At 40.7% G+C, this 144179-nt stretch overlaps 1 protein-coding gene and 1 pseudogene across 1 annotated transcript; one reads left to right on the plus strand and one right to left on the minus strand.

The window, feature by feature from the left end:
• Window positions 1-7488: 7488 nt before the first annotated feature.
• On the minus strand, window positions 7489-104378 carry LOC124607238 (anoctamin-7-like). Its single transcript, XM_047139510.1, has 14 exons — window positions 104303-104378; window positions 88188-88301; window positions 86474-86610; window positions 63856-64024; window positions 56586-56757; window positions 55603-55860; window positions 51983-52203; window positions 46164-46359; window positions 37651-37817; window positions 32698-32826; window positions 31848-31938; window positions 29352-29557; window positions 11931-12155; window positions 7489-7626 (listed from the first exon to the last, which is right to left on the minus strand). The coding sequence occupies exons 1-14, from the start codon at window positions 104339-104341 to the stop codon at window positions 7489-7491; spliced, it is 2262 nt and encodes a 753-aa protein (XP_046995466.1). The 5' UTR covers window positions 104342-104378.
• LOC124607736 lies at window positions 75140-75257 on the plus strand (annotated as a pseudogene).
• Window positions 104379-144179: the final 39801 nt, after the last annotated feature.

Here is a 144179-nt window from a genome sequence, read left to right on the forward strand (position 1 = left end):
GAATGCTGGATGACAGCTCTGCATATAAAAGCATTTATAAGTCAGTTTCATCTGTTATATTACAAGTGTCTTTTTGAATTAACCAACTCTTTTTGATGTGAACACCTTGACCACTTTTCTTGATTGGCATTAGTGTTCCACAGAAGAAGCTATCAAACTGAAATAAATGATAAAGAACTACATTTGAAGGCCAAACTACGTGTTTAAACACTGATATTGTGGAAAAAATTCAAATCCTCTCACAGTCCTTTCAGTTATTTTTGAATTTTTATCAAAATGACTTCCATCATTAGTTCTCTTTGTTTAATTGATTCAAATTTGATGTTTTTAGATGGAGAGAGTTATTGTTCAAGAAGAGGACCTCATTTTAATCAGAAAGGCTGATGAAGAGCGTTTGTATGATGAGGTAAGCCTTTTCATACTATTATCTGTTAACTTTCAGGTTTTCTTGCCCATTACTAACACAAAAAATTTGTTCTTTGCAGTGTACTGTTGGTGATGAAGACATGGATAAATGTTTTAACCCATCCACTTTTCAAGCACCTCCATCGACGTACATTCATTACAATACAAAGCAAAAGCAATTGCCTTCACTGAAGCCCGTTGCAATTATTCATTAAGAAGTATTCAACAAAGTGGTTCCTCTCTTTTACACAGAAAAGAATACTTGAGGAAATGGAAACAAGATGCCAAACAAGGAGAAACTAAATCCAATAAGCTGTGTTTAATTGATACCGAATATTTGAAAATTTAAGGATGCTTGGACGTGCCATGAACAAGTGATAATGCATACACTGCAACGATGGGCAGTGCTATTGCTGTTACATATTTATCAGAAAACTTTTCATTCTTTGCAATTGGGAACTGGGAAAAGAATTTTAAAATAAAACACAGAATACGTTAGAGAGAAAAGAGACTAAATTCGTTAATGCAAATAATGTAGCAACACTTTAAGAAACTGTAGAAACAAGCAGAACAATTCAGAATACAAATAGTACAGATAATGGGCAATTACAATCCAAACCTTGCTCCTAATACTGATCACATGGGTTGCAATTATGTATCAACATATCATCGAAGACTGGTGTTTTGGGGCGAAAACAGTAGTTGTGGGGCAAAAACAGTAGTTGTGGGGCAAAAACAGTAGTTGTGGGGCAAAAACAGTAGTTGTGGGGCAAAAACAGTAGTTGTGGGGCAAAAACAGTAGTTGTGGGGCAAAAACAGTAGTTGTGGGGCAAAAACAGTAGTTGTGGGGCAAAAACAGTAGTTGTGGGGCAAAAACAGTAGTTGTGGGGCAAAAACAGTAGTTGTGGGGCAAAAACAGTAGTTGTGGGGCAAAAACAGTAGTTGTGGGGCAAAAACAGTAGTTGTGGGGCAAAAACAGTAGTTGTGGGGCAAAAACAGTAGTTGTGGGGCAAAAACAGTAGTTGTGGGGCAAAAACAGTAGTTGTGGGGCAAAAACAGTAGTTGTGGGGCAAAAACAGTAGTTGTGGGGCAAAAACAGTAGTTGTGGGGCAAAAACAGTAGTTGTGGGGCAAAAACAGTAGTTGTGGGGCAAAAACAGTAGTTGTGGGGCAAAAACAGTAGTTGTGGGGCAAAAACAGTAGTTGTGGGGCAAAAACAGTAGTTGTGGGGCAAAAACAGTTTTGGGGCAAAAGAGAAATTTGACGAAAACTACACATTCATATACAGTGGAATATGCTTTGACATTTGTCAAAGAATAGCTGCCACATGTGTTCTTATGTACGTAGAAAGTCGCAAAAAAATTTGGACCTATGGTTTCTAAAGAAATTAAACGTTTGGAATTAGATTACAGAAATACTGTTGTCATCTGAAAACCAGGAAAATTAACACAAGAACTGTACAGACAATATTTGCAATCTGTCATGAAACTGTACATCAAAGAAAATGACACTTTGTACTAGACGATTCATGGAGTGGTCAGATCGACAACAAATTATACAATGACATATTTGTGAACAGTGTTGGAAAGCCTTCATTCTATGATGTGTTGGGAAAGCTATATGCACTGCGAAAATTATTCATCTAAAGTGTACTTCCACCTGTCATGTGACATACATTTTTACCATCAGGTGAAAAAATATTGTAAAAAAACTTAAGAGGATACTTTAATTACTTCAAGATAAGCATGAAATTACTAAATTTGCAAACATAATCATGATACATTCAATTGTTCATTGGATTATGTGTGCATCAGGCTTTTGAAACATGCTAAGGTGTGACATATGGATTGAAGTCAGGTAATGAAAAGACAATATTTCATAATATCAATAAGTGAATTTGATGAAGAAACAATGTGAATGTAGAAAGCCGACTTTTATATTTTGTCTATTGTGAGAGAACAATCTGTGTTTTAAACATTTTTTTGAATACTAACACCTGAAAAACTGTACATCTCTCAACGAAAAATAAATCTGTCAACTGTCCAGCCATTTTCAGATGAGTGTCCACCAGTGGAGACTGTTAGTTCACTGTGGTAGCTTTATATAAAAAAATTGGCACGGAAATGCTAGCACATTGGTGGCAGTCACAGGAGCATCTTCTATCAAAACCTGCACCCTCTGCAAGTGCTGTCCCATCTGTGGTGAGCAGGTGCATGCGTAAAGGTGATACTACATGTCCGCCCTCTGTCCGAATATGTGCTTGCATTGCTGGACACAAACGTTGGATGTTGCCAGACGTTTCATTATGAATAAAAATTTTTTTTTTTTTTTTTTAGAAGATATTAGAGTGATCACTGGGTCCGAAGCCTTCTCTAGTTGAAAGATGCCATCATGATTTATAAGATTTTGTGCTAGACGTTTTTCCACAAACTCTTTAATTACTGAATCCCAAAAAGATTTCACCAGGGCCAAGATTTTTGTGGCAGAATAATCCATAGTGTGTCCCGTGGTAATACAATGCACAGCTATGGCCAACTTATTGGGCTGCGAAGGGCAAGTGTGGCACACATGTACAATGCACCTTTCACTTACTATGTGTATCTTCTGACCTATGTACACTTTGCCACACTGACAAAGAATTTTGTAAATCCTGACCATCCACAGACCCAGATCATCCTTTACTGAACGAAGAAGGGCACCAATCTTTACCAGTGGCTGAAAGATTACTTTAAGTTGATGTTTCCTTAGGATCCTGCGTACTTCAGATGGAAAGTTGCTGACTTACGGAAGGAACACCCCGGACTTGAACAGTGCCTTATCTTCTTGATGTTGTGGGTGATAACTTTTCCTCCATCTTAGCACAGTACTAATCCAATATGGACAGTAACCATTATCTTTGAACCCTGATTGTAGATGTTCTTGCTCTTTTGCAAGACTGCCTCCATTAGAAACAACATGAGCCCAGTGCACCAACGTTCTAAGGATGCTGGTAATTTGTGAATGGTGATGGCAGCTCAACACTTTCAGATAAAGGTCCATATGTGTGGGCTTTGGTAGATAGAATGCCCTAAGAGCCCATCCTCTCTCCTAATAACAAGGACGACCAAATATGGTAAGCAACCGCTCTTCTCTATTTCCATCATAAACTGGATGATGATTTAAATTGAGTTCAGATGTTGCAAGAAGCGTGACAGTTCTTGTTCGCCGTGGGGCTACACTATAAAAGTGTCATCTACATGTCACCAGAAGACTCTCAGCTGAATCAAGTGCCCTTTCCTCAACATCTTCCACAAAAAAAGTTTGCTACTGGAGAGGAGAGAGGATTGCCCAGGCAACACTGTCAGTCTGCTCAAAATATTTGTTGTTGAATAAAATGTGCATTGAGGAAACAACATGATGAAAAAGTGATGTGATATTGGCCTTGAACGTATTGCTGATGAGTGACAAAGAGTCCTTAAGAGGAAACTTAGTGGAAAGAGAGAAAACATTGAAGCTCACTAGTAAGTCAGTTTGACTGGGTTGAAGTGATTTCAGTTTATTAATAAAGTCAGCAAAGTTGCATGCACTTCCCCACAAAAAGTTGCAGTAGACAGGCGAAATGTATTGCCAAATTTTATGGGCGGGGGGCATTGATATTACTGTCAGCCATAAAGGAACCTATTTTTTATGAATCTTCGGAAGATCATATAGCCTGTGTGGCATAGAACTATGAGGCCTTAATCTTTTGGCCACTTCTTCTGGAACAGAAGAAGAATCCAGCAGTGCTGATGTTTTCCTTTCCACTTTCCCTGTGGAGTCTTTGTCAATCTACTGATACATTGGTTCACTCAGCAAGCTATAAACCTTCTGTTCATAAACCTCACGTGGAAACAGCATAGTGGTGTTTCCCTTATCGGCTGGTACAACCACCATGTGAGCAGCTTCTTGTAGCTTTCGTAGCATGGGCCTTTCAATGGCAGAAATGTTGCTCATTTGCAGTGGAGCTTTTGTAGATGCATGACATTTTTCATGTTCTCATAGTTCTGTGCCACCCAGGTTATATAGTCTTCTGAAGATTCATAAAAAAGAGGTTCCATTACAGCTGATCATGGGTAGTATTGATGCCCCCATTTATGATTTAGCAATATATTTCATCTCTCTACTGAGACCTTTTGTGAGGAAGTGTGGGCATTATGTCCGCACCTCTGCTGACTTTATCAATAGAGTGAAATCACTTCAACTCAGTGAAACTGACTTATTAGTGAGCTTTGATGTCATCTCACTTTTGACTAAGGTTTCTCTTATGGACTCCTTGTCACTCATCAACAATAAGTTCATGGTCAACGTAATAGCACTTTTTCCATCATGTACTTTCCTCAACCTACTTTTTATTTAACAACAAATATCTTGAGCAGACTGATGATGATGTCACGGGCAATCCTCTCTCCTCTCCGGTAGCTAACGTTTTTATGGAAGACATTGAGGAAAGGGCACTTGATTTAGCAGAACTTAAACTGAGAGTCTTCTAGTGACATATAGATGACACTTTTATAATGCAGCCCCATGGTGAACAAGAACTGTCACGCATCTTGCAACACCTAAATTCAATCCACAAGAACATCCAGTTTACAATGGAAATAGAGAAGGGCAATTGCTTACCACTTTTGGTCGTCTTTGTTACTAGGGGAGAGGATGGGCCATTAGGGCATCCTGTCTGCCATAAGCCCACACATAAGGACCTCTATCTCCAAACGTCGTGCTGCCATCACCCTTCACAAATTACCAGCGTCCTTAGAACGTTGGTGCATCAGGCTCATGTTGTTTCTAATGGAGACAGCCTTACAAAAGAGCAAGAACATCTACAGTCAGGGTTCATAGATAATGGTTACTGTCCACATCAGATTAGTACTGCGCTAAGGTGGAGGAAATGTGACCAACCACATCAAGAAGAGAAGGAGACTTCAAGTCCAGGACTTTCCTTCTGTAAGTCAGCAACCTTTCATCGAAAGTAGGTGGGATCCTAAGGAAATATCAGCTTAGAGTAATCTTTTGGCCACCGGTGAAGATTAGTGTCTTTCTTGGTTAGGTAAAAGACAATCTGGGTCTGCAGAAGGCCAGATTAACAAAAACCCTTGTGAGTGTGGCAAAGTGTACATATGTCAGACAATACGCACAGCACATGGAAGGTGCGTTGAACATGAGCACCACACTTGCCTTTTGTAGCCCAGTAAGCTGGACACAGCTAAACACTGTATTACCTAGGGACACTATGGATTATTCTGCTACAAAAATTATGGCCTGGTGAGATCTTTTTCAGATTCAGTAATTAAATAGTTTGTGGAAATACATCTATCACGAAATCTTATAAATCATGATGGCAGCTTTCAACTGGACGAGGCTTGGGACCCGGTGACCTCTCTAATTTCCTCTGAGAGAAAATATTTTATTCATAATTAAACATCTGGCAACATCTGATGTTTGCCTCTAATGATGTGAGCGCATAATCTGACAGTGGGTGAATGTGTAGTATCACCTTTATGCATGCACCTGCATGCCACAGATATAACAGTATTTGCTGAGGGCATGGGTTTCGATAGAGGATGCTCGAGTGATGGCTGCCAATGTACGTTTCCATGCCAATATTTTCTATAAAGCCAATATTGTGAACTAACAGTATCCAGTGGCAGACACTCACCTGAAGATGGCTAGACAGTTGGCACCCAGAATATTGTGGCAAGAAGTCTGTATGATCTGTCTGCAATCTCGAAACCTCATAGAATAAAAAAGTTAATACAATGGTTAAAATGAATTGGCAAAGAATTAGAAAATTTAAATCATTACATCAGAACCAAATACAGTAATTGAAGAAAATTAATGGTGGAAGTCATTCTGATAAAAATAAAAAACTGAAGGATTTGAATCCACCACCTTCGATTTACCAGTCTAGTATGCTATCCATTACACTATGAATTTAGTCAAACATGTGGCAGTATTATGATGCCTAGAGCAGGAGGCTGTTTTTTTTTTTTTTCATTTACTTGTAAGTGTGGGTCTGCCATGGTGAGTGGCTTCAGACTGTCATACCTAGGATCCTAACCTACACCATTATAAAATGGTTGCAAAAAGTCAATCTCATCACCGGAGACCTCCAGTCAATCTCATCACCGGAGACCTCCACTTGTTAGCTACCTATTTAAAATTATTTTGTTGTGAGAACATATTGACATGAAACTTTCTTGGCAGATTAAAACTGTGTGCCAGACTGAGACTCGCACTCGGGACCTTTGCCTTTCGCGTGCAAGTGCTCTACCATCTGAGCTACCCAAGCACGACTCTCACCCCATCCTCACAGCTTTACTTCTGCCAGTACCTCGTCTCCTACCTTCCAAACGGGAGACAGGGACAGGGTGAGAGTCGTGCTTGGGTAGCTCAGATGGTAGAGCACTTGCCCGCGAAAGGCATAGGTCCTGGGTTTGAGTCTTGGTCCGTGCACACAGTTTTAATCTGCCAGGAAAGTTTCATATCAGCACACACACTGCTGCAGAGTGAAAATCTCATTCTGGAAACATACTGACACTTAAAGAAATTTACTTCAAAATGTACTAATTTTGTATACCCATAATATTTCTGTATCATTTAATACTCCTGGAATGTTTTCAGTTCCATTCCACAGTTAATGTGGTTTTGTCCTGTCTACTGGCAACTCACATCAGGACCTCCATCTCACTGTGCATTTTGCAATGGCAACACATGCTATGGGCTCTGCAAGGGGCAGAGTTAGAAACGATCTTTGAGAAGGACTGCATGGAGGGATGGGGGTGAGAATAGTCAAAAGGAATAGAGGAGGACTGTTAAAATAGTTTTAGATTAGAGTTAGAGAAAGGAAGACAGTGAAAGAAAGCGATTTTTGCTGTGCAAATTTGCATCAGTTATTGCCTTTTAGGTATTACAAGCTGTGAAGTAATTTTAAATATTTAATTCATATAATTTTTACATTTCATAGAATTAATTCCTGTGTGTGTGATGGCTTGTGACTAGCAGAGAGGATTTGCATTTCCTCATACACTGCTATACATAAGAATAAATTAAAAACAAAATTACTGCACTAAACCTTGAGGATTGTTTCAGAGTCCTGAAGTGCCTGCTTTGCTAAATAACGTTCCCTCTTTATCTTCAGTTCAAGACTTTCTGGTATATCAGGTACCAAAATGTCAATCAGTCGGCAGATTCCAAAGACAACATGCTGAAAGCACAGATAAAATTCCTTTAGTATTAATATCTTATTAAAACGTGGTGTTGTTCATGAAACTTAAACTGCTGAATCAGTAACACAGCCTTAGAGTGAAGTGGTACTGAACAGTTTAAATTCTGCACAAAATTAATAGTCAAATTAACATGCTAATTTAATAGAAAGGCACTACCAAATTATGTACTTTCTCTTAAGTAGTTCCAAAAATAGAGTGCGCTACAGATTTCACTCTCACTCACACTGTCTTATGCTGTACAACTGCGAGTCACAGATCTCCAAAGTGCAGTCTATTAAATCAAACTATCCTAATGTTTCAAATTAGAACACAATCTCAGAAATGTTTTGGGAATAAAATGTTGTTCATCTTCTTGTGTGATGTTAGCTAGATGAGGAAATCTGTGACGTTTCCTCATACATCTTCATCTGAAGACAGTAGCTACATTCCACTTTATTTTTTATTATATTACATATGTCAGAAATTTCTGCTAAAGTAACAGAGCTATATGGTGAGAGAGAGTGAGTTCATAGCAGAGGGATAACAAATGATATGGCACTGAAACCATCAGATTTTAAGCAATTGTGGTACCGAATTGCAGAATGGTTGTCAGCTGCCACAGACAAAGCAACAATATAATTTTTTGTAGTGGCTTCCTTTCAAATGTGCTGGAAGCTATGAATCTTCACACAGAAGTAAATTTAAACATTTTGGATGTACAACCATGTGGAAATTCAACAAAAAGTTTCTGATCTCTCTCTCTCTCTCTCTCTCTCTCTCTCTCTCTCTCTCTCTCTCTCTTTCTGTGTGTGTGTGTGTGTGTGTGTGTGTGCGCATGTATAGGCATGTGCGCTTTTTTATGCTATAATTCTGACTCTTTTACAGCTTGGCCATGGTCACAATTATATGCTTTGATAATAAAGAAAAAATATCTTTAGAAATGACCTTACAATTCAAGAAGAAGATTCAACAATACACTTTAAACAGTTGACCCTTCCTGTTACGGTCCTAAATGACGCATAGGAACAATTGATTGTGTGGCTCCATACAAGACCAAATTTGCTTATTTGCATGATTATGGGCATGATCAAATGCATGCACAAGTAGTTGTGATACTGCTGGAACAGGGACCTGTGCATTGTCCACTGTGATGCAGCAGTTAGAACTGGTGCCTGGAGACATGCAGTTTCCAGGTTTTATTAACTTGGTATTTGTGTGCCCCTGAAAAATTGTAGGGTATTCTTTAAATGTGTTCTACAGATGACTCAAGTTTTGGCATGGCTGTAACTACAAACAATAAAACTGTTACCTGCATGGTTCATAAGCTAAATAATGGGATAAAAATTGCACTCCTCTTGAGATTATGTTCAGTGCAAACATTTACTTTTAGTGTGAATAAATTAATCATGTGTTGCAGGATATGGGAATTTTTCTGAATCAAAGTGTAGTTTGGATTTTGTGGAAGAAGGACAATTCCAGTAATTAACAATAAATTTTATGCACAATAAGTACTTCTTGTTATTTAAAGCCTTTATTAGCTAAATCATAATCCAATTCTTAAGGAAATTTTAAATAATTATTGGACTATATCAATAAATTATGTGGATTTATTATTTATGATTAATCAATAATAGTTTATGTGGAATACTCACTAGAGTAATTTCTTATACAATATCTCTGCCAACAATTAAAAACAAATTGATAAAAATGGTGTTATTGACTTTCAGACAATTATCTTTACAAACTAGTCTGCCCAGTGTCTCTGATTGGAGCACTTAAAATGAAATTCTTGGGGTGAAGGGGAGGGGGAAGGGGGAGGACCAGTTTCTTACACCAGATGAGATAACAAAATAAATGAAAATATGTTTAAGGAACTTGAAATGGCACACATCATACACTATTACCTGTTCTGTTGTGCTCAAACTGCTTCCAGCCCAAGTGGCTTGTAGAACATGTCAATTTGCTAAGTTTTAAGAGTTCTTCTTTCTGGAAATGTAATCACTGCAGTTATCACTCATGTCTACATATTTGTTACAAATAAATGTTGTGGTACTCTGTATATAATGATAATTTGTGACACGATTTCAACATATACTCTGACAGAAGAGACATGCCACTTCTAATTCCACATGTCAAGTTTCACTTGCTCATTGGGCCTCTTGGCCTGTTATGGCCTCGTTCAGAAGATCTTTGGCCATTTTTTCATCTTGCACTGTAAGGTAGCATAGCACAGGTTTTGGCATCCACCTGAGGCCATTCGCTGTAGGTGTTTTCTATGGTTGTTTTGGTGGTTGTGTACCAAATGTGCCATGCGTTCCACTTTAAGTTCCTTCAACACATTTTCATTTCTTTTGTGATCCCATTTAGTATGAAAGCTGTTCTCTTGAAGAAATTCATTTCATAGATTGTTAGTCTTTTCCCATCTTTTGCTTTTATTGTCTGCGCTCTGCTGTCCAGCGCACCACAGCACAGCTCTCGCTAAGGTCTTATAAAGGCATATTCTGGTGTGCTTTGGGCTAGGGAAGGCTTCATTACATCATTAACAACTCCCTTTGTTTTGTATACCTGGCAGTTTTTTCTGTTAGGTCTGTTTCTTCCAGAAAGGACAGTTTGTAGTGTAAATAAATGGAAGTGTTCACTCTTTCCAGAATTCTATTTTTGAAATTGATCTTATTTTGTACTGGGTATTTTGCATAGAAGGCCACAATTTTTGCTTTTTTGGTGTTCATGCCCTTGCTATATACCTCAGATATAATCTGTAAATTGTGTCCAAAACACTGCAGGTCATTCTCTGAAGATACTATAAGAGGCAAATCATCAGCAAAAAGTAAAGCACCCAACTAGGGTTCCTATTCATTCGAATGAAGCCAACTGGCATTTGTCTTTACTGTCAGACAATTTTATCCATACAAATAATGAACAAGAATGGTGACTACCAACATCCTTGTAGTACTCTAACATGGATTCTGTACCACTTTGATAATCTGTCCATATTCTCGATACAGATTAAATTTGTTCTGTACATTTTGTATATACGGGTGTTTGAAAAAGAACTTAGTCTTAAGTATAAATTTAATGGGGAAATTAATGAAAAATTACATCAATGAGTACATATTATGAAAGAGAATTCCTTCAGGCTTTGTTTAATGTTCAACATGGGATATATTTGTTGCCTTGCACACATCGAGATGAAATTCCACTTCTCGTCACATATTCACCATCATTTCAGTTGTAACTGTTCCAAATGCCGCAACAATTCTTTCCCATAAATGATTGATGTCTCTGATCTTTTCACTGTACGCAACATTTTTTATGTGACCCCAAAAGAAAAAGTCCAGTGGGGTTAATTCTGGGATTCGTGGTGACCAAGGTATTGGGCCAGCTCTGCCTATCCACCTTCCTGGAAAGTGAGTGTCAAGAGCTGCACACATATGGTTACTGTAATGAGGTGGGGGGCCGTCTTGTTGGAAAAACACAAGCCCCTTTTTCACCTCAATATTGTCCATTTGGGGAAAGATGTACTCTTGTCAGTTTGTCACAGTAAACAGCCCCGTTTATTGTCTTTTCTACAAAAATTAAAGGACCAATCACACCATCTTCCATCAAACTGCACCAGACATTGACTTTGCGAGAGTCACATTGATGCTGAATAACTTCATGTACATCTTTCCAGTATTTTTTACATAAATTCTGTCAAAAGATTTGGGCCCAGTCATTGTTTATGTTACAGTGACTTTTATCCTCAATAAACAAATATAATATTTCATTTTTAATTAGGTTGGTTTGGCCACGGTGGTGAGACTTATCAGTTACTACCATTCACGTATCATAATATCTAAAGTTATTGTCCTCTAAAATGTTGTAAACAGCTGCCAGTACCATCTCTGATTCTTTTGGGAATGTTATTGTGAGGATGAGGTTAGAGACAGACTTCACTAACTCTGGATAGAATGTATCAACACGCTCTGACAAAAAGTCAGATTTAAGATTTTTATATGCAATGATAATTGTTATTTTTAAAAAGCTTAATACTTTAAAACTGTTCATTAAGGACTGGAATAGTTTCTGATGATAGTTTATAGAGAGTTAGCATTATTAGAGTAAACATTTAGTTTCAGTAACATAGCACAATACTGAAGCAGCAGTTCAACATACAATCTCTGAAGGTATGGTGGCTGGAACTTCCCCCTGCCAACTGATGACACAATTCTAATGAGAATAGTAATTGTCTGAGAACAACATATGACTACTGTTATAAATAAAGAGATGGAACTGAAGATAACACAAAGCATGGGTGAAATACCTCAAAAATGATGACAAAGGCAAAGCGCACAGCAAGCAGTCTCCAAAAAAATGGTGTGTGACTACCAGTCTCATCTCTGAATCCACGATAACGGCACTGTTCAGTTGTATTCCCCTTTGGAGCATATGCCAATGTGAAATTCACATATCCAGTCAGATCCCAATCATACTCGTACTGATACAATAATTTGGGTAAAAATTCTGAAGTGAAAGCAATGAGGAAACCCTGTAACATCAAAAATTAGAAGAATTATTGAGTACCTCATTAGTGGTGTAATATTGTTACAACTTGGCATTTATTATTTATTGCATTAATGAAATTCTTATTTTTTTCTTAAATTAATATTTCAACATAATCTTAATGTGATGCCATTGAATACAATTGATTTCAGTGAATGACAGAACATAATTAACTTCAACTGCAACTCCTGTTCATTAAAAAATATAATAATTAGAATGAGATCTAAATATACACATAGATCCATTTGCATACCTCATTCCAAAATAAATTTCACATATAGCCATCTAATAATGTTCCTTTGCACTTTCCACCAGTCCACAAACAGAAACTTTGTTCACCACAAGCTTGCTTTCTTATAAACTTTGTGCTTAATGCAGATGACAGATACAAGTGTGCAAATGCCTGTAGTCACAGATAATAACAGCCACTACTTCAGATGAACCATGTAATAATGATTAAAAATTTAAGTTTTAATGGACTATTATAATGATATCCTTCTGTGTAACTATAAAACAGGTAAAGAAGGAAAAAATATTTGAGATTTGATGGTAATAATGATCATGAAAATGTTAGATCTTGTGATAAGGTGTATGTACAGCAAATACGTAAGAACCTCAGAATTACAGGGATGGGAAAAGTACCGAGTTGCATAGGAGCAGAAAAGTACCAAGTTGTATTGAGGCAGAAAAACAATGGTGGAAGGAAGATCAAGTGGTAATTACGACAATGAAATAAAGTGGTATGGTAATTTTTTATATATATATATATATATATATATATATATATATATATATATATATATAAAAAAAATGAAGTAAGAGAACTATAAGGAGGCAGTAATGAGCAACCTTCAAATTAATAAATTAAAATTTGATTTTTTGTTATAGTCACAATATGTTTTTCAGTGTATTGTCACAAATATCAGAGCATTAAATATTATGAATTTGCTATCTCATGTTTAAGAAAGTTTCCCCACAGTAGTACTCTGAACATTGCTTCAACAAAAGTTATCACAGAGCTCTTTGTACTAAAATACTGAAGGATTTACATATTTTACTTAAACTTTCTCATATGATGAAGTACACCCAACAAACAGATTTAGAAGTTGTCAATGCAGAACTTTTCACCTAATTCAGAAGGTAGTAAAGTTAAACAAAATGCAACATTACTGTAAGATGGTAGTGTTAGTTGTAAATCTCTCATTTATTTCAAGCAATAGGACACACAACTTCATTCTTGCTGTTAGTAGTGCTCAGATGAGTAATTATTCTGATGATACTAACTTACTGAAACTTATAATGTGCAAACAAAGTACCATCTTAATATATTACATTATTGTTGTAGTCTGCATATTGAGATTAGGCATCTGCCTGTCCCATCTTCAAAAAGTGTTTGTTCAACATTTCATTTGTCAACATACATCTCTCATTTCTTTGGAGCTCTAACTCAGAATTTTATAGGATACAAGGTGTTTTCATTTATCTCTGTATTCAATTATTTCCCTAGTTAATAGTATATGCATTCAACTGAAACATTTTCATTTCTAATTAAATCTCTTCCTGCGCAACCATTCACTCCCCTCAAAAATCTCCATTCTGCCCCATACGTTTTGCTCCTATCTTTTCTTTTGTGTGTGTCCACATCATGATTCCATGGGGCATTAATGATATCACCATGGTTATACACAGCTTGAGTTTTTAATCCTTCTGGGTTTTGTATTAAATTGTTCTGTTCGTTATTCCAAATACTCCTTCAAATATGTGCAGCATGATATTATGAATTTGCTATCATTCACACAGTCCACTTATTTAAAATGTGAAATCTGATCAATTCATTATTTTAATTACTATTTTCATCATAGTAAATTATCTTAAAAGGCCCCAACTTTCATCTTATGTAGTGACATTTTAAGTTAAACAGGAAACTCCAGGATGGAATAATGACAGTATTAAGAAAAGGCTAGATTGCTACTCACTGCACATAGGATACATTAAGTTGTAGACAGGCACAACAAAACACTGCTATACATTAGAGCTTTTGGCCAAAAGGCCCCCCATTTCTCTCCTTTTTCAGCCCCCCCTCCTCCAAACATCCTAACTGCCCCTACCAGCCCTACTCTGTCCCCAACACGTCCCAGCATGCTACCATAAGCACTATACACTCCCCTCCCTGCTATCACTCCCCTGACCTGCCCCAGCCTCCTCTTTACCCTCACCACCCATGGATTGCTTCTTCTATCAGGCATAGTTGCCTGCAGTCCAGCCTCAGTGGCCGGAGGAAGTAGACTATGTGTGTGTGTGTGTGTGTGTGTGTGTGTGTGTGTGTGTGTGTGTGTGTGTGTGTGTGTGTGTTTCCCTATTTTAGAAGAAAGCCTTCTGGCCAAAACCTCAAATATATAGCAGTTCTTTTGTTGTGCCTGTCCATGCCTCAACATCATCTCTATACAGTGAGTAGTAATCTATCCTTTTCACAATACTGTTGAGATATTGAGTTAGTTTATTTTGGCTATGGATTATATTTTATAATGATATTAGACTATTCTGGACATTTTTCCTTTAGCTGCTGTAGGGCTTAGATTTTAAGGACATTATGAGCATCAGTGTTAAAAAGTGTGGATGATTAACATACACCTGTTGCACATTTTAATTGTTTTTTTTATCTTATCTTTTCCTTTCTCTCTTGTATTGTCTGCTCCCGTTAGCCGAGTGGTCAACGCAACAGACTGTCAATCCTAACGGCCTTGGTTGGATTCTCGGCTGGGTCAGAGATTTTCTCCGCTCCGGGACTGGGTGTTGTGCTGTCCTAATCATCATCATTTCATCCCCATCGATGCGCAATTCGCCGAAGTGGCGTCAAATTGAAAGACTTGCACCAGGCGAGCGGTCTACCCGACGGGAGGCTCTCGTCACACGCCATTAATTATTCTCTTGTATTTATTATTATTATTATTATTATTATTTGTGTGACAAAATAAACTTTTGATTGAATTTATGAGATGTAGTGGGTAGCCAATGTTACCCATTTTTATTCATAATTCATTCTGACTAAGTCAACAGTTTTTTTAATCCACAAAATCAGTGTGGGTTTTGAAACTAAATTATCTTATTATTGCTCTCCCAGGTGTTTGGCCAAGCTGTTTTCTTCCATTTTAAGTACAATATTCTGACGACTGACCCAACTATCCTCTTCAGGTGCTGCAAGTTCTGTTGTTGTGTGTACTCTCTGCATGTATTCCATCCGGAATCAAAATCAACTGCATAAAACGGAAGAAACAACTCAGTGGAACACCTGGGAGCAAACTATTGATCAATTAAGCAGAGATCTGAGAGACCCAAATTCTCATAGTTTTTATACAAGTCATGTTATTGTAAAAATGTTGTTACTACACCAGTATCCTTTTCTAAATCCAGTTTAATATTCTTGGTAAAGAGCCTCAGATAGAATTGTTACTGTACTGTTCAATGTTTTGTTACAGCATTTAGCAGGATAAGGCCTTTTACTGCCCTTTTTGAAGAAGCCAAAGGAGGAGGAGGATGAGGAGGAGGAGATGATAATGTACACTGTGCTCTGGTCTGAAGGACAGGCTTCAATACTGATTCTTTTGGAAATAATATAATCATGGAGCCAGTTGTTCAATAATCTCAAAACATAATTGCTCAATTCATCTGTGATGATTTTCTACACTAACCAAACTCAACAATGTAGGCAGATTTATAAGAAGACATAACTTTTGAGTCACGGATTTCTTCTGGAAGAAAACATATTTAGAAACAGAGGTGATAACAGCGGAAATGGTTTAGGCAGTTGAGAGTGGAGGAGAGAGAATGTCATAGCTCTTACATCAGGTGAAGCCTGCAAAGACAGGACTGTTAGAGTGAGCATCTTTAATGTAATTATAACCTATATGCACTGTTGTTGTATGTAGATATAATGCAACTTCATAGGTAAAAAGCCTGAAGGTAAATTTTGAGGAAGCTTGAACCATAACTATATCCAAATGAAGGTTCTGAAAGAAAGATTTCATTCCAAATGACTAACACCTAATAATAATAATAATAATAATAATAATAATAATAATAATGCCTCCCCCTGTGGAGGCCCGGGTAAAGAATAGGCCTCCGGTATGTTCTGCCAGTCGTAAAAGGCGACGAAAAGAACAAACCACTAACAGGGCTAACCCCCCTTTTAGTGTGATTAGTTGGTTCAGGACAGAACTAAAGAAGCCTCGGACAAGCGCCGTCATGGTCGGAGACGACGCTTGAACCCTATGCCCGCCCACAATGGTAACGACACTGCTAGCCAACTGGAAAATGATTCAAATCCAAATAGAGGTGTTTTGCAGGATATGCTTCCTGCAACCACCCTAGAAGGAAAACAAAGACAGAGGATGAGATGGTCAGATGAAGTTAATCGACACCTCATGTTCCGTTATTACCAAGCAACAAACCTAGGAACCAACACAACTGGATACAGATCACAAGTATATACAACATTTATTACCAGATATCCAGAATTAAAATTTTTAACAGAACAACGACTAGCTGATCAGATCCGTGTAATAATCAAAAATAACAGGATATCCCAGTCAGAATTAGAAAACATCAAACAACAAGTACAGCAAATACTGGAACAAAATTATGTGCAATTAGAAGAAGAAGAAGAAAATACAGTAATGGACTCAAACATCCCAGAGAAGACAAACAAAGAACAAAACGTGTCAATTAAACAATCAGAGGAAAACGAAATCTTAAGACAGCCACCAGAACAAGCACAAATAGAACACGAAGTGACACACATGTTAGATATAGAAGAAAAATTTCAGCTGACATATATAGAATACAAAGACACAAATACAGACATTAGACCATTCTTGCATAGACCGCCAAATAACCCACAAGTCGAAACAACAATAAAAACTATCAACACAATCATACACAACAAAATAAATGAAAACACAACTATGGAAGAGTTACAACTACTGGTTTATATAGGAGCACTCACTACACTAAATATACACCCTAGGCAGAGATCAGAACCAACCAACACACAGAAGAAACCCACAAAACCAGCATGGCAACACAGGCTACAGATCAGGATAGAAAAACTAAGAAAAGACATCGGACAGCTAACACAATTTATAAGAAATGAAATGTCAGAAAAAAAACGAAAAAGGTTAGGTAAAATCTCACAACAAGAAGTGATAGAGCAATTAGATGAAAAGAAGCAGAAATTACAAGCATTGGCCAAATGACTTAGAAGATACAAAAAAAAGTGAAAATAGAAGGAAACAAAACCAAACATTCAACACAAACCAAAAGAAATTTTACCAGACAATAGATAACACACACATTAAAATAGACAATCCACCAAACATAACAGACATGGAACACTTCTGGAGCAACATATGGTCAAACCTGGTACAACATAACACGCATGCACGGTGGATACAAGCAGAAACAGATACATACAAGATGATACCACAAATGCCTGAAGTGATAATTTTGCAACATGAAGTCACCCAAGCAATTAATTCTACTCACAATTGGAAAGCCCCTGGAAAAGATAAAATAGCAAATTTCTGGCTAAAGAAATTCACCTCAACACATTCACATCTAACTAAATTATTTAACAGTTACATTGCAGACCCATACACATTCCCTGATACACTTACACATGGAATAACTTATCTCAAACCTAAATATCAAGCAGACACAGCAAACCCAGCTAAATATCGCCCCATAACATGCCTACCAACAATATACAAAATATTCACTTCAGTCATTACACAGAAATTAATGACACATACAACACAGAACCAAATTATAAATGAAGAACAAAAAGGCTGTTGCAAAGGAGCACAAGGATGTAAAGAGCAACTGACAACAGATGCAGAGGTGACACATCAAGGTAAAACTAAACAAAGGTCGCTACACTATGCATACATTGATTACCAAAAAGCTTTTGATAGTGTACCCCACTGATGGTTACTACAGATATTGGAAATATACAAAGTAGATCCTAAATTGATACAGTTCCTAAACATAGTAATGAAAAATTGGAAAACCAGACTTAATATCCAAACAAATTCAAATAATATCACATCACAGCCAATACAGATTAAGCGTGGAATGTACCAAGGAGACTCATTAAGTCCTTTCTGGTTCTGTCTTGCTCTGAACCCACTATCCAACATGCTAAATAATACAAATTATGGATACAATATTACTGGAACATACCCACACAAAATCACACATCTGCTATACATGGATGATCTAAAACTACTGGCAGCAACAAAACAACAACTCAACCAATTATTAAAGATAACAGAAGTATTCAGCAATGATATAAATATGGCTTTTGGAACACACAAATGTAAGAAAAATAGCATAGTCGATGGAAAACACACTAAACAAGAAGATTACATATTGGATAACCACAGCGACTGCATAGAAGCGATGGAAAAAACAGATGCCTATAAATATCTAGGATACAGACAAAAAATAGGAATAGATAATACAAATATTAAAGAAGAACTAAAAGAAAAATATAGACAAAGACTAACAAAAATACTGAAAACAGAATTGACAGCAAGAAACAAGACAAAAGCTATAAATACTTATGCTATACCAATATTGACCTACTCATTTGGAGTAGTGAAATGGAGTAACACAGACCTAGAAACACCCAATACACTTACACGATCACAATGCCACAAATATAGAATACATCACATAGATTCAGCAACTGAAAGATTCACATTTAGCAGAAAGGAAGGAGGAAGGGGATTTATCGACATAAAAAACCTACATTATGGACATATCTAAAAACACAGATGATGTGACTTACCGAACGAAAGTGCTGGCAGGTCGATAGACACACAAACAAACACAAACATACCACACACAAAATTCAAGCTTTTGCAACTGTTGCCTCATCAGGAAAGAGGGAAGGAGAGGGGAAAGACGAAAGGATGTGGGTTTTAAGGGAGAGGGTAAGGAGTCATTCCAATCCTGGGAGCGGAAAGACTTACCTTAGGGGGAAAAAAGGACAGGTATACACTCGCGAGCGCACGCGCCCCCCCCCCCCCCCCCCCCTCACACACACACACACACACACACACACACACACACACACACACACACACACACACACATCCATCCGCACATACACAGACACTACATTATGGACAGGTAGACGATTTAAGAAAATTCTTTATAGAACGAGCAGAAACTAGCAAAATACACAAAGCAATCACTCATATAAATACATCGGCTACACCACTGCAAATTCATAACCACTTCTACAACCCTTTGGATCACATAACATCAACAGATACGAAGAAAATAAATTGGAAAAAGAAAACACTGCATGGCAAGCACCCGTATCATCTAACACAACCACACATCGATCAAGACACATCCAACACATGGCTAAGAAAAGGCAATATTACAGTGAGACGGAAGGATTCATGATTGCAATACAGTATCAAACAATAAACACCAGATATTACAGCAAACATATTATTAAAGATCCCAATACCACAACAGATAAATGCAGACTTTGCAAACAACAAATAGAAACAGTAGATCACATCACAAGTGGGTGTACAATACTAGCAAATACAGAATACCTCAGAAGACATGACAATGTAGCAAAAATAATACATCAACAGCTTGCCTTACAACATAAACTTATAAAACAACATGTTCCCACATACAAGTATGTACCACAAAATGTACTGGAGAACGATGAATACAAATTATACTGGAACAGAACCATTATAACAGATAAAACAACACCACATAACAAACCTGACATCATACTCGCCAAGAAAAAGAAGAAATTAACACAACTAATCGAAATATCCATACCCAATACAACAAATATACAAAAGAAAACAGGAGAAAAAATTGAAAAATACACCCAACTGGCTGAGGAAGTCAAGGACATGTGGCATCAGGATAAAGTTGACATTATACCAATTATACTTTCAACTACAGGAGTCATACCACGCAATATCCACCAGTACATCAATGCAATACAGCTACATCCAAACTTATATATACAACTACAGAGATCTGTAATTATTGACACTTGTTCAATTACCCGAAAGTTCCTAAATGCAATGTAACATATACCGTACAGTTAAAAGGAAGTCACGCTTGATCAAGGTCCGCGTCACCTTCCATTTTTAACCAGACATAATGTCTGAGACAAGAAAGAAATAATAATAATAATAATAATAATAATAATAATAATAATAACAATAAAAATAATAATTACTCAACATCAAATACAATCCAAATAAATAATAAAGTTTCAGGACATGCACAGATAATTCTTCTGAATATATCAGTTTACAAACTATGACCTAAAAACAGTTGTGTTTAACACTAATGCATTTTACATTTGTTAATACACAAATAACAGAGTTACAAAATATGTTAATGATTGTTAGATCAATTGTGAATTACCTGAAACTATGAGCCCAACATAGGTAAGGAACTGCTCTAGGGAATAAAACTGATTATGATATCAATTAAGAACTTAGTAGGTGTTTTAATTTGTTATTAGGGAGGGCTGCGAGACATTTTGGCATGGCATTGGCAAGCTTCAGCCCAGCATGGGGAATTTGTTTCATACAGTATAATGCTGTTCTTGGATTATTTATACAGTATCTTAATTTTTGACTTTTATGCTGGAGTATATTTATTGTTCTCATGAGCAGTATTACTTTTACTACATATATACACCTATAATGGAAAAGCACTCCTAATTTTGGAAACGGGATACAACATGATTCTCTAGATTTGGCACTACAAATAATTGTGATGGCTTTCTTTTCTACAATGTTACTAATGTGATTAAACTGCTTTGTGTTATTCAATCCATATTTCTACCACATAGTTTAAATTTGATGAGAATAACAACTGATAAGCAGTTTTTTTTGCACATATATGTCTTAACAACATTTGGTTATCAAATTTACAGCAAACATGTTTTTATACAGTTTACAGGCTAAGGAATCTACATTATGCCTGTCACACTTGACGTTGTCTTGGATTATGATTCTCAGGAATTTTGTCCAGTTTTCCTTTTTTACAATGTCATTTTCTATGGATAATTTCATACTAAATTCTATTTGTTTCCTTGTATTAAATTCCATTATTGCAGTATCTGAAGCACTTACAGTTAAATGGGATTCATTGAAACACTTTAATATTTCATTGGTAACACTGCTGTATAGCACCTCCAGACTACCCTAGGCTTTGTGTTTTCACACAATTGATGTATCGTCTACATACCCTTTTTTTTTTTTTTTTTTTTTTTTTTTTTTTTTTTGAGTAAGGAAAACATTACTTTATAACATTAATATAAATCAAGAAAAGAAGGTGTCCCAACACAGGTTCTTGAGGCATTCCATATTTGATGTCAGTAATTTTGGATTTGAAAGACCCACTGTTTGTTTTAACTAACACAAGTTGTGCCCTGTTGCAATATACAATTTTATTAACCCATATCCATTTCCTTTTAGCACTCTGAAGATTCCACAGCTTGTCAAGTAATATGACAATGCTGACACAGTCAAAAGTTTTTTCAAGATCAAGGAAAACTCCAGTAACATGCTCCTTGTTCTCTATGACAGTTATTATTTCATCTATTTTCATCTATTACTTGTGCTGCGGCTAGTGAAGTTGATTTTTTTTCCCATAAAGCCATTCTGATTTTTAAATATTAAATTCTGTTACTGCAGGAATGTGATTAGTCTAGTGTAAATAACTTTCTAAATTACCTTAGAAAATGCAGTTAAAATTGAGATAGGTTGATAGTTTTCAATTATAGATCACCACCTCTCTTGTAAATCAGGATTACTTGTGCTATCTTTGCATTGTCTTGGGGCACTACCTGGTGCACTTACAGAATTTATTGCTGTGGCCATGGCATTAGGCATGTTGTCTATGCAACTTTTTTAAGGTGCTGATAGATGACCTGTTTTGAAATTTTTAGTGACTTTATTATGTCTTTTACTTTACTATTGTTAGTTGGCATGAAATATATGCTATATTTAACTGTAACACTCTTACATCTATGGAGTGTGTTGAAATGGCTACTGATGAATATCCCAACAGAAGAAAAGCACTCGTTAGAAACATTTTTGATCCAATAACAGCAATCTATAATATTCCCTATGATGAGATCAGTAGCCAATTTGTCCTTACAATCCCTAGAGCTATTTATAACTTTCTAGCCAGCTGTGCCAATGTTACTTAAGTTTCTTAACATTGTGGCTATGTATTTACTTCTACTTTCTAGCAGCATATCTTTGAAGTAAATATGATAGTTCTTAAATTCTACCTTCAGTCTTTGATTATTGCCATTCTCTTGCTGTTTTCACTTCATGATTTATCCAGTTATTTAACTGCGTTTTTCAAAGTCATTTACTGGCAAGATAATTTATTGACATGAGACATGAAAACAATAATAAAATTTTGATGCATATTCACTGAAAGTAATGTTTTTTTTTCATACCTTTTTAGGCTTTTTAGCACACTGTTGAGATTTTCAACACTGTCATCATGGGTGGTTCTTTTTGTCATATACTGTTTCTTTTTGCTGTTGACAAAGATTATCAGCTTTGTGATCAGAAATGGCACACTTCACAGCTGATACACTGTATGCAATGTGAGATGTGTTATGATGATGTAAATGCAGTATATGCTGGGATTGACCCTTCTAGTGGACTCACTTCTCAGGAAAGTTATTAGTCTTATGTCAACCCAGCCATTTTTTTTACGTTGTTTACTGTGCATGTTAAACAAGTAGGCCATCATGAACTTAAAAAAAATCTAGGTTGCCACATGGAGGTCTGTAAAGAGCTGTAATAATTAAGTTCTTTTTCCCCACTTTTAGTTAACTGCTAATAACTTGATTATACCCTCCATGGTGAAAGTACTTACATCTATTACCTTATAGTTATTATCTCTTGCTGCAAATATTGCTAGCCCATCACCATATTCCTCTCTTCTGCTGAAGGCAGAGCTGAAGATCATAGAGAGTGGCTGACATACATTACTTAGCTCATCTGTAGTACGCACAAAGGGGGGGGGGGGGGGTGCAACAACTGGATATACTACATATCATCCCTGTCAACAGACCTTCAGGTTCTTACCACTGAAGCAGTGGAGGGCAAAAAAGTTACTGGTGGTACCTACTGAGGAAATCAAATACTCTGGATAGGGATTATGGAACTATATCCTGCACATATGAGATTTCCTACAGAAGAGCTTTAGAAACAACAAACTGTGTAATTGGGTCACTACTCCCAACCACATTTTGGAGGACTGTATCGCCCTGTAGTAAGTGTTTACTATGTGGCAATCAGTTCCAAGAAATCACTTAGAATAAAATCTTTCACACAGGAGCAGAGTCTGTTCTCCACCCACCACCCTTCCCATTGCTTTCTTTAGATCTTTCTAAATAGTTCAACTATGTACAGGAAGAACTGTGCAGTTCAGTAAATATTATCAGATTAAAGAGCAACACTCTTACAGCACAACAATGTAGGAAAAGACAGATTGCTACTTACTGTAAAGAAGACACATAAGTTAAAAAAAAAGACCCCCCCCCCCCCCCCCCCCCCCACACACACACACACACACACACACACACACACACACACACACACACACACACGAGATCGCGACTCCCGCATCTCGGACCGGAATGCAACTATCATGTTGGATGCAAGCAGCACTCTGGAGGAGGTGGAGAAGGGGAAGGGATAGTAGTGTGTGGGTGGGGAGAGAGATGAATGCATTCTACTGGAGTGTGCAGGGACTAAACTGCCAACAGGTGTGGTGTCAGGATGATGTGGGGCAGGGAGGTGTGGAAGAAAGGAGAGGAGTGGGGAAAGATGGGCAAATCCATTGGCAGAGGGCTGCAAATAAACAGGGTGGGAGATGAGAATGGGGAGGAGATGATAGCACAGACAGGGTGGAAACTGTTGGGTGGAGGATGTGGCGACAGTGTGTTACTGTAGGTTGAGATGGGAATAATTATGGGAACAGAGAATGTGTTGTAAAGATAAGTCCCATCTGCACAGTTCAGAAAAGCTGGTGGTGGTGGGAAGGATCCAGATGACTTTGGTAGTGAAGCAGCCATTGAAATCAAGTGTGTTGTGCTCTGCTGCATGTTGTGCCACACGGTGGTCTACTTTGCTCTTGGCCACAGTTCAGTGGTGGCTGTTCATGCTGGTTGACAGGTGGTTGGTAGTCATACCAATTTAAAAAGCTGCGTAATGATTGCAGCAGAGCTGGTAAATGACATGGTTGCTTTCACAGAAGGCCCGGCCCCTGATGGGGTAGGATAAACCTGTGATGGGACTGGAATAGGAAGTGCTGGGTGGGTGGATTGGGCAGGTTTTGTACCAGGGTCTTCCACAGGGATATGATGGATATGACCCTTGTGGCAAGGGGTTGGGGTTGCAAGTGGCACAGGGATGGACTACAATATTATGGAGGCTGGGTGGATGATAGAACACCACATTATGAGGGGTGGAATGTATCTCAGGTAGGATGCCCCTCATTTCAGGGCATGATGATAGATGATCAAAGCCCTGGTGAAGGATGTGGTTTAGCTCTTCCAGTCTGGGGAAGTACTGGGTAATGATGGGGACACTCCTTTGTGGGTGGTCCTTGGGGTTGGTGGGACGATTTGGGATGTGAGGGGAATGGCATGGGAGATTTGTTTTCTGTTTAGGTTGGTGGGATCTTGCCTGTCTGTGAAGGCCTTGATGGGATTCACAGCATACCAAGCAAGTATCCTTTTCCCTGGCTAAAACCAGTCCCACATCCTGGTTCTCAAATGCTGCCTAAACCACTTCATCTGGATCACACCCCTCCTTTCACAATGACCAACACCTTTTCAAATTTTGCCATTCCCTGGCCCTCACAAACCTGGTACTGCAAAAACACATCTCCATGGCACAGGCATCCCAGAACCACCTCAGCTCCCTTGACAAGATACTACTCTTCTGCAATCCCTACTCGATATACCACACTTCTGAAACTGAATTCCTTGCTCTTCGGCACCTGGAGGAGTATTCCAGACACCACCTCCATAACGTATCCAACCCGCCGACACCCTACTACTGTCACTATACAATACCTATTGTACCCACAATATTCCTCCTCATCCATCCCTCATAGCAGTTAAACCCTGCCTTGACATTTTTAATTGCCACATCCCCAAAAATTCCCTACCTACCAACTCTCCACCAAATCCAAGAGCCAAAACCTCCCTCGGCTCCACAGACATTTGTCCTCTCCAAAGGCCTCGGCTTCAGATTTACACCCAAATTTAACCATGCTGGACTTGTCAAAGACCTACTTTCCTCCTCTCAATCCCTGCAATGAAAGCACTTCTTAGCTGCCAATCTCTCCAACCAAAACCACCCTAACTCCAACATTGAACACTGCCTCTTCCAGTACCTGCAGAAGAAGGTTCCACCACTGATGTTATGAATCGCTGGGACTATCTGGCAGAAGGCCTCAGCCAATTATCTGACTACTACACCTACAAACTCTGCCAGAAGTCCAACACAAACTCCAGTCCCTGCTTAAAGCCTTAGCCCCTTCCCAGAAAATGTCCCCTAAATCCATTTCCCTCCTCACCCCTATTACACCCTACACACCCATCTTCTATATGCTCCCCAAAATCCACAAACCCAACAATTTTGGACACCCCATAGTGGCTGGTTATTGTGCCGTCACTGAAACAGTTTCAGTGCTTACTGACCAACATCTCCAACCAGTTGTCTGTAGCCTAGCCTCCCACATCAAAGATATCAACCATTTCTTTCACCAACTCTCCACCATCCCCATCCCTTTACCTCCTGGATCCCTATTCGTCACTGTTGACACCACCTCCCTATACACCAACATCCCTTATGCCCATAATCTTACTGCTATCGAACACTGCCTCATTCCTCATACACGTTACTAACTTTATCCTAACCCACAACTACTTCTCATTTGAAGGGAAGGTATATAAACAAATCTCTGGCACAGCCATGGTCACCAATATAGCACTCTCCTATCCCAACACTCCTATCCCAACACTCTCCTATCTTAGAAGAAAGATTAAGGAAAGGCAAACCTACGTTTCTAGCATTTGTAGGCTTAGAGAAAGCTTTTGACAATGTTGACTGGAATACTCTCTTTCAAATTCTAAAGGTGGCAGGGGTAAAATACAGGGAGCGAAAGGCTATTTACAATTTGTACAGAAACCAGATGGCAGTTATAAGAGTCGAGGGACATGAAAGGGAAGCAGTGGTTGGGAAGGGAGTAAGACAGGGTTGTAGCCTCTCCCCGATGTTGTTCAATCTGTATATTGAGCAAGCAGTAAAGGAAACAAAAGAAAAATTCGGAGTAGGTATTAAAATTCATGGAGAAGAAATAAAAACTTTGAGGTTCGCCGATGACATTGTAATTTTGTCAGAGACAGCAAAGGACTTGGAAGAGCAGTTGAATGGAATGGACAGTGTCTTGAAAGGAGGATATAAGATGAACATCAACAAAAGCAAAACAAGGATAATGGAATGTAGTCTAATTAAGTCGGGTGAAGCTGAGGGAATTAGATTAGGAAATGAGGCACTTAAAGTAGTAAAGGAGTTTTGCTATTTGGGGAGCAAAATAACTGATGATGGTCGAAGTAGAGAGGATATAAAATGTAGGATGGCAATGGCAAGAAAAGCGTTTCTGAAGAAGAGAAATTTGTTAACATCGAGTATTGATTTAAGTGTCAGGAAGTCATTTCTGAAACTATTCGTATGGAGTGTAGCCATGTATGGAAGTGAAACATGGACGATAAATAGTTTGGACAAGAAGAGAATAGAAGCTTTCGAAATGTGGTGCTACAGAAGAATGCTGAAGATTAGATGGGTAGATCACATAACTAATGAGGAAGTATTGAATAGGATTGGGGAGAAGAGAAGTTTGTGGCACAACTTGACCAGAAGAAGGGATCGGTTGGTAGGACATGTTCTGAGGCATCAAGGGATCACCAGTTTAGTATTGGAGGGCAGCGTGGAGGGTAAAAATCGTAGAGGGAGACCAAGAGATGAATACGCTAAGCAGATTCAGAAGGATGTAGGTTGCAGTAGGTACTGGGAGATGAAAAAGCTTGCACAGGATAGAGTAGCATGGAGAGCTGCATCAAACCAGTCTCAGGACTGAGGACCACAACAACAACATCCCAACATTTTTAGAGGATACCTTCCTAGCCTCACAAAACACCACACCCTTAGTCTGGTTCAGGTCCATTGATGATATCTTCATGATCTGCACTCAGGGTCGAGACACCCTATCTTCATTCCTTCACAGCCTCAACACCTCTCCCCTCCACTTCATGTGCTACTCCTCAACCCAGTGTGCCACCTTCGTAGTTGTTGAACTCCACCTCTGTGGTGGCTCCATCTGCACCTCTGTCCACAATGAACACACAAACCACCAACGCTACTTGCATTTTGACAGCTGTCTCCCTTTCACACCAAAAAGTCCCTCCCATACAGCCTGGCCACCTGTGGAAGGTGTATCTGCAGTAACAAGAACACCTGTGCTCAGTATGCTAGGGTCTCACGAAGGCCTTCAGGCAGGCAGTATCCCCCAGACCTAGTCAGTGAAAAGATGTCCTGTGCCATATCCCCTCAAACTCCCAATCCTCTCACCACCCTCAAGAACCAGCCACAAAGGTGTGACTCCCTCATCACCCAGTACCACCCCAGACTGGAACAACTGAACCTCATCCTTGTACTACATCCTTTGCCAGGGGTTTGATTACCTATCATGATACCCTGAAATGCGAAACATCCTGACTGTGATGCTTCCCACCCCTTCTAAAGTGGTGTTCTGTCACCCACCCAATCTTCACAACATCCTAGTCCATACCTATGCCACTCTCAATCCCAACCCCTTGCCACAAGGATCATGCCCCAGTGGGAAGCCCAGGTACAAAACCTGCCCAATCCACCCACCCAACACTTCCTTTTTAGTCCTGTCACAGGTTTATCCTACCCCGTCAGGGGCTGGGCTATCAATGAAAGCAGCCATATCATTTACAAGCTCTGCTGCAATCATTGCACAGCTTTTTATATTGGTATGACTACAAACCAGCTGTCCACCAGGATGAACAGCCACTAATGAACTTGGCTAGGACAAAGTAGACCACCATGTGACACAACATGCAGCTGAGCATAACACACTTTATTTCAATGGCTGCTTCACTACCCAAGCCATCTAGATCCTTCCCTCCATCACCAGCTTTTCTGAACTATGCAGATGGGACTTAACTTTACAACACATGCTCCACTCCCTTAATTATCCTGGCCTCAAGCAATGGTAACATACTGTCCCCAAACCCTCCACCCAACAGTTTTCACCTCTTCTGTCCTATCATCTCCTCCTCATTCTCACCTCCCACCATGTTTATTTGCAGCCCTCTGCCAACAGATTCGGCTATCTTTCCCCGCTCCTCTCCTTTTTTTTTTTTCTCCTTTTATTCCGCACCTCACTGCCCTGCAGCCTCCTGACACTGCACCTGTTGGCAGTCTAGTTCCTGCACACTCCACCAGAGAGTGTTCGTCTCTCTCCTCACCCATACACTACTATCCTGCCCCTTGCCTGCCCTCTCCAGATTGATGTTTGCAATCCATGTGGTAGTTGCAGTCTGGCAAGAGACACTGAAGCTGGTGATCGTGTGTGCATGAGGTTGGTTTGCTGGTGTGTGTGAATAGTATGTCTCTTTCTTTCACTGATTTTGAAGACTGTGGCAGAAGGATTTATGGAAGTGTCTTAATTGTGCTTGTTTTCAACTTGACATTTCTTCTTTACAGTAAGTAGCAATCTGTCTTCTCCTACATTATTGATATTCATACCTGGAGTTTCTATTGTTTAACTGTTACAGTAAACCTACTGGTGCTATTGTAAGTTTTAATTTTTATGTGACACTGATCATTGCAAATTTGTGCAATGTGTAGTGGTATGTGCCTCTAACATCAATATCAGAAAGAACAATAATTATAAGATAAATTAAGACATTCAGTTTTAATGTGTCCTTCGTGTCAATAGAGCTGATTATATAGTAAAAGCAAATGTGTACAGTATTGTGTATTTTAATACTTACATTGCTTATGACTGCCAGATGTGCCAGCATATCAAGAATTTTGAACCAAATGCCTATATTCTCTGCCCGCTCTGCAACTGTGCGTCTTGTTTCACACACAAACTTTTGTGCATCCAAACGAATTTCAACCCAGTTATTGAGGAGAGCAAACAATGGAGCAAGTGGAAATGCTGCTACAAATATTGTGATGAAACCAAACTGGAGTACTGCAATGGAAATTCTCTATATTAAATATGCTGAAGATAATTTAAGCTAATTACAAACATAGGTTCAAAAATGGTTCAAATGGCTCTGAGCACTATGGGACTTAACTTCTAAGGCCATCAGTCCCCTAGAACTTAGAACTACTTAAACCTAACTAACCTAAGGACATCACAAACATCCATGCCCGAGGCAGGATTTGAACCTGCGACCGTAGCGGTCGCGCGGTTCCAGACTGTAGCGCCTTTAACCGCTTGGCCACCACGGCCGGCTACAAACATAGGACTTAGATCACATTAAAATCAATAAAAATAAAACTACAACACTAAATAAAACTGCAACACTGATTGATGGTTATTTTATAAACAGATTAATTAAATATTAATGCCTATCTTTGACTGATATGCTAAATTATAATTTAACTGAGGAAAGTATAACTACATACATCAAATTCTCATGTGAAAATAGATGACTCTTTACACACTGCCCGACAAAAAGTTAAGCATCAAAATATGTCAATCTAACTACACACACACACACACACACACACACACACACACACACACACACACACACACACACACACAATCAAATTGGTGGGTATGTAAATGATTAGAGTTGCAATTATGTTTGTTGTAAGGCCTGAAAGTGTACATAAGGGGCATGAACCACATTGGATGTTGAGTGACCACAGTGAAGGACAGAGAGATGCCATGTACTCATGTGAAACAGCATTATCAACCTCTGACAGAATTTGAAAGGGCTCCATTTGGCTGGCTAGTTGAATCATGCAATATCCAAATTTTTCAGGCATTCAGATGTGACTGTGGCCTGAAGTTGGACTACATGGGAATGTTAGGGCAGGAGGCATACTCGGCTCCATGGTTCCAGTTGACTTTGTCTGACCACCACAAGGGAAGATCACAGTACTGTGTGCCTAGCATGTCATAACCCCTTCACATCTCTGCCTGCCATCTGAGAAAAAGTAATGGACTCACCGCAACATTCTGTGTCACCCCGCATCCCTGGTCAAAGACTAGTAGCAGCCAGACTGGGAAATTACTGTGCCATGCATAGGTTGCCACTAACACCTCAACACAAATGGATGTGTTTGGGGTGGTACCCTGACTGGTAAGCAGGGAATGCTAATTGAAGTGTTACAGTATGTTCATTGATGAATGGTGGTTCTGCACTGCCCTGGATGACCATCATCGGTGAGTATGGTGGCGACCTGGAAAGAGATCACATTCTTCCAATGTTATGGAGATGCACAGTGGTACTACTCCTGGTATCATGGTGTGGCCAACCATTGAGTATGACTGTAGACTGTGACATAGTTATTGAGGGAACTCTGATGGGAAACGGTACATCCTGGATCTTCATGTGTTACCTCTCATGTGACATCACGGTGCCATCTTCCAACAGGACAATGCTCATCCATTCATGGGACATGTCTCTGTGACTTGTATACAAAATGTTGAGTTACTTCTGTGGCCAGCATGATTCCCAGATCTGTCCCCAAAAGAACATGCATGGGTCCAACATGGATGTCAACTCTGTCCCAGTGCCAGTATCCTGAATATCCAGTGCCAGTTACAACCATTGGGTGCCAGCTTGCTTCATGAGAGGATATAGTGGCTTGACACCTTTCCGACCTAAATCAGGGCATGCATCCGGGTTAGAAGGGCTGCAACATCATACTGAGAAGTCGGCTCATACTGATAAGTTCTATATAAAATTGGCTCAGTTTTGTCATCACTGAAATAACATCACATATCCTCTCAAGTAATGAAATTTGGATGTGGAAAACTGTTCAAAATTACTTTAAATTTACATTTAACGACAATGCACAGTCTTTGTTTCTTTGTACTATTGCTAGTTATTGAAAAATTCATCAAGTTCCTGCCAGTCTTTAAATATATTGAAGTCAATACATTTATTTTAATCACATGAATAATTAAAGATCATTAGCACATGTAGCAGTTCTCTTGTTGAATCTGCCGACCAACCCTTGATCATTAACAAGATTTTATTTGTGTGTGTGTGTGTGTGTGTGTGTGTGTGTGTGTGTGTGTGTGTGTGTGTGTGTGTGTGTGTGCGCGCGCTTGGGGGCTTACTTGTTCTCAACAGTGAGGGTGCCCAAAGATTTCCTTAAATATATGAACATGTATAACAGGTTGTCCTATCACTTTTTACAATTTACTAAATCCTTTGATTTTGTCCTAACTTTTGGAGAACAAACCATTACTTCAAACATATTGTTTTATAAGATTAATGACAGAGAAAGAGGCTTACCCATTTCCAGATATTCTTGAAAAAGTCCTTCATTCTGTATAAGTTGGTAATCTTCTTCCCATCGGGTTTTGTGCTTCTTAGTAAGCTTAACCTGGAATATTTGAATCATCTTGAGTAGGATCATAATTGTGTTGCAAAACTACACAAGAAAAGCATAGAATGTATGTACAATGTATACACAGTAAATATATTGGAAGTATTTATTTACTGTAACTTATCTGAGACTTCCCACAAAATCTGATAGAGAAGTCTTACAAATAATGATAAAAGAAGAAAAATGTTTTACATTTTCTTAAATAGCTACCAGAAGTCAACTTTCATGACAGCCATAACAATCATGCCTAACTGCATTTTTTTATTTCCAATACATGTGAGATCATTAGACGAAATATTGTTTAGAATGTTTGAGACTCTTATCACAAGTATCTATAATATGTTGCCTGTATGTTACAGTCTACGTAGTAGTTGTGGACATATATCTGTCCTCTATCAGTCTCTAAAAACAGACAATTCCCATTTATATAAAGGAAACGAACCACCACAACTGTATTGTCAAAGAAATTTTTCAAGCAACTAGTTTGCCCAACACTCACAACACTTACGCCATCTTCAGCTCCACTATAAACGAAAAGAGCATTTTCATTCCTTGGCCCATGTATTGTAGAACTCATGTAACACTAGTTGTCATGGACTGCATACATCATGAGTGTATAATCTACAATGTGTTGTCACCAATGTCCCCGTTAACAGTTATATAATCCTTATCCATGTCACACCTCAAGTATGCTTGGTGTTTATTAACACTGAACAGAAGCTAATGAAAGTTGTTACTACCAATGTAATGGCTCACTTGTTTCTTGTGCCACCATGCTTTCAACTTTGGGACAAGTATTTCTTGTGCATTGTTTATTATCTGCTTTCCAATCATTATGACAGCTAATTGCTGTGCTAATTCAATCAGACATCCTCCAGCACTGCACTAGAAAAAGAGAAGGTAGTATTATATATAAGCAGTTTCCTGGAAGCATTTATACACATTACAGATATCAAAATTGTAAATCAAAACTTATATCCAGTGTACATATCTTTTGCTCTGTATTTTATTTGCATTTGCTACATACTTTATGAATTTAAGAATTTATTATGCTCTGTCCAAGCGAACTTGAGGCAAGATTTTACAGACTATAATGAGTTATGAAAAGAAATTAGTATTAAAATTAAATATATATTTTGTAACAATATTGTTAAAAGGAAAGTTGCTACTCACCGTAAAGCAGAGGTGCTGAGTCGCAGATAGGTACAACAAAAAGACTGTCACAAATATAGCTTTTAGCCAGTAAGGCCTTCTTCAAAATTAGACGACACACACACACACACACACACACACACACACACACACACACACACACACACACACACACACACACACGACTGCAGTCTAATTCTGACCTTAATGGCCGAAAGCTGTATTTGTGACAGTGTTTTTGTTGTGCCTATCTGTGACTCAGCACCTTACATTCCATCATGGATTTTCCATTGTTACAGCAAATATAAATCTGTTGGCGAAATGGAAGGGAAAAAAAATTACACAACACTGAAGGAATATTTAATGCCTATCAGATATAAGGAGGCAGTAAGAAACACCTAAACCAACAACAACTCTCATAATATCTACAGAACAACATCACATAGAGAAATGGAAAAACAGAATGTGGAAACATCAAGCCGTGCATTAACAGAGAAGCAACAGAAGCTGTAGAGAAGAAGAAGAAGAAGAAGAAGAAGAAGAAGAAGAAGAAGAATGCTCTCAGTATATGGTATGATGAAATAGAGAATCCTAAATCTGTATTTGACTCCGTGTCAAGGGGGTATGTGTGAGAAGGACTGGTAGGAAAGAGGGCATCAATGAAATTGATAAATGTCGTAAACAGTGCGTATGAACTAGCAGGGGGAGTGATTTGCATTGATGGTGAAAAATCAGGAGAATTGCAAGTGGGAAAAGAAATCAAGCAAGGTGAATAGCCTCAGCCCCTTATTCTATATCATCTTTCTAGGTGAAGTAATAAAAGTATGCAAGCATCAAACCCACAGAACAAACATCATAATGTGGAGACTATGACCGATCTATCTGCAATTTGCAGATGATACAGTATTGATGGCTGACACACCGGAAGGACTTCAGCAGGCTGTAGTGGAATATTATGAAGAACTGAAGAGGAAGGGAATGATGGTGAATGTGGAGAAAAACAAAGTAATGTGGCTTTCAAAACAGAAAGAACTCTATATACTCTGTAATACTCTTTTGAAAAAATAGACCATTTTGAATATCTCGGCACCATATTAAGTAGTGATGGGAAAACAGAACAAAAGGTGCTAAATACAACTAAGAAACCAGTCTTAGCTTAGTGTAAGATGAATAACACAATAGTAGGGAAGAGAGAGAGAGAGAGAGAGAGAGAGAGAGAGAGAGAGAGAGAGAGAGAGAGAGAGAGAGAGAGAATGAAAATTTACAATACTTATTATTTTCAGTCATAATGGCTACATTTGTGAACCATGACTGTGTGGGATAATTATTTATTTGTAATTTCTGCTACCAGTCACTTATTTTTTTTGTTTTATGTTTAATCTAATATAATACAATGTGTTTCAAACATGTTCTGTTCATCATCAGGTGTTTATACATACATACATACATAAAGAGAAAAGTTACTTAAAAATAAATTATCTGAAGCTAAATTAACCTGCAATTTTTTGCCCATTGCTCATTTCTCACTACTGTAGTGGCTGGTGTGGCATTGGGTGGGGGGGGTGGGGGGGGGGAGGGAGAGGGAGACAGTGGATGGCCAAAAATTGATGACAGTGATGTCTTCTACTGGTTTTTCTTGTCTTCTAATGTATGACATCACCGCATATATAGGATGCAGATAGTTTTGCAGCAGTCGTGTGTTGCGACAATTGTGTGAAAGACTTTTATGACAGTTGATCACTTATGATTTCATCACCTTGTAGCTTCACTTGCATCACTGGTGTAATGGTGGAGCTGTTGAGTAACTTTACACTATTGCACAACAAGAAAAACCAGCAGAAGACATCACTGACTTTGATTTCTGGCCATCCACTGCCTCCCTCCCCCCAAAATGCCACACCAGCCACTACAGTAACAAACAATGGACAGAAAGTTCTAGGTTAATTCAGTTTAGGACAATTTATTTTTAAGTAAAATTTCTCTGTATGTATGTATGTATAAACACCTAATGAACAAGTCATGTTCCTAACACATTGTATTATATTTGATTAAACATAGAACAAAAAAATAAAAGTGACTGGTAGCAGAAATTACAAATAAATAATTTACAATGCAATTATGGCTCCAATTACAGCATGTGGTATGGAGAAACATCTAATGTGGTTTGCTGCCACAAAAGGAAGTTTGTGAGAAGCACAGTAGGAAAGACCAGAAGACTGAGTTAGAAATTGAAGAACTTGAGAAGAGACTGGGCAGAAGATGGTTCGATGAACTCTCTGCCAAGCACTTAATTGTGAATTGCATGTAGTCATGTAGATGTAGACGTAGATGCAGAAGAAAGTAATGAGTATGGTGGCTGAGGAGCACCAGTTGGGTGGTATTGGCATGTTGCAAGACTGGGAGAGGAAAGAAAAGCTAAATAAGCATTTGAACTGCATGTGCAGGGAGGTGCTGGATGATAAAAACTCTTCATCTCATGCAAGAACAGGGTCAAGAAACTGGGACAAAGGCATGAGTGTGGAAGAATTGGACAGGACAAGGTTACCCAATGATTGAAATCATAAGGGAACTGAAGAAGAAGAAGAAGTAGTAGTAGTAGTAGTAGTAGGTGGTGTTATGTGCATCATGCACCAATCCGTTATATAAGAGTGGTTGCCTTTCCCTTGTTTTACGTATTTTTCCATCCAGGAATCTCCTTTACTGTTACATCTTCTGTCTATACATATATAAATTGAAGCCCACATCACAGTTTTCGTTTCTGTATTTGGGCCAATATCAGGAACTACTACAGGGCTATTGATACAGTTTTTGCTAATAGTCTGACAGATTAACGAGGAATACATTGCAAACTACAGGTCATATTCTGTCTTCTGAATAATTATTTGGTCATGAGAGAAGAGCAGAGTATTTTTATGTGCACCTGTGTGTCCTGTTATTAATCCGAGACTTTGGTAAAGTTCTTGAATCAATTGTCTAACAATGTAATCCAAAAATATAATGAAATTGCCCCCGAAGTATCTACAACAGCATGGCTTGCAAGGCTACTCAACAGCAGTACCAGGTTGGCCTGAGCTAATGCTACCGGGCAGCCTGTATGGACTACTGCCAATTCCTCAATAACATGGTAAGCTGGACATCTCACATAGTAATCAGATGAAAACAGAGCTTTCAGTACTTAGTTAATGTTTAAGGGGTGTGAAAGGAAAAGCAGGAAATGGTCACACAGTAAATGTAGCTTGTGCTGGACTGGTGTTGGCTTTCAGCTACTATTATTGTGACAGGATGTCACTACAAACTTCAGTAGTATGGACTAGACAATATTTGTGGCTCACGAGAACTTTCCTGGCATGCGCACTATAAATCATTCCAGATATACGAAAGTGATGATATTCAGTTACCTTACATTAGTCTCAGAATTTAAATCTGAATTCTATGCAGTGGTCCTAAAAAAATTACTGCTATGCCACACAAGTTGTGCAGTTGCAGATACTTTGTGCTAACTGTGTGAAGCTGGGGCAAGTTGGTTGTTCAATATATTGTTGGAATACATTGACTGACAGTGGAAATGGGAACTTTATCAAAGTGTCAGATTACTAATAGGATACATAGATGATGATCAAATAATTATTCAAAAGTCAGAAAATGACCTCCAGATTGCAATGATGATGATGAGGTCCCATACTCCAAGGAGTGTAGGGAACGATGCGGGAGACCCACACGGCTGACTAGGCAAGGTCCTAGCGGAGGTGGTTTGCCATTGCCTTCCTCCGACCGTAGTGGGGATGAATGACGATGACTACGACGACGACGACGACGACGACGACGACGACGACGACGACGACGACACAACACCCAGTCGTCTCGAGGCAGGGAAAATCCCTGACCCCGCTGGGAATCGAACCCGGGACCCCTGTGCGCACGAAGTGAGAATGCTACCACAAGACCACGGGCTGCGGACACCAATACATCACCTAAATCAAATGTGTAAGAACTAACATTTAGAAATTTCAGTAAAAATTCAAAGTATTGGCCTTTGAGGGGAAATTTCCAGTTAGCTTCAGAACAGTACTATATGAACAATCAATAGAACCAATAGCACATTTCAGATTTACACTGTGATGTTAGCTACAAATATCAAAATGATCACTGGTAAATTACTTAAGTTTCAAATGACATGTGATGCATACATGGAACACTGCATGACAAAACAAGGGAGGATACAAAGTTTAAAATTTTACACAGTAATGATTACTGCTATTTTGAAATACTGAAGCAAATTTTAGACATTAACTAAGGAGGACAAAAGAAGAACACAGCCAGTACAAATGAAATATTTAAAGAACGTCGAAGACATACTCTCAGAGATTAAAGAAGAAGAACTTTTAAGTAATCAATTATAAGCCAACAGGGAAGAGAGACATAGGACAACCAAGGAACAGATGGCTTCAGTGGAGACAAAACAGTTTGTAAGCCAGCTTCATGAAGTGAAGAAGAAGAAGAAGAAGAAGAAGAAACTTGTCATGTTTTTTACATTTTAAGAAAAAATTAGGTACTCACATCTTCATTCCTGAGTTTCAGTATTTTAGTGTAGTTTCCAGGATAACCAACAAAACGACCCTTGAAAAATGCTATGTAAAATATTGATGAGTAGAAATTCACAAACTGGAAAATGAACACTTTGAATGTTAGATTGTCATCAAATTCTGTCTGTGTACGATGCATTTCTGAAACAAAATGAAGAATTTTTTCAAGCTGATGTTCTCAGTAAAACTGTTAAATTTTAGTAGAAATCAATCACATCTGAATAATGCAATGCAACTTTCAAACACATTGTTGCTTTATTGTATACATTTATGCAGTTATTTCAAAATTCAACAAGCAAGTTTATGTGTCATCATTTAAAAACAGAGTCTTAATAGAGAAATTTAATGCTATATTTATTTAAGAAACTCTGAAAGAAATGGCTGTTTCCCACAAAAACATGAAAACAGGAAGCGCAAAATTTAGCTAAATTTATCAGAATAAAGGTTTTACATTAAAATAATATCATAACTTTTCATGTGATTGCATAGTAACATCTTCAAAGTATGCACACTAAATTATTGATGGAATCACTAAGAAGTTACTACAAATTGTGAAAACAGTTATGAGGGTTGATAAGGGCTCGCCCAATCAACAATAAATTACTGTATCAACAATTTGTGGAAGAATTGTTGAGTTGTTTGAGGTAACAGGTACATTGATAAAAAGCTCCAGCTATTAGTTATAGCTTTGTAAGTCATTTTACAGTGGGCACTTTGTCCTGAAATAACATTTCTTTAATCCTCAATAAGATGAAATATAAAACTATTCTTTGGATATAGAGATTTCTACTCCATACTACATTTAGCATCTTGCCTGTGCAGGGTTTTCATTGCATTATGATGCCTGGAATTAAAACTTTTGAAATTAATCCATAGTTTACCTTTACCTGTTATGCCAGCAGGAACATGAAGCAGATCTCTTCAGCAATGCACTGTGATAATTATACTGCTTCATGTTCTCTGTGGTATTCCACATAAGAAATAAGGATTATTATTTAGAACGAGAGACAATACCAGCAAATGAACTGAGTTATCTCCCATTTTAACCATAATGTATAGTACATCCCTTTAACAGAAAATTGTGCACAGTGGTTGTGAGAAAGCACGTCACACATGATCCACGAAAATTTCATACAATGTCATTGACATCCATCTCTTCTATAATATCAGGACATGCTCTGAGCTCAAACATAATAATGTACCTCAAACCGAATGACCTCCTTAATGCCACCCACAACAGATTTAGAAAACATCATATGAAACCCAATTCACACTTTTCTCACATGATATCCTGAAAGCCAAGGATCAAGGCAATATGGTGGATGCAGCATTTTTTGACTTCTGAAAACCATTTGGCTTGGTTCCATTTCAATAAGTATTAAAGTAAGTCTGATCATATGAGGTATCAAACAAAATTTGTGACCGTACTGAGGATTTATTGGTAGGGAACAGACACCGCATTGTGCTGTAGACCCACTGTTAGAAGTAGAAGCAATTTTGCGGCTGGATCAGGGAAATATATTGGGACCTACAGTTCATGTTGTATAAAATGATGTGGCACACATTACTAATACCAGTCTCTGTTTGCAGTTACCTATAAAGAAAGGATGCGTGAAAAAAGCTGTGCAAATACCCAGTCACATCTTGGTAAGATTTCAAAGTGGTGCAAAGGTTGGCAAATTGTTTTAAATGTACAGAAGTGTGAAATTATGCACTTCACAAAACACTGGAGTATCCTATGACTACAACACCAATTGTTCACAGCTCTTCGGGCTCTTTCTTGCAACCTCATATCCAAGCTTCCCTAGCATTGTATAAACCATAGCTCAAATTTTTTCACTGCAAATCCTCCTCTACTCGATTTTTCCATTTTGCATTATGTCTTCGTTTTTTCCCCTTGTATGGAGGTTGCCAACAAAGTGCTTCTGTCAGCCATCAGTCATCCCTAATCTCATTACAATCCCACACCATTTTAGACAATGTTTTTCTGCTTTTTGGGTGATGTAAGTGGGAATTTTCATTCACTTCTTGATTTTGTTATTTGGGTTTTCTCTCGTTTTGAAACTCTAAGACTACTACTCAAAAAATTCATTTGGATAACTTCAAGTATCGTTCAATGTTATGTCAATTCTCAATATCTGGCTCCATATAAGCAAATGCTTAATATTGTTAATTCATATCAGTTTTTTGTCTTTTTTAATTTGGTCTAACCAAAGGGTGGAAGTTAGCTTATTGATTGATTATTTGGCTTGGTTGACCCCTGCCTTACTTATTATACTGGAACCTTGAGCTGAAACTATAACTCCCAGATACTTATTCTTTTGCTGTATCTCTAGTAGTTCCATCTATGATAATGTCATGATGATACTTCCCACAGAGATATTTTTCGTTTTAGAAAAATTTATTGATAATTCTGCCTTACTGCATGTGTATGATTTTGTTAATAATGTACTCTATATCATATTATCTGCAGGCAATGTACTTTGATCATCACTGAATAATAAAATTGATGTGTAACCCCATCTATGTCTACACTCATTTCTGAACACTTTTTCATCAATTCATTAAGACCTTTTTACAAGGTGTACAACTTTGCTTTCACTGTTTGCCAATATGTGGTGACAACGGTAAGTAACGGTCAAAAGAAACAGATCACAGACATGAGGCAGTTAGCTTGGACCTTTGTCAACACAACCTCATTCAAACGTTAGTCGATTTGTGTCTGCATCATAAAGTTGTTCTTGATTGAAAATATCAGTTTACAAACCTAATTCTCGTCATTTGTGGGAGGCGTTACTGGTTTGTTTCAATGTGAAGAAAACAGCAGCTGAGTCTCATCGAATGCTCTAAAGTACATATGGTAAGGACGATATTAGTGGTTTCAACACTTCAAGAACGGTATTTTAACGTCGTAGACTGGCATAGTGGTGGAAGAGAGAATGTTTCTGAAGATGCAGAACTGGACACATTGCTGAGTGAAGACTTGTGTCAAACTCAAGACGATTTGGCATGATTAGTGGGAGTGACACAGCAAGCCATTTCAAAACGTCTCAAGGCTATGGGCATGATTCAGGAAGAAGGAACTTAGGTCCCAAGTGAGTAGAAACCAAGAGATGTTGAACAGCATTTGTGTGTTTGTGAACAGTTGCTTCAGAGGCAAAAATGGAAGAGATTTCTGCATCGCATTGTGACCGGGGACGAAAAATGGGTTCATTACGATAACCCTAAACACAAAAAATCATGGGGGTATCCTGGCCATGCTTCCACATCGACGGCCAAACTGAATATTCACGGGTCCAAGATCATGCTCTGCATTTGCTGGGACCAGCTCGGCGTCATGTACTATGAGGTGTTAAAACCAAGTTAAACAATCACAGGTGCTGGTTATCAAATGCAATTAATGTGTTTGAGCAGAGCTTTAAAAGATAAAAGGCCGCAATATAGCAAGAGGCACGATAAAGTGATTTTGCAGCACGACAACACTCGACTCCATGTTGCAAAAGAGGTCAAAACGTACTTGGAAATGTTAAAATGGGAAGTCCTACCCCACCCACCATATTCTCCAGACATTGCTCCCTCTGACTATCACCTATTTAGATCAATGGCGCATGGCTTGGCTGACCAACACTTCCGATCTTTTGAAGAAGTCACAAATTGGATCGATTTGTGGGTAGCTTCAATAGATGAACAATCTTTTCGATACTTGATTTGTACACTGCCCAAAAGATGGGAGAAAGTAGTGGCCAGCAATGGAAAATACTTTGAATGATACATGTGTACCCAATTAGTTTCATTAAAGCCTCAAATGTTGGGGGGACAATTGCAGAAGTAAAGTTGTAATTATTGTCTCTGATCCCTAGTAAACATGCAAACACATTTAATCACAGCAACACACATTTTTATTTAATTTTTTTTTTTTATTTGGGGAGGGGGCAGAGGAGGGCTGCGGCCATCATACGCTCCATATGCCATGGTAATGGGAAGAAACCCTGGTATGAGGGAGGCCTATAATATATTCTGCAGGGGTTTGCAGAGTATGTACGTAGAAGTAGATGCAGACATAGAAATGGGTATAATGGGTCTCTCAGTGGTGTGTACAGCAGTAGAGTTCTATTATTTCAATCTGGCACTGTATGATTTTTTTTTTCTTTTAAAATACTGTGTTTATCTCTCAATGCTCAATGATTATTGTACAATTTAAAAAAATACTCAAGCTACTAGAACAACTCAAAGTTACTATGGTGCAACACGTTGAATGGGTCATCTACACTTCAGCTTCTGTAAGAAGGGTGGACATGTGAATTATTCAGGGAAATATACAAAGCAGCACAAATCTGATAACATACTGTCTTAAAGACAAATACTATAGCTTAACATTTTTCGTAACATCTACCATGAATCAAGGGATTTTTTAGCATAAAGTAATAACTATCCCTCAGCTCACTCTTGTGTAATATTTATAGCATGCCGATGTGACATGCTGTTGTGACAGTCCCCAACGCAGTGCTGTTTACAATTAGAATGAAACTTTCAGAACTGATAAGTAACTGTCCCTCCCTTTGCCTTCACATTTAAAACTGGTGCAGGAAATTTTTTTCACCACCAGGCTTGACTTTGATACTTGCGGGATGAGGTTTACAGTGACTCCAGTTATGAAGGTGGGAATTTCAGACAAAATGTTTGTTCTTTTGAGTTTTCTTTTATTTGGCCTTTCCTTTGTTCTTTTCTCTTTTCACCAACGTATGCAACCTGTGATGAAGGTAAAGTCTGAGCTGGGGTTGGTGGGCTTGTTAAGCATTTTCAGCCCATCAATTTACTTTGATACTGACACACCTGGAAGATTAATATGGGATAACGGCCTCCGACTTCTAGAAATGCTGCAAATGATGAAATAATAAGCAAATTTTGCAATCCAAATGTGTTCCGTGTTGAAACTTTCAACTTCAGGACACTTTCACTTGCTTTTTCAGATCTCAACATCATGAGGCTCATAGGATACTGGAAAACCATCAAATCTGGGAAAAGGATAAGATAGAAAAGCATGTATCAGTACTCATGTTGGATTGATACTTTACTTTAATGGCACAGTGTTTGCTGTTTTGGGCCAAAATTAAGAAAATGCAGCTACTTTCATACACCATGGATTCATAAATTAAGGAAAAATACTGGTAACTCTAAAAGTTGTCAGTTGCACATCATTAAATTTGACAGAAGTGAACAATATCTGACATGTTGTTAGTAAAACAAGAAAACATCATTACAGTTGATTTATTTTTATTCAAACATAGGAGCTGTTTGAAACATACAAAATTAATGTGCCATTTTAGTATCATACAAACAACATCTATGCACAGTGTGGTGTTTCTGTTAGTTTTTAAATAATGTGTATGATTGTACTAGCCGAGAATGTTGTTGTCCTCTAACTCTGAACTGCTGCATGTTTAGCTAAAACTGTGTAACTTGACTTACTTAGAACTACTACTATGTTGCAGTAGTAATTGTGCTGGAACCTGTAAACTTTGATATATTGTGACTTTTTCCTAAATAATAAAAACTGTTTCTTCTGACAACAGTTATATTGCATCTTCCATTACAGTTAACAGCTGTATAGGAAACTGCATATACAGTTAGCGCAATGTAAAATGGACTTTATCTGACAGTAAGTAGCAACAGTTCTACATGCACTGACAGCTAACTGAGGGTCACATGTATTCTGTGACTTCAGCAATATTGTCATGGCATGCCCTTTTATTCACGGCACACCCCATTTTCAAGATGGGACATCATAGCAAAAAATAACTGCCAAGCTAGAAGACACTGCAATGCATAGTTTAGCTGCCATTTTTGTCCCACCTTGAAGATGCAAGGCATCCATTAGTACCCACTTACATGCACAAACATAATGAAATTTCCCAAAAGTTGCTGATTCTAAGCTACTTAACTAACAAAAATTTTAATGGTCACGATCATCATTCATTGATTATGTTGATGTGGGGTAACATATCAGTTTACCAAAGGGATATATTACACCACAGTTGTGTAATTATCCTGAACTGCAATACAGCACACAGCAATGTGTGATGTGGTTAATGATAGTTTCTAATGAACTATAGAAGAAGCTTGCCACTTGAGATTCTTCAGAGTGGTCAGCTACTCCCCATTCTTGATCGTCACCTATCCACCTCCATCCTAATGCTTTCCTTTCAGTGATTTTCCACACCTTTCCTCCATTCTGATAACATCTCTCCTTTCCCAGGAAAAAGCTCATGATTCCTACCATCTGGCAAATGAGGTTGATAGGATAAAAAAGAGCAGTTAAAAAGAAGACAAACACTTGAGGAAAAAAATTCTAATTAATAATAAAAAAAGTACAAAAACTAGTTGAACAGTCATGCCAGAGAAAACCAAGCGGTTAGGTAAGTTTGCAAATTGCAACTTCACAGGCTAAATGTTCAAATAACCTGTTCATTAGACCAACAGGTGAGGAAGACCAGGTGACAAAATATTTACTGACTACCTAACCGCCAAGAGAGATCTGCAAACAAATGCTTGACCAGAGAGACAGACACCAGAAGAAACAACCAAAAACTTCTCTAACAAATAATTGGCTGGTCCTTAAATGTGAACCCAATCAAAAGAAGTGTCCATTTATAGTGTGACAAGCTATTACCCTTGGCTGTGCTCACATATCAGTAGTTCTGTTATGATAAGCGATGGTAAGTAAGATGCTGTACATGCAGTAACATTAGCTACTCTCATCTGTCTGCCTGCTTTGGTGAGCACAGTTTCCGCAGGATAATCTTACCATAATTTGTAGTGATCTGATTGGCTACTTGCCTTTCTAAAATGCACCAAAACTGCACTATTAATGGCCTCAGTAAGATCCATACTCATTGTTGCTCTCACTCACTGTGACTGCAAGAAGGTTCAACACTCAGAGCATAGTAACATTCCTGACTTACAATCCAGAGGAAGTTAGGAAGAAATTTCTCAGGTGCATGAGACACCAACAAAATGTTTGAAAAGTTCTCAGATATTTTTAACTGTTGTTTTCAAACAGCATTTTCCCTCGAATCACAGGTTCTAAAGAACACAAGTCTAAAAGCAAAAAGTGGATAACGTGAGGCATAAAAATCTCAAACAACATGCAAAGAGAACTGCCTAGTTGCAGAAAAAGCCTCCACATGTTCATTCTCCTCAAGTTGCATTACAAAATACATTCAGCCATGTAGAAAAGCCATACATCAGAAAAAAAATAGTGGCCAATGATAAAGTTATGTCAGAGACAAAAAATAAAAGCAAAGTAGTCTGGAAAGTAATAAATTATGAAGGCAATAGTAAAAAGGAACAAGGCAATAACTTATCCCCAAAGGGCTATAATTCTCTTGAAGTGATAGTATACAGACAATACAAAAGATATGATTTGTAATAAGAGAGGTAGCCCAAGCATCCACCAGAACAAATTGAAGTCTTGTCTCCTCATGCTCTATCTCTATGAAACAACCCTATGAAATTATTCACATAGCAAAAGCTTCAAAAAATATGTGCTTGGTAATGGATGGTACTCCAGACGTAATCATAAATAAATGTATTATAAATATTGAAACACCCCTTTCAGATATAATCAACTTGTCCTCTTCACTAGGGAGCTTTCCCAACTGTCTTAAACTTGCCAAAGTGATCCCTCTTTATCATCAGGTTTTGCAAGAATCGCTGTAAAAATTGTGTATGAGGATGTGCTGGAAGTAACGCGTGTGAACTTTTTATGTGAGAACTCTTAAAGCCTTTTAAATAAAAACAAACATTATTAACATTGAAACTTCCTGGCAGATTAAAACTGTGTGCCCGACCGAGACTCGAACTTGGGACATTGCACACATTTATTCTTCATGACTACATTTTTATAGCCCTCTTCCATGAGATGGCTTGAAATTGTAGTATGTAGCATGGCAGATTGTAACATAACTATGTCAGTACCTGAGAAACAGAATGTTGTAATTCAGTTTCTAATTCAAAGAGTTCATCTACACATGGTGCACCTTCTCCTTCAGTATGGCAATGCCAGTTAACACCCAAGCACTGCGACATCAACAGTCCAACATTCTTGTGTTGACTGTCCTTTATCATACTACTTACAGTCCCAACTTGGTCTCGTGTGATTTTCAACTGTTTCCAAAACTTAAAGAAGACCGTTAAGGACTTCACTTTTTGGTAGTGATGAAGCGGCAAAAGCAGAGATGAAATTGTGGTTCCATCAACAAAATCAAACATTCTACAGTGACAACATCAGTCCCTCATTGGAAGAAATGGGTTCATAGTCAGGATGATTGTTGAGAAACAAAAATGGAGATGTGAAGAATGAAGAGGTAGAATGTGAATACAGTTTCTTTGCTTAAAAAGCTTTAAAAAAATTGGAGGCATTACTTTTTAGGATGCCTTATGTAACAGATTGATCATCATCATCTAAAACTGTTGTTGACAACTTACCCCATGTTGTGAGACGATAAGCAAGCTTCTCATAAACACGGCTCATGACCATTATAAGAATTAAATTCACCACGGCACCTGTAAGGTTGGCTATGGCCTGTGCCTGTGATCTGAGGGTTGCATTTTGGAACAGTGGAATAGACACAAGCACTCTGTATATTATGATGGCAATAATGAAAATTATAACCAGGGACATCTGAAACAGAATAAAATTACAAACTACAATATCATATTACCACTGATATAATTTTTGTAGGGAAGATATTTTCTGCACCTACCAACGAATACAAATAGACCCTTTTTTTAAAAAAAAAGTAAATAATAATAATAATACTCAAACTATATCAGATGCATGTTAAATATTTTATATTTGTTTAATTTATTATTTAAATACACACAAAAATAACAGGAATATTAAAAGTCAGATATGAGATATTCACTGAATATTTGCACTGGGGGTTACAAGATGGAGTCCTCATGAGAGCAGATACTGCAGCGTACCAAGAGAGCATAAACAAATTTAGATTTCTGGGCTTTCTACACTGCTGGCCAATACAAGCACTACACCAGGAAAGACAGAAAACAAGAAAATTAGTTTGGTGCTCAGAGCTGCCATTTCTGGAAGCAACAATAGCTCTAACTCTGCTGGGCATCAAGCCAAAGTTAGCTAGGATGTCAGCCCATGCTGCAACAAACTACACACCAGAGGTGCTAGTGAGTGGAGGAGTGCAGGTTTCTTGGTAACCATGGCAAGATGTTTTCAGTTTTGTGAAAGATCTGTAAAATGTGATGGCCAGAATAACAAATTAACACCCTCTCATACGGAGATAGGTCTTGAACATATAAGCAACATCTTACCTTGTTGAAAAACAGTCATGGAGACTCCAAAGACGGTGCACAACCACTGGCCTTAACTCGCCACAAATGTAACTGATGCTATCCAAATTAGTGTCTAAGTGAACCAGATGTGATCTTGTGTATCCCATGGAAACTCATACCATCATGCTATATGCTGGGTCCACACAATGACAACACATACATTCTGGCAATATTTGTTCACTTTGGGACCTTCACACATGTATATGTGATGCATATGCATGTTTTCATTTTGCCTCTGCTACTGAACCTCTTCCTTATTCTTTAAAGGTTTTCTCATTACTTGATTTTTATTGTACATATACATAGCCTGTTTAGCATATGCTTATTTTAGATCATAACAGCAAATGTAAGTTTTCCTCTTAATGGTTTATAGGTACTGCTTTGATATTTCTATTTTGATCTGTAAGTGATACAACCATACATCTGGTTATTTATTATTTTTCCTTTTTTCTCTTTTTGTAGAAAATCTAATGATGCCCTAAAAAGGCAAAACATGTCACTAAATAATAATTATTACAACCAAGACTGTTTTACTTGAAAATAATCTTTATACAGATGATGAACCAGATAGCCTGAAGGAAAATTTTATATAGATACACAAACTACGCAATATCTAAATTGGTGTAACAGGGAATTGTGGCTGGTTGAGCAATTGGAAAATAAAAGGTGAAGCAACTCCTCTGGACACACATCAAAATCTTCTACCTGACATACCAATGAGGGGACTAGATATCACACAGAAGTTGGCTGCAGCCCTCATGGCTTGATTTAAAACACACGGCAATAAATATATGACAGAGAGGGACGTGTTAAGGGCATGACAATCATTATGACCTAATTTTGTACAAGTGCTTAATTATTATTGCTGACCTCTATAATGACATTCTGTCTTCTATTATAAAGAATATGATGTATTAATTGCCTTGTAAGAATGCCTTGGAAGGCAGCACAATGAAATGAGAGGGGTATACCTGAAATAAACAAAACTGAGCAAAGGAAGCCACACACTTGCAGATTATTGGTAATCACATACGGTCACATTTAACACTTAATAAAAAGCATTATCTTCTTGGATTTCACTAGAGTGATATCTGAACTGATAGCGCAGAAATGACGGAGTCATGTGTCACTGGCAGCAGTGGGAAAATAAGTGTTGATTATGAGGTGGCTAATAATGAGATAAGGAGGGCTGATAGAGTGGGAGCAGTGCTGGGGTAGCCAGCTTTTTGTAGAAATTCTTCTATGAGCTAGACTACGCACACACGCTGCCAGGATTGGAGTTCAGCAGTTGAACTGGGGTGGGGGTTATGCTGGGTGGTGTGGGTGGAAGGAGAAAGAGGCAGGAAGCAGGAAGAGGGTTGGAGATAGGTAGCTAACAGATCAGAGGGAGGCAACAGATGTGCATCATAGGACAGCATGAGGGAGGGATGGCAAGTACATGGGCTGGGAATGTGACAAACAGGCAACAAAGACAGTGAGTTGCGGCACATGATGAGGATGATGTGGAGGCATGGATATGGAGGGGCTGACGGGACAGGGAAAGGGAAACTATTTGGTAGAAGTTATATGAGAGAGAGAGAGAGAGAGAGAGAGAGAGAGAGAGAGAGAGAGAGAGAGAGAGAGAGTAGATTAACAGAGACTGAGGTCAGGTGGATTATGGAAGTGGTGCGTTGCAAGAATAATTCCCATCTACATAGTTCAGAAAAGCTGGTGCTGGAAGGAAAGCTCCAAATGGGACACGTTGTGAAGCACAGATTGAACTCTCAAAGCTTCAGGATATTGGGAAACGAAATTCTCATCATTGTGCCACCCATGGGTAACAAATGGGTTTGGGTTTTTGGGAGGTTAAAAAGGTTCCCTACGAGGGCCCATAAACAGATTGGCATGGGGAGTGGGTCGATGGGTGACTGTGGCCATTCCATGGATTTGTTTATAAACCTTCCTCCAAAGGAAATGTAGAAGTGTGTGAGAATGTAATTGGTAAGGTGAGGTAGTGGGCTTGGAGCCAGAAGGACAATGGGATAGGTATTGTTTGATAGCAGCAAAGCCTTGAGCATGAGGGATGTTGGTATATAGGGAGGAGACATCAACAGTATCAGAAAGGAATCCCAGCAGTAATGGAGTGGGATGGTTGAGAATTGGTGAAGGAAGTGATTGGTCTCTGAGGCTAAGCTGTGGGAAATTGGCAGTTTGTGACAGCCTTCTGTTAGCTACACACTGTGATTCATTGTGACAATGGTGGAGTCTTTGTCTATGGGAGGATGATTAAATCAAGGTCTGTTTTGAGTTTGCAAATGTCTGTCCTTTTTCTGTCAAGAAGTTTGTCTTCTTGGGAAGCCAAATCGGAGATTTCCAATGCCATATCATTACACACTCCTAATTCTCCCTCCATTCCTAAGAATCACTTAGTATCACCCCTAATGGATTGGAGCAGATGAACCACACACTTTGCCAGGGTGCTGCCTGGAAATGAGGGACAGCCTTTCCATGATTCTTCCCACATCTCCTAAAGCAGTATTCTGTTGTCCACTCAACCTGTACAACATCCTGCTCCATCCCTATGCCACTCCCACTCCCTGTGGAAGACACAGATGCAAGACCTGCCCAATTCACTCACCGAGAACATCCTATTCCAGTCCTGTCACAGGCTTCTCCTATCCCATGAAAGGCAGGGCGACCTGTGAAAGCAGCTATGTCATATACCAGCTCTGCTGCAACTTCTGCACAGAAATTTATGTGGGCACAACCACCTACCAGCTGTCTAGTCTACCAGAATGAACAGCCACTGCCAAGAACAGAGTTGATCACCCAGTGGCACAACATTGTGTTGGGCACAACATAGTGAAGCTCTGTGGCTGCTTCACAACCCATCCCATTTGGACCCTTCTCTCCAGCACCACATTTTCTGAATTACATAGAACAGAGTTATCCTTGTAAGACATTCTCCACTCTTGCAATCTTCCTGACCACAATCTCCACTAACCCACTGTCTTCACACCCTCTAGCCAACAGTTTCCCCTTCCTATAACCTGTCAACCCCTCCAAATTCATGCCTCCATATCAGCCTCATCACACACCACACCTCCATGTCTGTTGTGCCTGTGTGTTGCATGCCTAGCCTGTCTATCTGCCACCTCTATCACATGCATTCCTATCCTGTATGATTGCTGCCTCCCTCGGAGACACTAGTTACCCATCCCTCCTCCTCCTCCTCCTCCTCCTCCTTCCTCCCTCTTTTCCCCTCATCCTACACTACATGACATAACCCTACCCAGTCCATCTGCTGAACTTTTTTGTTCTTCTTTGCTGCACACCTGTTAACAACTGACTGCTGTTGCTATTCGATGAATGGTTTGCTTTACTCCTAAATTATCTACATAAAAAGATATAATAATGGAATCTTAACAATCTTAAAAATTTACATAAAATAATATTTAAATATAAAATTTTAATCAAATGAAGGCAGAAAAATGTTAACCCACAAATACCATAATCTTGTGACATCATAATGTTGTTCTGAAGTCAATCATTTGTCATCTGTAAAATATCCTTATGACTGAGCCCAACTGAAATCTTATTTTTGATTTCTACTTACTTCAGCTTCAGTATTGTTGGGACATACTACATTAAAATTCCAGTCAGATTTGAGAGCACTGATGTCATACACAGTGATGTAACATCAGTCTCTCTCTATATTGGTAGGTGTAACAATGAAACTTCAGGAACAATGAAAGATTACACACGGAATATTTATTTATCAATACAAAATAAACTGAGCTAGAACATACACTAAAAAGCAGTAGCAAGAAGCTGGTGCTTGCTCCTTTATACATTAGACTAGGAGTCTTTCTCCTTTTAACAACAACTCAATAGTCTGGTGAGGCTTTATGATGCAGCACAGCAGTACAAAAAGTTTTGAGACTGGATAGTTAAAAATAAAGAAAAGTTATCATCACATCATTGACTTTTCATGTGAATTTCTGCACTACCCTGTTTTGTGAGTGGCTGCATCACCTGTGATGATTTTTTTCAGAAAAGAATTGTCCGCATTTTGTATTTCAATCAAGTCATGGCAGGTATCCCTGCTTCATCATTTTTTGTTTAGGAGTCAAGGTGTGAGGGATAAATCTGACACGCACTTGTCTTCTTCAAACCATCCTGGAGAATGTGTTGAACATTTGATTTAGAGATGTTTCTCCACTGTGATTTGTTGACAAAAATGTTGACACATTAAGGCATCACGTCCACTACTTCACACTACCTTCTCACCACTGACTGACTGGATGATCATTTGTCACTTACAGTTTTTAGTTCAAGCTGCCACTGTAGTTCCTGTGCTAATGTTGCTTATATGCCAGGAGTAAAATCAATCTCAGAACTTTCTGGAGAGATGATATGGATCATGAAATTTCTTTTGGATACCTCTCTGAATCAGTTTATGCTTTCTATTGTCTAATTCTGTCTGCTTCCAATTTGTTTCGGAAAGCATTACAATGGTATCATTGCTGTTTCAGAAGGACAGGAGGAGGAAATCTTAAAAGGAGCTACACTGGGGCAGATCTATCTCGTGCGGCAAATTTAGTTTACATGTTGCAGATTCTACACTGAACCACGTTGTAAACTGTTTTACCTCAGATGTTTACTAATTTTGTTAAACAATAAAACTGAATGAAAAGTGTGAGTGAGATTTCAAGTTAAAAAATGTAAAAATAAGAAGTCAAGTAGAAATATTTTTGCCATTTCACATCACTCGACTTAGAATATCTAGACAAAATGTGGTAAACTTACAAACCTTTCCAACTCCTACTCCACCTATCATCCTTCATGATGTAAGTACAAGATGAGAAAATAAGTTGAGAAGTTATGCAAATTACAAAACAAAATATACTTACTTAACACGAAGGTGAATATGCATGAGAAAATGTGATTAAGAAACTCACCATCAAAAAAATTATTCCAATTCCTGCAGCAATGCGTTTGTGCCGTAGGGAGGAAGGGAAGCTTGGTTCCCTCACTCCAGTAACAGGATTACGTTCCAGAAATGGGGCACGTGCTGCGAACTCCGGCCGTGGCCGTTCCTCTTCCTCCTGGAACCCCATGCAATCCCAGTGATGAGCCAGGCTTGCAGACTTGCGTTTCCAGTACTCCAGGAAAGTTACAGCTGTAGTAGAAGAGTAGAACTGGCACTGTATAAGCATGACTGGGGCTGTGTTGACACTACTAGGAATTTATTGCTTAGTTTTGTAGAAACTTGAATTGTCAAAGAGCAGCAGTTTAGCATTTGTTTATCAATACTTGTTTCTATTTCTCTATTTGGGACAAGTGGCCTTCATCTTTCATTGATTGTGTTATTACTTTCATTGTAAGTTCAAATGTCAAACTTGTCATTCTGAAACTCCTAAAAATATGTGTGTGTGTGTGGGAGGGGGGGGGGGGGGGGGGGGAGCAGGATAGTGAAGATACAGTGAATAATAAATACAAATTTCCAGTTTTAAAAGCCATTTTTCACTTGACATTAGCAAGAGGATGGCGCAGGACAGGTCTCATCGACTTGGCTCAAACTCTAAGTAGAAGCAAGCATATGACCCTTTGAGTTTCCTAAAATATTACATCTGAGTGGGTCATAGGAAATGAGAAAAAAATACTCTAAAGTTTTTTGATTGAATTATGAGTGATTATATGGGTAACAATTGTACCTTTCGTGGTGTTACGCAGCCAGTAAGTGTACAGTGTGATAATTTGGCAGCATGAGCTTGATTCCTGCTGCTACCCAAATTTTTTTTGCTTATTGTATTTTATTCCTAGCAATGTTAAAATTTACATATAGTTTAACAGTTCAATTTATATACATAAAATTAGTATACACAGCTTACAGTTAATAATGATTACTTTAATCTGAATAATGAATATAGTTAAACATGGATTGTTTTTGAATGACTCATCTCTAATGGTTTGTGATTTCAACTGTTTTCTGAGATATTGTAATGGTCTCTACAGTATGGACTCCTCTTACCCAACCATGTTATATAAATATCTATCACCAAGTCAAAAATCTAATTAAAAGATTACAAAGATTATGTATGCTACAAAAACAGCAAGAATTATTCTTGAGGAAAGATGCACATCATGCAGCATCAGTTTACTGCTCCTGTTTTCACTCCAATGATTCAATATGCTTGGTATGCATCAAACTTGATAGAGGGAAAAGCCTCCATTTAAAAATGTGAATGAAGTAGGCTTTCCACTGAAGCATATTTCAGAAAAATGTTTATGCTGAAAAAATGCATTCATAAAATGTGTGTTGTGTGAACAATATTTATGTTTTAAATGTTTCTTTGATGATTATTGCCCAAAATATGTAATGAAGCTGCCTGTAATAAATAAAAAACAGGTAATTCCTTGATAGAATTTTCAGAAACATTACTTCCATTCATAACTACATCCAGTTATGAAAACTGGCCCCTTTAACTATAATCATTATTCAAATTAAAACCATTATAACTAACTGTAAATTATATATATTTTATGTAAATAAATGAAACTGTTAAACTATATTTAAATTTTTTAATTGGTAGTTCCAAATTGCAGGGAATAAAATACAATGAATAATTATTATTCTGTACACTAACCAACTGTGCCACACTACTGACTGCACAGTTGTTATTCAAAAATCACTCACAATGTGGTCGAAAAACTTTCAAAGAGTGTTTTCTTTTTTCCTATGGACCACTCACATAAAGTATTTTAGGAACTTTGAAAGGTCATTTACTTGCTTCTATTCACACAGTTTGAGCCAAACCAGTGAGAACCATCCCACGTCCTCCCCTTTTAAGATGAATTAGCCACATAATATAACCAGTCACGTATAGTTGTTCCACGTAAGTGTCCCATAAATGCACCTAATATTGATAATGAGGAACATACATCTCGTCTATGAAAATCAGACATATGCACATAACAGAGTAAACATAAAACTGTGGAAGAATGGAACAACAAATGATGGAGAAAAGAAAACGTCTAGTATAGTGTCTTTTCATGATTACAGCATTCTATTGGTGTTTCATAGTTCTATTGAGATTTCCTTGTACTTGATTTTGTTGTTTCCTTGCACTGGAAGAATCTTAGTACTGGTATTTTTTACCACTGGATAGAATAGATGACACTGTTACCATATTCCAAGACAACTGATAACTAACTAGAACTTCATTTCATGTACTTTCTTTCATAAAATATGCAAAAACTAAATGTACTATAACCTTGACAGGTCCTCTGGTATGGTTAGAATTTCAATTTCTTCATAACAGCAGAAGGACAGGTAAACACTTTACTGAATTATTGAGACTTCACTTTGCCACTGCAGCATTCTGTTTATAATCTCACTCTAAACCTGTAAATTATGTGGTGATACAGTTGCAACAGAACTTCTCACTCCATATGAACACAGGGTTTAACAGTGAACTGAGCAATAGCACTAGCAACCAAAATTAATTACCATTCTCCGTCTCACTACTCCACCATATCTACACTCAAACGGGGAAAAGAAGACTGAAATAACAAAATACTTATCTTGAAAATTTGTGGCCTAGATGATTGTGGGTGGGTTCCTTACAAGACATCAAACACATTGACCTTTCTTATGCAAATACATGTGTACCAAAAGTATTATGATATGCGGATATAGAACACACTGCATTTTGACAAATGTCATATGTTAGGAATGTTACTTGATAAAACTCTAATACAGCTGTCATCTGCATTCAGGCTGGTGTATGCAGGGGGCAAAGGAGGATAAAAATATGGGGAGGTGACTGTGGTGGTGCGTGGGGAGATCTCTCCAGAGAATAAGCAGAGATATCTGCATATATCTACAGTAACTACGCTGGTGTAGGAGAAGGGAGGTCACAATAGAGCCAGACAACTGTGACAAGTACACATAGCCTACAAACAGAAGACAACATGAGAAGCCAGTGGGGCAACAGGTTGGAGATACATGAGTGCAGGTACACTGACAGGGACAGGAGGAGATTGATATTTGGAGGGTTGTTGAAGTGAAATGATTGAGTGACTGTTTTCACCCTTCAAATTTAGAGAAGCTGGTGTTGGAGTGGGGTGGACTAGCAACATAGCCTGTGAACCAGCCTTGAAGCTGACAACATCGTCGTGAGCAGCACTATATGACACTGACTGGCAGTCTAGCCTATACAAGAAGCTACACAGCAATTATGTTTAAGTCTATATATAAACATGGCTGCCCCTCATGAAAGTTATGTGACAAGATTACAGACTGACCACAAGATAGGATCAGGTAAAGAAGTTAGCTATCACCTTTTCCAAAACAAATGACTTGGCTTGGGCTCTAATTATTTTATAGAAACACTAGGATCACACAAACTGGACGTTGAGTATAAACTCATTCCTTCAAAATGGGAGTATAGCATCTTACTGCTGCAAAGTATCAGTTGGTGGCAACAACTGAAGCAGATTACTACTACTACTACTACTACTACTACTACTACTACTACTACTACTAGGGTTATCATCATTAAAATAAATTACTTACCCCAAAATGAAACAAAAATTGCATAGAAGACTGTGCCTGGATGATCAAAGAGGTAGGCAAATTGAGCATAGCCACAAACATCACTCAGGTCCCAATAATTGCAACCAATTTCCACATCACAGAGAGGACACATCTTAAACTGTCCTTGGCTACTGCATACTTCTTTTGCCAGTCTATTTGAGTGCATTGTGCAAACACCATACATGAAGACCAACAAGCCAACCACAGCAGCAGGCAGTAGCCATCCAGTGTAGAAGCCTGCAGTTTTAAAAATGTGTTACAAAAAAATCCTATCTTATTCACAGTTCAAAAAAAATTTTAAGCATTGGCTGTTACGTATGTGGCCAATATTGGAACAATAAATGTAGGTACATTCAAAATTCATACAAAATCAAGAAAGAGAGGGAACCAAACAATACAATTATCAAAGTCAATAAATATTGGCTTATCAGAAACTGATATTCATGAAGCAAAACATGAAAAAGAACACAGGTGTCTCAGAAGATACATGTCAGATGAAGCAAGAAAAAGAGTAAGTGACTGAATACAGTGGAAAGTGGGAGAAAATATATGGCAGAAAATTGACACTGAACGTGATTCATTTCTCTTCTACCAGTGCTACTTTCTGTGAATCTCTTTGTTATTCTCTTAATTTACTTTTTCCAATAACAGCCCTCTTACTAAGCCTCTAACTTCTTTGTTCATTTCATGTTATTATACAGTTTTAGTGACTGCCAGAAGGAAATTATTTGTTTTCTTACTGCTATATTAAGCAAACTTTGCAGATCATTGACCAAAGATATAAATTCACACTAAAACATCTAAAGATGGGCATATTTGTAATCAAATTACATTAAAGAATATTGTATTGGAAATTAAAAATGTAACAGAAATAATACGTGGATACATAAAGAAACAGTTACTTCACATGTAAGTTAAACTAGTGCATTTATCACTTTCGTCCTAGGATTTCAGTGACTCACCAAGCCAAGCAAAGTAGATTGCTATCTTCTCACCAAAATATTCTCTAATATGGTCAAGTGGTTGGTACTTATACCACTTTCCCCAACGGGCCCAGTATTCATAGAGGACCTGACGGGGATTGAGTGGTCCTAGTGGTGTGCCATCAGTTCTTCTCTTCACTTCATAAGGCCCCTTTGCAATAAAGAAGAATTTATCAGTTATTTCTTACCAGTCTCTGTAAGTAATAAAACAACTACTCAGTAAAAAACCTTCAATAGTTTGTTTTATATTTAGTGCTGATTGACTCTGGAGGACTGTCACAGCAGTGACTTAGGTATGACTGACTGCTATAACAATTTGCATGTTGATGTGGAATAGTGTGCTCAACAGCTTTGGAAGTTTTGAGAATTGTGCTTGCTTACTGCTTAGTTTGATGCCATTTCAATGAATGCACTACTGGCAGCCTCTCTTTACACTGTAATTCGCTTTAAGCCCAAAGGATACCATTTCAAGGTAGATTATAATACTTCAATGTCAGTTCCACATTAGCAATATTGATAGACTTTCTCATCAGATTTTATACTCTCCTGTGAACTCAGCAAATGTTTCACACAGTACTGTGTTGAGGAAAATGAAACTATTTTTTGTTCTCTGTATTGTGGAGAATGAACAGAAAATATTCTGGTTGAAGCTTGCATTATGAGATTGTACAAAAGTGTTTTGGTTGTAAATGAATGTTTGTGTCTATCCACCAAAATGTAGCACATAACTGTCAACAGTACATTATACTGCAAATAAATACTCCTAATAGGTACAGTATCTCTCCAAATATCAGAACAAGAAAAGAATAAGGTGAGAAATATTGAGCACGTATGAAGTTTTCAGCACTAAGAGCATGGCAAATTGTGCAAAAAGGGTTGCACCCAAAGCCTTGGTGTCACATCTTGCTCACCACAGCCAAAAACTTAATTTTATTTTTTATTTCATATAAATAGTACATGACACTACTTGAACTGATTTTTTAATTAAATTCAGTGATTGAATAATAATAATAATAATATTTATAATTTCTCAAAGGAAAATAAAGGTTATTAAAATGACTCAAATTAGATGTAGATGTAGAAATTAAAACACTGTAATACAGTTGTGAAACCAGAGTGGTTATATGCAAGTGAATATTTAGTATCAAATTGTAAGCTACCTAGTTTAGAAGTAGGCCACCTGGAAAGGTTTAAAATGTGCATATCTATCAATTAGTATCAAATTATTTGGACATTGGTGTGTCATGGTACAGTTAGCTGCATTATACCATTCACATTGTAGAATGTGATGGAGTAAGTCAATTGGTGCAAATCCATAACTGAAGTGAGTGTAAAAGTGGTCAATTAAGCTCAGAATATCATATGCATTAATCACACACTATCCAAAGATCAACAACACAATCAGTGACACAGGAGGGAGCATTGTCCTGATCACAGTTGCAGGTATTTCTGGCAGATGTTCCACTTTCTTCTGTCCATTGCATCTTCTGGGGATGCTGTTGGTTCTACCTTCTGCAATGTCCTCATCTCCCTATCTTTCCACCAAGTCCTTGGACGACCTCTTGGACGTCTTCAGTCAGCTGGGAATTGAACACTCAGTTGGGGATAGATTCTCCAGCTCTGAAGACATGTCCCAACCACCAGAGTCATCATCCTCTGATGGTCCTACCATCAGCAGCGTTCACAAAACGTTGGTACAAGTCCTCTTTTTGCCTCCTTTCCCATCTTCCATTTTCTCTGTTGAATGTAGGCCCATAGATCTTTCTGAGCACTTTCCTTTCAAATGCACTCTTCAAGTGTTTGTGAAGTTGGCCATGTGTTGCAGCCAAATAATAGAACCAGTTTTACTAGTGCCATGTAAAGTTTGATCTTGCTGTTTTGTGAGCCCAAGTGTGACTTGAATAAGTTATTGAGACTAAAGAAGGCATGATTAGCATTAACTATTCTCTGTTGAACCTCTTTCTTAACCTTGCTTTTATTAGATAGACTCAATCCTAGGTACTTAATTTCTCTACTCGTTCAAAATTGTGTCCGCCTATATTGATAGTGGTAGGCTGTCATTTCACAGAGGCCAATGACTGGGAACTAGTGTAAATATAGAAATCATTCACATACAGAGCAGGGGTGACTAATGATCTGGCAGAGGCCACAAGTCCATTAAATGCAATGAGAAGAAGGATACTTAATATGGAGCGTGTGGAGAGTTAAGAAGGGTGGCAAAAAATGAACTCTTAACAACCTGTGGACAAGAACTGGAAAATAGGTAGAGGGCCCCCAAAGACCCCATTCATGGAGTGTAAGCAGGTTGTGATGGTGTCAAGCCGCTTTGTAGGCCTTACAAAGATTGAAGAAAAAAGCATCAAGATGTTGGCACTGAGAAAAGGCCTGTTGAACTACGGTTTTCAATCAAAGTTGATGATCAACTGGAGATGGTCCCACACAAAAGCTGCAATGTTAAGAAGATGAAAGGTCCTGGGATACGAAGACCCAATTGAGCTGATGACTAACCATCCATTCTAGTAATTTGCGAGGGACCTTAGGCAGGCTGATCAGACAGTAAATATCAAGGGATTATGGATTCTTGCCAGGTTTAAGGACAGGAACCACAATAATGTCTCTCCATTGAGGGGGAAAAAGTGCCTTGGAGCCAAATACAGTTAAACACCTGGAAGAGATATTGTCGTCATGGAGGATTGAGGTGTTGAAGCAATTGATTATGCTTGGAATCAGGGCTGAACTGTGCGAAGAAGAGGGGGCCAAAAGAAGTTCCCTTTCAGTACAAGGTTGATTGTAGGATTCGATCTGACAAGGGGTAAAACATTTAGCAGGAAGCTTCAGCCCCCTGTTTCTGGACGAGGAAGGCGGCTGGATAGGAGGGTGATACTGATGACATTGAAAAATGGGCTGCAAAGTGTTCCGTAAGAACTGATGGATCTGTGCAAAAGCCACCTGGAGTGGTAAGGCCTGGAATGGAAGGCTCCCACTGAAAATCTGGGAGGGTTCAGAGTGTAGTCCACACACCCCTGATGAAGGGACAGAAGAACCTAGGGAGGAGACAAAGCATTCCCAACACACCCATGTGCTCGACTGATTAACTATCGGGCATATACTACATGATGTACACATGTTGTTGGAGCGATCTCTGTTTATATATGTATTTTTTGTGACAGATATGATCGCTTGATTTTAAGACCTTCACTCCAATTACTAGTTTTGACTAAATCACGCTGTCATCATCAGATTGGGATTATACTTTGCATACCTGTGGTGTTTTTTGTATTGACATTTTGCTCTCAAAATGTTTATGACACATGTATGTGAACATGTATGCAAAGTGTAATGCCAATCTGAAGAGGACAGCATGATCCTGTTGAAACTAGTAATTTAAATAAACGTCTTAAAATCAAGCAATCCTGGCTTTCACAAAAAATATAATAGTAATGAGCTTTGACATGAAGAAATTTAAAGGTAATAAGACAGGCAGAGAATGGCTGCTACTTAATACTTTGCAAGGTGCATTGACTATCACGGATGGCAGTGGCAATAGCCACACTGCAGGATGGAACAGGCAAGTGAGGCTTGAGTGGGGAATGGCAGGGCAAACTGCCTTATCAAACAGATTACACATGACTTCATCAATACAACCTGACAAAGAATGTGTGAACATGATCTGGGAGGTATATAGAGGCCAATCATCACTATGTGAAGCCCAGCAGAGAAAGCTAGCCATTGTGAGGTGGGAAGAGAATGAGAGAAAAGGAAGTGGTCACTACCACAGAGGTCATCATGTGGTGAGCAGTATAGGAAAGGAAGAACAGGAGGGGAAGTGACCGCAAGGCCAATGACAGAGAAAGTGCCATACGCAGAACTAAAATGAGTAGGGGAACCATCATTAAGAAGGCTTAGCTCATGGTCTGCAAGAAATTGGTCCCTGGGAGCTCCTGACCAGGTGAAAAAGCACTGCCCCGCAAAGTGTGATGGGCACTAAAATCTCCAAGGAGAAGGAAGGGAAGTGCAAGCTGCTGAAGGAGGGCAGTTAGGACAGCGGGTGTAGGTGACCTGTCAGGAGGGAGGGAAAAATTGCAAAAGTGACCACAGGGTCCAAGTTGACTGGACATACCAACATGCAGATGCCACCAGAGGCCCTCAAAGGGTCAACCCAGTTCTGACAAACCACGGACTCCACAAAAAGTCAGTGAGCAACCATCAGTGAAATGAAATTCCTGGAGAATAACACAAGTTGCCAAGTAAAAGGCAATAAGAGAGTGCAACTCTAGGGGGTGATGGTAGTATCCATTACAGTTCCACAGAATAAGCATGGAGTGGGTATCCAAATGATAGGCAAATGGGCTGGAGCCAATCACACTACCAGGTCACCATCTGTCACCAACAAGGGTCAGGTGACACCAATAAATAACAGGTCAGATTCATGTTGCAAAGTTGGAGATGGTGCCTTCAGGTTCACTAGGGGTTCCTTGTCCTGAGAGTCCTAGTCCTAGTCCTACTCCTACTCCTACTCCTACTCTTTCTTAGGTCGAGGAGGGCAGAGTGTGGAGGGAAAGCAGGCTTCTGTAAGGTCTGGAGCATAAAGAGAGCCAGTGACCTTGGGGCGCACTGACTGTGTGTCCCATGACTGAGTTGTGATAGTAGGCCTCTGGCATTGGAGACATCAAGGTGAGAGGACCCAGGAGGGAGCCACATCACTGGTGGGCATCAAAGAAGGGGTACACTTCTCTGGCCAGGGAAGGAGAGCAGCACCCATAAGTGAGAGCATGGGATCTGCACAGGGGAGTGGGAATGGGGGAGAGAGAGAGAGAGAGAGAGAGAGAGAGAGAGAGAGAGAGAGAGAGAGAGAGAGAGAGACAGAAGACGAAACAATTCTGGGAGGAGGGAAAAGGATGTGTCAGAGGAAAAGGTAGAAGTCATTGATACAGGTTGAAGCCAGTCATATTTTTTATGAGCCTCAGTGTAAGAAACTATCAGGGGTCTTATGCTCCTGTATCATCTCCTCTTCTTATAAAATAGGCAGTCAGGCAAACATGGAGAGAGATGGTTTCGACAATTACCGAACATGAGCAGTGGGACACAGGGGCTCCCCTCATGGACTGATTGTCCACATTCACTACATAAAGGCTCTGCCTTACAGTAGGAAGACGTGTGCTGAAATGCAAGCACTGAAAGAATCACAATGGTAGTGAGACGTACAGCTTCAGGTCACACTGATAACACTTGACCTCTCATCCTTCTCTGGCAGGGTATCTCCCTCAAATGCCACAATAAAGGTGCTAATATCAGTGTGATTATCCTTATAACCTATCTGAACATGTGAAACAAAATGAATGCCCCATCACTTCTGATCTGCCCAGAGTTTCTCGTCAGTTTGAGGGATGAGGTGCCTGTGAAAAATGACTCCCTGAGCCATATTCAAAGACTGGTGAGGAGTAATGAACACCAGGACATCACCTACATGGTCACTAGAATGGAGGACTGCAGAATGGATGCAGAATAAGTTTTGATTGACAGTGAACTCAACCGAATCTTACTGAAAGACTCCGCTTTGGCAGACTTGTCTTCGACGTTTTCGACAGAAAATAACAGCTTAGTGGCAGTGAATATGTCCCCATCCATCCTAATTCAGACTAGGTAACAAGGGAAGTGTTGCACCCCAAGCTGGTGAGCCTGGCCCTTCTCCCAGAGTGTAGTCAGGTAAGGGAAGGCCGCAGGGAAATAAGAAGCAGCATTAAATGATCCATTACCAACCGAAGAGATGGTCATAGAAGAACGGCCAGTTTTCTGGAGCTTGATACGTTTCATACATCTACCCTGATACCACCCACTCTGATCAGGGGCTAGCTCCACGGGTACAATGTAGCCATTTCCAGTTCTGATGCTGCAGAATGTCAAGCAACAACTGCTAGGCATACATGGGGAGCCAACAGATCAGGTATCACAAGTGCGATTCCTTTGTTGTCAGGGGCTCAGCCACATGGGTTCATAACAGCCCCACCACACAGATTGGCTACATGCACTGATGACCTATCAGTGTAGAAGGGGGGCCATGCAGGGGAAGGACGAGGGGAAGGAAAGGGAGAGAGGTATCCACGTGATAGATGCTAGGGAGGGAATTCTTGCCCAAATGGCTGACTCTACATAGAGAAAATTTAGAAGTGGAGGTCAAACCCCAAAGGGGGACTAAAAATGCATAAAAGGAAGGATGAAAAACAAAAAGACAAGGAAAACAAAACTGGAACGAATACATGAAACTGGATGGCTAGCCAGGTCAACATAAGTAAGAACCCAGAGAGAGATGAAAGGAGGGGGCAGAGGGGAAGGAGGAGGACAGGACGGGAGGGGCACAGGGAAAGAAATACAATCCAGGAAGGAAGAACAGGCTGCAATAGCTTGGGGCCCCATGTGCACCATGCATGAGCTCACAAAAGAACTGTAGGCCTTCATGGGGTGGAGGGGAGGAGGGGAGGAGGGGAGGAGGGGAGGAGGGGAGGAGGGGAGGAGGGGAGGAGGGGAGGAGGGGAGGAGGGGAGGAGGGGAGGAGGGGAGGAGGGGAGGAGGGGAGGAGGGGAGGAGGGGAGGAGGGGAGGAGGGGAGGAGGGGAGGAGGGGAGGAGGGGAGGAGGGGAGGAGGGGAGGAGGGGAGGAGGGGAGGAGGGGAGGAGGGGAGGAGGGGAGGAGGGGAGGAGGGGAGGAGGGGAGGAGGGGAGGAGGGGAGGAGGGGAGGAGGGGAGAAATCTTGCTGTCTTCTGAAACCCTGGATGTACATTCACTAATGAAATTTGTCATAAATAATGCATCACAGTTTGAGAAGAAGAGTGATGACCATACCTACAACATTAGAATTGAAAAATGACACTTATTACCCATTACTAAAGCAGTCATGGGTGCAGAAAGGGGTTCAGTACACATCAACAAAATATATTCATCATCTGCCCAATAACATAAAAGTCTGAGATAGCAATGCAAGTTTCAAATCTAACCTATAATCATTTATTCTGAATAACACCTTCCACACCATAGACAATTTTTATTTAAGAACTGGTAGCCTGTAAAAAGAAAATTAAAGAAAAAAGAAACAGTGTTGAAAAATAGTATGATTGTTATTGTTAAAAGTAAGTTATGTATACATATTCTGTAAGCTGACACAGTCCACAACATTTTGATACAAATATGAGGCAAATTATATGTGGAAGATGTAACTAATAAATTAACAAGATTAAAGTAGAAACCATACTTACATCATGTAGAGGAAATGCTGAGCAGAAGACCCCTTCTTCCACTAGCCTTTCAATGCCCACTTCACCTTTCTTCTTCTTGCCAAATATAGCTGTTGAAAGGATCTCGTACAATATGCGACTACGCTGAACATTGGTAAAGTAAGTATCATGGTTATCACTGCCAAGGAACCTGGGAACAATTTTTGTAAATCTGTAAAGCCTGGTCTTTCTACCAGTTTGCAGAAAAATATGTTCGACATAAGAGTTACTGGTAATGTTATGAATTATATTTTTGGATCTGTAGGTAAAACGTAAGATGATCCTCATGGATGCAGAGAAAAATCATCATGGATGTATAATACACCAGAAAAATAATGTAAAGAATATTCATTTTACATAAGAATTAACACATTGAAGGTTTAATACTCACTCCATAGGCTTTTAGTATTCATAAAAAATGAATACTACTTTTTATTTAGAAATTAATGCAACAGTTGACAAAAATATAACTATACCCAAATAATTCACCACTTAGAAAGGGCATATTGACTGCACAAAATCAAGCAGTGAGAACAGTATATGGTGTTCAGATCAAATGGCTCCGAGCACTATGGGACTTAACATCTGAGGTCATCAATCCCCTAGAACTTAGAACTACTTAAATCTAACTAACCTAAGGGCATCACACACATCCATGCCTGAGGCAGGATTCAAACCTGTGACCGTAGCGGTCGCGCGGTTCCAGATTGATATATGGTGTTCCTCCAGAGTAATCTTGCAGATGCCTTTCCAAGGAGTTAGACATTTTCACCACTCTTTTGTTTGTATGTATGTATTTATTCGCCAACAGAATTAATCATAAATAACCCATTATAATTTATGTAAAATAGTAATGTAAACCTTTACAACACTAGACGACGACAAATACTAAGAAGAAGAAGAAGAAGAAGAAGAAGAAGAAGAAGAAGAAGGCGAAGATGAAGGTAGTCTTTATAACTCATTGCTAAAGCTATCAGTGGCTTTCGCAAGACTTCAATATGCAGCGACCAAAATCTTTAATTTTTTTCCCATTAACACAGAATGTTCTGGCAGGCAGAAAAACAAATCTTCAGTCAAACTTAAAATCATTTCTTCTGTCAAAAAAATAAAGTGTGTCTTAAGTTATGTGAGTATTTAGTATTAAATATATGTCCATTCTTAGTGAACTTGAGCCAATGTGCTACTGAGTAGCATGTCAACTATCAACAAGTAGTCATACTCTCAAATAAATGCTGCACAAGTAGCCTGTAGACTGATTTTTTCCACATGATTTGGATAAAATTAGTATCATCATTTAGCAAGACATGGATTATTCTGAAAATTCTGAAACTTCATCCACAAAATTTTCCTATGCTTACCTTTTACTTATTTTGCATGGTCTCCTTTGAAATACTCTCATCCACAACTGATACACCACTCCAAACACTGTTTCCACTTGTGGAAGTAGTCTTGGTATGCCTCCTGCCGCATGGTGCAAAGCATCATCTGTGAACTACCTTTTATCTCGTCTGTCATTGCAAATCTTCATCCTTTCAATGTGGTTATCAAATTTGGAAATAAAAAAAAAGTCCACACGGGCCAGGTCTCAAGAGAGAGAAGGATGAGGCAGCACAGTGATGTCGTTTTTTGTGCAATAGTGACACACCAACAGGACTAAATGTATGAGTGCATTATGGTGATGTAAGAGCCATGAATTGTCTCACCACTTTTCAGGTGTTAGCCTTCTCACATTTTATCACAGACATCGCTACATGTCCAGATAGTACCATTGATTAACAGTTTGTCCCAGAGGCCTGAATTCACGATGAACTAATCCTTCAAAGCCAAAGAAAACTATCAAGATTGCTTTGACATTTGACCTGACCTGACAAGCTTTTTTTGATCTTGGAGAACCTCTCCTGACCTATTGTGAAGATAGGACCTTGGTTTCAACATCATAACCTTAGACCCACTTCTCATCACCTGTTATGATTCTCTTATGAAACACCTTATTCCCATTTGCATGATCCAAAAGCTCTTCACACATTATGAGGCAAAGATCTTTCTGGTGTTGATACATGAGCTTTTGAACAGTCAGTCTTTCATTGGCACACACAGTTTCGTTGACTTTCCTGACATGAGCATCATTGGTAGATGTAGAAGGGCATCGTGAAAGAGGGCCATCTTTAACTTCCATCTGGCTATTTTTAAACTGTGTGAACTATTTGTAACATTGAGCATAGCTTAAGCACTCATTACCGTAAGCTTCCTGCATCATTTGGTGCATCTCTGAAATGATTTTCTTGAATTTCATACAATGTTTAATGCAGTAGGGCCACTCCTCTAACTCTGTCATCTCAAACTTTGCAAATTGTCAACAATGTTCTACTCAATACAGCAGTAAACAATAACTAACAGACATACAACAATGAAACTATCGGCAGTTACACATTAAATACAGGCGTATGCAGGGATGCCAGCTGCATTTCACTCCAACAATGGCGCAAAATTACGAATGTTCCAGAATTTTTTGAACAGCCCTGGTATAAAATGATTACTAAGGACATGGAACAGTATTTGACAGTTCATTTTCTCCCTAAGGACAGACAATTATGTTTATGTAATAACGCTAATTATCAATGACATTCTGTTTAAATTATCAGTTTGTCCACCACTAACTCTTGTACTGTGTAGGTAACAGAGTATCAGGTAGCTTTCTTTTCAGCAGACAGCTTCATGTTCATGCAGTTTTATCTTTTACTTGTTGAATATTTTTATTCCCATTAATGGAGGTATCAGAGCATACAACTTTAATCAATGAATAGGAACCACAAAATTATATTCATTTTTGTTTTACATGCATGAAAGTAATTTTTCATGAATAATTATGGTTTGCTGTATAAAAATATGATTATTTCATATATATGTTGGTAGCAGACTGTTAAATATTCAGGTTTTTAAATAATGGACAACATGATTCCCTTTGATGTGCAGCACACATTTCTGATGAATTTTCTCTGGAGGTTCAGTGAGAGAGAGAGGTGTAAGTTCCTATGGGACCAAACTGCTGTGGTCATCAGTCCCTAGGCTTACACACTACTTAATCTAACTTATGCTAAGGACAACACACACACACCTATGCCCAAGGAAGGACTCAAACCTCCGATGGGGGGAGCTGCATGAACCATGGCAAGTTGCCTTAGACAGCATGGCAGAGGTTCAGTAAACGCAATATATTACAACAATACTGGCAGAAAAAAATACAAATAGGTAATTATTTCACAAAGTCACGGTTCCCAAATGTAGCCAGTAAGACCACAAGTAAATATTACAAAAGCTTCCTCTTTTATCTTGATAAAATGTTGTCCACCTCTGTAGCTGAGAGGTCAGTGCAGCTGAATGACATGCCAGGAGCTGGGGTTCTATTCACAGCTGGATCAAAGACTTTATCTGCTTGGGGACTCGATATTGTGTTATCCTCATCATCACTGATGCACAAGACAGCAAAGTGGTATCAGATAAAAATGTTTGCATTAGGAAGCCGAACAACCCCAGAAGGGGGTGTCCCAGTCAAAAATACCATATGATTATTTCATTCCATCTCAATAAAATGTTTTTGTCAAGTGAATATGCTTGAAGGATCTTTGATGAATTGATAACATTTCCCTTCTAATGTAATGCATGTAATTATTTACAGCTTCACTTTGTAACAGTATTACCTTTTCTCTCCTCTTAGAATTTGTAGTGTTTCCTTGTGTATTTTAGCAGATGATATCTTTAAGGTAATATGGTTCCTGTCCTTACTCCATGCTTCCCTTGTCTTCCTCCACTCCAGCATTTTTGGTTAAAGCAAGCTTGGTTAATTATTTTCATTTTCCAATTACTTTGGATGTCACTTCATGTTTACTTTCCTTCTGGTGTCCCAACCAGATTTACATATCCTGTTGTTCATTGTGAGATGGGCTACTTTTAGCTAGCTTATTTTCTGTTTCTTGTGTAAAATTTTCTTGTATTTTTCTTCCACTAGGATACCTACCTTATACATGGTTTCAACAACAATTCCTTTTTACTTTCATTTGAGATATGATGAGCATACGGTCTCTGTTGCAATCTGCTCCCCCTGTGTCTTTTTATACTGCTTTGGACAGTTAATCCATTAGGCAGTATCCAAGTCCCTCTGTGAATGTGTATGTGTGCAAAATATTCTGCTGATTAATATTTTTTTATTATTTCTTTAACACAGTAATATTAGGGCTATCAGGTCCTTTCTAATACCTAACCAGACAGTCTATATAAATTACATTGCATTCATTATGATAATGGTGTTATAAGCTACATTTAACATACAATAGTACAAAATATTTATTAATTACTGTGGTACAGAAGTGGAAAAAAACAAGCAAGAGTAGTTTATCAATAAAGATAATTTACAGAAAGGTAGGTTTAAACTAGCAGCTATAGATGTGAGAAGCAGGGTAGAAGAAGAAAAGAGGAATGTGATAAAACACAATGGACATAAAGGAAAAGAAAATGATGTGATTGACTGAGATATGACAAGAGAAAAGAAGCATAAATGGGAGAAGATAGGGGGCATTTGCTTCACTATTTGACAAAGTGAACTGACCATATACAACTTTTGGGGAAACATGAAACTGCCAGAAGAAAGTGCTCCAGCTGCTTCTTAAAATAAAAGCAGCAGGGCATTTAATTGTGCATAGGACGCAGAGTGTCAAGTTCCAGAAATGAAGTTTGCAAGTGTTTTTGTTTTTTGGATGGACACAACTAGGGTACTAAATAAGTGAGATGGGCTCAGTTATGATAGAGATGACAGGTGCTTAATATCTGATGCAATTTACTGGATTCCTATGCCCTGTGGATTCTAAGTAAACACAGCATGTGGTAGCAATGTGTTTTGTTTGGCTACAGTCAACCTAACTGGGTGTATGAAGCACTGACATTGTCAAATAGACAGATGTAGCAAACATAATGTACACAAGCATTTTTGGTTAGTTCTAGCTGTCTAGTATTCTCACTGCTTTGCCATGTTGGATTACATCACATTAGTGAAGGTTCAGTAAAATAAGTAACAGCACAAATTTGTGTTTCACATGCTACTGAAATAGCTTCCATAAAATTTTGTGGTCACAGAGGCAAACCACCTGGTGAGAATATTTTCTTCTCAGTTGCAATCTCTTTCAAAATTACACCCAAGTTCTCCATTTTTTTATAATTACTGGAATACTGTCAAGAACAACATGACGCAATTGTTTATCGAATTCAGACCTTATTAATTTCTGATAAGGATATTCAGCATTTTTTTCACATTTAGTTTGAGTCTCAGGTTTTGCACCCTCCTCACCACTGAAGGAATATCACCATTCATCTGTATGAACACAGTATTAATGTATCTGGCACTTTGGTGAACCTGGAGATTGTCAACTCAGAAATGATATTGACAGGATGACAGAACTGACAAGGTATCATTGACATAAAATAGTGGGCCCAGAGCTGATACCTGTGGCCCTCCTGGGAAAATGTACTTCTAGGACAACTTTTCATCACTACAGACAACACAACGCTGTCTTTTCCTCAAGCAGTTTTTAAATCACTTCAGTGTACTATAAGAAAATTTTAGTTGTTTCAGTTTTCTGAGCAGTATGTCAAAGTTGGTACCAAACACTTTGCTGGATTCTAGTGGTGTCAGTATTATGGCCTTACAGTTTATCATGGGATATTTCATGTCTCCAGTTACCTTAATCAATGCAGGATTAGTGTTGTGTTATTTACAAAAGCTAAACTGATATTTGTGGTATGAGTGATATTTGTGTAAGTATTCAGTAATTTGGTCACGCACAATGCAGCATGTTTATAAATGAATAATATGGTTTTAACGCTTTATAATATTTATGTTTATAATATTTATGTTTATAAATGAATAATATGGTTTTAACGCTTTATAATATTTATTACCCCCCATGAACCATGGACCTTGCCGTTGGTGGGGAGGCTTGCGTGCCTCAGCGATACAGATGGCCGTACCGTAGGTGCAACCACAACGGAGGGGTATCTGTTGAGAGGCCAGACAAACATGTGGTTCCTGAAGAGGGGCAGCAGCCTTTTCAGTAGTTGCAGGGGCAACAGTCTGGATGATTGACTGATCTGGCCTTGTAACATTAACCAAAACGGCCTTGCTGTGCTGGTACTGCGAATGGCTGTACTAATGGCTGTAGGGGAAACTACAGCTGTAATTTTTCCTGAGGACATGCAGCTTTACTGTATGATTAAATGATGATGGCGTCCTCTTGGGTAAAATATTCCGGAGGTAAAATAGTCCCCCATTCGGATCTCCGGGCGGGGACTACTCAAGAGGACGTTATCAGGAGAAAGAAAACTGGCATTCTACGGATCGCAGCATGGAATGTCAGATCCCTTAATCGGGCAGGTAGGTTAGAAAATTTAAAAAGGTAAATGGATAGGTTAAAGTTAGATATAGTGGGAATTAGTGAAGTTCGGAGGCAGGAGGAACAAGACTTTTGGTCAGGTGATTACAGGGTTATAAATACAAAATCAAATAGGGGTAATGCAGGAGTAGGTTTAATAATGAATAAAAAAATAGGAGTGCGGGTTAGCTACTACAAACAGCATAGTGAACGCATTATTGTGGCCAAGATAGACACAAAGCCCATGCCTACTACAGTAGTACAAGTTTATATGCCAACTAGCTCTGCAGATTATGATGAAATTGATGAAATGTATGACGAGATAAAAGAAATTATTCAGGTAGTGAAGGGAGACGAAAATTTAATAGTCATGGGTGACTGGAATTCGACAGTAGGAAAAGGGAGAGAAGGAAACATAGTAGGTGAATATGGATTGGCGGGAAGAAATGAAAGAGGAAGCCGCCTTGTTGAATTTTGCACAGAGCATAACTTAATCATAGCTAACACTTGGTTCAAGAATCATGAAAGAAGGTTGTATACCTGGAAGAATCCTGGAGATACTAAAAGGTATCAGATAGACTATATAATGGTAAGACAGCGATTTAGGAACCAGGTTTTAAATTGTAAGACATTTCCAGGGGCAGATGTGGATTCTGACCACAATCTATTGGTTATGAACTGCAGATTGAAACTGAAGAAACTGCAGAAACTGCAAAAAGGTGGGAATTTAAGGAGATGGGACCTGGATAAACTGAAAGAACCAGAGGTTGTACAGAGTTTCAGGGAGAGCATAAGGGAACAATTGACAGGAATGGGGGAAAGAAATACAGTAGAAGAAGAATGGGTAGCTCTGAGGGATGAAGTAGTGAAGGCAGCAGAGGATCAAGTAGGTAAAAAGACGAGGGCTAATAGAAATCCTTGGGTAACAGAAGAAATATTGAATTTAATTGATGGAAGGAGAAAATATGAAAATGCAGTAAATGAAGCAGGCAAAAAGGAATACAAACGTCTCAAAAATGAGATCGACAGGAAGTGCAAAAGGGCTAAGCAGGGATGGCTAGAGGACAAATGTAAGGATGTAGAGGCTTGTCTCATTAGGGGTAAGATAGATACTGCCTACAGGAAAATTAAAGAGACCTTTGGAGAGAAGAGAACCACTTGTATGAATATCAAGAGCTCAGATGGAAACCCAGTTCTAAGCAAAGAAGGGAAGGCAGAAAGGTGGAAGGAGTATATAGAGGGTTTATACAAGGGCGATGTACTTGAGGACAATATTATGGAAATGGAAGAGGATGTAGATGAAGATGAAATGGGAGATAAGATGCTACGTGAAGAGTTTGACAGAGCACTGAAAGACCTGAGTCGAAACAAGGCCCCGGGAGTAGACAACATTCCATTAGAACTACTGATGGCCTTGGGAGAGCCAGTCATGACAAAACTCTACCATCTGGTGAACAAGATGTATGAGACAGGCGAAATACCCACAGACTTAAAGAAGAATATAATAATTCCAATCCCAAAGAAAGTAGGTGTTGACAGTTGTGAAAATTACCGAACTATCAGTTTAATAAGTCACAGCTGCAAAATACTAACGCGAATTCTTTACAGACGAATGGAAAAACTGGTAGAAGCAGACCTCAAGGAAGATCAGTTTGGATTCCGTAGAAATGTTAGAACACGCGAGGCAATACTAACCTTACGACTTATCTTAGAAGAAAGATTAAGAAAAGGCAAACCTACGTTTCTAGCATTTGTAGACTTAGAGAAAGCTTTTGACAACGTTAACTGGAATACTCTCTTTCAAATTCTGAAGGTGGCAGGGGTAAAATACAGGGAGCAAAAGGCTATTTACAATTTGTACAGAAACCAGATGGCAGTTATAAGAATCGAGGGGCAGGAAAGGGAAGCAGTGGTTGGGAAAGGAGTGAGACAGGGTTGTAGCCTCTCCCCGATGTTATTCAATCTGTATATTGAGCAAGCAGTAAAGGAAACAAAAGAAAAATTCGGAGTAGGTATTAAAATTCATGGAGAAGAAGTAAAAACTTTGAGGTTCGCCGATGACATTGTAATTCTGTCAGAGACAGCAAAGGACTTGGAAGAGCAGTTGAACGGAATGGACAGTGTCTTGAAAGGAGGATATAAGATGAACATCAACAAAAGCAAAACGAGGATAATGGAATGTAGTCAAATTAAATCGGGTGATGCTGAGGGGATTAGATTAGGAAATGAGACACTTAAAGTAGTAAAGGAGTTTTGCTATTTAGGGAGTAAAATAACTGATGATGGTCGAAGTAGAGAGGATATAAAATGTAGACTGGAAATGGCAAGGAAATCATTTCTGAAGAAGAGAACTTTCTTAACATCGAGTATAGATTTAAGTGTCAGGAAGTCGTTTCTGAAAGTATTTGTATGGAGTGTAGCCATGTATGGAAGTGAAACATGGACGATAACCAGTTTGGACAAGAAGAGAATAGAAGCTTTCGAAATGTGGTGCTACAGAAGAATGCTGAAGATAAGGTGGGTAGATCACGTAACTAATGAGGAGGTATTGAATAGGATTGGGGAGAAGAGAAGTTTGTGGCACAACTTGACTAGAAGAAGGGATCGGTTGGTAGGACATGTTCTGAGGCATCAAGGGATCAGAAATTTAGCATTGGAGGGCAGCGTGGAGGGTAAAAATCGTAGAGGGAGTCCAAGAGATCAATACACTAAGCAGATTCAGAAGGATGTAGGTTGCAGTAGGTACTGGGAGATGAAGAAGCTTGCACAGGATAGAGTAGCATGGAGAGCTGCATCAAACCAGTCTCAGGACTGAAGACCACAACAACAACAATATTTATTACATTAAACTTGCAGTTATAAATGATATGTCAGATGGAAGAACAACTTAGTTTTACCAAGAACCTTATAAATGTTCAATGTGAGCACCATTTGTCACACGACCCACATCAAGTCTAAAACTGAGTTCTTCGCAAACGTTGATAAGTGTGTCTTCAGTGATTGTAGCAACAGCTGCTTCAATCCAGTTTCTTAATTCAGGGAGGTCTGCTGGTATAGGAGGCATGTACACACAATCCTTGAAGCCCCAAAGGAAAAAATTGCATGGCGTTAGGTCGGATGAACGTGGAGGCCATGCAAAGCAACTTATCATTGTTTGGGAAGAACTCTGCTATAGACTTGATGTGTGCTGTATGACAAATGGTGCTCACATTGAACATTTATAAGGTTCTTGGTAAAACTGTTTGAGTTTCTCTTTCATTTGACATATCATTTATAACTGTAAGTTTAATGTAATAAATATTATAAAGCATTAAAACCCTGATATTTGTTTATAAACACCCTGTATATTGCAGAATTTGTACAGAGTGATCAGTCAGTAATCACTAGGTGATTGTGGTGTTTTATTCTTCGGGATAGGTCAGACTATGCTCCTTTTCCATGCAATGGGACATGTTCTATTCACAAGAGAAAAATTAAATATATCTTAAGCCTGGTACTAAGCTATCTGTGGTGTTCTTGATTATGGATAATCTGATATTGCTGTGTGGAGGCCTTATGCCTGCTCAGCCAGGAACCAACAACACAGATGTATTACGTGGACATGGACCTCACAAAGGACAGCTCTTCAGATGACACCCAAGGGATCAGTACAATCTGTCCAGCCAGCAAATGGCAACCTAAGTGCCACCCATGATCACTATCCCCATGGACATTTTATTCTCCACAGGCAGGAGATCAAAAGTAGCAACTGCAGTATGCTGGTGCCAGGGCAAGATTTAGGCCGGCACCTGGGCTAAGCTGCAAGGTTTCCCTCCAAGTGAGTTTTCTGGGCCAGGCAACAACTGCACAATTAGATTTTGTAATATTAGTCTTTGTTGCTCCATCAGCAATACGCCAGACTTAAACTTTTGTGCATCGCCTTATGACTGACTGTGTCTTGCTCAGGTGTCAGGACAATGGCTTTGGGAGCTTGCAATATACTGTGACATTTCCAGGCTTTCAGCTGTTAGATATTGTTATTGTTCTTTTCAACATTCAAGAAGTGACTTGCTTCCACACTAACTCCTCTCAGAGTAGATTGATTCTGTGTGTTACAATAAACTTCATATTCATTTCATTTCATACATGGGTATTTTTCCTGTGCTGCCTTTGGCAGATGTCAGTTGGTGATGAAGTATACGTGTGCTTTGACCCAGGAAGACAGTACTTTAGTGTGTCTTCTTCGACTTTCATGTACACTTACTACCACGTTGCTTCCAGCATGACAAAACTGGCAGATATCTCTGCCCAGGTGGTGTTACTGCTACAGCAGATGCAGCACACCCAAAAACTCCTGACTGAGCAGCTGGTTGCCATCTCCATGTCACCTCCAGAGCTGTTCAACTACCCCTCTCACATCGACTATCGTCAAGGCCTTCAGGACAGCACCCCACCCTTCCAGCAGTTCAACAATGCTGAGCCATGGGTGAACTACTTCTTAACCCATAGCATTGCATGTGATATTCAGCAGCATACCTTTTTGCCATACCACCTCCAGCAACTACTTAACACAGAAGTGGAATTCTGTGCTCTTCCCTGTGGCAGGTTGAAGTCCAGTTTGTTAGAATACTATCAGGTGCATGAGGTGGCAACCTAACCCAAGTTTTTTCAGGTGCCATAAACTTAATGGGCAATGTTAATGCGAATGCATTGCCCGCCTCTGAGGTTTCTCTCATGAATGCTATTTCCAGTGCATTAATATTCAGAGTAAGCAATCATATGAAGTTGCCTTGGTTCAGGACATGTTTCTTGTGCACACTCCTTATGAAGGACTACACACAGAGAAATTGAAGAACCCTTCCTTAGAAAGCAACAGTCTTGCCACAGTGGATACACCAGTTCCTGTCAAATCACCGAAGTTAAGCACTGTTGGGCGTGGCCGGCACTTTGATGGGTGACCATCCAGGCCACCACGTGCTGTTGCCATTTTTCGGGGCCTTATGATGCCAATTGAGGAGCTACTCAACTGAATAGTAGTGGCTCCGGTCAAAGAAAACCATCATAACGACCGAGAGAGCAGTGTCCTGACCACACGCCTCTCCTATCCACATCCTTAGCTGAGGATGACATGATTGGTTGGATGGTCCTGATGGGCCACTTGTGGCCTGAAGATTGAGTGCTTTTCCTTAGAAATTACTGGAGCTTTTTAGCAGCCTCTCGAGTAGCCAGTCACCCAGCAGGATCCACAACAAGTGTTTGATCACCCTCACATCCAGGATTTTGGTCGTCGATGCTCCTGGAGCCATCGGTCTCTTGGGCCTAGATCTGTTCAATGCTCTTGGCTGTCAAGTAAATGGTGTAGTACTGACACATATTGTGCCCTTCTACCCTCCTTATAATGGTCTAGCTGAACATTTTGTCTGTATATTTAAATTTCAGCTGTCTGATCTCTACTGTCATCACCCTTTGGACGAGGCCTTTAAGCTCTCTCTGGTTTCTTATCACTGCATTCCCCAGGATGGGTCAACTCCAGCAGAAGCCCTCCACAACTGTCCCCATTGGTTGCTGTTATGTATCTCCCATCCTACCAGTGCCCCACCCTCCTCCTGGCAGTCCAGTGGCCACCACTTCTCTGTCCATGAAAGTATATGGACCCTTGTCTTCACCAAAGACTGCCAGTATTTGTTTCCCGGGTTGTTTCCAATTTTCTGAGCTGGGTCATGGTCGATGTGATGGCACGGTGTTGCAGTAAGCACATTAACCAATTGCAGTCTTCTTGTGGTTCTGTCTGGGTACATTAGTTCCTCATCACTCTTTGCTGCAGTCATTGGTCCTCCACAATGCCCATCTCAGATACTGCCGGCCTGTCTGCCGTGGCCAGCTCTCTGGAATCACTGTCAGATGCTCCACAAGTCACACTAGTACCAACACTGAAGGAAGTGGACCTCAGTTCCCTAGCAATTCCAGTCACAGCAGAGACAGTGAGAAGTGCTACCATCTCTCCTCCCCTTTGGGGTGAAGTGGAGTTATTGGAGGGGAGGGGTGGGGAGAATGCTGTGCTGAAGACTTGTGCCTATTCAGCCAGGAACCAACACCCTGGGCTATGCAGGCACAGACCTTGCAGGGAACAGTTCTTCAGACAACATAGGAGGGATGGTTGCACTCTGCCCAGCGATCAGGCAGCAACTCAACTGCCACCGCCGGCTGCGGTGGTCTCGCGGTTCTAGGCGCGCAGTCCAGAACCGTGCGACTGCTACGGTCTCAGGTTCGAATCCTGCCTCGGGCATGGATGTGTGTGATGTCCTTAGGTTAGTTAGGTTTAAGTAGTTCTAAGTTCTAGAGGACTGATAACCCCAGCAGTTGAGTCCCACAGTGCTCAGAGCCATTTGAACCATCAACTGCCACCAGAGGTCATTGGCCCCCTGAGCTACGACTACTCCATGGGCCACACGACTAAAAGCAGCACCTGCAGTATCCTGGTTTCCAGGTAGTATTAATGCCAGTGCCTGGACTATACTGTAATAGCTCACTCAAAGTGAGTTTCATGGGCCAGGTGCTGACTACAAAAGTTCACAATCAGATCTCCCTCTGGAGCTGCCACTATGATGATGACACCACCCATGTTGAGCTTTCACCTCCAGTAGCTGCCAGCTATTGGCCTACTCATCAGCAACCTTTTTGCCAAAGAGATGTGGTCTCCAACACCATGACCAGGAACTGGATGTTGTGATATTTGTCTGTTTTAATTGCAACAGGCTGGACTTAAACTTTTGTGCATCTCTTTGGGACTAATAACTCTTGCTTTGTCAGTCTCTCTCATTGTGATTACATTTACAAGAAAGTGAATGTGTGGTGCGTGTATTTTTATGAGACAATGTAGATTTATTTCAATGAACAAAGTGATGGAAGTGTTGGTGCATATATAAGCGTGTTGACTCATAATGAAGAAAGACAAGCAGAACTCATATAATACTTGGCTAAAACCACATATATCCTATTTAAATGTTTGTCTCCTGGGTTACATTTCCGACAAGTATTATATGAAAGCTTATTTTACAGAAAAGAAGTCTCAGCTCTTTTTAATGTGCAAATAAGGACTGCATATTACAATTTGGTGCTAACAGCTCTGAAATGCATGCAAGTGATGTGATTCTTGCTTATGGTTGCTGAAGGAGAGAAGAATGCAGAGTTTAAGTTTTCTGAGATTACAGAGGTACGGGAATATATAGATAAGGAATATTTTCTGTGAGTTGATGAGTGCAAAACAATTAACCCCGTATTTTGCCTGTAATATGGGTCGGTAGCTTCTATAGAATTTTTAAATGTCACGTTGCTTTTAGCTGTTTCTGCTTATATTTCAGTATTACAATTTTGCCATTTTTAAGTGTAAGCTTTTTGATATGAAGATTGATGTTGGGAACAGATTACGACGTCTGCTCATCAACAACCCACATGTCAAAATCTTACGCTTGAAATCTGCACAAATGCTGAAAATGCAATAGTAGAAATAAAAACAGTACCAACTAAAAGCAACACATCATTTAAAACATTAGTCCTCTCTCTTGAAGGATTTACATTGTGCTGGTCAGAGCATAAAGAGAAACTGTGATATTTTGAAGTGATGATGCTGCCAACAGAGAAAAACAAACTTAATTACTATGAGAACAGCATCATTTACCATTGCAAAATTTAGTAATGAGAACTTTATTCATGTACTGTGCTTTCAAAGTTGTCCAAAATTTTCATAGTAATGTGCCATTAATCTTACTGTTTTGCTTAATTTGTAAACACATTCTTTTCCACATTTCTCTCATCACTTGTAACTCCAGTAGTTTTCTCTTGATAACACTATCTTTGGCAATCAATTAAGAAAGACTATTCCTTCATAATTAATCTTTTTACACTGTATCTTGCCATCCTTCTAAGGAAGTTCCAAAATGAAAGCAAAGAAGAAATAGTAACAACAATTGTATAAAATAAAAATTCACTTTAAGGACACACAATGTCTGGCCATAACTTGTCTTCAGGAGGTGAAATTTTAAGTACTGTCAACGGACACCATTTTTCCTTCCTTCTTATCAGTGTTTTCCATATATTCCTTTCTTCACCAATTCTCTGGAGAAACACGTCATTCCTTACCTTATCAGTCCATCTAATTTTCAACACTGTTCTGTAGCATCACATCTCGAATACTTCAATTCTCTTATTTTCCAGTTTACCCATAGTCCATGTTTTACTACCATACAATGCTGCACTCCAAAGATACATTCTCAGAAACTCTTTCCTCAAATTAAGGCCAATGTTTGATACTAGTATACTTCTCTTGCCAAGGAAGCCCTTTTTGCCTGTGCTACTCTGTGTTTTTATTTCCTCTTCGCTCCAATTTATTTTGCTGCTTAGGTAGCAGAGTTCCTTAATTTCGTGGAACACCAATCCTGATGTTAAGGTTTCACTGTTCTCATTTCTGTTACTTCCTATTACTTTCATCTTTCTTCAATTTACTCTCAATCCATATTCTGTAATCATCAGATTGATCATTCCATTCAGTAGATCCTGTAATTCTTCTTCACTTTCACCAAGGATAGCAATGTCATCAGCATATCTTATCACCAATATTCTTTCACCTTTCATTTTGGGTCATTGATTCTTCAACATATAGATTGAACAGTAGGGGCGAAAGACCACATCCATGTCTTACACCCTTATTAATCTGAGTATTTCATCCTCAGCCTTCAACTCTTACTGTTCCCTCTTGGCTTTTGTACATATTGTATATTACCTGCTTTTCCTATGGTTCAGTCCTATTTTTCTCAGAATCTCAAACATCTTGCCCCACTCTGCATTGTCAAACACTTTTACCAGGTTGTCAAATCCTAGGAATGTATTTTGATTTTTCTTTTGTCTTGTTTCGATTAGTAGCCACAATGTCAGAACTGCCTTCCTGGTGCCTTTACCTATCCTAAAGCCAAATTGGTCATTATCCAGCACATCCTCAATTTTCTTTTCTATTGTCTGCATATTATTTTGACAGCAACTTGAATGTACGAGCTGTTAAATTGATTGTGCAATAATTCTCACACTTGTCAGCTCTTTCAATCTTTGGAATTGTGCAGACGGTGTTTTTCTGAAAGTCAGATGGTATATCGCTAGACTCATACATAGTACACACCAATGTGAATAGCCACTTTGTTGCCACGTTCCCAAATGAATTTAGATGTTCTAACGGAATGTTATCTACCCCTTACTCAATCTTAAGTCTTCCGATGCTTTTTTTAAATTCCAATTCTAATACTGGATTCCCCTCTCTTCTATACCAACTCTTGTTTCTTCTTCTATCACATAATTGGACACATCTTTCCCCACATAGAGGGCTTTGATGTAATCTTTCCATTTATCAGTCCTCTCCTCTGCATTTGACAACAAAATTCTCATTGCACTCTTAATGTTACCATCCTTGCTTTTAATTTCCCCGAAGGTTGTGTCAGCTTTTCTATATGCTGAGTCAGTCCTCCTGACAAGTTCTTTTTCAGTTTCTTCACATTTTTCACACAGCCAGTTCACCTTAGTTTTCATTCATTTTATATTTACAGTATTTAATTCCTAAGTGACTTGTATTTCAGTATTCCTGAATTTCCCTGAATATTTTTGTATTTCTTTCCTTCATCAATCACTAAGTATTTCTTCTGTTACTCGTGGTTTCTTCATAGTTACCTTCTCTATACAAATGTTTTTCTTACCAACATCTCTGATTGCCCTCCTTGAGATGTCCATTCCTCTTCAACTGAACTGCCTACTGAGCTATTCCTTATAGCAGTATCTATAGACTCAGAGATCTTAAAGTGTACCTCTTCACGCCTTACTACTTCCACATTCCATATCCTCACGCACTGATTGATCCTGACTAGTGTCTTGAACTTCAGCCTACTCTTTGTCCCTACTAAATTGTTATCTCAGTTTATATCTGCTCCTGGGCATACCTTATGATCCAATATCTGATTTCAGACTCTCTGCTTGGTCATGATGTAATCTAACTGCAATCTCTCTGCATCATCTGGCATTTTTGAAGTATACCACCTCCTCTTGTGACATATACATAAGAAAGTAGGAAAAAACTATCTTAGCTTCTGGAACTGTCAGTTCCTTCTTCATGTAGGAGAGAGGAAGGTTAAAAAGAGAGGCAGGTCACCCTGACCCTGAGCTGAAAGGGGTTCAGCCATTGTGAGCATGAGAGGAGATAAAGGAGAGGCATCAGAGATTGAAGTAGGTCATAACAGTAAACTGGTAAGCACTGTGTCTGTAAAAAGGCTCAAACGGCTCTAGGCTGCAGTAGTTATGGAGAGATGAAGATACTTGTACAGGCAGACCTGCAAAGAGGGCTGTATCAAACAAGTATTCAGACTGAACACCCCAGGATTAGCAAGTCCACAGCAGAGAACTGGTGAAGCTTTTGGAACTGTTAGTTGCTTCTTCAGGGAGCCTTGAGGAAGCAAGAAGGTCAGGATGGAGTATGAGACAGATGAATGGGAAGTGAAGTGAAATGAATTGTGCAGCTTCTGGGAGGAAAGCAGGAAAGGAGATGGGAGAAACCAAAGATAGACAGATAAGGGAAACATGAAGATAAAAAATAATAGCACAGAAAATTATTCAGTATATATATATATATATATATATATATATATATATAAAAAACAAAGATGAGGTGACTTACCGAACAAAAGCGCTGGCAGGTCGATAGACACACAAACAAACACAAACACACACACAAAATTCAAGCTTTCGCAACAAACTGTTGCCTCATCAGGAAAGAGGGAAGGAGAGGGGAAGACGAAAGGAAGTGGGTTTTAAGGGAGAGGGTAAGGAGTCATTCCAATCCCGGGAGCGGAAAGACTTACCTTAGGGGGAAAAAAGGACAGGTATACACTCGCACACACGCACATATCCATCCACACATACAGACACAAGCAGACATATATGTCTGCTTGTGTCTGTATGTGTGGATGGATATGTGCGTGTGTGCGAGTGTATACCTGTCCTTTTTTCCCCCTAAGGTAAGTCTTTCCGCTCCCGGGATTGGAATGACTCCTTACCCTCTCCCTTAAAACCCACTTCCTTTCGTCTTCCCCTCTCCTTCCCTCTTTCCTGATGAGGCAACAGTTTGTTGCGAAAGCTTGAATTTTGTGTGTGTGTTGGTGTTTGTTTGTGTGTCTATCGACCTGCCAGCGCTTTTGTTCGGTAAGTCACCTCATCTTTGTTTTTTATATATAATTTTTCCCACGTGGAATGTTTCCTTCCATTATATTGATATCATATATATATATATATATATATATATATATATATATATATATATATATATATCTGTGTGTGTGTGTGTGTGTGTGTGTGTGTGTGTGTGTGTGTGTGTGTGTGTGTGTGTGTGTGTGGATACAGAAAACATGTCTGCCTTCAGGACAACCAGCACCCAATTAATGAGCATGCTCTACAGTTTGACTCTCAAGGACCTGAGTGTCAGCTACACCACACAAGCCAATTGGACACTTTCGCCTGGTACTAGTTTTCCTATGCACCAGAATCTGAACTGGCTCTGAAATTATTCACACATCCTATCCTCCTAATCTCTGTAATAGCATGACCTTTCTTCCCTTTATCTTTTCTCATTTTTTGTGTCATTGTTTTCTTTTCAGCTTTCTCCAATGTTCTTTTCTGCTTTTCTCCTAGTCCTTAATTGCACTATTTTTGCACTTCACATTTCTCTTACTCATATTTCATCCATTTCTTTCACACTGTCCTCCTATCTTATTTTGCCTAGAGATGGCACACTGCTCAGCAACTTACTGATTTTGACCACCTACTCTTTCTGATGCCGGTCTCTTTAGCTGAGCATCCCACCATCTTCACAACAGATTGGTTCCCTCAACCTAGAGTCTTAGTAATCTGTATGACTTCCTAACCTTACCAGGTAACCACTCTTTCCTACTATAATTTTTACCCTCCACAATACCCTCCAACACAAATAAATAAATCTCTGATGCTTCAGGATGTATCCTATCAACCAATTTTTTTAAAATCAGGCTGTGGCACAAAATTCTTTGTTCCCAATTTGGTTCAACATCTTTTCATTAATTATACAATTTACCAATTTAATCTTCAATATTCTTATCACCACATGTTAAAACTTTCTTTTTTTGTATTTCAACATAATGGTCATCAAGGAGTGTAACTGAATGAAATTTTAAATGTTTATTTGATGCCACAGTTACAGTCATCAAGCCACAGTTACAGTCATCAAGCCACAGTGAAATTTTTAAAAGGTAACATAATTAGTTTGGTCGAACGAGCCATCATTTTCAAATTTAGCCACAATCCTGGACAACTGCATTAATAATTACAACCACATTCATTTCAAATAATATGAAAAATGCACTAAAACCAGTAAACTGAAGCAAAGGCAGCAGAAACAGGTCACAAGATGTCATGACAGTTTTTGGTTCATCAGTGAGTTCACACCTAAATGCAGTGCATCCCGATGCAGTTCTCCTCATTGAAGTGTGAAATGACTGATCAACCAAAAAATTGTAATGACAACTTGCGACCAATTTTTGGTGCTTTTGCTTTAGTATACTGGTTTTAGAGTATTTTTTGTAATATCTGAATGAAGTTTAGTTGAAATTATTGCTGCAGTTGTCCAGGATTGTGATTACATTTGAAATTGTTGACTCAGTGCATCAAAATTAATTACATAATCTTTTAAAAATTTCACTGTATAGTGGCTGTGGTTTGACGAACATTTGTGGTGTTAAACATTTTAAAAGTTTATATTCTCTCCTAGTCTGAAGTTTAATTTATATTCAGTGTTGTTGGTTCCTCTGATTCAGAGACTGTGTTTAGTGTCGCATTTCCTCAACATCACCCCAATTTAATTTGACTGTATTCCAATACTATTGTTTTACTTTTGACAGTGTTCATTTTATATTATCTCTTCAAAATGCTTTCTATTCCATTCAACTGCTCTTCCAAGTCCTTTGCAAACTCCTACAGAATTAGAATGCCATCAGCAAACCTGTAAGTTTTATTTCTTTTTGCTTAACTATAATTCCTTTCCCATTGTCTCCTTGGTTTCATTCACAACTCCTTCAACATACAGGTTGAATAACATTGGCGACAGGTTACAACCTTGTTTCATTCCCTTCTCAACTACTGAGCCCCTTACGTGTCTTCTGCTAACTGTAGTACAGTTTCTAAAAGTTGTAAATAACTTTCCACTAAATCTAAAAATGCTGTAGATGTTCCTTCAACCTATTTTCTAGGGTAACTGGTGGGGGTCAGTCTTGCCTCTCGTGTTGCTTCATTTCTCCAGAAACCAAAGTGTTCTTCCCTGAGGCCACCCTTTACCAGTTTTTCTATCATTCTGCAACTAGTTTCTGTCAATATTTGCAAGCATGGTTTATTAAGCTGATAGTTCGGTAATATTCACGCATTTCTTCTTGAAGTCAGAGAATTTTCATCTTGTGTACACTGAGATGACAAAAGTATGCGATATCTCCCAATATTTTGTTGGACCTCCTTTTTTCTGGCATAGTTCAGCACCTCAACATGGCATGGACTCAAGAAGTTGTTGGAAGTCTCCTGCAGAAATAATGACCATGTTGCCACTATAGACATCCACAATTGTAAAAGTGCAGTCGATGCAGGATTTTGAGCATGAACCAACCACTTGATATGTCCTTCTAATGTTCATTTGGATTCATGTTGGGAGATATGGGTGGCCAAATCATTTGCTCAAATTGTCCACAATGTTCTTCATACCAGTTGCGAACAACTGGGGCCCTGTGACATGGCACATTGTCATCCATAAAAATTCCATTGTTGTTTGGGAACATGAAGCCCATGGTCGTTTCAGTTAGACCAGACAACCCTGTCCATTCAATTTAAACACAGCTCATACCATTATTGAGCCACCACCAGCTTGCACAGTGCCTCACGGACGACTTGGGTCCAAGCCTTCTTTCAGTCTGTGCCATTCTCAAACCCTACCATCAGCTCTTTCCAACTGAAATCCAGACACATCTAGCCTAGTCACGAGACCAGGATAGGTGCTGCAGGCAATGTTTTGCCCTTTTTATAACAATGGCATTCACGTCAGTCATCTGCTGCCATAGCCCATTAACATCAAATTTTGTAGCAAGTGAATAACTTCAATTACTTGGGAAGCGTAATAATGGATGATATGTATTGCTCAACAGAAATTAGGAAAAGAATTGCAATGGCAAAAGAGGGATTCAAGAGGAAATAGAAATTACTTTGTGGCTCACTAAACAAAGATCTGATGACAAGACTTGCCAAATGTTACATCTGGAGCATTGCACTATATGGCGTGAAGACCTGGACATTGAGGAAGGAAGATGAAAGAAGATTGGATGCACTAGAGATGTGGATATGGAGAAGAATGGAAAAATTGAAATGGGAAGACTGAGTAAGGAACGAAAAAGTATTAAGAAGAGTTGAAGAAGAAAGAAATATGCTGAAAGTCATCAGAAAGAGAAAACGGAACTGGATTGGACATTGTTTGAGAAGGGACTGTTTATTGAGGGAAGGAATAGAAGGAATGGTGGAGGGAAAAAGGGGAAGACGAAAAAGAAGATATCAAATGCTGGACAATATCAAAGGAGGCAAATATTCAGAAATGAAAAGACTGGCTATGGACAGACAAAAGTGGAAGAGGCTTTACCCATGACAAGACCTGCTGTAAGGCAGAATACCATACTACTTGAAGCACTGTCCAAACAGATATGTTTGTCGTACATCCCACATTGATCTGTGGAGTTACTTGACGCAGTGATGATTGTCTGTTAGCACTGACAACTCTATGCAAATGCAGCTGCTCTCGGTTATTAAGTGACAGCCATCATGGTAGAGGGTGAGAGGTAATGCATGAAATTTGGTATTCTTGGCATGCACTTGGCATGTTGATCTCGAAATATTGAATTCCCTGATGATTTCCGATATGTAATGTTCCATGCATCTAGCTCCAACTACCATTCCACATTCAAAGTCTGTTAATTCCCATCATGGGCCATAAACACACCAGAAACTTTTTTACATGAATCACCCAAGTACAAATCACAGCACTGTCAATGGACTGCCCTTCTATACCTTGTATATCAAATTCTACCATCAGCTGCATTTGTACATTTCGTTGCCCTATTAATTTTGTCACCTCAGCGTATCTTGCACACCAGGCGGAATAGTATTGTACTATTGTTCTTCCCAAGGATGTCCCATCTCATCTTTATTTACTACCTGTTCCCTTTCTATAATATTGCCTTCAAATTCATTTTTATTGTCTATCCCCTCTATATATTCCTTCAATCTTCAAGATTTTCCTCTTTTGCTTAGCACTGTCTTTCCATCTGACCTCTTTATGTTCATAAAAGTGATTCTCTCCTTCAAAATTAATATCGCTCTAATTCTCCTGTAGGTGGTATCTACCTTTCCTCTTGTAATACAGCCTTCTAGGGCCTTGTATTTTACCTCCAGCCACTCTAAGCATACCTGCTTAGCTATTTTGTACTTTGTGTCAATCTCATGTTTAGACATCTGTATTCCCTTTTACTCTATTTGCTGGATTTTGTATTTTCTCTTTTGTCAATTAAATTCAATATCTCATGAGGTATCCAAGTTATGCTGCTAAGCCTCGTCCTTTTACATGTGTGATCCTTCACTACTTTCACTACTTCATCCTCAAAACTATTCCATTTTCTACTGTGATCATTTCCTCCATTTCAGGCAGTTGGTGCCCCATGTTTTCTTTGAAACTCTCAACAACCTTGTGTTCTTTCAATTTATGAAGGTCCCATCTCCTTACCATTCTTTTAATTTACAGGTCATAACCAATAAATTATTGGCTGATTCTACATTTGCCCCTGGAAATGAACTGCAGTTTACAACATTTTCAAAATCTGTCATATTACACTCAAACCGCTATAGAATTTTCATATAAACGGAGTATCAATTATTAGGAAATGGCGACATCATCTTCATCTGGCAATACTCGAAAAATCTGCACTCTCAAATGCATTCATCTGTGTCTGGCCTGCCTTGCATGCAGTAAAGAAAGATGAAAAACTGCAACCAATCAATAAGAAGTAGAGAAAAAAATTGTGACGACATCAATTTATGTGGAAATTGTATGTATTAATTACCTGTCTATTTTAGACTTGCGAAATGGACAAGTATAGTAATCAAGAGGTTTGTTGGGAACATCTTCATACATAATATTTGGCAGCCGGAGAGCTTTGAGTATCTGTTCAGACCAGTTAATTGAAGGATTTGGATGAGCCTGCAAAAATAAAGGTTGATATGAATACTCAACATAAAACAAACATTTTTGTACATGGAATTTTAAAATGTAAACAATTTTCATGTACTTTAATACTTTTTGTTTTCATGTGGAATATATCATTATAGTTGAATATAAGTAGCAATGGAAGCAAAGTTTACAGTATGTAATACAAGGAAATATGATTTCATCGCTTCTGCTTTATGTCAAGGCATAGCTATTATCTCTCACTGGAAATCAAAGAAGGTTCTGATCCTGTGATACAAGATATCTATCAAGTTACCAAGTTGTTTCATGGAATGTAAAGCACCATATACTGTCTTTTACACCTTTGACTTCTGTCTCTTGTGTGCAGAGTGACATCAGGTCTCAAGAAGTGCCCATATGTCAAATTTTAGATAAATGAAAGTACCTGCTAGTCCTGTCATGAGTGGAATTACATTGATGAAATCCCAGTTAAAAATTTAGCACTTACTGCAGTAATGTCTGTTGGAATGACACACTAAGAGCATGATGCATTCTGCTTATGATAACTGGAAAAATATTCTAAACTCTCCTTCATTTAATGTTCAGCAGCAACGCAGAAAGAGCAAGATCTGACTTTGTGAAGGAGTGAATGCAATTAATAACAAAATTAAACACAATTAAATAGTATGGCAATACTGAAGAGTTTGCAGAAAAAATACTTTTAGCTATAAAGCTATTGGGTCAATGGACGCGTCCGATTCCAGCCATCTGCTTTGACGCAACTTGGGTGTTGTGACATGTGATGTCATAACAGCACGAAGTTTATGAGTTGGTTGTGTTTGCAGATGATGTCTTGTTGTGTTTGATTGTGCCTTCCAATAGTGTGTGTGTGGGGAGGGGGGCAAACTAGTTTGCTGTGTTTTAATTTATGTAGGGATGTTTGATTTTTAGATTTTTGAGGTGTGGTTCTGGTTTTATTTTTCGTAGTTGTAGGTGTTGGTTTTTTGGTATCAATAGTTGTGGTTGACCTCTGTCGGACAAGGGAAATAACAGATTCCAATTTTCGTTGTCTCATTTGTAAGTATTGGTTGGTGTTGGTGTATCGTCAGCTGTGGTTGACCTATATAGGACAAGGGGAGTGTAGATTCCTGTAGATTCTTGTTGGTGTTGCGGAATGCTGTAATTTTTTTTGTCTTTTGTGTGTTTTGGGGTTGTGGTGTGTTTCTTTTTACTGTTATATTTAGCTTGTACCCACCCTAAAACACCCAATTTCCCGCAGTTGCCCTGTTAGTTTGATAGCATTTTTGGTGGGATATGTTATTGTATTATTTGGAAGTATTTTCGTGTTTGTTGCCGTGTGTATATAGTGGCGCCATATTGGAGACGGTTAGAATACCCATATCCGTCATATTGATGACGTAATGGGTCAAAGCAGACGAGTGGAATCGGTCACTTCTGTAATGTCAAACTATGTTCTTGGATTAGACAATTTGTTTGTTTGTTACTGTTATATAAAAATGCAATGTATTACAGATGGAAGCCTAGACTACAATACCGTAATGCTATAATGACATATCACATATTTTAAATAATTTATTGCGTTCACAAACCTGTAATGGTGCTCTCATATTCAGTTCTTCTGCATAGTGGCATAGTACAGACCACGTGGCATGGAGCTTAATGAAACAAAGTGTTTTGCGGCTTGTCTGCGTCTCCACCAACTCCTAAAAAGAGTGATAATGTTCACATCAGGCCGAAAAATTGTTTTCTTTAACAAGAAATCTCAAAACCTGAACTGTTTGGTTACACCAATAGATATGTGAAAGAAAGTAATATTTTACTCCACAGGTAGAGCAGTTGCTTTAAAAGCACAAAAAAGTGCGAGCACGTCATTTCGGAATAAGATAATTTATAGGCTGAAGCTAAGGAGTGATATTGTTACGAAACAGATGCAATTGATTTTCTATTCGAGAATATTTATTTGTATCTAAGTAACACAAACTGAAGATAATAATATAAGTTTCTCATTAAAAAATACTTTTTCCTCGGATCTGAAGCTTTATGAATGACGGTGGTTTTTAAGAATACATAATGATCTCTCTCTCACTGCATGACTCTCCTCTCTAAGCGATGTTTTCTCATATATTACACTTCTTAGCTCGATATTGTTTCAAAAAACATAAAAGTTAAATGCTTATTTGTTGTTAAAAGCTCTCTAGAAATATATATCATTTCTTATGAACGCATATTGTTCGGGAATCGTCAGAAAACTAAAAGCTTCCTGCCAAACACTGAATTTGGCTACGGCTCCTCTGAGGGCGGTGAACTAAACTCGCATTGCAACAAATACCAGAATTAGTTGTCGCCTTCAAAAAAGAAAAAGAATACAATGTTTGAAACTGTTACCCTCTTATTGTAAAGCATTCAGTGATATAAACGAGAAATACTGTGAATGTCAGCACCATTCCCACATTGCGTAATGACAAACTCAGCAGTTGCCCTCTGTCTCTTGACTCAGGTGCTTGTTTCAAACACCAACATGGCAGAGATATAGTGAAATGAAATGAGCGTTTGGCGTCATTGGCCGGGAGGCCCCTTGGGGGGCAGGTCCTGCCGCCTTGGTGCCGGTCCTATTACATTCGACCTGCGCGTCGGATGGGGATGAAATACTGATGAGGACAACACAACACCCAGTCCCTGAGTGGAGAAAATCCTCGAGCCGAACGGAAACATTACAGGACAAAAATACAGACATGGTAGAAAACTCCACCACATGGTTGCAAAGCAATAAATTGGACTTAAATGGCAATAAAACAGAGACAATATATTTTCATTTGAGTAAGTTGAAACCAGAAGGGACGGTAAACACATCTGTAAAACTGCTAGGAATTTATTTAGACCCGAATTTGAACTGGGGCGAACATACGCAACAACTATGCAAGAAACTGTCCAGAGTAATTTTTTATTGGGCAAACTTAGGACTTGTGTCAGTAAGAGCCAAATGTTAGAGGCGTACTATGCCTTTTTCCACTCGCACCTGGTCTATGGCATAATACTTTGGGGGAACTCTTCAGGGGCTCAGGAAGTTTTTAAGTGGCAGAAGAGGGCAGTTAGGGGTATAAAGGGCATACCTGACAATGAATCATGCAGACCAGTATTCAGGGACCTCAAAATAATGACTCTTGCTGCAATATCCATATACCACTGTCTGATAGACATCATCAAAGAAAACCAGAATAACTTCACAGTAAGGGGGCAGGTACTTTCACAAAACACAAGAAATAAACATTACATTGACACGCCCCTGGTAAGGCTAAAGAAAACCCAAAACTGCCATAACTACATGGGGATTAAGCTATTCAACAAACTGCCTATAACACTGAGGGAAATGCCAGTACAGTAACTAGGGAAGAAACTAAAAAATTGGCTGACTCTGAATACAACCTACAACATTTTAGAATTCGAAGAAAACTTGAGACGCCTCCAGAATGAATGATTATAGCATGTAGTGAAAATATAGGCGGTATCATATTCTGTGACAAATTTGATCCAAGGAGATGTATAACTGTAAATACTTTTCTTTTCTGTATATTTTTTAAAAACTAATTTGTACCTTAAGAAACCTGTATGTATTGTATTGTGTTTTGGTACCTTTCCTTGTATTTTTTGACGCTGTCTATTACTACACTAAGTTGTTTAACGACAATAAAATTTGATTTGATTGATTTGAACCCGGGCCCGTAGGACGGCAATTCGTCACGCTCACCACTCATCTATCGAGGCGGTACGTAATTATCACGAGTAACAAAGATGAAGGCGGTGCGACTGGTTTTCGGCTGAAATCGACCGATTAAATATGGCGCGAACGTGAACATTCAAAATGGTTCAAATGGCTCTGAGCACTATGGGACTTAACATCTGAGGTCATCAGTCCCCTAGAACTTAGAACTACTTAAACCTAACTAACCTAAGGACATCACAAACATCCATGCCCGAGGCAGGATTCGAACCTGCGACCGTAGCGGTCGCGCGGTTCCAGACTGAAGCGCCTAGAACCGCTCGGCCACCCTGGCCGGCAAACGTGAACATTAGGCTACGATTGAGGTTGATGTGTTACCACAACCTTTATTTGGAAATTAAATTCGTGACTTCGCAAACTCTCAACCACATCATTACCTTTCATCCTAAGCTAACCCTCGATTTCTGCCGAATGACAGTTACCCTACTCATTTTAATGAATGGTAATTTTCTATGGACTAAGCAGTTGGGCCGCTTCCGGATAGTGCGTTGCCGTTGGTCAACATTGCGTGACGTCCACCGGGCGACAGGGGAGCCATGGACTTCTGTGTAGCACTATACCTGGTTCAGAACAACGAAGTGTTGGATGGCGAAGCCCAGTTGAGCATGGAAGGGGGCGATGATGTCGGTTTGCCGGTGCGTGCGATGTGTGGTACTGGGTTCCTTTACAGGATCGTCATATCCTTGTGGCTTAACAAACGCACTCCCATGTGTAAAACGATACCGTGTTCCTATTATTAGTATACCTCAACAAAAGCAGCAGGAAGAACACTTTCTGTAAAAATCAAAATGAATTACATTCAGTCGTATTCGATATGTAAGTGGCGTTAACATGGATCTGAATCGTTCACGTAAATACTGTGACTAACAACATTAAAATAACAAAAATTGCTTGAGAACTTACCAATCACTGTGGTGTGTAAGCTGAGTGTCATACTTATGCAGAGGCGTATTCCTTAATAACAAGATGAGATTTATGGTGCAACTGCAGTACACTCCGTTCAGTCAATGATACGAAATACAAACACTAAAATAAAGACGAATCACGGCAAAGGGTATATGCCACTTAGTTCAAGATCACTTTCTTCCTTGACACTGCCGTTAACGCAGCTCTGGTCCGTGGACGAGCCACAAGAATTGTCAAGAATATAATTATACTTTCTACATTACTCTCGACACACACTTCCCTTTTCCACACTTCTTTAAGAACCGTTTCTATGTGGCGTACTACATTTCTCCGTTTCTCTGGCGTTATTGGTGCCACTGCTTCCCCTAACAGTCTTTGAATTTCTGCCACAGTGAAGCCTTTGTTATTTGACCCCAGGCTGTGGCTAAGCCATGTCTCCGCAATATCCTTTCTTTCAGGAGTGCTAGTTCTGCTAGGTTCGCAGGAGAGCTTCTGTAAAGTTTGGAAGGTAGGAGACGAGGTACTGGCAGAAGTACAGCTGTGAGTGCCGGGCGTGAGTCGTGCTTCGGTGGCTCAGTTGGTAGAGCACTTGCCCGCGAAAGGAAAGGGTCCCGAGTTCGAGTCTCGGTCGGGCACACAGTTTTAATCTGCCAGGAAGTTTCATATCAGCGCACACTCCGCTGCAGAGTGAAAATCTCATTCCTTTGTTATTTGTTGCCAAGTAATTTTTAATTTGTGCCCAAATCATTTCGATGACAAAGTGGCAGTGGTATGGTGGAAGCCTTAGAATCCTGTGGCCATGTTATTTAGCTACCCCCGTCCACAGCACACTGTTTAAACTGTAGCTTATTTTTCTTTACTATTTCCATTAGCTCCGCCTTACATAAATCGTCCTGAATTTTCACGTCGTGGCGTTGCAACCATTCAACAATGTCGGCTTTTTTCGTTTCCATAGTTTGAGCTTTATCTCTAATAAGTTTTCCAGTAATTGCCCCTTGAACCACATCAGAAAACTATTGTGGTTCATTATCTCGTGGTAGTCGTTTGTTTTCCTCGATTTGTAATCGAGAAGACAGTTACGTACGAAACCAGATGTCTTCCAGCATGCAAGACAGTAATTCTTGCGCCCTTTCCCGTTGGAACAGCAGAACTTCTACATATGCTATCATCTGTCCAGTCTTTCCCGAGAGAGAAAGGTTTTATCGAGCCACACAATGTCTTGGAACGGCACTTTGACTATAGTTTTTAAAAATGACAACGCCGCCCTACAGTGTCGCCTTTCTCCATTATAATTTTCCGGCTATTAACATTTATAGTGAAAATCGAGTGCTCTGACAACCGTTAACAACGACGTTTTGCTGCCTTTTAATAACTCTGCCTCACGAAGAGTAACGCATAGTTTTTTAATGACTGAGTGCTCTTTTCTCTCGTAATATACACATGTGGCGACGATCATCATCTCATTGAAAACAAACCAAGTTTGTTACACGTGGTTCCGTCCTCTTCTTACCGGGAGTCCACAGTTTCAATGAACCAAGCTGTTCCCCTTCTGCAGAGTATTTCTCCTTAGAAAGTTTGTCGACAGTATTTTTGTGTATCTTCAAGACGTCTGCAGTTCTTTCGATTACCTTCGTTAGAGTTGTACCATTCTCTCTCTCTTTCTTGAAGTATTATTGCACCGAGCACACAAACTCACGTGTCTGGCCACGCAAAATAGAGTATGCCTACATCGCTGAATTTTCCTTTAACAGCCACACTCTTCTGCACACTTCAACTATAAGCTTTAAACATCCCGTAGCGCAAAATAAACTTGCTGCAAAGAGAAACAAAGCACACACGGAAACGACAAGCAACTGCCGCGAGCGTTGTCTACAACTGGCTACAGTAGCCGCTACCTGCAGTAGCAGTGAGATTTGACAACGGTGAACGGAACAGGAGGCGTGGCGGATTGCGTTGTATGATTGGCTGTTGCACTGTTAGCAGCCCTGTGAGCAACTATACCCGGATCAGAACAACACAGTGACGTCTAGCTGCTCACAGGGCCTTACCGGTGCCATTTTGCCTTTGTGGCCTATTCAGGTGGAATTTCTTTTTTCTAAGAACCGAACATGGACCAATGGTTTGGTAATCTTACGCCTTGACTTATCGACCTCGCTCTGCTGACATATTGAATGACGGGTACCCCAAGCTACAGCATGAAAATACGAAAATTTTAACATTGTTAACTCTGGACCTTGTATTAGCAACAAATATGTTTTTAGACGATCTTTCGTTTTTTTGATAGCATTGAAAATATAATTTTTCTTAATCAACAGCGATGGCAACTTTTTTAAAATAATTGGGACTGTCCAGCAAAAAGGTGAAACATACGTCTATTTTTCAATATAAAACTTGCAAAACTTGATCAAAAACGGTGACCCACATGTCAGACCCTCCCCCTCTTAAAAACAGACGTAATATCTTATTTTTACAATCCCGCGTATCATCCTCAGGGAGAAAAAGTCCTGAGCACAACCTTGCATTACGAGCATTATTTTATCCACTCTTTTGCACCGAGATACCCATTTCTGCTGAACAATAACGTTTTTTGGGGAACTATGACATAACATCCTGAGTTTTCTAGGCAATGAGCTACGGCGCAATTAGCCCGGTCCTATTTATTTCACTACTGGTTCAACATTGAATAGAGAGCTAGAAATCAACACAAATCACAGCACTTCCAGCACGCAAAACCAGTGCAATTTAGAGATTGCAACTAGCAAGCATGGTCAGTTTGCTGCTATCTTCCTAGCGCTGTCACAGCAGACAGTCTCTGGTTGACGGAGTTTACATGGGATGATGGAACAACACCCCCCCCCCCCTCCCACCCTCCCTTCACGCCCCCCCTTCCGATTAGGCTTCCACTCATTGAAATCTCTGTAGATGCCTCTGCTTCCTGTCTCCTAGATTTAATGTTTTCCCAAGTTGTTATTGAGGTATCCTAACATATCATTGTCAAACGTGGGCAAAGATGTATTTCTGGTACTATGAATATGACCTTGGCTGGAAGTCATGTCATATCTATTGCACGGAAACTTGTCAAATGGGTGCATTATATAGATATAGTTTAAGATGAATAATTGTAGTAACTGATGTGAGTAGTGGGGCAACAATGACGCCACAACACATTGCATTGCAAGATGGCGGCTATAGATGTGGCAATGTCACAGTGACATGGCGGGAAGTTCAAATTTTGGCATGAAAATAGGTCAATTGGGCTACCTCCACTAACTGAACCTCTCCCCTTCCCTCCCCCATCTGGAAATTGATGGGAAAAGGACTCAGTATGAGCTGGGCTGCTGGATAGGACAGTTTATTTTGTATGCATCGTTTATTTAAACAATTTGAATTGTAACAGGCAGTAACTCCATATAGTGTCTTCACCATGAGGTCTGGAGTTCAACTGACCTAGTTCACACCACCACCACCACCACCACCACCACCACCACCATCACCACCACGAGGCGCTGTCGTCCCTCCCCCTCCCCTTCCACGACATAATTCAAGATATCGGTCTGGGGAAAAACGGTGGGAAAAGTACTCAGTCTGTGTCTAGCTACTGGACTAGGACGACAGACATAATTGTTTACTGTGTTCAGTGGACGAGATGTCTGTGCTGGAGATGGAGGAATATAACAGGTACATTAGTTGTAACCATGCGTCTGAGGACTGTGTCGATATTTGGTGAAGATGAACACATTTCATGAAATAATGAAGTTGCAGCAGGATGGGGCTAAGTTACACATCGCAACTCATGCTGATAAATGCATAAACTGTAACTGTAAATCATTCGGTGAAAGTAAAGTCAGCCTTCTGAAACGTAAGAGGCAAGATGTTCTCCAGTGTGTGTGCTCCACTGGAAGAGAAGCCATGTGCCAGCTTACAGCACGACGATATGGTAGCTGCAGGAGCGGCCACATACTACCTGTCACATTAGAAGTACCTGTAGCCTTCCTCTTCCTTTCCACACCTCGTGCACGTGTTGCGTGTTGTGGAATACTGTCACATATGTAACTTGGAGATGTCACAGGATCTAAATGAAACACACACACACACACACACAGACACACACACACACGTAAAAAATATCTTTCATCCCCTTATGGCTATCACAGTTTTCCACATCAAATCCATAACCTCCTATGAGTGGACAGTCATTTTCTTTGCACATGTTGTAATACACATACTTTTTAAGCCTGTTGATCACTGCGAATCTATCACACATACCCTATTAAGAATAACTGAATTCTGGTGACACCAAACAATATTGAGTGAAAATTCGTGATGGATGGATATGTCTTTTTTGTGAGTGGTACCAGTATGCCTTAGGAAGAGACACATAATCGTCTTAAAAGCCACCAGGTGTTAACCACATGATCACAACGATTCTGATCGGTCTTTGTTGTATCTGCACATGAAGCATTGCTAGCGATATCAATGTCAAAAACTAAAGAAGCGTTATAAATCGCAGTATGGTATTGCTTATGAATGAAGTGGTTTTCCATACTAATACCATGACATTGAATATAGACGCTGATCATGGTGTGTGTATTAACAGATCAAATACGCGGGATGCATGTCGCCCACGGTGTAAGCTCGTAATAAAATCACCAAATTTAGAAAGTGATTTGGCTAAGGACTGTGGTATGGAGCCAGTATTTGCAACTCCCTTATGCCAACACTAGATATTTCTCCAGTACCTTTAACACTTTCTATCCAGATGCAATGTGATGGTGTGATATGCGACGAAACACATAAACATGCAATACTGGATTGAAGTCGCAAGAAATGTACACTGGCTTTTCAGATCTGTAGTGTTACGCTTTCTAGTAGAAATGCCATATGTGATAAGGAATCAAGTCTTTCCATTCAACCACATACCATCGTTGGATCCTATGGAAATGGCTTTTAATGATTACAGCCACTAGCGAATCAGGCTCTGCCCCGACATCCTTGCCACTTTGTGCATATGATCGTTCCAATTTAAGTCTGAACTGAGCAGAAATCGGCGAGTGCTGCTTCTACACCTTCTGCAACCTGAGTAGAAACAGGCTGAGCTGAGTTAATGCGACAGGACTGCATTTTTTTGACCACTTGATGAAAATGGGAAAATATTGTTATAGCTCTGCCAACAATGTATGATGTGTAAGGTCAGCGCGAAACGAAGCTTTCTCCTGAACCACGAGGTAGGAGTAGAAAAAAGCAGTATGGGAACTTAGAGAAGAATGAGGATTTTGCTGATGCAGTGCAGTGCGGTGCGGTGCATTTTCAAACTACATACAGGTACTGCAGTTGGAAGGAGATATGCATTCCTCAGGGTGCATTCATGTTTGTCACCAAAACATTCTCCGTCATATACCATCCAACAGACAATAAAAAACTACGAACTATAAAAACTCCACTAACATTATCAGCTAGAGAACCAGATAAGATTTTCACAGTCTCCCTCTCCTCTGATTATATATATAGCAAAACAAATACCGTCTGTATATTGGCATCACGCATATGCACTGACACCCATTAAATATACAAGTATTGATCCACTCAGTGATCGAAGTCGCCTGCACAGACCAATGTAAAGTTTCATTGTCATTACTGTAGGAAGATCATACCCCACAGACAATCAGACTCAAGAGAGGGTCCCTGTGTTGTTTGACGCACTGTTTTTTTCTGCTGTAGCAAGTCCAAGCAGCTTATGACAAAGCTTTGTACACCACCACACATTTTGGTTTCTCCACCACGACTTTGAGACTAGCGTCAGGTTCTAAACTGACACTAACATGTTTCGATCCATTGGCTTTGACAAAGCAAAACATTGCATGGCGTAAATTAAGCTGCTGCTCCCACAAAATACGCACGTATGTGCGCACACACACACACACACACACACACACACACACACACACACACACACACACACACACACACACACACACCCGAGCGCGCGCGCTATAGGGCATTGTAATACCAGTTGAGGGACAGCCGTATACGACTATAGAATGGATCGTGTGTTCGACACCGTGCAGGACTGATCTGATGTTTTAGACCCCAACAAACAGTATGTACACTGTGCTTCTCTGTACACTCCCCCAATCACAACCTTGCAGTGTCAGTTAAACAGTTTCTGCAACATTCTACTGGATGTCCACTGAGGTAATAGTTGTGCATGTGAGTTTATTGCTGCCTTTGATGCTTTGCTGGAAAAAAGCAGAACCATCCGCCTCTAAGCTGACTTGTATCTGTATTAAAGGATGACAGAATGTGGATGGAGTGATCAGATGACATGTGCTTGTAATGAAGTATGATTTAATGGTAGACTGATGATACATTAGAGAGAGAGAGAGAGAGACAGATGGAGGGAGAGAGAGAGAGAGAGAGAGAGAGAGAGAGAGAATGAATTTCAGTGGATTGAAATGTGTTAATGTCAGTTTAGAACCTGACACAGATCTTTAAGGCATGGTGGAGGAAACTAAACGTGTGGTAGTGTACAAAGCTGTGTCATACGCTGCTTGGACATGTTACAGCAGAAAAAAACACCATCTACTGTGTGTGATTATCATCAACCAACCATTGCCTATAATCGCAGAACCTCTTAGTAGGGTATGTGTGACAGATTTGCTGTGATCAACATGCTTATAAAAGTGTGTGTGTGTTCCAGCATATGAAAAGAAAATGCCTACAGCCTCTTGTGGGGAAGGTACGTATTTGTGATAGCCATAAGGGGAATTAAAAAGCAGATATTTATATTTCCAGAGTCACGTCGTCAGGAGGAGGTATCTCTAATACTTCGCTCATTGTCCAACGTCGTCAGTATGAGGCTGTGATCGTAATATTTAATTGTAAGTACAGTGATAAAATTTATATTACTGGTTTCCTAGGACGATTCTGTCTGGGGTGTGGAAACACATGTTGTGATGGTAGCCTGTGGCTGGAACAATTGACATTTCCAGCTTACAGTGGGAGTCGTCCAAACTGGACAGGCCGGAGTTCAAGAATGCAACTGACCTAACCTTGTCGCCCTCTAGGCGGGCAATAGCGAACTAATAGTATGTGTCGGGCAGCTTTCGTGATTGCATGTGTTCTCTGTGGAAATTTGAGAAGATTCAATATGACTCTGGGATGATTTCACAAGTGTGTCGCGAACTTTTTAGAATCTGTGTTCGTGTGTTGCAGAATAATTTTAAATATTCTTGCATTACAAAGAGTGCTTAGCGCGTGGCCCTGCAGTTGCTGCATGGCGTTCCGTGAGCCCTGCATGTGGCCTCTCTTCCAGCAGATGCGAAGACTCTGGGGTGAATGTCTTGCCTCTTGCACTCTGGAAAACTGACTAGACTTTTATCGAATGATCTACAGTTGCAGCATATGGATTTATCAGCATGAGTTGCTAAGTGTAACTTAGCCCCATTATGCTGCACCTTCATTATTTCATGAAGCGTATTCCTCTTCATCAAATATCATTGCTATCAACACAATTCTCAGATGCATGATTACAGCTAATATACTCTTCCTCCAGCAAAGGCATCTCATCCATTGAACACAGTAAATAATTACTACCAGCCTCCCAGTCCAGCAGCACGATATAGACAGATTCCATTTCCGTCCATTTTTTCCCCAGACCGTCACCTTGGATAACGTAACTGGAGGGGAGTGGGAAGGGTTGACAGCATCATCTTTTGGTGATGTTGTGAACTAGGTGACTGACTCCAGACATGTTGAACAGACTGGATGGAGCTACTGTCTGTGACAACTCAAATTGTTTAGTTAAACAATGCATGCAAAATAAAGACTTATGTCCGTCCTGTCTGACAGTCCAGAACAGACTGAGTCGTCCTCCCACCAATTTCCAGATGGGGAGGGGAAAGGGGGCTAGGTTAGTGGACGTAGCTCAAGTGACCTAGTCTCCCCACCATGACGTCACTGCGACATTGCCACATCTACGGCCGCAATGTTGAATAAATTTGGCAAGAATGCAGAATGGGGCCATACATTCTGTGTCCCACTACTGACGTGTAAATAGTATCTTTAATGGAATCATTTCTAGATACCTGGCTGATGTAATGTTCAGATTTTTACTGAAGTATTATGTCCTTGCCCTGCACAAAATGACAAAATATTTGTTTACTGTATTGTGGATGTGGTTGAACATGAGGGCAGTGTCTACAGTACAGACAACACTACAAAGAATGTGTAATGGCCGGCCGAGGTGGCCGAGCGGCTCTATGCACTTCAGTCCGGAACCGCACGACCGCTACGGTCGCAGCTTCGAATCCTGCCTCGGGCATGGATGTATGTGATGTCCTTAGGTATAAGTAGTTCTAAGTTCTAGGGGACTGATGTCCTCAGATGTTAAGTCCCATAGTGCTCAGAGCCGTTTGAACCAATATGTAATGATGCACTTTATGCTGAAGTTGGTAAAACTAAAAATAAAGTATTTAAAAATATTTAAACCAGAGTTATTCCTATGATATAACTGGCTTCTAACAACCTCATTTCCCTCCCTCCCCCCCTCTCTCAATCTCTCTTCTCCCCCCTCCCTTCTCCCTCCCCCCCCCCCCTCTCCCCGCCCCGACCGCACCACTATGACAATGGTAAGGGGGAATGAATGCAGATAATTCTGTTTGTGTCACTTTTTTGTTTTACCCTTTTTGTATCTAATTCTCATCCACAATGACGAGGAGTTCTAAATTGCTTACTGGCATCACAGTCTCACAAGCGAAGTGGTTGGCGCTTGATTCACAGGTACACTTGAGCACACGATGCAGACTCACAACTGGTAGTCGATTCTGACTAGAAAGTCACTTGTATAAAACAGGGTTAAGTTGTCGGTTTACACTCTCAGTTGGCTGCCATGTTAAAGTGTATGCACTATTCGCAACTTTATTCCTTAAGAGTGATAATTAAAACTTTGCAACTATCCCTCGTGAGAGAAATATTGTTATTAGGGAGTAAAGGCTGAGGCTGGAAGACAACTGATTGCTTATAAAGTGACGAAAACACGAAATAGGTGATAGTAATTCAGGCAGTGCCTGAACTGGATGTCACAAAAGATGTGGACGATCTTGACATGAGAGAGCCGACAGAAAGTCTAAGAATACGGAAGCCACTGGTTTAGAAGGTATTAATATAGAAATGTTGAAATGTGGAAGGTCATTCCTATATCTAAGGATTTTTAAATTTTTTAAAATAAATGTTGGAGAAACAAGAAGGTGACAGAGGATTGGCTGAAAGCAAGGTAATCTCTGTCTTTAAAAAGGGTGATGAAATAAATGCAGTAACTATAGACGTATAAGCCTCCTGGATTCAGCCTATAAATTATATGCCAATATCGGTGAATGCAAGAGAAAAAGTATCTTTGAAAAATGAACATTTGAAGGTCAGGTATTAGAAAGGGACGATCAGTTATTGACAATGTTTGTACACTAGCAAGTAGTTACAGAAAGAAGCGAGAACTTGGTAGCTAAATGCAGCTTGCTCTTTTAGATTTTAACCGCATTCGACAACCTGAAAAGACTATGGAAAACTATGGAATGTATAGCTGGCCGAGGTTATCCATCTTTTTTCCTAAATGTAATTAAAAGTTTATACACAAACACTAAAATTGGTATAGATGTGGGAAATATAAACATAAAGCCAATGAACACGAAGGGGTACGAGAAGGATGCTGCATTTTCTCAACATAGATGAAGGTATCAATGAACGGAAAATGATGAATAAAAAATAACGTTTTTATATAGTAACCAGTAAGTTGCAGCAGATAGCTTCAGAAAACTAACATTGTCTGCAGATGAAATAGAAATGATGACATTTCAAGGCATATAATCATTAAGACGAAAAGTAGTCCAGAATAATAAAATAATGGAACAAGTTACACGCTTTAAATATCTGAGATGCGACATTACGTATGAATGGAACTATGATGTGGGCCAAAAATTAAATAAATTTGCTTCTGTATGTGGAATGATGGTAAAAAAGTTGTACAATAAAGCCAAGAGAGAAATGCAACTGAAGTTTTACAAAACCACATCAATACCAGATGTGTGATTGAGGCATGCGTGACAGCACGACACGAGGAAAGTAGAATACATGCGCACATAACAGGTAAGAGGGGCTGGAAGTAGAAGTATATACCGTAAAAGAAATGAAGCTCTAAGGGAAAATTCAGGAATATACAAGGGGTGGACAAAAATATACAGTCACAGACACTACAACATGTTACCATGCCAATAAACCGTTGGCATTCAAAATAGCTTCCAGTTCTCTTTGAGTGGATAAATACAGGACCTGTATGATTTTCAAGGAAATTTTATACCATTATTCCGGCAAAATATTGGCAAGTTCAGGCAACGACGATGGTGGTGGATAACGATTGCGCACCCTTCTTTCCAAAGTAGACGACAGAGACTCAATAATACTGAGATCTGGCGACTGGTGGCGAGGAGAGATGAGACAGCTCACTCTCATGCTCACAAAACCAGGTCTGGACGATGTGAGCGGTGTCAACAAGAGCCCTGTCTTCCCCTAACACAGCATCACCACTGGGAAACAAACTTTGTACCATGGGATGGACCAGATCGGCGAAAATGGTCACATAATCCTTGAGAGTAATGCATGCCTGCAGAGTACCTAAGCGGCCCGATGAAATACCACGATACGGCTGCCCAAACCACCACCGAACCCCCCGCCATGTTTCACTCTTGGCACGTAAACTCTACCAGGAGTTGGGAACAGCGTGCTACAAGACTCATTCGGCTATATGACTTCCCATTGTTCTATAATCTAAGAGTGCGACATTCAGTTCCGCAGTGACTTTTATAGTTTTCAACCTCTAATTATTCGTCAAATCCCCTTCAATGACCATCTGTCATGATGACTGAACACACTTTCTTCCGCGTTGTGACTTATCAGATGACTTTTTAATCTTAAGGCGCGTTTACACTGAGTTCGCAACATCGTTCACAACATTATTCGCAACATTGTTCGTGGCTAGTAATGGACTACCGATGTTCGCAACACAAAATCAGTGTTCCACGGTTGTGTCGGTAGAGATCAAAGAAACATTGTTCGTGGCGTGCTACCACTAAATTCCGCTACGCAGCGTTAGTGTTCGTTTGCGCTGAGTGAGTGTTTTGGTGTTTGTTTTGCTGGAGTGAAGTGGTGTGTATTTTATATCCCTTCGTTTTTATTTGAAATGGAGTGGTCATGAGACAAAATTTTCCAGCTGATGTCGCTCTATGAGGCAGAGGAGTGCCTGTGGAATGTACGTTGCGCAGGTTATAAAAATACTAAAATCAAACATGATTCACTACAAAAAGTTGCTGCGGCGCTTGGCACCAGCAGCAGTGACGTGGACAAAAAAGTTAAATCTCTTTCGTCTCAGTACCGACGAGAGAAACGAAAAATAGAGGAAAGTAAAAAATATGGATGTGGTACTGACACACTTTACGAAACGAAGTGGTTTGGATTTAAATATTTACGTTTCCTGGATGATATGGAACTATTTGAGATATGGCTGGCTTTGATAGGAGTCACCTGATGCCAGAAAACGAAGAGTAACAGTAAGTCTTTGGTTCACAGGGATTGCTTTTCTGAAATGTGACTTTCTTTGAAACAACTGGTCCTATAACATCCAACATTTCAAAATCTGACGGCGACATCCTACTGAAGTTGCGAAAGCCAGAACCGTCTTCCAAATTCAGCTCACAAAGCATGCCATTCCCGCCACGTCTTCTATAATAGGTTTTGGTCCACCGACGACGACTACATCGTTTTCTTCGTCTGTTTATTTCGTTAAGTATTATTAATGCAGCACCAGATGTCATTAACTCTTCCTTTTCACTTGACATAGCGTATCTATTGATGTGAATACACGAAGTAACCTATCAGTTCACCGCAGCAGACTATGCGAATACGTAGAACTGTTGCTCGCTAGTGTAAACGGGAAAGCGGACAACGAACAATGTTGCCAACATGTTGTCAGAACAAGTTGCACACAATGTTCCGAACAAAAACATGTTCTGAGCTCAATGTAAACGCGCCTTTACGCTGTATGCCATATAAACCTTCTGTACGGTACCTCTTGGAATACCAACCACTTCGGCACCCACGATACAAGTGCCAAACATTTGCAATATTCGAAATCACCTAGATCCGACATAATGCACTGACAACTACAAAGAACACTGTTCAGACTACGACTTACAGTTGCAAAGTACAGAGGACATTACACATGTGCCATTCGTAGTCAAACTTAACAGCGCCACTCACCAGCTCGGCTAGGATGTGCATTTATGTTTAATCAAGGCACTAACTACTGATAGGCATAGTCAGCAAATGAAAGATTTTGGTAGAGAACAAACAATGTATTTACCTTAATAGTGTTCAAAAGTCATTATATATATATCAGTTCATGACATCCAGTCTTACAAATTTACTCTCTCTGATGGACACACGTCCAGATCATCCGCTCTCAAAACTCTGCCATCTCTCTCCCCTCTCCCCACATCCACCACTGCTGGCGGCTCACCTCCAACTGCGCAACGCTACGCTCTTCACATCTAACTGCCCAAGACTACAATAGCAAATATTCCAACAGTGAAACCAGCCACAGGCTCCACACAGCACAGGCCGTGATTTTCATACAGAGCGCTACGTGGCGTTACCAACATAAAAACCTAAACAGCCTACTTACACTGTGTCTAAAAAGTTCCATATTTTTATCCAGCTCTTGTATAACTTAAACGAAAAAATAAATAAAGAAAATGCAAGAAACATGTAGATGGTATGGGCGGGGAAAGACTCCCTATAAAGGCGTTTAATTACAAACGCATTGGAAGAAGAAATGCTGGAAGGCCATACGAGAGAAAGAGAGAGAGAGAGAGAGAGAGAGAGAGAGAGAGAGAGCGAGTACCGCAACAGGCAATTTGCCTATCAAGAGGATGATGATAATAATAATAATAATAATAATAATAATAAAGATGATACCTCTTCCATGTGGAGGCCGGATCGCTGCAGGTTGCCCATGAAGCGCTGCCGCCAGAGCTCCCGGCGCGAGGAGCGTTTGGCGGCGGCGGCAGAGCCGTGGTGCGCCGCCATCACGGGGTCCCCCGAGCCAAGCGTGGAGCGGCTGCCGCCTCCACGCGACCCACCGCCGCCGCCGCCCCCGCTCTCCTCGTAGACCAGCACGAAGTCGATGCGCCGGCGGCCGTCGCGGAAGAAAGTGCCCGCCTGCGGGGGCGCCGCGCCGGGTCCCGCCGCCGAGGAGCCTCCAGGCGCGTCCAGCCCGCCCTCGCAGTCGCCCGAGCCGGAGTCCTCCACGCTGCCGCGCGCCGCCACGCCCGTGTCCGACGAGTCATCGTCCTATGGATGGGAAAAACGGACCGATTAGAACAGATTCTGGTACAGCGCGAAAAGCCGCGGCCGCTAGGTGCGCAGTCGGCGGGGAAGCTTGGGAGAGCGGCAGTGGTGGTGGGGGTCGCTCAGAGCGCTGCAGGGCAAACACCGAGCGCTGCAGGGGATGTTCTGTTTCAAACTAAACCCACTCTCACATTTTTCTTGTAAATATGAAGTCTGGCCCCTCCACGCACACTCTCTGGTGACCGCTCAAAAACGATCTACTGCCACCTCTGCTTTCGTTAGTATCTAAAAAGAATACCCCCGAAAACATAGAGATTTATTTTCGTCTGGCTCGTTAACCATTTGTAACTTTCAGAGAAGCCCCAGGAGTGGTGAATTTTGAGTGAAACCTACGCCCCTCTCTGGTTGCCATGTCAAAATTTGCTTCTTTTGCCAAAACACAGCGTAGCTTACAGAGTGTCACCTCAGTAACATGTTGTGCAGACACAACTGCGAGAGAATTCTGAATCAATTGTTTACTAAGTTTGTTAAGCTAGGAACTTAGGAAAAGTGAAGTCAATAATTATGAAAAGCCCATCCTCAGTACACAGTGGTTCAAATGGCTCTGAGCACTATGGGACTTAACGTCTGAGGTCATCAGTCCCCAATAACTTAGAACTACTTAAACCTAACTAACCTAAGGACATCACACACATCCATGTCCGAGGCAGGATTCGAACCTGCGACCGAAGCGGTCGTGCGGTTCCAGACTGCAGCATCTAGAACCGCTCAGCCACCCAGGCTGACTCCTCAGTACAAAATAACGTATAATATCTTCACATATGTTGTTCCAAAACCCATAGCATTTCTCGTTTTATCAGCTATCGATGGCCCATAAAACTTACATTCTTTCACCGAAAAAGTCTGTAGTTATTGGGATAACATGTAGATAATGAAGTTCTACATAATAACTGTATGGTGAAATACTTTATCATTTACCAAAATCGCACTTCAATATCTGAAACCGGTTATGATATACACTCCTGGAAATTGAAATAAGAACACCGTGAATTCATTGTCCCAGGAAGGGGAAACTTTATTGACACATTCCTGGGGTCAGATACATCACATGATCACACTGACAGAACCATAGGCATATAGACACAGGCAACAGAGCATGCACAATGTCGGCACTAGTACAGTGTATATCCACCTTTCGTAGCAATGCAGGCTGCTATTCTCCCATGGAGACGATCGTAGAGATGCTGGATGTAGTCCTGTGGAATGGCTTGCCATGCCATTTCCACCTGGCGCCTCAGTTGGACCAGCGTTCGTGCTGGACGTGCAGACCGGGTGAGACGACGCTTCATCCAGTCCCAAACATGCTCAATGGGGGACAGATCCGGAGATCTTGCTGGCCAGGGTAGTTGACTTACACCTTCTAGAGCACGTTGGGTGGCACGGGATACATGCGGACGTGCATTGTCCTGTTGGAACAGCAGGTTCCCTTGCCGGTCTAGGAATGGTAGAACGATGGGTTCGATGACGGTTTGGATGTACCGTGCACTATTCAGCGTCCCCTCGACGATCACCAGTGGTGTACGGCCAGTGTAGGAGATCGCTCCCCACACCATGATGCCGGGTGTTGGCCCTGTGTGCCTCGGTCGTATGCAGTCCTGATTGTGGCGCTCACCTGCACGGCGCCAAACACGCATACGACCATCATTGGCACCAAGGCAGAAGCGACTCTCATCGCTGAAGACGACACGTCTCCATTCGTCCCTCCATTCACGCTTGTCGCGACACCACTGGAGGCGGGCTGCACGATGTTGGGGCGTGAGCGGAAGACGGCCTAACGGTGTGCGGGACCGTAGCCCAGCTTCATGGAGACGGTTGCGAATGGTCCTCGCCGATACCCCAGGAGCAACAGTGTCCCTAATTTGCTAGGAAGTGGCGGTGCGGTCCCCTACGGCACTGCGTAGGATCCTACGGTCTTGGCGTGCATCCGTGCGTCGCTGCGTTCCGGTCCCAGGTCGACGGGCACGTGCATCTTCCGCCGACCACTGGCCACAACATCGATGTACTGTGGAGACCTCACGCCCCACGTGTTGAGCAATTCGGCGGTACGTCCACCCGGCCTCCCGCATGCCCACTATACGCCCTCGCTCAAAGTCCGTCAACTGCACATACGGTTCACGTCCACGCTGTCACGGCATGCTACCAGTGTTAAAGACTGCGATGGAGCTCCGTATGCCACGGCAAACTGGCTGACACTGACGGCGGCGGTGCACAAATGCTGCGCAGCTAGCGCCATTCGACGGCCAACACCGCGGTTCCTGGTGTGTCCGCTGTGCCGTGCGTGTGATCATTGCTTGTACAGCCCTCTCACAGTGTCCGGAGCAAGTATGGTGGGTCTGACACACCGGTGTCAATGTGTTCTTTTTTCCATTTCCAGGAGTGTATGATGAACGCTATGGATATTTCACTCAGGCTTTATCGCTGGCGCAACGCGATCGCAAATGAATATGCTACATTAGATCAGTTTTTTTCGAGACTGGTGACAGACAGGCACCTCTGTCCAAGTGTACAGAAAAATTTAGTGTGTCAGCTAAATTTGATATGCAACAACATACGAAGTGTGATTGGAAAGTTTTAAGAATGGATCCGCTACTGCTTACTTGTTTGGTGGGCAGGTACATGGAGGGTGGGGAGTGAGTGTTTGCCTTGTCCTTGAACGCCCTCTGACAGGAAACTGCGTTTCCTTTATTTAGTCCATTGTGGCAGCTGGTTGAGTGCGGGTCTGTTAGGGCTTGTTGCCGGATTCTGTCTGCATGAAAATGGACGTGAAAACCGAGCAACGAGTTTGTGTGAAATTTTGTTTTAAAACCGGGAAATCAGATTCTGAGACTTAGGAACTATTAAAAACAGTTTCTGAAGATAACTGTATGAGTCAGTCAAATGTTTTTGTCTGGTTCAACAGATTTAAAAATGGTCACGAATCATTTGAAGACGAACCACGGTCTAGCCGTCCTTCCACTTCAAAAACGAATGAAAATGTTGTGAAAGTTGGCGACTTAGTGCGCTCTGATCGTAGACTTACAATTAGGGAGATGGCTGATCAACTTAAGTTTCTAAGCAATTCACTCAACTTTAACGGAAGATCTGAACATGTGTCGATTGTCCGAAAAATTCATTCCGAAAGTGTTGGCAAGTGACCAGGAGAATACCAACTTGAAGTGTGCACGGTGTGATTAATCGGACTAAAAATGACCCAGATTTGTTAAACAGGGCAATTACAGGTAACGAATCGTGAATATATGGCTGTGATCCTGAATCAAAAGTGCAGTCTTCGCAGTGGAAAACTCCAGATTCACCACGACCGAAAAAGGCATGGCAAAGTCGATCGAAGGTGAAGACAATTTTGGTGATTTTTTTCGATTCTACCGGTATTGTGCTTCATGAATTTACCCCTGGAGGACAGACAATTAACCTGGAATGCTAAAAATGTGTCCTTGAGCGTTTGCGTTTAAAGGTACGGTAGGAAAGGCCTGCCTTGTGGAATGACAGAAGTTGGGTCCTGCACCATGACAATGCTCCGGCTCATCGTGGCTTCTCCATCGTCGAATTTTTGACCAAATTCAAAATTTCTGCGCTTCCACAACCGCCATATTCCGCTACCTGTTTCCTAAACTAAAATTTTCACTGAAAGGGAAGAGATTTGACTGAATTGAAGACATTCAGGCAAATATGGAGAGCGCCCTTCACACACTCCAGGAAAAAAATTCCAGGAATGTTTCTAAAAGTGGAAACACCGTTGGAGTCGGTGTGTTCAATCAGATGCGGACTATTTTGAAAGAGATGCATCACAGTAGCTTGTAAGTACCACCATTGTACAATTGCAAGCCCATTCTTAAAACTTTCCAGTTACACCTCGTATCATGTACGAGGGCAGTTCAATAAGTAATGCAACACATTTTTTTTCTGAAACAGGGGTTGTTTTATTCAGCATTGAAATACACCGGGTTATTCCCCAATCTTTTAGCTACACAACACTATTTTTCAACGTAATCTCCATTCAATGCTACGGCCTTACGCCACCTTGAAATGAGGGCCTGTATGCCTGCAAGGTACCATTCCACTGGTCGATGTCGGAGCCAACGTCGTACTGCATCAATAACTTCTTCATCATCCGCGTAGTGCCTCCCACGGATTGCGTCCTTCATTGGGTCAAACATATGGAAATCCGACGGTGCGAGATCGGGGCTGTAGGGTGCATGAGGAAGAACAGTCCACTGAAGTTTTGTGAGCTCCTCTCGGGTACGAAGACTTGTGTGAGGTCTTGCGTTGTCATGAAGAAGGAGAAGTTCGTTCAGATTTTTGTGCCTACGAACACGCTGAAGACGTTTCTTCAATTTCTGAAGAGTAGCACAATACACTTCAGAGTTGATCGTTTGACCATGGGGAAGGACATCGAACAGAATAACCCCTTCAGCGTCCCAGAAGACTGTAACCATGACTTTACCGGCTGAGGGTATGGCTTTAAACTTTTTCTTGGTAGGGGAGTGGGTGTGGCGCCACTCCATTGATTGCCGTTTTGTTTCAGGTTCGAAGTGATGAACCCATGTTTCATCGCCTGCAACAATCTTTGACAAGAAATTGTCACCCTCAGCCACATGACGAGCAAGAAATTCCGAACAGATGGTTCTCCTTTGCTCTTTATGGTGTTCGGTTAGACAACGAGGGACCCAGAGGGAACAAACCTTTGAATGTCCCAACTGGTGAACAATTGTGACAGCACTACCAACAGAGATGTCAAGTTGAGCACTGAGTTGTTTGATGGTGATCCGTCGATCATCTCGAACGAGTGTGTTCGCACGCTCCGCCATTGCAGGAGTCACAGCTGTGCACGGCCGGCCCGCAAGCGGGAGAACAGACTGTCTTGCTTGACCTTGCGGCGATGATGACACACGCTTTGCCCAACGACTCACCGTGCTTTTGTCCACTGCCAGATCACCGTAGACATTCTGCAAGCGCCTATGAATATCTGAGATGCCCTGGTTTTCCGCCAAAAGAAACTCGATCACTGCCCGTTGTTTGCAACGCACATCTGTTACAGACGCCATTTTAACAGCTCCGTACAGCGCTGCCACCTGCCGGAAGTGAATGAAACTATACGAGACGAAGCGGGAATGTTTTAAAATATTCCACAAGAAATTTCCGGTTTCAACCAAAATTGGCCGAGAAAAAAAATGTGTTGCATTACTTATTGAACTGCCCTCGTAAAATGCAGGAAACGCAAAATCATAAGACCTTTGGACACTTTTCTGAATTTCGCACGGTGTATTAATTTTCAAAAATATCCCAATAAGTATGACTATTAACGAAATGCTGGGCACATCATCATGAACCTGATGTATAAAGCTGTAAGTAAAGCAAAAATGAAATCTTTTTACCTAATCTTTTCTATAAAATAGCTTGAGAAAGACTGCATGACGCGCGTCTCGATTCTGTCATCGCTGAGCGGCCGAAAGGTGGAAAACCTTACTGGTCTCCCCTTCCGAACAAACGAATGAACTCGCCCAGCGCTTTGGACGAAAGCTGTTCACTGCGCTTCGGCCACCTATCTGCGCGAGTTTTTCGGTATTCGTTTGGTCTCAGTTATAAGAGATGTTTTTAATTTTTTTTACTAATAACCGCGTAAAAAAGGGAAATATCAATTAACTATAGTAGCAGTGCTAATATATTTCTTTTTTAAATAGACGTCGTTTAGATAAGGAGTAATTTTTATTTGTAAAATTTGCGTTGGTTTGAAATATTGCATTATTAAGAAAATGGGAAAAAAATACCGACAGAAACGAGCAACCAACACACGGCATAAGAATTGGTACGGCATTGCTAAGACAACAATATCCGTGTTGCCGGCTGTGCGTCATGGCGTACGTATGTGCAGTGTGGAAGCCTTGCCCCCCCACCTGGTCTATAAGATAGTTTCTCGTTGTCGTTGCCGGATGTTGTATTGCAGAATAGCGTCAACCCTAGTCTGGAAATATTTTTACGAAGTGACGTAGCAATGAAGTACAATATTTCATTTACTTTTTAAAGATTAAAGGTTTGTCTGCCATTTCTATGAAACAGTAATAGAGGAAGGATGTTATCGCTACAGCAATAGCCGGCCGCTATGGCCGAGCGGTTCTAGGCGCTTCAGTCCGGAACCGCGCTGCTGCTACGGTCGCAGGTTCGAATCCTGCCTTGGGCATGGGTGTATGTGATGTCCTTAGGTTAGTTAGGTTTCAGTAGTTCTGAGTCTAGGGGACTGATGACCTCAGGTGTTAAGCCCCATAGTGCTTGGAGCCTTTTCTTTTTGTAAAAGTAATAAATTAAAAACATCGCGTCAAGTCATTCATAGTATACAATGAAAAACAGAAAATGGCTGCTCTGTTGCCCGTGTCTGCGTAGTGTAATATTTCTGTCTTAGTCAGCCATCATATTAGGCTCCAAGAAGCTGTTCCCAGAGCAGTGGAGATGCAAGAAGTGTATATAGATGACGAAATGTGGTGTAAGGTACCTGTGACAGATATTACATTCGGTACCATTCCCGTGAGAAAGACCGCCTGCATAATGCTACTGCTCTGTGATTGGCTGCTGTGTTCGGAGCAAGGGCGCCAAAACGTTAAAGTATAGTAGTTGTTATTATTATTATTATTATTATTATTATTATTATTATTATTATTATTAAACTACTCACTGGAATGACTTCACTTTTTAATATAAATGTCTCTCAACAGCTGACTATCAATCAGTCATTTTAGAATTATTAAAAACAATTTAAATAAAAAACATAAGACTAACGAAATCGCAGATTTCAAAAAAGTTATCACTGTGTAGAAAGCTTAGATACAAAAAAGGTTTGTCTAGAGCAACATATAGAAGCATGTGCCTGTCAACTTAAACTGAAGGAGGGCTCTTTTATAATTGTAACAGTATATAGGTCCCTTTCAGGAAGCTTTCATTTATTCCTGGAAAACTTGGATGCCTTGTTGTGCTATCTGTCAGATAGGGGAAAGCAAATTATTATTTGTGGGGACTTCAATGTTGATTAACTGAAAGAGTAACAGGAAGAATGACCTGGAAGTCTTGGTCAGTTCTTTCAATTTGACAACTGTCAATTTTCCTACTCGGGTAGTAAAGGACAGCAGCACATTGATAGATAACACTTTTATAGACCAAGATAGGTTTAAAAACATAAATTCTTGCCCTGTTGAGAATGGGATTTCTGATCATGATGCTCAGCTAGTTACAGTATATGACATAACTCCATTCAGTAATTCAAAACTACCCTCCAAAGTTGTGCATTCAATTAATGACTCAACAATTAGAAATTTCAGAGAAAATCTTCAGCATTTAGACTGGGATGAGCTATACAAGGAACCCAATGCTAATTTAAAATATAACCTATTTAATGATACACTTTTAAGAGAATTTGAAAACCGTTTCCCCAAGAAAGTAGTTAAATCTAATTGTAAGAAACTATGCAAAAAGCCTTGGCTTACTAAAGGAATAAAAATATCTTGTAGCCAAAAAAGGGAACTGTATCTAACAACAAGAAAGAGTAATGACCCAGAAACAGCCAAATATTATAAAAACTACTGTGCTACATTAAGAAAGGTTATTAAAAAGTCCAGAAGCATGTGCATCATGTCTGAGATTAATACCTCTGATAACAATCAAAACAATTTGGAATATTATTACAAGGGAGGCAGGGCAACCAAGAGTACAGGATGGCGGCATCATCAAAGCGAATGGAAACTTGATATACAACAAGCCAGAAGTCGAAAACATTTTGAATAATCATTTTTCAAATGTTGTAGAGAAAATAGGATCTAAATGTTCATTAGAAGAAGCAAGGCAGTTAATGGAAGAGGCCTTACCCACACCATTTGATACAATTGAAATTCCACCCACCTCTCCATCTGAAATTAGGGAGATGATAAACTCTCTCAAGAATAAAAGCTCACATGGGATTTATGGCATTTACAGCAGGATAATAAAAGCTTGTTCCCAAGAAATAAATGGGATTCTTAGCCACATATGTAATAGTTCTCTGAAGCAGGGTATTTTCCCAGATAGACTGAAGTATGCCATTGTTATACCACTTCATAAAAAAGGGTATATGTCTGATGTTAACAACTACCGCCCAGTCTCTCTTCTGCCTGCCTTATCCAAAATTCTTGAAAAAGTAATGTATTGTAGAGTAGCTTCACACCTTTATAAAAATAAAGTTTTAACAAAATGTCAGTTTGGTTTCCAGAATGGTTTTTGAACGGAAAATGCTATATATACTTTCACTAATGAAATATTAAATGCTCTGAGTAACCGGAAGTCAGTCGTTGGGATTTTTTGTGATCTATCGAAGGCTTTTGACTGTGTAAATCATGGAATACTTCTAGATAAGCTCAAGTACTGTGGTATGAATGGGGCAGTGCTCAAATGGTTTAAATCATACCTAACGGGAAGAGTGCAGAAAGTTGAAATGAACAGTTCACATAATATGTAAAAAACTGGTGATTTCTCAAATTAGGGAACAATCAAGAATGGGGTGCTGCAAGGTTCGGTCTTGGGTCCTCTGCTGTTCTTAATATATATTAATGACTTGCCATTCTATATTCACGAAGATGCAAAGCTGGTACTTTTTGCCGATGATACAAGTATAGCTATCACACCCTATGGACAAGAATTAACTGGTGAAATTGTAAACGATGTTTTTCAGAAAATCATTAAGTGGTTCTCTGCAAATGGACGCTCATTAAACTTTGAGAAAACACAGTATATACAGTTCCACACAATAAATGGAATGACCCCATTAATAAATATAGGCTTCGATCAGAAATCGGTGGCTAAGGTAGAATATTCAAAATTTCTAGGTGTATGCATTGATGAGGGGTTGAACTGGAAAAAAACACACTGAGGATCTGCTGAAACGTTTGAGTTCAGCTACTTGTGCTATTAGGGTCATTGCAAATTTTGGCGATATACATCTGAGTAAATTAGCTTACCATGCCTATTTTCATTCTCTGCTTTCGTATGGCATCATATTCTGGGGTAACTCATCATTGAGTAAATGAGTGTTCATTGCACAAAAGCGTGTAATCAGAATAATTGCTGAAGCTCATCCAAGATCATCCTGCAGACACGTATTTAAAGAGCTAGAAATCTTCACTGTAGCCTCACAATATATATATTCACTTATGAAATTTGTTATTAACAATCCGAATGAATTAAGAAGTAATTGCAGTGTACATGGCTACAACACTAGGATAAAGGATGATCTTCACTACTCGAGGTTAAATTTAACTTTGGCTCAGAAGGGGGTAAATTATGCTGCCACAAAAGTCTTTGGTCACTTACCTAATAGCATCAAAAGTCTGACAGATAGCCACATAGCATTTAAAAGGAAATTAAAAGAACTTCTTAATGGCAACTCCTCCTACTCATTAGATGAATTTTTGAGTATAGTAAGTGGGTAATTTCCCAACCTCAACAAAAAAATTATTGAGTGTCATGTAATATTTTGTCTAATGTAATATCTTGTATAGACACCTTTTATTAACCTGACACGTTCCACATCATTACAAAGTGTCGTATTCACGATCTATGGAACAAGTACTAATCTAATCAGACGAAGCACTTCGGAAGCGTTAGGGTCATGCCTTTTCTGGTATGGCGCGCGAAGTGTTTCGGGCTGTTCGTCACTCTGGATTAGGCAGTCGAGAGCAACAGACATGTTGTCTGTCGTAGGATGTGTTTCCAATTTTTACTGAATTTCCTGTTCGTCACTCTGGATTAGGCAGTCGAGATGTACAGTCATGTCTGTGGCAGGATGTGTTTGCCAGTATTCAGTATTAAAAGATTCACTCCAGACGCGTGCCACAAATAGTATAAAGATTCATTTTCGTAAAGATTGTGTTTGATCATGTACTTTGCTATATCAGAAGGTGGTGCATTAAGATCATGTAATCTTCTCGTGTGGCTATATTAAAATACGCGAGTGGCATCCCAAAGAAGTTATGCATTATTCAGAACAGAACATCGCTGAAAGTCAGTTTCAGCTTCAAGATACAGAATCTGCGACATGCGTGCTGTTTTCTGCGCTGGGGACATCAACTTGAAGACAGCAGGTTAGTGAACTATGAACCTTCGTATTCCACACAGTGCAGTGGAAACAACTAGGCGCCTCACGTGTACTGCATGCACAAAACATATGTGCTCAGTGACACATCATCTGCAGTAATGCAGAGGAAGTACAGAAGGATGACCGTTATCAACACCAACAATCAATTCATTCTTCCTTTCTTGCCGTAATAGCTATTACGTCTATCTGTTTGTAGGCCTTGTAGACAGACTTTTGAGCGATATTTAAGCACGTACCATGTTACGAGAACAGCAGCTAACGGTGAACGGACTAAGTTTTTTTATTTGCCTGTTTAATATTTTGATTCTACGATCTCGAAACAGTAAGTCAAAATGTTTTCAACCTTTGTTAGATTTCTAAGTCTCTATAAAAGGAAACAATAGGAACAGAAAACCGAAAATTGGTTATCAGAAACCGGTTATTTTTGAGCTGTTTTAACAGTCCGGTCAAACTGGGGTGGAAAAAAAGGATATAACAGTTCAAATCAAATGGCTCTAAGCGCTATGGGACTTGAAATTGGATGTCTGATGTCTTCACTCCCCTAGACTTAGAACTACTTAAACCTAACCAACCAGCCGGCCGCGGTGGTCTCGCGGTTCTAGGCGCGCAGTCCGGAACCGCGCGACTGCTACGGTCGCAGGTTCGAATCCTGCCTCGGGCATGGATGTGTGTGATGTCCTTAGGTTAGTTAGGTTTAAGTAGTTCTAAGTTCTAGGGGACTGATGACCTCTGATGTGAAGTCCCATAGTGCTCAGAGCCATTTGAACCTAACCAACCTAAGGACATCACACACATCCATGCCCGAGGCAAGATTCGAACGTGCGACCGAAGCAGCAGCGCAGTCCCAGACTGAAGCGCCTAGAACCGAAGGATATAACCGAAAACACGTTGTTTCAGCGATAACCGCCATTCTTACATCGTCATGCACCACCAAACAAACCGCACAGCTGCTGTGTACCACACAAAAGACAGTCACGCTTCATCATGTCTCACAATAAGCTATTTAATGTGAAATGGCAACTTACATGAACAGCTGCAGAGCGTCGCCATCGGTAGTACACTTAGTCCAGTGGTGACCAACGTCTTCATGGAACATTTTAAAGTTTTGGCAACGGACGTGGCACTCTGTAAACCGACGGTGTGTTACAGATACGTCGACGATACCTTCGTTGTGTGGAGCCATTACAAGGAGCAGCTCTGTGATGGGTGATTGAAAACGGTATGTTCCAATGTTACAAATTTAAACCATGTCCTTAAAACAATCAATTATCTAACTTTTGCCAATCTTGACCTGTATTCGTTGCTTACTATGACAATAATGGTTAATTTTGTGTAAAATTTTAACATTTTATTCCAAAGTGAAACTACCTCTTTAAAATAGCTGATTGCCTTTTGCCAATTCTTCTCATATTCGTTGCTCTCTTATAATAAAGGTCAATTTTGTGAAACATTTTGGAATAAATTTTTTTTGTTGGGACTCAGAGCGTAGCCCTGTTCGAGAAAGTCGGAAATCGATTGTTTTTGGCTTATAGTGTTCTCTGGTATGTCTGCTTTATTGTACCGTTCATCCCAAGTTTGCCAGGACCTCTTATGTTACTAGTTGATTTGTGGAAAAACGACTTCGAAAGCCATTCACAGCAGAAAAAAATTAGTCGACATCGCAACTAATGTGGCAGCATGTGATTTCAAGGACGGCCTAACAGGCATTATGAAAATTATGAAAGTGTTTAACTTCAGATCGGATCAGCCTGTTGCAAGCGGACGAAAAGCGTATCGATCGAACAGAGCAGAGGATGACAGGAAAGAGGTCCGCAGGACCACCATGGCCACGAAGAAGATCCAGGAGGACCTCCTTTGGATTTGGAAGGATAGCTGTATGGTCCACGTATCGCTGACTAGAGGTATATTTAATGTCACTGTAGAAAGTGTAACCAAAAACTTTAAACGAAGTTTTCTCGAAACCTTATTTTTCAAACTGACGGAAATCAGAAACGTACATGGGATTTGATATCGCCATTCTACATTAAATTTTCTGTCAGTATACGTTTTGAGGCATCTGCAAACGTCTATTTTGGGTGCAAGATTTTGTCTCGATTTCTTGGGCGAAGAGAATGTCTTTCTGTCAGCACGTCAACATTACGTCTGAACTTAGCATTTTCCAGTTGTCCTATGCATGCTGATAGAAAATATATTGAAAATGACCGTCACAAAATAATTTTGTTACAGGTCCAAGAGTAGGGCTTCGGAATTTCTCATCGATGACTGAAAGGCGTCCTTCAACCTGGTGCGGCGGTTACGGGGAGCGTCCGATATGGACACAAAACTGATCTCAGAGACAAAAGTGTAAGGAACAAAAATGTATCATCAGATTTAGCGTTACTTTTTGTTTGAGTTGAAATAATCGCGAAAATCACCTACTTTCCATGGGCTTAAAGAGGACTACCACTTAAATGTTAATCCCGCGAATTACGATCGATAGATCAAATTCCGCAACGGACACATTTCGAAAAGTAGATGTGGAACAAATCAAAAAACATAAGAAAACAAAAATATTAATAACACTTGAGTTAATACTCATTTCACTGATCTTTAATGACGAAAAGTTCAAGCTATATACGTAGGTTAAGATAAAACTTCTAATGTTTACAGAACTAATACACTGTCAGAATAAAACAAATATGCACTTTTATCAAATTGGTCATAAACAAAATTGACTAATTACTTAATTATTGCAACTAAGTATTGCAAAAAATGAAATCTCTTTGAAATTTTTACCTAAATTAATCTAACAGTTTGTATTTAGTAATTCAGCTATGGATTAGAAGGAATTGGGCACCAAATGGTCTTTCAAACTCTGTTTAAACTGTGGTTTGAAACTACGCTCTTAATGACTGCTGATAGCTGACTGAAAATGTGTCTTCCTGAGTATTGGAGGCCTTTTTAGACCAAGTTAAAGAGATTTCAAGTTTTTACTGAGATTGTTTTTATTCCTAGTATTGATATTGTGTACTCAACTACTGCTTGAAAAAAAGAGACATTTACAACACATTTCTTTAAGGAATAAATATGCTGAGCATCAGCAGTTAATATACTCAATTATTTGAGTAGGTTTCCGTGTGCTGTTCTTTAATTTACACAAAAAGTCTTATTACACACTTTTTTACTCTAGGAGTTTAAAGAAAGGTAATCAAAGTATGCCATTTTTTTGTATTTATGTCTCTTGAAAGGTGGCTACACTGAGCCACAGCGCCAGAGAGTTTTGTTTCGCCGCCTCCACTGGCAGTGATTATTGAGAAGTAGCGGAGGGCAGTGCTTGTTGAGAACTCGTAGTAGAGAGTGCTTGCTGAGATGTCGTAGTGAAGAGTGCTTGTCGAGATGTGGCAGTAGGAGTTCTAGTTGAGATGTGGTAGTAGCGAGTCGGTGTGGAGATATTGTAATGATTAGAGTACTTTTCATCAATATAAATGAAGGTAACAAACTCCTTTTCTTTTTTTTCTCATTATTTCAATGTCCTGAATAATGCGTCATTACAGGTTCAATCAACAAAGCATCTGGCTTGTGTTCTTGTATTAGAGTGTAATTCTGGTTTTCTTGCGCAATTATAGTATTTCTAATTTTTTTTATCACGTCAGTATAAATGGTATTTAAAATTTCTTGTCTTATTGAAGAAGAACCGTGCCAGATGTGTACGTTGAATCACACTTCCACACACAGAACAGTTACACTTCTGCTTTGTTGTTGCGTTGGTTTTATAGTTGCTGGGGACTTAATTAATTGTGTTAACGAAAATTTTCATTTCATTCTTTGTTGTTGTTCTATGCAGTCAGATTGCGTAATAATACTAATCAGGGCCAACCGTTTACGAGAGACAGCGTAATCGGACATACAGCTACCAAAAATAAAAATTATTTTCAAATTTAATAAATAAGCCCCCATGCACTCTATTGTCAGCTTTTCCAAGAAAATGTGATGTAGTTGGTCAGTTGAAATTTATTGTCACTAAATCTCCCTTAAGCGATCCTTAAAAGCATGGTCGTACTCCATGCCACTGATGAACTGCCATTTTCCTATTCAGCAAAATGTAATCGTATTGTTTTACTCCCATATAACATGTGAATATAAATAAAAATTTGCGCTACTCCTCTCCATAGTGACAATTTTTTCACTCACATTCTGCACCCCCATTTGAAAATGCTTGCGCTATACTTATTGCTTGTAAATCAACTGATCGCTGAGCTCCTTACTTCTGAGCTGCAGAAATTGGATGGCCTCAGGCTGTCGCCGCTTTGTGTCTGACTACTGGCACTAATTATTTATTATTATTATTATTATTATTATTATTATTATTATTATTATTATTATTATTATTATTATTACACGTACTTCCAGAGAATGAAGTCATCACACGACCAACTACAAAGTGGACTAAAGGAAGAAAAAGAATCCATGGAGATAAAATGAGATGCTTGCGAATTCCAAATATAAGAGCTCTGTGTGACCCAAAATGACCAACTGCTCCTAAAAATAATAAACTATACGAATAATAAATCTGTAAAACTCTCGTGTATATGTTTCAACATGCTTATCCAAAACTACTAGAATAATTTTGTGTTTTCTCATGTAACTTTAGCCTATTTTGGGGCACCATATAGGCTTCATTTCAGCAAAATCTTATGATGGGAAACAAGTTATCGTAATTGAAAGTTTTGTCCATATTAATATTATGAATGCAAAAATAACTTACATTTGCACGACTAATCTGATGAACTGATTTCAGTGAAATTTGGTATGGAGATCCTTTGAAAGAACAAAGGCTACTTTAGAAAATGTTTAGTACAGGGAATTTATTGATTTGAAGAATATAATGCTAATTAGGGAAAAAGATTTGTCCTTTGATTTTTGATCTTTATCATATTTGTGATAATGCTTTTATTGGTTGATATGACCTGTGATATGATCAAGGTTATGAATACAATGCTTATACAATATTCAATGTGTTTAAGCCATACTTTCACACTATTTGTTGCATAATGTACAAGTTGTACAACGTATAGCTATTTTAATAGGACAATGCGAACATTCACGCTCCTGTACGCATTGCTCAGCAGTGGTGCAGCATATGCCGACACATCGTGCACTGAGACAGCTTGGGAAGTGGGAGAGAGGGTGTCGCGCATTACGAGCTATGCTTACCTGAACGGGAGGACACAAGAGGGCAGCTGATGTTATTGCATCTACAGATCTACAGTAGGTTGCTTACTCATCGTCACTCATAATGAAACTGCTCATATGCGAGTGCAGCTGTAATAATAATTATCTTGTGTAGGTCCTTCAGCATTGTATTAGCCATTTAGATAGTTACTGTTGTATTGCGCTGTCGGGTAGTTCATTTATTGTTGCAAAGTAAATAATGAAGTAATTTCTGTTCTATTTCGAGAACTACTTGTAACCTCCAGAAGACTTTTCATGAGATATTTAAGCGTATGTGATGTATATGTCTGCATTTTGCTTCCACAGATGCACGGTACAAACTGTTAGGAATATATGAGGAAGATGGTGATCACATATTCGTTACACAAGCCGTAACCTCCGCAAACCTGTGTTATGTGTTAATGCTACTATTTGAAAAAAATAATTGTTGGTTACCTAAGTAATCATCATTATGGTTCCACAGAGTACTGATAGTAGTACCGACTTTTTGAAAACTTTGTTTCGTGACTAATATGCACCTGAACGTTTCGTTTGATTTCAACTCTCAGGGGGTAACTGTCTCCAGGTTGGGAGCCACTATTTTATGCAGTTTTAGCACCTGCCAAATATGAGCCGAATGGGTTGCCATGTCCGAGTCGTCCTCCTTGCGACCTTAATTTCTATATTTTTGCTGTAGCCGTACGCCACCTCACATCCTACGTAACTGAAGCGGTTAACAACTTCTAAAGTATTTTCATCCATCATTGTTTTCATTTCAATGTACTGTTTTTTTAAGACCAGTGTCAGTTTTTTCGGTTGAGATCTCCATGTCTAGTTTCGCCCTTATCTGTTCCAGTAAGTAAATTATTTTCTCAAGGTCCTTTCCTTTATCTGCTAGAATCACTGCACAGTCAGCATGTAGTAAGTTATCTTAAAGAGTTATCCTGTCTTGGTATGTACAGGATATCCATAAGTAAAGTCCCAGTTTCAAAAAGAATGCTCAGAATGACGTCAAATTTGACCAGCATGTTGTTGATGCAGGGAGAGACGTCATGGAACAAAACTATTAACGGAATTTTTTCCAATAGATGGTGCGTAAGTGTCTTGACGTAATCAGAATCGGTTACAAATGACAGATGAATCGCAATACCACGACTGTGGTTTGAGTTGCACATTACACTATCCATACTGTTCAATGCGCATGACTGCCCAAGTCGGCAGTCAACATTTGTGGCAAGGGAAACCCATACACTACGCAAGATCGTACCACAGAAGATGGGAAAAATCCGTTTTTGATTGCCCAGGGGCCAAGAACCACATAAAAATCAATTATTGTCCGGGGCCAAAAACCGCTTAAAAAGCAAACTGATATCCCTTTACAATTGTCGTGAGATTGGAGCATGACATGTTCAATATGTTGTGCACCGTTTTCTGCCACAAGCTGAAATCAAGAAACAACAGCTTTCACAACAGATCCGAGTGTGTCGGGGGTCACGTTCAGAATGGGTTGTGCAATGCGTGCCTTCAGTTCATCTACGTACGTAATTGGAGCACTGAACACATCATCTTTCAGATAACCCCAGAGCCAGAAGTCACACGGATTGAGATCAAGTGATATGGACGGCCACGCTGCAGCATTTCTGAAATGCCTCTGCAACAGCCGCGTCACTGGCTGTGCGAAGGAGCGCCATCTAGCATAAAAATGATCCAACTCTCACATCCACGTTGTTGAAGGGTTTGAATGACATTGGTGCGAAAAAAACTCTCGTGGCTTTTATCAGAGACGGTATAGGTAACAGGACCCGCAGAAACTCTCCCCTCGAAAAAATACAGCCCTGCGATAAAGGATGCCATCAACCCGCATCACACAGTCACACATTAGCAGTACTAAGTGGTGCCGGTTGATGTGCGTGCTGATCTTCCGTTGGGCATCCTGCAGTTCCGTGTATTGACATGGCCTTGGAGATGGTTTTTTTTCCACATTATGTTCCATGGCTATTCATTGTCCATTTGCATGCGAGCAAGAAATCCCAGATAGGATGTTTGTCTTGCTGGTAGGTCAGCAGGGGGCAACTCCTGAACATATGTGATTTTACACCGTGATCGCAGGCATGTCCAATGTTCGGTCAGTTCCCCGTTCACTGCATGCTTGCACGATGCCACTCGACCCCTCCTGCAGTGCTGTTTCCACATCTTCGACAGACGTCAGATCAAATACTTTCCTCCCCCTGCCACACTGCACTTCAAAAGGAAGTCTCTTAGAATTTTGTAATCATTTTCTCCAGACCCATAGCAAACATTAGACCAGATATTGATGCTGACGTCGCAAGCGGTATACGAAAACACTGAACGGGTAATTCGGAACGCAAAGCGAGATGAAAATCTAATAGTCATGGGGAACTGGAATGCGATTTTAGGGGAAGGAGCAGAAAAAAAGGGTTATGGGAGAATATAGGCTTCGCAGTAGGAAAGAGAGGAGAAAGACTCATCTCTGAAATAAATTTCAGATGGTAATAGCGAATACTGTCTTTAAGAATCACAAGAGGAGGAGATATCCTTGAAAATGGCCGGGAGATACAGGAGGATTTCAGTTAGATTACATCATGGTCTGGCAGAGATTCCTAAATCAGATATTGGATTTTTTGTTTTAGGGCGCACAACTTCAACGGTCATTAGCGCCCAGACTACGTTAGGAATGCACCGCGAGGCACAAGTTTAAAACAGCAACTAAAAGGGAAAACACGATAAAAGATCGACAGGCATAGGATTAAAAAAACAGCATAATTAAATGTCCTTAGACAGGTTGGTCAATTTGATAAAACGAAGAACGCGAGCAGCTGCTCCTGGTCATCTGCTAAAATGGCATCGAGAGTACATGACAGGCCAAGATCAAGACGCAGTGTAGTAGAATCCGGACAGGACGTTAAAATGTGGCGGACCGTCAGCAAGTGCCCACATGGGCAGAACGGCGCCGGCGCAGCCGTCAGCAGATGGCGATGGCTGAACCGGCAGTGTCCAATTCGTAACTGGGCCAAAACTACCTCCTCCCGCCGAGAGGGGCGTGAGGAGGACGTCCAAGCCGCGGGAAGAGGTTTCAAGGCCCGAAGCTCGTTGTCCATAAGTGCAGCCCAATCGGCATGCCACAGCGATAAAATGCGCCGACAAATGACCCTGCTACAATCTGAGGAAGGGACACCCCAAAAAAACTGTCCGAGGCTGGAGGACCGCAGCCTTGGCCGCGGCATCTGCAGCTTCGTTCCCAGGGATACCGACATGGCCAGGAACCCACATAAAACTAACCGGAGAACCGTCGTCCACCAGCTGCTGAAGAGAGCGTTGGATCCAGTGTACGAAAGGGTGAACTGGATACGGATCACTGAGGCTCTGGATGGCGCTCAGGGAATCGGAGCAGATGACATATGCAGAATGTCGGTGGCGGCAGATGTAAAGAACAGCCTGGTAGAGGGCAAAAAGCTCAGCTGTGAAGACCGAACAATGGCCATGGAGCCGGTATTTGAAACTTTGTGCCCCGACAATAAAAGAACAACCGACCCCGTCATTGGTCTTAGACCCATCTGTATAAATGAAGGTCATATTAATGAACTTCGAACGAAGTTCGACAAAACCGGAGCGGTATACCGAACCGGGGTAACCTCCTTTGGGAGCGAGCTAAGGTCAAGGTGAACGCGGACCTGAGCCTGGAGCCAAGGTGGCGTGTGGCTCTCGCCCACTCTAAGGGTTGCAGAGAGTGAAAAATCAAGGTGTTGAAGGAGGCGACGAAAGCGAACTCCATGGGGTAGCAGGGCAGAGACATACAACCCGTATTGACGATCGAGGGAGTCGTCAAAAAAGGAACGATAAGACGGGTGGTCGGGCATTGACAGTAGCCGACAGGCATACCGACAAAGCAGTATATCGCGCCGGTAGGAGAGTGGCAATTCACCAGCGTCACCATGAAGACTCTCGACGGGACTAGTATAAAATGCTCCGATCGCAAGACGTAAACCCAGATGATGTATGGAGTTGAGGCGGCGTAAGATGGACGGCCGTGCAGAAGAGTATACGAAGCTCCCATAATCCAGCTTTGAGCGGACGATCGACCGATATAGGCGAAGTAGGACGGTTCGATCCGCTACCCACGACATACCACTGAGAACACGGAGGACATTTAGTGAACGGGTACAACGGGCAGCAAAATAAGATGTAGAGACCAGCTAAGTTTCCTGTCAAATGTAAGACCTAAAAATTTTGTTGTCTCCACGAATGGAAGAGCAACGGGACCGAGTCGTAAGGACGGTGGGAGAAACTCTTTGTAGCGCCAGAAGTTAATACAGACCGTCTCCTCGGCAGAAAAACGGAAGCCATTGGCGACACTCCAAGAGTAAAGATGGTCAAGAGAACGCTGAAGACAGCGCTCCAGGAAACATGTACCCTGCGCGCTGCAATAGATGGTAAAATCGTCCACGAAAAGGGAGCCTGATACATCAGCTGGGAGGCAATCCATTATTGGATTGATCGCTATGGCGAAGAGAGCGACGCTCAAAACTGAGCCCTGTGGCACCCCATTCTCCTGGCGAAAGGTGTCCGACAGGACAGAACACACGTATCCTGAACTGTCGATCCATTAAAAAGGAACGAATAAAAAGAGGGAGGCGACCGCGAAGGCCCCATGTATGCATGGTGCGGAGAATTCCCGCCCTCCAACAGGTGTCGTAAGCCTTCTCCAAATCAAAGAACACAGCCACGGTCGGGCGCTTCCGCAAGAAGTTATTCATAATGAAGGTTGACAAGGTAACCAGATGGTCAACAGCAGAGCAGCGCCTACGAAATCCACATTGTACACTGGTAAGTAGGCGCCGAGATTCGAGCAGCCAAACCAAACGAGAGTTAACCATTTGCTCCATCACCTTACAGACACAGCTGGTAAGCGAGATGGGTCGATAACTGGAAGGCAAGTGCTTGTCCTTCCCCGGCTTAGGAATCGGTACAACAAAAGACTCGCGCTAGCATGCGGGAGCATGTCCCTCAATCCAGATGCGATTATAGGTACGAAGAAGGAAACCTTTACCAGCAGGAGAAAGGTTCTTCAGCATCTGAATATGAATAGAATCAGGCCCTGGAGCGGAGGACCGTGACCGGGCAAGTGCATTTTCGAGTTCCCGCATGGTGAAAGGGGCATTATAACTTTCACGGTTCGAGGAGCGGATGTTAGGTGGCCTAGCCTCCTCTGCCTGTTTTCGGGGGAGGAAGGCAGGGTGGTAATGAGCGGAGCTCGAAACCTCTGCGGAAAAGCGGCCGAAGGCATTGGAGATATCCTCAGGGGCCACAAGGACGTCATTCGCGACCGTCAAGCCAGAAACTGGTGAGTGGATCTTAGTGCTAGATAGACGGCGCAGGCTACCCCAGATAACAGAAGAAGGAGTAAAACTGTTGAAGGTGCTTGTGAAAGCAGCCCAGCTGGCTTTCTTGCTTTCTTTAATAATATGACGGCACTGCGCACGTAATCGTTTATAAGTGATACAATGCGCCACTGTAGGGTGGCGTTTAAAGGTGCGTAAAGCACGTCGACGAGCACTTAAAGCGTCTCTACATGCTGCGGTCCACCAGGGGACCGGTACGCGACGTGGAGAAGAATTGGTGTGAGGGATGGAATATTCAGCAGCAGTGAGAATGACTTCCGTGAGGTGTGCGACCTATCGCAGCTTGTGAAGGTGTGATCCTGAAAGGTCACCCCGGAAGAGAAGAGCCCCCAGTCGGCTTTGGAGATGTTCCCATTAGCTGAGCACGGAGAGGGGGTATGATGCAGGAGATGGATGACACACGGGAAGTGGTCGCTCGAATATGTATCGGAAAGGGCATACCACTCAAACCGGCGTGCAAGTTGGGTAGTACATATAGAGAGGTCTAAATGGGAATAGGTGTTAGATGTGTCCGAAAGAAAAGTAGGGGCGCCAGTACTGAGGCAGACAAGATTGAGCTGGTTGAAAAGGTTTGCTAACAGTGAGCCCCTCGGGCAGGATGCTGGAGAGCCCCAAAGGGGATGGTGGGCATTGAAGTCTCCAGTTAACAAAAATGGTGCAGGTAGCTGAGCAGTAAGTTGAATCATGTCTGCCCTGGTAACGGCAGACGACGATGGAGTTTAAACGGTACAAATAGAAAATGTAAAAGTGGGGAGAGTAATTCTGACGGCAACTGCCTGCAGGCCGGTGTGCAATGTGATGGGATCGTAGTAAATATCATCCCGGACCAGCAACATAACCCCTCCATGAGCCGGAATACCTACCACAGGGGGTAGGTCAAAATGCGCAGAGGTGTAGTGTGCCAAGGCAATGTGATCGCATGGGCAGAGCTTCGTTTCCTGGAGGGCTACGACGAGCGGACGGTGCAAGCAGAGCAGCAACTTCAAGTCCTCTCGGTTGGAGCGAATGCTGCGAATATTCCAGTGAATAAGTGCCATCGTGAGAAGAAAAGGAAGATGAAAAAAGGGGTCACCTCGAAGGCCGCTGAGGGCCTGGCTTCGAGCGAGTACTGCCACCGCTATCAGTAGGCGGACAGCCATAGTCCATTGGTTCTATAGGTTCATCGGCCATCTCGTTAAAATGGCCGGGAGGAGGAGCTTCCTCCGCCGGTGGACGGCCAGATGTTCGGCTACCAGCGGTGCGGCCAGGCGAAACGGATGACGGCCTGGGGCGGCAACCGCTGGGTGGCGCAGGAGAAGAAATGCGCCGTGGAGGAGAAGGAGAACTGTGCTTCCTATGAGCCTTCTTGGAAGGTCTTTTAGTGTAAGTACTGGTCGACGGCTGAGAGTGCGAAGTACGTAAGAAGTCTGCACGGGACGGTTCATTCTTGAAGGCCCGTGCATCTGATTTCTGGGTCTTCGTCTTGGCAGAAGCTGATGAAGCTGCTTGTGTTGGAGGGGTGACGGGAGGAAGAGGAGACGTCGACCGCGCGATCTTAGCACTGGCCGAACGGACGACCGTGGTGCCGAAGGTCAGGTCGCATGTCTGCGTCGCCACCTCCCTGGTAGTCCGAGGAGAGGCGAGGACAGTACTGTACTGTACTTTCCCGCTGGGAGCAGCGCGGGCTTCTTACTAGCAAATAGCTTGCGAGCAGCCGAGGTGGGCACTTTCTCTTTGACCCGAATTTCTTGGATACAGCGTTCTTCCTTGTAGATGGGACAGTCGCGGGAGGACGCTGCATGGTCACCCCGACAGTTCACACAACAAGGAGACGGAGGTGGACAGTCACCCTCATGGGCATCCCTGCCACAAGTGACACATTTAGCCGCATTGGAACAAGACTGGCGAGTGTTATTAAAACGCTGACACTGGTAGCAGCGCGTAGGTGTCAGGACATAGGGGCAAACAGAAATAACCTCGTAGCCCGCTTTGATACGCGACGGCAGCTGAACACTGTCAAAGGTCAAGAAAAGTGTCCGGGTCGGTACAAGGTCATTGTTGACCTTTTTCATGACCCTATGGACAGCCGTCACGCCCTGCTCAGCGAGGAAAGACTGAATCTCCTCGTCAGTCAATCCGTCAAGTGATCGAGTATAGACCACACCACAGGACGAATTCAAAGTGCGGTGAGCCTCCACCCGGACAGGGAACGTGTACAGGAGTGTGGCCTGAAGCAGTTTTTGTGCCTGAAAGGCGCTCTCAGTTTCTAGTAACAAGGTACCACTACGCAACCTGGTACACGACTTGACAGATCCCGCTATGGCATCTACGCCCTTCTGGATAACGAAAGGGTTGACAGAGGAAAAATCCTTTCCGTCCTCAGATCGAGAAACGACGAGGAACTGTGGGGCAGGCGGCAGTACTTTTGTCACTGGTGGCTGGTCAAGTTTCCGTTTTTGGGCAGAAGTCGAGAGAGATGGAGAGAAATCCATTGCGGAGGAATCCCCCATGATTGCCAGCGTCTCCGATGGCGCGCTCCTTCCTTGTGGGGACCCTCTCAGAGGGCACTCCCGCCGTAGGTGAATGTTTACACTTCAGGTCACACCTCCCGAGAAGCAGACGGAGGGACCAATCGGCATGTTCAGGAGGTATCAGCTCAGGCAATCACCCCTCCCTGGGCCTGGCCTTTACCAGGGGGTACGTGCGTGCCTTACTTGTCTACCCAGGGCGGGGAATTACGCGTTACCCCGTCACCGGCTACGCGTGCGAACGCGTGGGTCGGCCTTCAGGCGCGTACAGGGAGGAAGGAAGAAGAGGAAAAAGAAGAGAGAGAGGGAGAGAGAGGACAGACTGTCTCAAAGGCCGAGGCGGAGACCCGAGAAGGCAAGGAGAAGAAGGCAAGGAGAAGAAGGCAAGGAGAAGAAGGCAAGGAGAAGAAGGCAAGGAGAAGAAGGCAAGGAGAAGAAGGCAAGGAGAAGAAGGCAAGGAGAAGAAGGCAAGGAGAAGAAGGCAAGGAGAAGAAGGCAAGGAGAAGAAGGCAAGGAGAAGAAGGCAAGGAGAAGAAGGCAAGGAGAAGAAGGCAATGAGAAGAAGGCAATGAGAAGAAGGCAATGAGAAGGCAAGGAGAAGAAGGCAATGAGAAGGCAAGGAGAAGAAGGCAAGGGAAAGAGTAAGGAAGACAGTGAGATGGAGAAGAGCAAAGAAAGGAACCAACCAAAGGAAGGAAGAAGCGAGAAGTGAAAAAGCAAAATGACCGCAAATAGAGGTCGTGGAACCGCCCGTCTCTGGACGCAGGCGCTAACTACCCCCTTGAGGGGGATGGACTCCTTTTAGTCGCCTCTTACGACAGGCAGGAATACCTCGGGCCTATTCTAATCCCCGGACCCGCAGGGGGGAGATATTGGATTGTAAGGCGTACGTTGGCGTAGATATCAAATCACAGTATAGTAATGATGAAGAGTAGGCAGAAGTTTAAGAAATTGATCAGAAAGAATCAATGCACGTAGAAGCTGGATATGGAAGTAAAAAGTAATGGAAAGATACTATTAAAATACCTCTGTTACATCAGGCCTGAAGACGACAGCTGAGACTGTTCAAACTGGTTGTCTCGAATAAAGGATATTTTGTGCGTTCTTGGCTTTTGAATGGTTTTAACAACTAAAGCTGATCGCCCTTCAGTACTCTCATGAAGAGAAACTATCTCAACAGAGCACAGAAAAAAAAACATTACTGGCAGCACTTGTACTACTGGCCATTAAAATTGCTACACCAAGAAGAAATGCAGATCATAAACGGGTATTCATTGGACAAACATATTATACTAGAACTGACATGTGATTACATTTTCACGCAATTTGGGTTCACAGATCCTGAGAAATCAGTACCCAGAACAACCACTTCCGGCCGTAATAACGGTCTTGATATGCCTGGGCATTGAGTCAAACAGAGCTTGGATGTCGTGTACAAGTACAGCTGCCCATGCAGCTTCAACACGATACAACAGTTCATCAAGAGTAGTGACTGGCATATTGAGACGAGCCAGTTACTTGGGCACCATTGACCAGACGTTTTCAATTCGTGAGAGACCTGGAGGATGTGCTGGCCAGGGCAGCAGCCAAACACTTTTTGTATCCAGAAAGGCCCGTATAGGACCTGCAACATGCGGTCAAGCATTATGCTGCTAAAATGTAGGGTTTTGCAGGGATATAATCAAGGGTAGAGCCACGGGTCGTAACACATCTGAAATGTAACGTCCACTGTTCAAAGTGTCATCAATGCGAACAAAAGGTGACCGAGACGTGTAACCAATGGCACCGCATACCATCACACCAGGTGATAAGCCAGTATGGCGATGACGGATACACACTTCCAATGTGAGTTCACCGCGATGTTGCCAAACACGGATGCGACCATCATGATGCTGTAAACAGAACCTGGATTCATCCGAAAAAAATGACGTTTTGCCATTCGTGCACCCAGGTTCGTCGTTGAGTACACCATCGCAGGCGCTTCTGTCTGTGATGCAGCGTCAACGGTAACCGTAGCCTTTATCAAAGTCGGAAACGTGATGGTACGCATTTCTCCTCCTTGCACGAGGCATCACAACAACGTTTCACGAGGCAACGCCGGTCAACTGCTGTTTGTGTATGAGAAATCGGTTGGAAACTTTCCTCGTGTCAGCACGTTGTAGGTATCGCCACTGGCGCCAACCTTGTGTGAAAGCTCTGAAAAGCTAATCATTTGCATATCACAGCATCTTCTTCCTGTCGGTTAAATTTCGCGTCTGTAGCAAATTTTAATGGCCAGTAGTGTACTTTAAATTCAACTGCAAGTAACAAATGAATAGATTAACGAAACAACTATGCTCAAGTAAGGCCACCAATGTACAGTAGTTGGTCTTGGCTGAAGAAGGTAAGGGCGATAGCCGATAGTGCTATCAATAAATCGATAGCTTAAATCTATTGTTGGCCTTCTTGTGCAAGTCGCAAGATTGAAAATCAAAATATATGATTTCACTACTCGGCAACTATGTGGAAGAGAGGGAGGGGGTAGTAACTCCCTGGACCCCACCTTTGGATTGTCCTTGCTTCCTCCGACCTTTGAACTCATAACTCGCCGTACTAGCGGAACCTACAGTTTTCGTGGACTCTGAAGTACAGAGTTATAGAGGTGGAACACAATTTAATGAATAGGAATGAAGGTCCATTCTGTTGTACTTACAATGTAACTACATTTGTTCTAAATGGTAAGGGATTAGTTAGAACTAATCGCATACAAACGATCTGTAAAGCTGTAATGGAAACGCCTACAGTGCCCTTAAAATAAGTTACGGCTTTTGACAGTTCAGCACGGAAAGAGTGGAGGGAAGCGTAGTTGTCAGCATGTACTGGGCGCGTCAGCAGGTTACCACAGTGTAATGATGTCAGGCCTAATCGGCGGTGAACCTAGCAGTCTCGTTTGGTTGCGTGAACAGCAAGCCGCATAAGCCGGCGGATCTGCCGTGTTTCTGAAACAATTTTAAAGAAACTATTTGGTAATAAACTCTGATTATCGCACGTCTTATAGTAAAGTGCCAGCTTCATGATAAACCGCCTATAATCACGTTAATGGTCTTAGTAATTGCGATATTTCAATAGTAGTAAACCACTGCAAGAAATTCTTAGTTCGCACTGAGAAATAGGTGTCACCATTAATTTGTGTTTGGTGGGTCTTAGGTTGCATATTGCTGCGTATTAAATGTAGGTAATATATTGAATCATTCTTTGAACTTTGAAGGATATCGCTGTGTTTCCAATCTCGAGAAAAATGAATGCAAGTAAACCACTCCGTCGCCGAATCGTGCGCCAGTAAAAAAAAAACTAGATTAAAATAAGTCATAAATTACTCATATCTCATAAATGGTCTGAGTTATCGAAGAAAGATTTTTGGCAAATGATAGCGCGCAAAGATGAGTGTGTTTTGTCATGAGATTAATATGCGAAATATTCCCATCTACCACGATATTCAAGCGACTACAGAGTTTTTTCAGTGAAATCATGTCATCATTGAGGGCCGTCGATAGCAGGTGAAACGAGAATTATTGTGGGTTTTGCAACAATACAAGTAAAGAAGTTACGTTTATTTTTGTACTGAAAATGGGCTGTTTTATAAACTGTTGACCTGACTTGCAATCCCACTACTGTAATAACACTATTTCAGGATTCTGTAGCAATTTCAACGGCATTAGAATGTTAGTGAGATGAATATTTCTAAACTCTGCTGTATTTTGACGAAAGAAGCAGATTTTAACATGGGAGCAAGAGAAGTTACGTATTCCTCAAAACCCGTCACAGTCCTTCATGGATGTGTCTCTTCAGTAACCTTCTTGGTGTAGCTGAAAACTACAGTGCTGTTGTGTAACGTTTGTAGTGGCTCCTTTCGTCAGCATTTCAACCTCTATGAACGTAAACTACTAGGGCCTACTTGTTTTTTGCCACGTTACTTTTCACCTTGTCCCATATACTCTTTCGGATTTAAACAAGTGTGATGCGGATGAAGCCTGATCAACTTATGCCCTTTACGGTTCGCCAGTTCGTCGACCTGGTAGCGCGAAGTTTTTGTTTGTACTGCACTACAAGTTCCATTAACTTCGCCTTATATATGCTGGTTCAACTTTATCTCACGGAACATTTCTTTGTAACCAGAGCAAATATCTTCTTTCCTCCACTACATTGTTGGGGACTTACGCACCACAACAGAGTGGTAAAGCTTTTGTCCACTACATTTTCCGTATTTCGAAGATTGTTTTGCAGCAGAACGTTATCTTCCCAGGCGGTGAATGTCTTCCTGGACGACGTTTGTATTGCAAATCTCGTGTTCAGATGTGCTGCACTGTTGTTATTAATGCAACGCAAACATAAAACATTTGTTCACAATACCTGACGGCTACAGAGCACTTCAGTGCCACAGAATACGAATTAACAACGAGAACTGACGAACGTTGACCCGTGTGTGACACAACGTGCTACTGTTTATTTATGGTGTGGCAGTAAGGGCGCTTTAACAGCCGAACCGCAGGCGGTGTGGTAGGGAAAGCCGGCTCGCCATTGGTGTTACCTGGATAACTGCATCACAACCCCAGCCCCGGTCAGCTGATCATCAAAAGTCGCATCTAATTTTAAACGGCCGGCCGGGGTGGCCGAGCGGTTCTGGGCGCTACAGTCTGGAACCGCGCGACCGCTACGGTCGCAGGTTCGAATCCTGCCTCGGGCATGGGTGTGTGTGATGTTCTTAGGTTAGTTAGGTTTAAGTAGTTCTAAGTTCTAGGGGACTGATGACCTCAGAAATTAAGTCCCATAGTGCTCAGAGCCATTTGAACCATTTTAAACGGACTATAACTCCTCAAATAGGGCTTTAGAAAGAAGTCTAGGAATTTTGATGTGGTGTGCAATCCTGTTAGGAAGCACGGAAGCGCAGAAAGGTGTACACACTTGTTATTCGAGTAACACTGCGAATGATTTGCAGCCACGCTGTTAAACTTTTGTGGGTGTATCTCGCAGACAAACAGTGTGTTGCTGCAACACGGTTGTTCTGTTGGCTGCAGTGGCGAAACTGCCGGTGGCCGGACGGTGCCGCCCCTTTCGGCAGTAGCAGCAGCTGCTGCGCTTGACGGAAATACAAGCGAGTTCTAACCTAAAATGTTCGTGCTATAGCACGTGTGTGCGTCCTGATATTTCGCACATGTTAAGAAGTAAAGATGCACAAGATTTTATGTGATCAATAATGACAGGTATTCTGCACTAATTTTCTGGTGAAGGTCTGGAAGTGTCAAGAAGTGCGCACAAAACGAAATTAATAAGAAACAGCACTGTTACGAAATTTTACAGCAATTTTTTTAAGAGATACTGCGCGTGCGAAAAGCCCCCCCGCTAAGTATAAGATCTAAGATCTATACACGATAGCGGTTCGTGCAGATCGAGACACGGACGGCGATTGCATTGCTGCCCGTTCCAAACGACGGCTGCGGTGAGCGCATACACTTGCCGTACGCTTGAAGAAAGCGCATGTAATGCAAAGTATGTCTCCCGCTTGCTTGTGCAGAATTTGTCGCCTACCATCACGATCAGCCGTGACAACTCGCAACAAATGGAATAAAAAGTTTCTAAAGACCTCGCTACGATCATGTTAATGCTCGCGTTCGCTAAGAAATTCATACCACAGTGCTGAGAACAATACTAAAAGCTCATTCGCTGTCGAATGCGTGACGTAGATGCTCAGAACAAGTCTAAACTCGACCGCCATCGTTCTCGAATCCAACTATACGCGTATCATGACTGGTAGCGAAAACTGACACGGGTGAAAGTGTAGCATAATGCTATAGATGCAAAAGCTGTTCAAGGGACATGGGTTCGTTTCCGAGATAACTGCGAGTTGATTGACTTCAGTATGAAATATTGACCTAATTAGCATAAACGCATTTGAAATGCGAGCTTTCCGACAAGTCCCGTCTAATTCGGCTCAAATTTCACCCAAGGTTACTTCAACACATCACAGGTTACAATTTACTGTAGATTCGTATCTGTTTAAAGAGTTCCACGTGCAGGTGCTACAAGACTTCATTAACAGAATAGTTCGCTTTTGTACCACACAAAAATGTATATTGTCCTTTTCAGTTGTACACACAAAAGCTTTGATTATGTTTATCCATTTTCAACTACTTTTAAGGCAAATTTTCCGAAATTTAACTACTTATTGGTTAATTTTCTTCACGTGTATACAAAACTTAGCATCTGAACAAGTCTTATGTTTAACAGGTTAGTATGAAATTAGATGATATTTTGTGTATTTCTATTCCACTTTTTCTGATACGCAGTGAATTAATTTGGAAATTAATAACGGAACTTTTTAATTTTGCTAGTTAAAAAGCAGGAATTCTATATTCTAATTTTATCCACTCTGATTGCATTATGTTAATTTAAGAGAGAGCACATTTTTAATCAGGCAACAGGTCTCGTTTCTTCTGCTATTACTAAAAGCCTTTAAAGATGTTAAGAATTAACTTACATCGAAATTGTTTCTTCTTTTAATGTTTGGTTATGGAATAAGATTAAGAAAATTATTTCTGTTACGAAGGACGGTTTACGTAGTAATTGTTTTAAAAGAAGAAAAACCAACCGATTTCTACGATCATTAGATTCAGATTTATTTTTAAAGCTCTTACCAACAGTGCAGGTAAAAGGCAACTAATTTATGAGGGAAGATGGGAAGTGCAACTGATGTTGCCGAACCGGCATTGAATACGTGTCGAAAACGGTTTTGTGAGCTGATACCATATCATCGTTCAGCATGAAATGGCTCATTGTCGTAGAAATTCCGTATTATGTACTTGTATTACGCTGAGTGTGGATTTCAAAGTTTACTTTCTTCGAGGAGCTAATCAGAGATTGTTGCTACTGACATATGCTATTATGTGTAAGGCGTACACCGAACGGTCGTTAGAAGATTGCTATTGGTACCTACTAAATTTCGACAGTAAGGCTCAATTGACAAAAGAGCGATTAGACTTGCTTTACCAGAACGGCTTTTTGGTACTGAATATTTTGAAGCAAAAGCAACCCATCCTCAATTAATTATAATTATAGATGAGTGGCGTCTGTTCTGTCGGACATGTCTGACAGAACAGAGACAGCAAATATCTAAAATTTTGTGGGCTGTTTGATGAAAAAGGTTCAGTGCAGATGCACAGCCAATGACCAAACTCTTACGGGAATCAGAAATCTACGAGTACGGGGTTAATGAGGGTGCGGGGGGGGGGGCGGGGGGGCCCGGGGGGGCGGTGGTGGCGGGGGGGGGGGGGAGGGGGGGGCCGGGGGATGGCCCGGGGAGGAGGCGGCGGGGTGGGGGGAGGGGGGAGGGGGGGTCGTTGCAGTGCGGAGAGCGTGAAGTTACGGATTATTTGGATCTGCCGCAAGGAATGTACAGATTGCCGCAATTCAAGAGAAGTGGAGCACTAGGTTTCGAGTACCGATCCGGTACAAATTTTCAGCTCTCGTCGTTGCATTGCCACAATGCCCTGTGCGGCTGGATGTTATTGATACGTTTCCTTCCTATCTCTTTCCTATCCCGTTTCCTTTTAATTCCTTTCACCCCAGTTCATCATGTAATTAATTATAATTCTACCTTTAGAGACACAGATTCATCTCGATTTGATACCCTACTGACATTCTGTTTACAGATGCGAAGGGTGCTATCTCTCGACCTAACGCAATGTAACAAGACAACAGTTTGTATTGGCAGGAATACAGAGTATGTCCCGCAGGTTACTCAGTTTTGGATTGTTCACAACAGTTATGGATAGCTCTGTTTCCATTTTCTGCGTAGTATGCATGCTTTATGTTGGGCAGTTTTAGAGGGAGCTGCAGGCGCCAGAAGAAAGGAGACATCACCCTGCATAGAATGCCCCGGAGAGTCACCAAGTGATGGATGACATGCTGAGATAAACGCTAGATATCCCAGATTCACGGTCGTTACTATGTACTTGGCCATAGAGTTGCTGAATGTTGTGCCAATACTCATGAATGCCCGCTCTCCAGGCCAAGAGTGCAATGAAAGTAGTAAAAGTGCACTACACAATGCAAATTAACGAGTGTCAACCATTTGGGTCGGAGGGAACGTCGTATCTCTTGTCACATATGACCTTTCGCACTGACGCACGCCTATCGAAGGAAGACAACATCGTTGCCGAAGCCTCTCTGCAGTATTTCATGTACGGGGAGCAATCTTAAAACCAACCGTTACTTCACAGCTACCGTTTTTATTCAGTAGAGAAATTGGTATTTAAAAATGTTTAGCATGCACCCTGTAAAAAGCAATCCAAGTAATACACTTATCACTATTAACAAATTAATGGAAATTTCTTTATTCGGTACACTGTACTGTGAAGGGGGCCATGTATACACGTCTAAAAATAAATTACGCAGAATTTCAAATGTAAACTGAATAATTCCAAGTCATCTGGATATGTCTTGTACGTTAACTGGGAACCTAGAAACGACGGAGAGGCTCCGTCTCCGCCGCAGCCGCAGTGGTCCACAACCCCATGACGACTACCGCAGTCCACTTCACCCCTCCACCGCCCCACACCGAACCCAGGGTTATTATGCGGTTCGGCCCCCGGTGGACACCCCCCCCCCCCCCCCCCCCCCACCCAGGGAACGTCTCACACCAGGCGAGTGTAGCCCCTATGTTTGCATGGTAGAATAATGGTGGTGTATGCATACATAGAGAACTTGTTTGCGCAGCAATCGCCGACGTAGTCTAACTGAGGCGGAATAAGGGCAACCAGCCCGCATTCGCCGAGGCAGATGGAAAACCGCATAAAAACCATCCGCAGACTGGCCAGTTCACCGGACCTCGACACAAATCCTCCGGGCGGATTCGTGTCGGGGACCAGGAGCTCCTTCCTGCCCGGAAAGCCGTGCGTTAGACCGCACGGCCAACCGGGCGGGCCTGGATATGTCTTACAAGCAACTGATAGAACAGAACAACAACGCACCTACCTATGCAATCAACAATTTGCTGACAATGACAACGAGTACACCATTTATGCAAAGGGAAGAAATGATAGTTGCAATTGTTCTTTTAAAGTGACGTTTTATCAAACTGACGCACGCAGATTTACACATATCCATATTATAATTTATTACGCCAAGATAGACTAATTACTACAATATTCACATTGCCGGTTTTGGCAGTTTACTACCGTTTCCAAGTAAGATAATTAATCTATTAATAGCTTCGTCATGACATGTGACTGACTTCTCTGATTTGGGAAGATTGAAATAATGAATTAGTGTAGATGGTATGTGTGCCCAGACGATATAGGATATCTAAAACCTTTAGATTCACAATTATACGGACGTCAGAGTTTGAGTAGTAGTAGTAGTAGTAGTAGTAGTAGTAGCAGTAGCAGTAGCAGTAGTTTTCAGTTCGAAGACTGGTTTGATGCAGCTCTCCATACTACTCTGCCCCGTACGAGCCTCTTCATCCCCGAATAACTAATGCAACCTACATACTTCTGAATCTGCTTGCTGTATTCCTCTCTTGCTCTCCCTGTACAACTTTTACGCCCCACGCTTCACTCCAACACTAAATTGGTGACCCCTTGATGTCTCAGAATGAGTTCTATCAACAGATCCCTTCTTTTGATCGAGTTGTGCCACAAATTTCTTGTCTCCCCAATTCTATTCGATACCTTCTCATCAGCTACATAATCTACCCATCTAATCTTGTGCCGCACCACATTTCAAAAGCTTCTTTTCTCTTCTTGTCTAAACTATTTATTGTCTGTGTTTCACTTCCATCATGCCTACACTTCACATAAATAATTTCGGAAGAGACTCCCTAACTATTAAATCTATATTCAATTTTAATTGTATTGCCATTGCCAGCCTACATTTTATATCCTATCGACTTTGTCCATCAGTTATTTTACTGACCAAACAGAAAAATCATCTACTACCTTAAGTGTCTTGTTTCCTTAATCTAATTCCCTGAGCATCACCTGATTTAATTCGACTATGTTGTATAATCCTCGTTTTGCTTTTGTTGATGTTCGTTTTATATCCTCCTTTCAAGACACAGTCCACTCCGTTCAATTGATCTTCCAAGTACTTTGCTGTCTCTGACATTTATGTCATCGGCAAACCTCAAGACTAATTTCTTTCCCCTAGACTTTAATTCCTACACCACATTTTTCTCTCGTTTCTTTTACTGGGAACACACTACAACCCTGTCCTCAATTACTGCTTTCCTTTCAGGCCCCTCGATTCATAACTGCCATCTGGTTTTTGTACGAGTTGTAAAGAGCCTTTCGCTCGTTGTACTTTACCCCTGCTGCCTTCAGAATTTCAAAGAGAGTATTCCAATCAACACTGTCAAAAGCCTTCTGTAAGTCTATACATGTCATAAACGTGGGTTTGCCTTTCCTTAACCTATCTTCCGTGAGACTTCCTGGGGTCAATATTGTGTTGCGAGTTCCTACATTTCTCCGGAATGCAAACTGATATTCGCCGAGATCGACTTCTACTAGCTTTTATATTCTTCTGCCAAGAATTTGTGTTAATAGTTGGCAATCGTAGTTTATTAAACCGATAGTTCTGTAATTTTCACACTTGTCAGCATCAGCTTTCTTTGGAATTAGAATTATTTCACTCTCCTTGAAGTCTGAGGGTATTTCGCCTGTCTCATACATCTTGCATATCAGATGGAAGGACTTTGTCATGGCTGGCTCTCCCAAGGGTATGAGTAGTTTCAGTAGTTCTGACGGAATATAGTCTACTCCCAGGGCCTTGGTTCGACTTAGATCTTTCAGAACTCTGTCATATTCTTCTCCTAGTATCGTATCTCCCATCATCATCTACCTCCACTTCCATTTCTGTAATATTGCCTCCAAGAATATATCCCTTGTATAGGCCCTTTATATACTCCTTCCACCTTCCCGATCTTTGCCTAGGAGTCGTTTTCCATCTGAGTTCTTAATATTCATACAGGTAGTTCTCGTTTCTCCAAAGGCCTCTTTAATATTTATGTAGGCAGTATATGTCTTTCCATAGTGAAATTTGCTTCTAAATCCTTACATTTGACCTCTGGCCATATCTGCTTAGCCGTTTTGCACTTCCTGTCAATTTGATTTTTTAAACGTTCGTATTCCTTCCGCCGGCTTCATTTGATGCATTTTTATATTTTCTCCTGTCATCAAATAAATTCAATATCCCTTACGTTATCCAAGGTTTGCTAATAGGCCTTGTCGTTTTACATGTTTGAAGTTCTGCTACCTTCGCTATTTCAACTCTTAAACCTATCTATTCGTCCTCTACTGTCACTCTTTCCCTCTTCTTGCCATCCGTTGCCTAATGCTCTCTGACACTCTCAGCAACCTCTGGTTCTTTTAACTTATCCAGGTCCCATCTCCTTAATTCCCTACCTTTTTCCAATTTCGTCAGTTATCTACAGTTCATAACCAATTGTCTTGCAATTTGTAATCTGGTTCCTAAATCTCGGTCTTACCATTATATCATCAAACAAACCACCTGATGTGTCCAGGTCTCTTCCACGTATACAACCTTTTATAATTCTTAAACCAAGTATCATGCTTTGTGCTGAACTCTACCAGGCGGCTTCCTCTTTCACTACTTACCATATTTACCTACTATTTTTCCTTCTCTTTGTTTTCCTGCTATCGAATTTCATTCCCCCATCTCTATTAAACTTTCTTCTCCCTTAGCTACCGTAATAATTTCTTTTATCTCGTCATACATTTCTTCAATCTCTTCTTCATCTGCTGAGCTAGCTGGCATATAAAGTTTTACTACTGCTGAGGCACGCAAGCCACCCCACCGACGGCAAAATCCATGATTCATGGGGGCGGGGGGGTTGTTGAATATTTAGAGATGAGGTACCATTGCCCGGAAAGGACTGTTTAAGGTGTATTCACTGATAACGGCGAGAGAGACCCGTCTTTTTAACTTGCTTGCGATTCATAACAAACAACTACCAGCACGTAGAGGGTGTCCCAGGGGTGGCTAGTATTCAATAATTCGAAGCAAACAAATCTAGTAAGCATAGGCTCTAAAAAAAAAAAACGTTAAGAGCATCTCGTTTTCGATACTGTGAAAGAAATCTCCTCTACTATAAAGTCTTTGGTTTCCATATTTTGAAAGGTGGTAATATGGGTCAAAAAAAGAAAAAATGTCCAGTAAATATGCATAACCTGTTCATCTTCGCTACTGTTAAACATTTCTTCCACTGAAGAAAGTTCCCATGTATTTCATAGTCCATATGTAGTGGATTTTTTTCTTGTTTTGATCCATACTACCTTCTCAAAAAATGTGGAAACCAAAGATCTTGCAGTAGAAGACACGTTTCACAGTATCGAAAATGAGTAAGTGCTCAAAGCTCCTAAGGTATGCATTTGGAGCCCATGTTGGTCAGATTTTGTTTTGTTATTTTAGTCCATACTACCACCTCTGATAGATGCCAACCCTACAATTTTTGCATCTGCTACACTTAGAGATGTATCAGAACTATTTTCGTTTATAACTTTCGATACGGTCGTTTCCTTGCCCAGCGTCCCTAACCTCAAATTGAAACACCTTTCTTCGTATTGCCTAAAAGTTTTATCATCATCAGTGAACCACCTTGTATAATACAAAATTATTCATCTTCCACTCTGCAGCAGAGTGTGCGCTGACATGAAACTTCCTGGCAGATTAAAACTGTGTGCAGGGCCGAGAGTCGAACTCGGGATCTCTGACTTTAACGGGCAGGTGCTCTATCGAATATGCTATCCAACCAAGACCTATCCCCACAGCTTTACTTCCACCAGTACGTGCAAGTTTCTCAGAACTCTTTTGTAGTTTGAAAGGTAGGAGACGACGTAGGGAGAGGTCCCGTAGTGGAATCTCGGTCCGCCACACAGTTTTCTTCTGTCAGGTACTTTCATAAGATGATGGTTGACAGTCAAGGAGAGATTCATCAGCAAGTACGTGCCACCTACACCATACAATGCATTGGATCTAAGGATATAATCTGTACAGCACTGAACCAATGTTGTGTGCAAACAATGTTGACAAATGATTCTGAACTCAGTTTTCTGTCGATGGATTACGCTATTATTGGATGCTTTGAGAGTACGCGGTCGAAGGTTTGAACAGTCGCTATGAGCTTAAGTTGTTGCTAGAAGATAGTAAAACGTTCTTATTAATATAAAACTACTGATCTTCACCTACTACTTCCTTATTTCAAACTAAGGATCCTTTGAAATTCTGATCCTGAAATGTTTATACCACAATGCGCACAGATAATGTGAAAGTCATGAGTTTTACAGTGCAACTACAAGTGGCTCTGTTCGAGAATATCAGTGACGGCTGCCTGTATAAAATCTACTGACGATCTAATGCATAATGACCACTTGTTTAGAAGCAGGTTGGTCCATCTCCGGAACGCAATACATCAGCGATTTTGAGTGGATCGGATTCAACAAGTCGTTGGTAGATCCGGATATGTGGCACCAGACGTAAATGCTTGTTTGTGAGTTCAGTGCTGGCGCCCATTGAGTCCCATACGTGTTTCACAGTGTACAAGCCAGGTGACTGTGGAGGCAGAGACATCGACGTGAGTCCAGCTGGATGTCCTCCCACGTTAAGATGATGTACCAATTCACCTGTGTCCTTGACGCGGTAGTGTTTAGAGCACCTATCCGCTTGGAACACGGACATGACCATTGACCTTGTATAACAACCAGTTAAAATGTTTCCATTGATCTACCATATCTCAATTGTTCGTTTGTTTGTTTTTATTTTAGGGCGCCCTTGTCAGAATTGTAAAACACGAGGACAAGTGAAAACTACTACACGTCAATCCCAAGAGAAGACAGCGGGAAACAGGGACATGGAGAAAGGTCTCTAAAATACGTCATAGAGAAACTTCGCCCTATTGCTACGACGGATGAAAAGTAAAACGCGGTCAACAGCCCGCTCATCGTTCGCTAAAACGGCCGATAACTTACTCGACAAACACAGAGAGGAAAGTAAGCGGTTAAAAATAGGACACTCCGTCAGGAAATGACGGACAGTTGAAAGTTGGGCACAATGTGCACAAAGGAGTGGGGGAGTACCATTTAACAAATGTCGATGGCTAAAAAGACAGTGCCCAATCCGCAACATAGTTAAAATGATCTCCTCGTGGCGACAGGGCCGGGAGGAGGCCGTCCAACCCGCTAGGAGAGGCTGAATAACCCGGAGCTTGTTCCCATGAAGGGAGGATCAGTAGTGATTCCAAAGTGTCACCGCCTGCTGACAGACGGCAACACGGAGATCATCGGAGGAAATGTAAGAACTAGCGGGCTGAGGTACGAGGACTGCAGCCTTGGCAGCAGCGTCGGCAGCCTCATTTCCTGTCAGATCGACGTGTCGAGAAGCCCACTTAAACATCACAGCGGCTCCATCAAGGGTGAGCAAGTAACAGCTTTCCTGGATCCGTTGCACTAAGAGATGGATGGTGTGCAGGGCACAGAGGCTTTTAAGGGCGCTAAGAGTGTCTGAGCAGATGACGCAACTGAAAAACCTGTGTCGCCGGATGTAATGCGCGGTCTGATAAAGGGCGAAGGGCTCTGCTGTAAATACTGAGCAGTGTTCCGGATGCCGATACCGAAATACGACGAAGGCTCACCCGACACCATGGTCAGTTCGAGAAGCCATCATTGTCCACGAAGGTACTGTCGCGAAGTTCCAAGCGAAGGTCGTGAAACTAAAGGCCATAGAGAGAAGCTGGTTTCATTAGGAAGCAAGAGCAGATAAGCAGTTGTTAGGATCCCACTTAGTAAATGAATCTACCTTTTTTACTTCCGGTACGATGGACGTGGAAGCATTATGGCCAAATTTTAAACACATTGTAAATCACGCATTGTAAATCACGCATTGGACAAGTATGTGCCGAAAAAGTTGGTTACGGACGGAAAAGACCCACCGTGGTTTAACAGCGCAATTCGGAGAATGCTCAGGAAGCAAAGGCAGTTGCACTCGCGGTAGAAGAAAGATCGGGAGAATGAGGACAGGCAAAAGTTAGTAGGGATTCGTGCTGCTGTAAAAAGAGCGATGCGCGAAGCATTCTACCTTAGCAAAGGATCTTGCTGAAAACCCAAGGAAATTCTGGTCTTACGTAAAATCGGTAAGCGGGTCGAAGGCTTCCATCCAGTCACTCACTGATCAGTCTAGCCTGGCAACGGAAGACAGCAAAACGAAAGCTGAAATTTTAAATTTAGCAGTTGAGAAATCATTCACGCAGGAGGATCGTACAAACATACCGCCGTTTGAGTCTCGTACAGATTCCCGTATGGAGGACATAGTCATAGACATCCCTGGGGTTGTGAAGCAGCTGAATGGGTTGAAAATAAATAAATCGCCAGGTCCTGATGGGATTCCAATTCGATTTTACAGAGCGTACTCTACCGCATTGGCTCCTTACTTACCTTGCATTTATCACGAATCTCTTGCCCAACGTGAAGTCCCGAGCGACTGGAAAAAAGCGCAGGTGACGCCTGTATATAAAAAAGGTAGGACGGATCCTCCAAATTACAGACCAAAATCCTTAACATCGATTTGTTGCAGGATTCTCGAACATATTCTCAGTTCGAATATAATGAATTTCCTTGAGACAGAGAAGTTGCTGTCCATACATCTCATGGCTTTAGAAAGCATCGCTCCTGCGAAACGCAACTCGCCCTTTTTTCACATGATATCTTGTGAACCATGGATGGAGGGTATCAGACGGATGCCATATTCCTTGACTTCCGGAAAGCGTTTGACTCGTTGCCCCACTGCAGACTCCTAACTAAGGTACGAACATATGGGATTGGTTCCCAAGTATGTGAGTGGCTCGAAGACTTCTTAAGTAATAGAACCCAGTACGTTGTCCTCGATGGTGAGTGTTCATCGGGGTGAGGGTATCATCTGGAATGCCCCAGGGAAGTGTAGTAGGTCCGCTGTTTTCTATCTACATAAATGATCTTTCGGATAGGGTGGATAGCAATGTGCGGCTGTTTGCTGATGATGCTGTGGTGTACGGGAAGGTGTCGTCGTTGAGTGACTGTAGGGGGATATAAGATGACTTGGACAGGATTTGTGATTGGTGTAAACAATGGTAGCTAACTCTAAATATAGATAAATGTAAAATAATGCAGATGAATAGGAAAATGAATCCTGTAATGTTT

This window comes from Schistocerca americana, chromosome 3, assembly GCF_021461395.2.
Source record: "Schistocerca americana isolate TAMUIC-IGC-003095 chromosome 3, iqSchAmer2.1, whole genome shotgun sequence".
Taxonomy (NCBI): Eukaryota; Metazoa; Arthropoda; class Insecta; order Orthoptera; family Acrididae; genus Schistocerca; species Schistocerca americana.

Coding starts and splice junctions, on each gene's coding strand:
- LOC124607238 (XM_047139510.1), bottom strand. CDS start 104,341: ATGGGCAACCTGCAGCGATCCGGCCTCCACATGGAAGAG. Junction 56,758..63,855: donor CAGCATTTCCTCTACATGAT/GTAAGTATGGTT, acceptor TTTATTGCAAAG/GGGCCTTATGAAGTGAAGAG. Junction 52,204..55,602: donor AATTTTTGTTTCATTTTGGG/GTAAGTAATTTA, acceptor CTTCTACTACAG/CTGTAACTTTCCTGGAGTAC.